The sequence below is a fragment of the Nymphaea colorata genome, chromosome 12 (genome assembly GCF_008831285.2).
Source record: "Nymphaea colorata isolate Beijing-Zhang1983 chromosome 12, ASM883128v2, whole genome shotgun sequence".
Classification (NCBI taxonomy): domain Eukaryota; kingdom Viridiplantae; phylum Streptophyta; class Magnoliopsida; order Nymphaeales; family Nymphaeaceae; genus Nymphaea; species Nymphaea colorata.
In genome coordinates this window covers 2,971,548-3,115,726 of record NC_045149.1, presented here as the reverse complement: position 1 = coordinate 3,115,726, position 144,179 = coordinate 2,971,548, and the positions used below count along the sequence as shown (strand labels likewise).

General features: G+C 40.1%; 2 protein-coding genes across 2 annotated transcripts; both read left to right on the top strand.

The window, feature by feature from the left end:
- The first annotated feature begins 28,584 nt into the window (after positions 1-28,584).
- Positions 28,585-106,925, top strand: LOC116265575 (NAD-dependent malic enzyme 59 kDa isoform, mitochondrial). The gene is made up of 19 exons (XM_031646273.2): positions 28,585-28,972; positions 29,674-29,770; positions 32,115-32,233; positions 32,349-32,516; positions 48,469-48,597; positions 48,899-48,959; positions 56,279-56,382; positions 56,459-56,542; positions 56,661-56,767; positions 56,905-57,016; positions 66,311-66,424; positions 66,619-66,684; positions 77,287-77,359; positions 77,444-77,530; positions 77,605-77,659; positions 77,746-77,817; positions 81,471-81,533; positions 105,210-105,324; positions 106,399-106,925. The coding sequence occupies exons 1-19, from the start codon at positions 28,844-28,846 to the stop codon at positions 106,468-106,470; spliced, it is 1,827 nt and encodes a 608-aa protein (XP_031502133.1). The 5' UTR covers positions 28,585-28,843; the 3' UTR covers positions 106,471-106,925.
- A 16,226-nt stretch (positions 106,926-123,151) lies between these two features.
- LOC116266236 (uncharacterized) lies at positions 123,152-126,454 on the top strand. Its single transcript, XM_050081014.1, has 5 exons — positions 123,152-123,761; positions 123,856-125,440; positions 125,561-125,821; positions 125,972-126,079; positions 126,157-126,454. Exons 2-5 carry the CDS (start codon positions 124,253-124,255, stop codon positions 126,205-126,207), a joined length of 1,608 nt encoding a protein of 535 aa, XP_049936971.1. The 5' UTR covers positions 123,152-123,761; positions 123,856-124,252; the 3' UTR covers positions 126,208-126,454.
- The last annotated feature ends 17,725 nt before the right edge of the window (positions 126,455-144,179 follow it).

The window sequence follows — 144,179 nt, the reverse complement described above, 5'->3', positions numbered from 1 at the left end:
GTCGCATAGAGGTTTGAGTTTTGAGAACAGAGTGCATTATGAAGTGCTCCTCACCCAAGCTACAAGCAAGGAGCCAGTCCTCACTAGAGTATGAAACGTGTTGCAATAGGTATACCTGAGCTTAGCCTTGTTGGGTGTCATGGTAAGGTTACCCCAAGTTTTACTTTTTCCCAATGACTCAATTGTTGTGTGTGATGACCATAAGCTGCACAACAATCTTGTTGAGCCTTACATTCCATTCAAAAGTTGTGTTGTCCTCAGTGTTCAGAGTTATACATTTGAATATGCACCCTATGTTATGCTGACTATTATTGCTTATATGGAATGCTTGGCGCATTAGAGTTACCTTTGACACTTATTGTTGTTTAGTTTTAGGTACTCACCCTGAGGAGGGTGGCACCTAGAGGTCGTGAAGTTGTAGGAGTAGAGGGTAATCATTGGGCAATATGATTCATTCTACCTATTTTGGTTGCGAGAATGCTTTGTGTACATATAGACTTGTAGGACGATGTCCTTTTGTATAGTTATTTTGCTAGGATTTATCTATATTTATCCTTTGGCTATAGACTATTACTACACATGTTGTGTGTGTTATGCACAATACACTCAATAAACTGTCACTCTGATAGAGGCGTATATCTGCCTAGGATACTGGTTTCTTTTATATTGTATCGGAAGACAAGTGCTATTCATCAATTACAAAGACAAATATGATATACTATGCATGCATTGCACATGTTCAACTATTTTTGTATGAAATGTATGGTTATGAGTAGTGTCGTTACATAAATTGGTACCATAGCACCCCTCTATCCTTGAGACAGACAAACAATCCAAAGTGCTGCCAGCCAAGTGAGATTATTGGTACTATTTTAATTTCAATATCTTTGTTATTACAATACCTTTGTTATTATTACTCTATGTTACTGGTTGTAATGTTATGATAGAGCTAATTCTTGTACCTTCATGATATTAGTTTCTTGATTTGTAAGTACTATCCACGATGTGACACTAAAACCAGTATTATGCAGAGTAGGAGGCTGCAAAGGCCTGTGCCACTTGAGAGGGAGACGAGCAGGTCGAGTATCAAGTCATAGATGATCAGCAGCCTAATGACAGGGCACTCATTCTTGAGACCCTACGTGCACTCAGGGGTCCACTCATGCCCTCGTGTAGGCTACTGTGCGATAGACTAAGGCTGCTATTGCACCAACCAACTGTGGCACCTGCTGTAGTTCCCATTCTTGCTACTCATCTAGTTTCTAGGGCCAAGGCCACTGCCATGCAAACAACAACAACATCTACACAGCCTATTGCAGTTTTTGTTCCCACTATGCAGCCAATTCTTGGGAAGTAGTATAAGCATTTTATGGATATGAAGCCACTGAAGTTCATAGGAAGGATGGTATAGAGGCAATTGAGGATTGGCTGAAAGCAATCGGAAAGACCTTTGTGATGTCTAAGATTTATAAGGAGTTGAACTCAAGTATTGTAGGTACATGCTCAGAGGAGATGCGGAGGGTTGGTGGGCTATGCAAGAAGAACTACGACTCAAAGATCAGAGTCCACTTGGGCAGTGTTTCGTGAATTATTTGTTAAGATGTACATTCCAGACCACGTGAGAGAGAGCTGGATGCAGAACTTCCTTATCCTGGCTAAACAAGGCATGAGTATAGCAGAATACACGACCCGTTTTAGACATTTGGAAAAGTATTGTCCACATGTGTACACAAGTAAAAAGGCACATACCAACAAATTCCTTAGTGGATTGAATGACAGACTACACAGCAGGGTCATGGGCATGAAACCCGCTATATTGAATGAGGCCATAGAGATGGCCATCAGATTTGAGGATAATTGGGCTCGAGTGCAAGGACAAGCCTGAATGAAGAGACTCACTATTATAGGTGAGGGTAGCCAAGGAAAGCCAAAGAGGCTTTTGCCACCCAGTTGAGGAGGACTCTTGCCTCCACAGCAGGGATGTAGAACACTGCCATCAAGACAATAGTATGTATTCATCATCACTTCCATCCTAGCCATCCATGCTTGAGATTGTTAGGTGCATGCTTGTTTTGTAGGAAAAAGGTCACTTTATTCGAGAAAGCCTAAAGCATCAAGAATAGCATCAGCTACAGTCCCAATAGCTATCACAACAATCGTGCCTACAGTCGTGCTGTGCTGCTCATCCAGTGGGTTATCTACCTCCATTAGTTAAATGAGGTCAAGTCTATTGGTAGGCAGTAGGGTGGCAAGGCATGTGTATTCTATGATTGTTAAGGACCTTCAGTTTCCCAACTGCGATCTGCTTGAAGGCAACCTTCTTGTGCAGTCTTGTACTACACATGCTTATTTGATTTTGGTGCTTTCCATTCCTTTATGTCCTATAGACTAGCCACTTTACTTGATATTTATATTGTAACTATACCTTATAAACTTCAGGTATTCTCTGTTATTGGGTTTCAATATTATTATACCTAGTACTTGCCTCATATAGTCATTTGGATCTCAGAAGTAGTATGTTCCGCTCAGTTGGTCATTCTGGTTCTAAAGGGTTTTGATGTAATCATGGTTACAGATTGGTTTTATGAGTATGATGCCTATATTTATTGCATGCCAATCATGTGGTTGTTTGTACTTTTTAGGAAGATTTTGTATAATTCCAGGCTCAAACATGCAGGGGATCATCTTAGTGACCAGCCCTTTACATTATGTGTGCAACAAAACATTCACTTGGAGGAGATTGCTTATATGATGAGCTTAGTGGGAGTGAAGGTGGAGCCCCAGCCTGAACTATCTTGTTTGCTCATGAGTTCCTAGATATATTCCCTAAGGATCTTCTAGGACTGCTACCACTGAGGGAGATTAAATTATTGATCGATTTGATGCTGGGCATAATGCTTTTCTCGAGGGCACTCTATAGGATGGGACTACAAAGTGGACGGAGTTGAAGAAGCAATTGCAAGAATTGATAGATAAAGACTTCATTCACCCTACCAAGCCTTCCTAGGTGCACCAATATTATTTGTGAGAAAGAAAGATGGCTCCCTTTGTCTTTGCATTGATTATCACATGTTGAATCAGGCAACAGATAAACATAAGTACACTTTACCTCACATTGAAGGATTCACTAGATCAGTAAAAAGATGCACAAATATTTTCTAAGATTGATTTGAAGTTAGGTTATCTTCAGCTACATACTAAGGAGGAAGATGTGTCTAAAACTGCATTCAGAACCTGGTATGGCCACTATGATCGTGTATTACCTTTTGGGTTGACTAATGCTCCCCCTATGTTTATGGACCTAATGAACAAAGTATTCAGGGACTATTTAGATCAGTTTGTGATTCTTTTCATTGATGATGTATTGATTTATTCTCCCCCAAAGGTGACACATGAGAAACATCTTCCTGTAGTACTAAGTACATTGAGATAGCATAGGTTATATGCCAAATTATCTAAGTGTGAGTTTTGGCTGGACGAAGTTGGATTTTTGGGCTATATTATTTTTGGTAGGGGAGTGGCAATGGATCTAGCTAAAGTAGAAGCAGTACAATAGTGGAAGACCCCTATGATTCCTACTGAGGTACGAGCTTTTCTCTGATTGGTAGGATACTACAAACAGTTTATTCAGGGATTCTCTTAGATGGATCTGTCTATGATTGTGTTACTCAAAAATGAGCAAAGTTTGTGTGGTCAGAGGCATGTGAGCAGAGCTTTTGAACATCAAAGTAGAGGTTGACAATGGCTCTTATATTGGTTTTACCATCAGGCACAGAGGGATTTGCAGTTTATATGAATGCTTCTAGCCTTGGGTATGGTGTGGTATTCATGCAACATGATTGTGTTATTGCCTACACTTCTAGATATTTAAGACCTCATGAGGAAGACTATCCTACACATGATTTGGAGTTGGCCGCTATCGTGCATGCTTTAAAGATGTGGTGATATTATCTTTATGGGGTAGAGTTTGAAGTATTCACAGATCATAAACCTCTAACTTATCACTTTTCATAAAAGGAGTTGAATCTTCGACAACATAGATGAATATGGTATTTGATGAATTATGATTCAAAGTTTCTTATCATCTTGGGAAAGCTAATGTAGTAGCAGATGAGTTGAGTTGCAAATCTAGGGCTGTGGTATGCAACCTAGTCCATCAAACATGAAAGATTATAGAAGATTTGACAATGGCATCCATTTACTAATAATTGAAGTATGGTCTTCCTCTATGCTTTAGTTCAGATTGATTTATTAGAAATGATTCTGTAGAGGCAAAAAGGGAGGGTCTAGAGCATGCACACATGAAGACTCAATGTGAGTTAGGAGACCGGGCTTTCTCTATGGACCCGAAGGGAGGGGTAAAATTTTGGGGTAGATTGTGGGTGCCAAATTATAGAGGAGACTTTTAGGTGAGCTACATTGCTTGCAATACACTATTCATCCTGGTAGCAAACCAATTGTATCAAGATGCTAAACACAGTTTTTGGTGGCCAGGTATGAAGTTAGACATTGCTAATTTCATGGCGAGATGGTTGATATGTCTGTAGGTTAGGCGGGTTATTACAACATCTTGACATCCACAATGGAAATGAGATGATATCACCTTGGATTTTATTATAGGACTATCAAAAACTAGAAGATAACATGATGCCATATTGATGATAGTCAATAGATTCACTAAGTCAGCTCATTTTGTGTTGATCCGTGAATCTCATTTTATGAGTTCAACATTCCATCCTCAAACCGATGGGCAAACATAGAGAATGATTTTGACTCCTAAAGATGTACTTTGGTATTGTTCTTTTGTATGGAAAGGAAACTGGGATCGACATGTTAAGCAAATAGAGTTTGATAGAGTTTGCACATGTTGACCCTGCACAATTTTGCAATCTTGCACATCATGACTGTTCATGTGGGATGAACAAAAAATAATCAAATATTTACTGGCCTTTGTATTCTCATTGCGGGAATCCACGAGAGATCGGAATTGACTCGTTAGTACAAGATCTGACTATTCCTACTGCCTTTAACATGGGTAATCTGATCAAGGACTAGATTAAGTATTTAAGGTCCCAAAATATGATCATCATCAAACCTAAATGTAAAATGAAGTCTTGAATTTGAAATGGGTAGTTTTTGAAAACTAAGCGGATCATCAGACATTGGAGAGCATGAAGTAGAAATCATTGAACTAGGTCTAACATGAATACATGAAACACTAGATTCATTACACAATGAGATCTGGTTTCTAATTTTGGGACATGAACCTAGGAATATCTTGATTCAAATTCAAATCCAAATATTGACTAACAATGATCCAAACATTCAGCATTTGATACAAATACAAGGTTTAAATTAAGGGTTACTTTAATAGAGTTTTAAGTTTAAAACCTAACTCAGAGTTGATCCAATTCAAAAATGGTTCTTTAATCCAAATTCATGTTCTGAATCTGAAATGAGGTTTCACGATCCAATTTCAAGGTTTATATTCTAAAGCCCAGAATAAGGGTTTCAAATCTTGATCGAAATTGTCATGAAATCCAAATCCAAAAGGTTGATATGGAATTCAATTCTTATAAGATGTGAGTTCAAAAATCGGATTCCTTTGATCCAAGTTGTATCCAAAGCCTATCTCATACTTGATCTCAAATTCAATATTTAAATCCAATTCATTGAGATTTGGATCCAATTCCTCCAAGATCCACACGTCTAAGCTTATTAGGGTTTGGGTTAAACTTAGGGTTTGATTCTAACCTGACTAAGGTTTGGCTTTAGCCTAACTAGAGTATAGATTCCTCCTGACTAAGGTTCCAACTTAGGTACATAATTGTGGACTCAATATCAAGTCTTGGTTAAGATATTGAGAGAAGACTATGGTTTTAGGTTGGTTTAATACTAAGGATTATATCTCAATTATGAATGAATCTAGGTTTTATGAAAACATGTTTGAAATAGGCTAGTTTGAAAATGTGCATTTGAAAAGTATGATTCTAAAATTTCTATTTTCATATAATCAACTTAAGTCAAGTATACATATGGGATATTGTTGCATATGTATAGTTGATGACCTTAACTTGATTAATATGAAAACTAAATCTATGTGTAGTTTTGAAATCAATGAATGCATTACGAAAGCAAGCTACAAGAATGCACATAATTAACCACATTACTAAAAATAATGATATGATATTTCGAACAATTGTGAAATTTAGATTGAAAATAAGGTTTTCACTTGATAATTCAAGCTTAATGTGAAGGGCATATTGCCGCAAGCTCATTCAAAACCCTAAATTGGTATACTGAAGTCCAAAAGCAAGACTTTTGAAATAATGCACATTTACCGATACATAAATAATACAATTAATCCAATAAACATATCTTAAAACCCTAGAATGATGATTCACATGATTAACCATGTCAATTTGGAATTTTACCAAAAAGACTTTTGAAATAATGCACATTTACCGATACATAAATAATACAATTAATCCAATAAACATATCTTAAAACCCTAGAATGATGATTCACATGATTAACCATGTATTCAAGCATGGTTGATATCTAATCTAGGACCAAACCCGATTTGAGTCTTCTAGGACCTAGCTCAGGCCTGTCCTAGAACCCACTACCACTTGACCTGATCCAGCCTAAAAGTTTTAAAAGTTTGACTCAGCTTAGTCATCCCTATTATATTCATTTAGTGTCTAAGCCTAGACTGGACGCTAAGCCTACTAATTGGACTTACCGCCAAAACCTTATTGAGATTGGTTCTACCTTGGTGCAGACTCATTTCTTAGTCAAGTTTATTCAACCCTAGTCGATCTTGGCCTCAAACTTATAACACAATCAAGATATCTCTGCTTTAAACTAAGCTCACCTTTTAGTCAAATAAGAATTTATTTTGACTAGACCCTGACTTAATTCTCTAAGTAAACCTTGCCCCATTTTGGCCGAGCTCTATCTAGGGTTACCCAAGCCACTAAGGCCTAGTCATGAGAATTCAAAATGGATCATGATCAATTAGATCAAATTCGTTTTGAAACAATTGAACTTAGAAGTTGATGTGGGATCTGCTCTAGATTGGGCATGAATGTGGGATCAAATCCAGAACTTCGGATCTTCAATGTAGAACTTGGATCATGGATCTAACAATTGGATCCAAAGAATCTTCCAAAACTGAAACATGTAGATTTCTATCAAATCAAGGTCAATTGGGTCACACCTCTATTATTGAACAAATGAACTCGAATCTTAGAACTCGATTTTGGATTTAATTTCAGATTGAATATAGATATTGGATCAAATCCTTAGACTTTCAATAAAACTTTGAACTTGGATTATGGATCCCACAATTGGATAAGAAAAACTTTGGAACTTAAACTTGGATCTCAAACCCTACCCGAATTTCAACTTAGACCTAGATCAAGCCAATCCAAATTTTGATTAAGAACCATTTAGAACTGTATCTTGATTTAATTGGATCTAGAACTAGTAAATTCCCATTTGGATTATGAATCATGATATTGAATCTTGATATTACACTTCAAATCTTGGATTTGGATGTTTCAAGTTATTAGATTTCAAATTTTAGACCTTTTAGGTCCATGTCCTAGCACCCTAGAATCAAGATCTTATCTATGCTTGAACTTAGTTTGGCATACATTACATTAGACTTAGGTTTCATTTGCATAGATTAATGATGATGAGGGACATGAACTAAGTCTCTTAATCATATTATTTGTACATGTAAATCCAAAGTCTAATGGTCTACATAAATTTGAAAAGCATAAGATTTTCTAAACCTAGGGCACATTTATTCTTGTTTCAATAGGTAAGGACGATAATCTGAACTCAGATTTATACCATAAACTTTGGTATGTTTGCCCCTAGTGAAGGCACCACGAACAGTCAGACCTCATACCGACAGGATGGTCTTATCTCTCATATTCCCAACCTCTCACATATTTAATATTATTTTAATAATAAAAGAAAAAATGCATTTATGTCACTATGCTTATTTGATTTTATTTGAAATTATATATATATATATATATAGACACACACACAGAGCAACAGGAAACATGGACATGAGTTTAAGTAATTGGAGAATAGGCATATTATTGGCCACAACGTATACCTAGCCAACAAGGGCGTGCCCAAAAACCTTTTAACAACTTCTATCACTAGCTGATAAATTTGTGCCCAAAAGTTTTATGGCAACGACTTCTATCTTAACCAATAATGTGAGTCGTGTCCATAAATTTTTTGGCAACGACTATTCCCTTGCCCAAATATTTTTGGGCACCCAAGGCCTATGGCAAGGGTGGCTCTTTGCAATCACTAAGGTGTGGGCCATTGGAAAAGATATTTTTGGCAACAACAACTCAGTTATTGGTCATAGCAACAGCCCTAGCCAATAATGTTATTTGTTGTAGTGCCTATTAGGTAAGTTTATCTAGGTTTGTCTTTCACAAAAAACCTGTCTGTCAAACTTCTAACCAAAATTTTGTGTGCTCGCGCACACGATATGATCTTTTCTTACTCTAGATTCTGCAAGTGTTGGGATTTGTCTAGAATTAGTTCTATCATATCTTGAAATTCCTTCAATCTCAACAACATGAATTCAGGAGAACCATACCCAGCTTCTTAGAAATGCACAGAAAGGAGTAGCGATACCTGAAGACCCTGCTCTCATAATATATGACCTTTCAGCGGATACTTTTTTTTTTCCTTTTCGGATTTTTATTTGATTTCCTTTTCATTGGAGCTGATGTTCACCCTCAGGGAGATGTACGTCACAACTCGGAATGTTACTATGAGGTCCATCACTTAGATGATTACGTGTAGTTTTGTCTAGTGTTTTATCCACTTTATCATGTAGGTCAAACAAATATTCATACATTGTTATCTTTATGGAAAAGAATATAAATTAGTTTTATGCCAATCTGGTACCCCTTATTATGAACCTAGAGTAATACACTTGCGGTGCACTCACTCTCCACTCATTTTACTTTTCTTCTCTTTTTTATTGTTCATTTCATTTTGTCTTTCATTTGAGCAAACCTTCACCTTCAAGGAAGATATCTCACCAACCGAAATTTGTAGTTACGTGTACCCTTGTCTGGTGTTCTATACACTTTACGTTGTAGGTTTCAACCAAACAAACATTTGTAGGTCATTATCTTCATGGAACTGAATGTAAATCAACTTTATGCCCATATGATACTCTGATTATGGACCTACAGGAATAACTACACTAGTCATGAGCTCAATCTCCACTCAGTTAGTCAGTTTCCTTTTTTCTCTCTCTTTCTCTCTCTCTCTCTCTTGCGCAATAACTGCCAAGGCTTCAATGAGGATGAAAGTTTTATTCAAAATATTTCCTATTAAACCTTTGCAAATACTTGATTGACTTAGTTAATAACATTTTCTGAATTTTGATTTCTCAACTTCCTTGAATTTTTCATTGAAGCTCATCTCAAGGATTTTTCAAGATTTTGTCATCTATTGATCGATAGCATCAATTCAGGATTTTTCATTTTGCTTAATCAAATACCTAGAGTGAGATAAATACATATTTTGAAGTGGGAAAATCCTTTTTTTGTGAAATTATGAGGCTAAAGTTTAAAATTTGAAATTACTTAACATTGGGCCTAAAAAATAAAAATGAAATTCCTCTTGAACGGCAGGCATAAAAGAGGCAAAATCCAGGCATAGCAGAAAGAAATGACATATTTTGAAAATCCATGCATGAAATAGAAGCAATGTATTTCGAAAAACGAGAAAGGTAAAACATTTTGAAAAGTCGGCATGAAAGAGAGCTAAGATATGTTGAAAATCAGGCATAAAAGAGAAGTGAGATGTTTCAAAACATCATGCATAAAAGAAAGGCAAGACATTTTTGAAAAAAAAAACAGGCATGAAAGAGAGATCGACATTTTTGAAAAGCAAGTGTAAAAAAGAAAAAGGTTATTCTCGTATCTTTAGTTAATTTTCATGGGTTTTCAAAATCCACCATCAAGTTGAAAAGAGCTCCATTCACTTGTTCAACCAATGGATAATTGTTTCCATGGTTTGGTAGTGATAAGCCAAATCCAATTTGGTGCTTTCATCATTGACTGATTGGAAATTTGTTACCTTTCCATTTTGCAGCTGGTTTCTTAGATCAAACATATCTTTTAGTAGGCTCGTGGCTCGTTTTTTGGAGTTGGTTGTATGTTTTTTCCCTATCAATTGCCCTCTTTTATGGTTGATTTTTCAAATATGTCTTGTTTATCTCTCATACATTTCAAAAGTGTGTTTTCCTCCTTTCATGCCTGATTTTTTCAAAAATGTCTTAATTCTCTCTCACGTCTGGTTTTCAAATGCTCTTATACCTCTTTCATGCTCAAATTTCTAAAAAAAAATATATTTTTTCTCTTTCATGCCTGCATTTCCAAAATTTTACGTTTTGGAGTGTTTGGATGACACCCTCTTAAAACTTGCTTTTGTGGAAACCAATTTTTATGAACTTTGTTAAAAAGCTAGTTTTGTAAACTTGGTTTGGACGTTTGGATGACAAGTGAAAAACTTGGTTTAGAAATAATCATTAGTTTTGCCTACAAATCATGAGAAAGGGTAGATTTTTCAGGCCCTTTATGAAGCCAGGTTTTGCCAAAATTGGGTTTTGAAAAAACCAAGTTTTAATGCATCCAAACATTCTTGAAATGGTGTTTTGGAGAAAAACCAAGTTTTGTCTCTCAAAACTTGAGGACAAAAATCAGTTTTGCTGCAAAACCTGAGGATGGGTAGGTTTTTCAGGCCCTTTATGAAACCAGGTTTTGACAAAACTGAGTTTTAATATTTTGGGGCAAAACCAGGTTTTGTCTCTCAAAACCTGATTTGAGGTCGTCATCACCCCCTTAAACCAGGTTATAGGGAAACGAGGTTTTCTGTAAACCTGGTTTTCTAAACTAGGTTTTAAAAGCTGGTTTGTCCAAATGGATGACAATAGAGAACCAAGTTTTACCTTTTAAAACTAGTTTTTGTTTTGGATGACAATTACCAGGTTTTTATGAAGCCTTTAGAAATCAAGTTCACTTAAATGACAAATGGACAAATACAATCATCCTTTATAAATAATACAATTACAACAAATCATAAAATTGCTTCAAAAAATATAAGTTGATTCTTCTTTCTTTATTTGGGCCAACCTATAAAAACAATCGTATCATATAATCATTGTCACACACATTTTCAAAGAGACTAGTTACGGCAGTTAGGGTGACTTACATACCAACTGTAAATGGGAAGAGAACTAGAAAGATGCTAATCAAACTATTCACTAAAATCAATGAGTGCATAATTAACCACAGAAACAATTAAAATGGCCTAGCATTTTTATTTGGTTGCATCCTTTCAACTTGGATAAGAGCACTCCCACAGATAACAAGCTTTGCATTAATGTTCTCCCCCTCTTCTTCTGCATCCATATCACCTCCATCAAACACGCGTTCACTGTGCACATCATCTGGTACACTTGCATAATTTTTACTGATAAGTCTTGTATGCGATCCTTGAGGAACTCAATAACATTACTTACTGCTTCTTTTATGATATTTGCGGTGTTTACCTTCTTCTCATCACTTTTTCAGCATAATGTTCATCTGTAATGTTATCTTCTTTGCGTACTTTTTGAGAATTGGATTCTGATGCATCATCACGTGGTTTTTGTATCATAACTGCAAAGCTGCCCATGTTTCCTTTACATGCTTGCTCCAAGATGTCCACCTACATGCGTATGGTTACAATCAAAACCTGGAACTCTAGGACTATGAAGGGCAAAAAAGAACACAAAAGATAAAAAGAAGGGGAAAGAAATGGTTGTAGCAGAATAAATATATGTACAATTGCTAATTGTATGTTGCCTTTCAGTTAATGATGAAGATTATCTGCTTGATGTATCTCTGCTCAGCAGGACAAATATTTCAAACAGCATGTGTGAGGAGATATCGACATTAATTGTCTGGCATAAATGAAAACCACCACTAAGAAACTTTGACTACCGATCTTCATTAGAACATCTGGATTTTAACATTACATTCGACTATAGTTCCTTGCCAAAAATCTCCATAGTGCAGGGGTTATTTACAACATTATACCAAATGGATCATCAGATTCCTTTGATAAACCAAACACCAACCTAACTATATAAAAAGGAAGCAGAAATTACATTTATAACTACTTTATCTATTATAAAATGCATAATGGTTTCATATATGCCACTAGTTCAAAATAATAGAATCCATGAATAGAGAACTTATAGTACATTTAGAATTGAGGAATATTTAAACATGATAACCAAAGATCTTAGATTTTTCTAAGCATAGACATTGTTTTCATCTTATAAAACTGTGCCAAAACATGCTATGTACCATAAGCATCCTGTCCAATCCAGCAGCTAAATACTACCAAAAACATGATGCTTTATTAGTAAAAAAAAATCATGCATTAGCACAAAGAAAAGAAACACCAGTTTTTATGTGAGTAAAGCAAATAACCAAGGTAGGGTCATTAACAGTTTAATACCCCAAATAATGGCTTGTATCCACCCTCCAGCACTCTGCCATATAAACGGGTGCAGGCTACAAACTACCGGCCATATAAAGGTTGCATCATCGTCACCACATTATTCAGAACCGATCAAAAACATCAATTAAAAGGGGCCAAAACAAACCAACCAAACAAATCAAGTGGATTTCTGGAACATCATCGCCAAATAATTTAGAACCAATCTAGAAAAACAATCAAGCAAATCAAAACAAAACAACCCAAAAACAGCAACAAAAAACATAAAGAGCATTGGATATGATCTTCGGCTACTAGGAACCGACTGGTTTTGATGGGCAGGAAAAAGGACATGTGAATATTTCTAAAAGAGGGAGGGAATATCACTGAGAGTAAATAACGAGAAGGGATAAGTAATTGTCTTTAAGAATGGATGGTGTAGATTCCTTCGGTTGCTGCAGATTTGCCCCTGAAAGTGAGAGGTTTCTAACATGTTTCAAAGATGCAAGATTCAACTGATGTAAACCTGCTCCCACCCCCAAAACTAAGTTTTGGGGTGAAAAATCCAGGGGGAGCAGATTTTTTAAAACCTGGTTGCAACCAGGTTTTGAGCAAACCTGGGTAGTTCCTTGTTATCGAAACACCCCAAAGACGGGGTTTGTGAGAACAAACGAGGTTTTGCCTCTCAAAAACCTGCTTTGGGGTGTCATACAAGGCCTTAAAATCAGTTCACATTTGATAATGCTAATGAAAGTATAATGAGAATATTAAAAGGTTTTGAAAACTTTTGTTTGAAAATCTTTTTTTGGAAAAAATTTTGAGTTTGCTCCTTATCCTAAATGGGAAAAAGAAAATTTTGAGATTGGGAAATTTGAAAGGATTTTTGAAACTTGATGGAGAATTTTTGAAACCTATTAATTTGAGTGAAATACTATAATAACTTGAAATTTGACTGACATTTTGAAAACGCTACTGAGATTTGAGTGAAAATATTAAAAGGTTTTGAAAATTTTTGTTTAAAAATCTCTTTGTAATGGAAATTCCCAGGTCTACCTCTTATCCTGGACTAGGAAAAAGGACATTTTGGAATTGACCTATATAGATGCTCCAAATACAAAAAAAAAATTGTAAAAAATGACCCATATGACAAGTCAATGAAGATGTTTGTATATATAGTCATCAATCATTAATCACTAGTGGAAGAGACAAGGAAGACAAGGGCATGATTGACAATATAATGATCTAACAATGATTAGAAGGGAATCAAAATGATGAACAAAGGTGAAAATTAAGAACTTTGCCAAAACTTGGGAAAGGGGATTAGTAAACATGGTGATGTAACTAGATGTTCAAAGATTGGATCCGATTGACAATGGATAGATATCGCATTACCAATTATGAGTTGACCACATAAATGACCAATGGTAGGTGCTTGTTACCTAGGCAAGGTCATAAACCAGAGATAGAGGGAAGATTAGATGAGATTGAGATTCATTGACAAAGGGTGACCACAGTATGATTTTGGAAGGCAAAGAAATGAGAGGATGAATAACTCTCGAATTTTAGAAGTAGATAGATAAGAGATGAAAGGATTCAAAATTTGACAAAATCATTGAGAAAATATGAGGCAGTTGTTTTTTAAAATCATTTAAATCATTTTAGATTAAAATCATAGAGTGCCAAAAAAACTATTCAAGTCATCAACTTTTGAAAAAATTGTTACTCATTGTTACCAACTGACTCTAAATTGTCAACACTTAAATAACGAGTTTATGTTACGAAGATTGTGTTTCATAAAAGCTCGGAGTATAACAGTTTGTGATATTCCAAAATTCTCAAATTAGAAAATCCAGTTCATAAAATGGATTGATTGGGCAACATCATATCATTACAACAACACAATAACCTCATCACTCTGTCTTCTATTCACGATCACCTATAAATGGAAATTGGGGTTGAGAACTTGGATAAGATCTTAGCATGATGTATACCTTTGGTTAATGCCAGAATATATATCAAACATTACAAACTCAAACTGACCTTATTCATGCAGAAAGTCAAGAGAATTGATCATGGACTCAAGCTAAATATGCACATGGATAAATGCATTCATTAATAACAAGTATTTACAACAACAGAGTCCTGAATCTCAGTATATTATGTATGCAATAGTTATTATCTGTTGATATGCTTGCAAACATAATTAAGTTTCCTTGTCAATTTACTGCAGGCAGTACACAGGAGGTCTCAGCCGGCACTGGTATTCTCACACAAAGTTTTTTATTATAATGGCCAACAAAACAACTAATAACAACCACAAGGTTTCAACCTCAACATGTTCTAGTACTAGACATACAGATTGGTCGTTGTCTTCCTCTATTAAAGTGGCCATTCAAAAAGACAAGATAAAAACTTGTTCCCTAAATCTCGTGACAGGCAGAAGAGGTCACCTCATAATGGGCATGACCAAAACACAAACATACTCAACTTTAAATAGTAAAATGACTTGGATGACATAGTGCACTAGCTCGCACAACCCCACCCATGTGGAAGGGCAAATCCCATACTCATTCTTCATGCTATGAGAGATTGTGCAACCCTGCTCCATGAGTAGTTCAGGCCGTGCATAGTCAGGCCAAAATAAAACACATGAGATTCATATATGTATCTATTGGTTTAATTCAAATGTTGTCTCATTTCCACAAAATTATCTTTTATTTTGAATTCAATAAAATGAAAGAAATTGAGTGTAAACTTTTGTATGTTTAGCTACTAAGTCAAGCTAACTTTGGATTCATATCTGAATCAAATCTAACTGTAATAACAACTATATCCAAAATATATGTATTCTTAAAATAAAGCAGACCTAGATCCAAGTATCTTTTAACAACAATAATGTACTTTGAAAACAATTTAGATCCATTCACAACAACCAAAATATTTATTTTAAAATAGGTTGGATCCAAGTCCGAATAGATTCACAACCACCAAAACATAAGAAATTTTTAAACAAATCAAATCCATTGGCAGAAATTAGAAATTAACTCTTGAAAACACTCTAATTTAAATGGAATAAGTCTTAGACCAAATCCATCTAGACTTCATGTACAAACAGGTTCACAAAAAACTACATTATATATTTCAAAATAAACTGGTCCCATATGTTTTCAGAACATGTGGAACTTCCGAAATGAATTTATTTATAGCAATCAAAGCATCTGTGTCCAATGAACCCAAATCTATTTAGATTTCAAATACATGCAGGTTCACAACAACTACATTATATATTTCAAAATAAACTGGTCTCGTATCCAAATTTATGTAAAATGACAAAATTTATGTTTTCAGTACATGTGGACTTATATCCAAAATGAATTTATTTAAAGCAATCAAAGCATCTATTTCCAATGATCTCCAAATCTATTTAGACTTCAAATACAAATAGCTTCACAACAACTACATTATATATTTCAAAATAAACCGGTCTCATATCCAAATTTATTTACAATGACAAAAATTATGTTTTGAACATACTGGTCTCATATCCAAATTTATTTAAAATGACAAAAATTTATGTTTTGAACATGTTGACTTATACCCAAAATGAATTTATTTAAAGCAATCAATGCATTTATTTCCAATGATTCTGATCTTGACACAAATTTTTATAATTCTAAATAAGATAGGTATGTTTCAAGTCCATTCGCAACAATTAATATCTACATTAAAATAAGATTGAACCATATTTAAAACCATTTATAAGACTCTGTATATATATATATTTCCAAAATAAGTCAAATCTAAATCAAAATCTATTTTCAATAACCAAAATGTATATCTCAAACAAGTTGGATCCATATCTAAATCTATTTCCAATAACAAAATTACATTTGTAAGATAAGTGGGCCCAAAACTAATTTGTGTTCATCAATAACAAACAAAGCATTCATTGTTAACACATAATTGATCACTTTACAAAAATAAGCATAAGTGAATGGTACTTGGTTGAACCAGCCAAAATAAATCTAAGTTTGAATTCAGTTCAAACTCAATAATAACAAACTTGGGCCTAAGATTATTCATTTACAATTAATAAAAATTGACTAGACATCAACATTAGTTTCTCAATACCCTAATTTAAGGTGTCTATCACAAGCCTTCTTGGTGAAATTTCAAAAATCATTAGGTAACACATGATGCAAATTTGGGTCCAGAAAACTTTGTTTGGAAACAAACATGACTTAAAAATCCAAACATTTCTAAAAGCCAATCCAAGCAGTTAGTTCTCTTTGATGACATCCTTGTGTATTCTCAGACATGGGATTATCATCTAAAGTATGCATGTGTCATGCTAGGTATATTTCATGAGCACCACTTATTTTCCAAGTGCACCTTCGTTCAGTAGGAGGTAGCCTACCTCAGCCACATTGCCAGTTCCCACTCAGCCACATTGTCAGTTCCCACTGGGTACAAGCCGGCCCTGAGAAGCTCCAGGCCATGAAGCATTGGCCAACACCCAAGGACCTCAAATCCTTGCATGGTTTCCTAGGTCTAACCAGATACTATCATCGAGTTATGCATCACTATGGCCACATTGCTTTTCGTCCCACCCAACTCTTGAAAGAGAATTCATTTGTATGGACTGAGAAGACCACTACAGCATTCCAAACCTTAAAGAAAGCTTTGTTAATTGTGTATGTTCTTGCTCTGCCCGATTTCTCAAATTTTGGTCGAGACAGATCTAGTGATGTTGGGATCTGGTGGCAACCTAGACCCGGCTAGCGATTTCTACGCCCGAGAATATATCCAAGTCCAGGATCAACTCGCGGGAGCCTAAAGTCTAAACTTAAGCAAATTATATTTACAAAATATATCCCTGCCGGACAGCAACCCTCGCTTAATAGTACCCTGGGTAAAAGATACAAGTGTGTTTTTCCAGACCCATGATTTAAATCCTACTATAACACTAAGGGGATCAAGGCTTGTACAAACATGAACGATACAAATTTAACTCTCACAACTCACTCAACGTTTATTCAAAAACCATTCATACAATCACTAGAAAGGCCAAACCATGCCCTTTTCCTTTGGTGGTCTAGCTACCCGCAGCCATGTCCTTGGCAAGGTGCCTTTGAGGGACTACCGACAGTAGCAATTGGCTAGAGCCTGGTTTAGAAAACAATTACACTCATAACCCCGTTCTATAAGATGTTGAGAAGTTACCTAGCCGATGAGAGATTGACTTAAACAACAATAGATCCAAGAGAAAACCAGTGGCAAAGCCACTCTCGGATATCTCAGCAAGGAGGTGGAATGAAGGCTAGGCTCACCTGGCCTAGGACGGCTTGTGGACTGGTGGAAGCTGGCAGAGAGAGACGGAGTGTCCGGGCAAGGGAAGGGGATGGCGCTGGGGCTGTCGGCTATGCCTGGAGGATGGAGTGTGGTTGCTGCAGGCCTCAGATGGCCAAGAGAGACCACAACGTGATGGAGGAGTGCCCGGATGGAGGCAGGGGCTTGGCCCGCCTGGCCGAGGTCGCCTTGGCGCCTGGGACAATGTTCGGGTGAAGGTTGCAGCAAGGGAGGCTGCAAGAAGATGTGATCTTTTGTAGTGGAGGTGCTGGACTGAACATGGACAATCCTTGGAGTTGGAACTTAACTAGTTAGACTCCAAGGGGTCAAGCCAAGCTCGGAGCAAGGAGGTGAGCTCGATGTAGGTTTCGGTAGGCTCGGTCTAGATGAGATGGGTTAGGTGAGCTCGGTCTAAGATGTGAGCTCGAGTGGACTCAGTCAAGGGGATTCGGTAAAGGATTAGGTTGGGTAAGCTGGGAGATGGAGGTTAATTGTTAAGGGTTGGTTATGGCTTAGAGATAGGTGAAGGGTTGTGCGAGAGAGAGTGGAATTAAGGCTAAGAGAGATGGCTTACTAATGGCAAGAAGTGGGTCCTAATGAGTGTGGTCGGTTATGAGGATGGGTTAAGCCAAGGGTCATGCGAGTGAAGGAGTTCACTAATGGCGTAGGGTAATAATCGAGGTGGAGTGATTAAGTGGGTTTAAAGCTAGAGTTAATGGACTAGGATCGATTATAAGAATTGGAAGGGGTTAGGGAGTGCAAAGGGCCTCTTAGCTACGAGAGTGTAACTTACCTCTTTGATCCTCAATGATGGCAAAGTGGAGTCCACAATGAAGTGAAGGAGGTGCTGGCTCGTGTGTTGGAGATGAAGGGGAGTTGGAGTGCAGGATGGACACCACGTGGATGAGGGAGGGCTGTGGTGAAGTGCGCCAAGGGAACTTGTAACTCCCTCTTTAAAGACGAGGAGCTCAATGGGAGCAGGGCGAGTGTATCGCCCGCCGCTCGCTTAGGAGGTGGAATGACAAAGGTGCCCTTGTCAATTTAATTCTATCTTAATGTCAAATAATTTTGACCATGGGCAAATTTGGAGAAGGCAGAATTTGTTGGGTTGCCATCGGTTTTCGCCAAAAAGAAGCAGTGAGCTGATTTCTGGTACCGTGGATAGGATTCCGTTCGAGCATTGGTTCTCCGTCGTGGATGGATGGAATCGCCTGAGAATTGGCTACTAGCTTGCTAAGATCTAGGTGATGCTAATGGAATCGACGAGAGAGTGAATTCGGGCCTGAGTTGCTTCAGATTTCACTCGTTTCTTCTGCCCAATTGCCGAAATTCTACTTCCCCACCGTGAACACGATTTTTGCTCGATTTTGGATTCGGCGATGGGAATTTTGATCTCCTCTTTCGACAGCAATAGCACAGTTTGATTTGAGTTGGATTGCCGTTGCCGTGGATGAGTTTCCAAGGAGATTAACCATAGGGGTGGGCATTGGGCTGGCCCGATCCAGCCCGTCGGGCCGCTCAGCCCGGCCCGGCCTCCCAACCCCCTTTCCCCCTCCTGACCCCCTTTCCACCACATGGGCCCGCAGGAGGAGGGGGAGGGAGACGGAGGAGGAGGGGAGCAGCGAGGGAGACAGAGGAGGAGGGAGAGGGGGAGTGGGAGCAGAGAGAGAGAGGGGGAGCTGGAGCAGAGAGGGAGAGGCGGAGCGGGAGCAGAGAGGAGGGAGAGGGAGAGGGGGAGCGGAGAGGGAGACAGAGGAGGAGGGGGAGCGGGAGGGTGAGCGGGGGAGCGGAGAGGGAGAGGGGGAGGGAGAGGGAGAGAGGGAGTGCAGAGGGAGACGGGAAGGGAGAGGGAGAGCAGGAGCAGAGAGGAGGGGGGAGAGGGAGGGGGGGAGCGGAGAGGGAGACGGAGGAGGAGGGGAAGCGGGGGACGGAGGGTAGGAGTCGGTCCGGCCCGGGCCTGCCTATCGAACCCGGGCCCGACCCGGGCCAAGTTTTTCCCGGCCCGACGCCCAGGCTTAATTAACCGGTCAATTTCACTGAAATCTTATTGGCCGTCTACCAATGGATTTCAACGAGTTCTCTCGGTTTCTCATCGTGAAAAATAGCCCTTTAAAGAGCTAGCGTCGATCCTCCCTTCTGGTGCTCTTTCTCTCTGTTTTCGGCATAGATCAAGTGGCCTACTTGGAATGATTTCAACCAGTTCTTTGCTCTGCTCGAGTAGGGAAGGAGCTGGGAGATTTAACAGCACCTACCTCTTCTCTTGCAGCCAGAATCTCACGCTTGGGTACTAGGCGACTAGAGCCACGAGTCGCTCTCCTCCAAGCCTTCCTGGTTTTCTTCTTCAGCCTCTAATCCCTTCCGTGAGTGAAGGAATTGCACCGATAGAAGAATTGCAATTCAGTCGGGGGATGTGGTGTGTAGGATGAAGTTGCTCCAAGAGGATTTTCGGTGGTCTCAAGGAATGTCTTCCAGCCTGTAGTTCTTCAACCAGAGCCACGGTTGAAGGTTGGAACTCCGATCACTGCCGGTCACTTGTGAGAGGAAGAGAGACGAGAGACAATTTCAGGCTTGAAACTAGATTCTTGATTGCATAATGAAAAAGACTTACAAAAGAGTTTAAGTACTTGAAATAAAACCAGTTCTAACACATGAACCCAGACACTTGCTGAAATGAAAATGACTCAACTTAAAGCAAATGCTTATAAGGAAATGAACTGAGACGAGACGTCTCGAAAGCTAGAACCCCTCGAACCTTGTGAGCCCAAGGAGGCGACTTGTCTGAGTGCCTCCCTGACTCGGTAAGTATCGAGTTAGCCTCACCCGTGAGGGCTTAGCCATATAATTTGTCTAAGTTAGGCCTTAGACTACCACGTTGGACCTGGTTGTAGGACTAGACTCTAGGTTTGAACTTGTTTTAGCCAGGTCTAGGTCTTGATCTGTCTTGAATTCTTCAGCCCACTGTCCACATTCTGTTGTTGATGCTCTGCCCATACTTGGTCACTTGGTGCTCCGTCCACTGCACCTACACCAAGTATTGTGTTAACCTCCCTAAGCTCTAATTCCTCTGCCGCTACAACCGGTCTCCTGAAGCCTCGGGAGATATTCTCTTTATGCTCCTGGCTGCTCACGCCTAACATCATCATCTTGGCGTGAGCTCTACCTGTCGACCCTTCTTAGCTGAGTATGCTTTGGCCTTGCCAACCAGGTCAGCGCTTCTCTTCTTCGGTTTATGCCCTTCATTGGCCATGCGTTGGCCCGTTGTATCCTTTGCCTTTAACCTCTCTTGCTTAGTAGTCAAGTTTTGCCCTGCCTCGCTGTGGCTTAGGCTCTTGTTACGAGATGTTGACCTGGCCTCGACCACTCCCTCGGCCATCGTCGGCTGGGATAAATTTAGGCTCGCATCAGGATCAAAGCAGCGCTCAGCTAGGATGGCCATCCAATATCCTATTTGAGTAAGGGTCTCACGTCCTAAGCCAAGCCCTTGTCTACTTATGACAATAAGATGCTAGCCATTGTGATGGCACTCGACGAGTGGAGACCCTACATTCTTGACCATCACTTCATTGACCATACTGACCACTGGAGTCTCAAGTTTTTGACCAGGCAATGCATCACCACCCACATGCAACAGAAATGCTTGCCAAGATCATGGCTTGTGACTTTGGGTTCCAATATAAAAAGGCCCAAGAGAATGGTGTAGCTGATGCTCTCTCAAGGGTAGAGTGTGACCGTACGAGGGATGGAGCAATTTTAAAACTATGCACTGTTTTTATCGACCTATGGCCTAAGATAGTGGAGAACCATAACTTAAATGAAGAGATATCCTTAGTAGGGTCCAATCTTGAATTAAACCCCTTAAAATGTCCTAGTCACACAGGAATTAGGTTGTACATTACAAGGGTAGAGTCTGGCTGCCTATGGAGTATGCATTGATCCTGCAACTGTTAGACCATTTCCATTGCACACCCCCTTAGCACGACATGAAGGCGTCCAAAAGACCTTAAAGCCCCACAAAGAGTCCTTTTGGAAGCACATGAAATCTAGGGTAAAGAAGTTTGTTAAGGACTGTGTACATTGCTAGCAACACAAGTATGAGAGCACCAAACCATCAAGCCATATGTCTCAATTACCCATACATGACAAAGCCTGGGTGGATGTTTCCATGAACTTTGTTGAAACCTTTCTACCTAATTGTTGTTTACCAGCTTATTAAATATGTTCATTTCATTTCAATGCCAAGAACCTCCTCCGCCTGTTCGGCAGCTGAAGTCTTTATGAGCTTGTGGGTAAGATGTATGGTAGCCCACAGACCATAGCCTTTGCAGGAACTCTCATTTTTTTAGTAGCTACTAGTGTGAGTACTTTAAACTTGTGGGAGCAAAGCGCCACTTTAGTTTTGCCTATCATCCACAAATTGATGGGCAGTCTTAAGTGGTTAACCGTATCTTGGAAACATTCCTCAATCATTTTTGCAGCCATTGTCCATAAAAAATGGATGAAATTCCTAGCATGGGGTGCATGGTCGTACAATACAATCTCTCAATGTATGTAGTTTCACTATGTATTAGCTGGTTCAAAAGGAATCGCTACCAATGTACACCAACATGTAGCCCCCAATAGTTCATATTTTGCCCATCCTATAGTTTTATTTGATAATGTTGACTATTTGAATCTTTTGAATATCTAACACTATTGATCTTTATATATGATGAATCAATTTGAATGTGTTGATTTTGCTACATTGATGTTCAATGTATTATCTTCAATTAACAAGATCTTGTTATTACATGTGTTAATTTTGATTTAACAGGCTTTTGCTATGAATCTTGCAATAGTACTGATATAACATGCCCTTGTTCTATTGAACATAGACAAGATGAATGATTTTTATGGCATGAGCTTTGCATGTATAGCTAAAAAGATGCATAGAACAAGCATAACTAACAAACAGAGTGTTTTGGTTATCAATGGACAAGACATACATAACAAATGGCATAGGACACAAACACTAGAGACATACAAAAGAGATTGAACACAAATCAAATGTTAGATAGGATAGACATGATGAATAGAACACACAACAAAGAAAATAAACATCGAATAGGAGGAACGTAGTGGTCTATTCTTACAACCATCAAATAATGGACAGGGAACACCACTGACAGGACAAACATGACAATGATGTGGCAGACAGGACGTCTTGTATGTTATGTCCAGTGGATAAGATCTCACGATGTTAAAATTGTTATGTTAAAGGAGCTACACTTCATCCACAAGGAGAATTTGATGATGGACAATATCAATTTTCTCTCAAACATATCATCATCTGCTGGTCATTCTCTTAAAGATGAAGACTTAATTCGGATGATGTAGGGCTTCCTATAGAGGACGTTTGAGACTGTTCTATTGAAAATTATATTAGTCGTGTAGGGGTCTCTTAGCAATGTTAAAAAGTTAGAATATTGTCTTGTCGAATTTATTATCTTGTAGGTCTTCTTTAGCCCTTTTATATTTCTTTGAGGATTGAATTGTAAAAGTTATTTTTTGCTGCCTAATCTCTTCTTAACGAGAGACTAGGGTTAATGAAGCTTTGATTTCTCTCTCTCCAAAACCAAAGCGGGCACATGGTATTAGAGCATGTACCCATGTGACCTAGTTTACTACGATACGGTAGTGAGATTCCAGTGAGAGTTCCACTGATGGTGATCATTTTCTGGTGGACATTGGTACCTTCTCTATCTTTCTATTGTCATCAGCTTTCAAGCCGACTAAAACTATTTTCCTCTTCCTACCATGCAATCTCCCTTCCACCAACAGTCTTCTTCCTAAGCCAGATCAAGATCTCATTTATAAATTTAGAACTAATTTTGATTTGATCTACTAAAGGAGACCTTGTTTGGTGGAGTCTAACCACATTGTTAGATGCAGACATTATTAGACTCCCCATGTGGAATTGTGGATGTGGATTTGGAGTAGATGTGGATATTCATGTGTAGTTGTAAATGTCTATGTTGGGTGATCAATTTTTCATGGATTAGGGGGCTGTAATTGTGAATGGTTGATGTGGATTTGGAATAGATGTTGGTATGGACATGTGGCTGTAAGCATATATATTTGCTGATCAGAGTTTATCTTATTGTTGCCAGCTTGAGTAGAGGTTACGAGTTTATCTTATTGTAGCTAGCCTGAGTAGAGTTTATACGGAAAACATTTTGCCGTAAAATTATTTTTGTGATATCTTATTGTGGTTGGATTCAAGCTCTAATACTTGTGTTGGTGGCAGGCACTAGATCCTAATAGTTGTGTTGGCTGATCAATTTTCATTGGTTGATAGCCTATCAAAGTTTCTATTGAAATCCGTTTGTGGTGATTTTTTCTTGTTGGATTTACGAGGTTCACCCCATAGATATGACTAAGAACAACAAGCCTCATGCTGGAAATGAGTGTAAAGTGATTGCAAATCCTTTCTCGTATCAGTCTATGGTCAAATTAGATGGACATAATACTGAAAACAGGTCTAGTTCATTTGTGACGTCTGCCACTAGACATCAAAAGAAGCATGTGCTTCAAGAAGACGAACCTACTACAAAAATTGGGAAGTATACTACATAGGAAGAGGACAACAACACGGTAATGTCCTGAATTATGAATAGTGTATAGCCCCAAATTGCCGCAACCATAGCATACTACATTACGACAAAGGAGATGTAGGAATTCTTGAGGTAGACCTACTCTTAGGACAAGAATGTCAGTAAGATTCTTCAAGTTGAAGGAGAGTTGTACAAGTTACAAAATGTAGATAGGATTTATCTCAATACTTTGCCTTTGTAATAGTAGCTTATGAAAGGTTGAAATTTTTGCATCCACCTTAAAAGACTTGTTACAAGTCACACTTTGTGCCTACTATGGTAGCTAAGTTTCTTGATGATTGGTCACATGAGTATGCAATAGCGACGGCTCAAATGCTGACTGGAAGTGAAATCCCCAACCTTTCTGAAGCCTATAGTCACTTAGACGACTGGCAGTTATGCTGTCCCAACCAAGTGATGCCCCTACTTTAGCCCTTGCAGTAGCTGGAGGACATGGATAGAGCAGCTCTTCCGGAGCAAGAGGAAAAGGTTATGCTCTTGGTTTATAGGACGTGTGAGGTTTCAGTGCACTTATTGTGGGAAAGTTGGGCACTTAGAGGACCCTTGTTGGGATAAGTATGGTTAACCTATTAGGATTGCTCAGGGCAAAGATGGGGAAGCTCTTGCCCTTTCTTCAAGGATAGATTAGGCTACAGTATCATATCTTGGGGAGAGTTCTACACCACCTCCAGTTGATCCATTTACTCTGAGCATGAGAGGGCAGAGTATGAGCATATCCTTGCCCAAAGACTGGCCACTAGTGCATGGCCTGCTTCCACCTCTACTGTGGTTAAGGATTTTGCCCCGACAGTTGGTACAGATTCTAGCAATCCAAGTATGGTGTGGTTGATAGATTTTAGTGCATCTAATCATTTGTAGTAGACCATGTTATTTTCGACTCTAACCAGGTTTGCCCAGCCACGATATGTGAGGCTAGTTGATGGTATAGATTGTCCCCTATCATTGGAAGTGGTGAGGTGAAACTATTGAATGACTATACCATTAAACATGTCTCGCATACTCTAGAGTTTCCTATTAATCTGCTATCTATTTAGCAATTAGCTAGTGATTTACTATGTAGTAATTTTTTTACCATGGGTCATGTTTTTTTTAGGACTTACAGATTGAGAAGACAATTAGTGGTGGCCATGAGAAAAGGGGAGTATACTTCTTGTCAGAACCTGTAGTAATGCAACATCATCTACTCTATTAAATCCCACTTCTTACCAATGGCTTCTCATGTTGGGACATCCCTTAGTCTCCAAGCTTTGTCGCATTCTTCCATATATTTCAATGTCATACTCCTAGTGCGAAGCTTACCAATTAGGCAAACACATTAGGAGTAGTTACCCAGTGAGTTTGACTCTTTCGAGTCTATGTCCTTTTGATCTTATTCATGTCGATGTGTAGGGACCTAATTGTATTTCTAGTAGGTGGTTATTTCAGTATTATGTTGTTTTAGTTATGATTTATCTAGATTTAGTAGTGTTTTTTGTTAAAAGAAAGAACTAAGCTAATATGTAGTCTCAAACAATTCATTATTGAAATAAAAACTCAGTTTAATTCCATTATTAAGTTTATTTCCACTGATAATGCATTTGAGTTTAAGTCATCAACGTTACTACAATATGACAATATTACTACAATATTACTATGAATATGAAATTTGACTTCAATTCACTTGCCCACATACCTCCCAACAAAATAGAGTTGCAGAAAAGAAGCATCAACAACTTTTAAATGTAGCATGAATCCTCATGTTGCAAACAAATGTGTTGGAATATTTTTAAGGTGATAGCTTCCTTACCACTTGCTATCTCACTAATAGACTGTCATCCTCAGCCATTGATGAAAAATACCTATCAATTAATCTATCCCAAAAGACCTTTGATTCAAATTCCTCTATAAGGCTTTGGCTACACCTGTTTTTTGCATATTCTTGGCCCTAAAAGAGATATACTTGCCAAACATGCTATTAAATGTGTGTTCAATGGATATCATATCAATCAAAGAGGTTACAAATGCTTTGATTCTACGTCCCGAAAAGAGTTTATCAGCGCATATGTGACCTTCTTCGAGCCTCAAATTTACTTTCAAAACATCTCTAAGTTTTATCCTGGGATGCCAAGATTTGTCCCCTTACCTATTCCTCCTATTTCCCTGGAGTACGTTCCTTCTTCCTCTCCATCATCCATATGTTGTTTTCGTGATCCTCCACTGGTGTACTCATGCTGACAGGACTGCTCTCTAGATTGACCATTAGTCTCTTCTCAAGAGGTAAGTAACCGTAACACATAGGACCATGGAGTAAATGATTCTTACATTAATGATGATCTTCTTATTGCACTTGGAAAGAAAAAAAAAGGTGTATTGTGCACCTCATATGTAACTTTATATCTAATGCAAATGTGAATAATAGTTTAATACTGCTTAATTAGGGTATGACAAGTCAAGTCATCCCCACTAGTTATCAACAAAAATTGTTGGATGTAAAATGAAACAACCTATGCAAAAAGAGATGGGTGTGTTGATATCACAAGCCACATTGGAGTTAGTGGAACCTCTAACTCAAGGTGATGTTGTTAGATCGAATTGAGTTTTCACCATAAAATATCATTCTGATAGATCTATTAAGAGCTATAAGGCATGCTTGGTTGCCAAATGTTATACACAAACTTATAAAGTAGATTTCTATCAGAGTTCTCTCCAATGGCGAGGTTGGGGGCCATTAGGCTTATTATTTATGTGGTTGTTCAGACAAATGGGCTTCTTTACCAACTCAATGTGAAGAATGTACGGTGACCTGTCATAAATTGTGTATATGCAACATCCCTATGGTTTGAGAGCCAGGGGAAGTGTCGTAAGGTGTGGCTCAAGAAGATCATATGTGGACTCAAAAACGTCCTTGTGCAAATAAACTGTCACCGGTAGTTTCTCAATGTGAATTTCCGAAATCTGCCCTATAGATCATTTCCTTTTCGAACGAAGGGGCACATTAAGTATGATGGTATTGGTCGTTTATGTTGATGACATTGTCTTGACATACGATAATGACAAAAAAATATTGAAAGCAAAGAAGTTTCATCAACAACACTTTGTTATGAAAATCTTGGCTTGTTGAGATACTTTTTTGATATTGAGGTAGCACGTAGTGGAAACGGTGTGGCACTGTCCCAACAAAAGTACGTACTTGACTTACTACAAGAGACATTGATGTTAGGAGTCAAGCCATCTACACTGCCTATGAAGTATGAACCCATTTTGATCTCAATGATAATCAATCAAAGACAATAGGCTCTTGGTCCTACAAATCTCTCATTGGTGAGCCCCTCTATGTGACTTCTACTCGCCCTTGTATTAGTTCTGCAATTAGATGCCTTAGCCAATTTATGGAGAAACTCAGGAAGCTACACTAGGAAGCTTCCATAATGGTAATTAGATTTCTAAAGTCCTCCTCGACAAGGGGTTGTGGTTTAAGAAAGGTGCACCTTTGGAGGTTGAAGGGTTTAGTGATGTTGATTATGCAAGGTCGGTAGAAGATCAAAAATCTATTAAAAGCTTTTCTATTTTTTTGGGACGCAATACCATATTATGGCGAAACAAGAAACAAAGTGTGGATGCTAGATCTAGTGCAAACTCAAAGTACAACACAATGACTCATAATGCAATTGCAATGACTTGGTTCTTCCCTTTCTAGACGTTATTCACTGATTTTGCTTATAACTTGTAAGCAAAATAACATGGTGATGGTTTATCGTATTCAAGTGCAAAGTTGTTGGCTTTCTCATCTTCAATGCTTCAACGATTTTCCTTGACCTTACTTTTTTGGCGACGAAGTTCGCTTTTTTTTTTTTCCAAAATTTCCATGTTTCGTAAGTAACAAACAGCTTACTCATAGGCTTAGTACCGCCCAATTTAAAGGGCATTTACGGAATGCCACTTCTATTTGCTGGCATCTCCTGGAAGAACTGTGTACGTACGATTGTGTACGTATGGATGTTAACATTTTTTATTTGAATGAGATTATCCCAATAAATCGTTCCGAAGGAATAGATACAGAAAAAAATTTAATATCTAATTGAAGAATCTGAGGGACGTTCGTCGTGAATTCCCAGCCCCTGGGACGTTCGTAATGAATTCCTTTTGTCCATCGATGGCTGTACGGAGTTGAGGGGGTCGCCTGGCCTGAATCCCCCTTTGCTTCGACAACCCGACGCACAGCAAACCCTGTTTTCCTAAGTAAGCTCCCGACACATCGCCGATCGGTTCCGACCGTTCACTTTTGCTGCTCTCTCTCTCTCTCTCTTTCTCTGGGAAAGATGTGGAGACTCGCTCGTAGACCCACATTGCAAGCGCGGTTCGGTCACTTCTTCTCGACGGCCGTCCCAGGCCCTTGTATCGTGCACAAGCGAGGGGCCGATATTCTTCATGACCCCTGGTTCAATAAGGTAAGGAATTAGTCCTTTCCTTTCTTCCTTCGGTCAGTTTCTCTCATGGATGTTTACCTGTGGTTGAAGAAGATACGAGCGGTACTGGACTGGAATGTCGGTTTTCGTTATTTTAGGAATCGGGTCTGTAGACTGTGCTAAAAGTGAGGCATTATGAAGCATTATTTCCAATTATTTAACAAATACTATTTTTCCTTCTAAGCCATAATTTGGAATCACCATTTCAATTATTGTCTCTCTTTCTTAAGGAAGTTTTGCTTTTCGCAAGCAAAATTTATGATGTTTCTTCTTCTCCTTTTGATCCTAAGAGGTTGACTTGAATGCTTTCTTTAGCACGAGTGCATGCTATTCTTTGAATTTATCATTCATATCGACTGAACCATTATTTGAAGGCATACAATTTTTTGTGTTTCCTAGTTCACTCCTCTTACTCAGGTTATTAGATTTCCAACGTGAAGAGTTCTACAGCATTTCCTTTTCCTTCCTTCTCGTTCGACATGAGTGCTATATCTTGCTTCACTGTCAGAATTCCGTGGCTCCTGTTGTTTATTCTTATTAGAAAGAGTAAAAAAGCAACAAGGTTTCATTTTCGTCTTCTTCATCATCATCTTCTTATTTGTCAAAAGAAAAAAAAGGAATATTGCAGCAACTTATAACCTTTCTCTTGACGCAATTTTTTTTTTTAAAATTTTTTTGATCAGGATACAGGGTTTCCTTCGACAGAGAGAGACCGACTTGGTCTCCGTGGGCTCCTGCCACCGCGTGTGATTTCATTTGAGCAACAATATGATCGCTTTAGTAAGTTGAAGCAGTTCCATTCTTTTGTCTTTACTTCATATTTTTCTTTACCCATTTATTCATAGTTGAATTTGTGAGTTTTGAGCCATCTCAGAAAATAAACAGCATAGCAAAATAAATCTACTGAAAAATAACAAATCCCTGATTCACAAGAACAAAGAAGACAAAACCACAAAACTACATGGGAAGAATTGAAGAAATGGTGCATTGAAACAAAAAGAAGGACAAAACGAATCAAAACCTTGAACTATATAGAAAATAACTCGTCAGAACCCTGCTTGGGGATGAAGAAAACAAATCAGGTATTGAAGCAAAAAAATATAATTATGGAAGAGGAATAGAAGAAACATGAATAAATAAACATTATGCTGCCATTAGATTTAGTTGCCAGTTGTTGCATGATTCATTTCAGAAAGTAAATGAGAAGGAAAAAGAGGGAAATAACAAGACTTTTATGCATTTAGGGTTTAGGAAGCTTTAAGGGCATGCTTGGGTGACACGGTAAAATCGATTTGTTGGTTTGTAACCTACATTATGGGCTCAAACTGGCTTCAGATGAGAAACCCAGTAACAAGTCCAGGAGAAGTAAAACTAGGTTTTGCTTCAAATCCTGAATTGGTTTTGAAAAAGCTGCCTCTCCTAGCTTTTTCAGTGCTAATAGTTGGGTGCCCCATGTCCTTTTCCCTTAGATACTCTTTTTTGCCAGAGGACTCATATGAGGTGAAAAGCGTGCTTCCTCCATCCAACAGAACGTATATTATTGGCCCTACTAGTCTCACATACTTGAACAAGAGAATATGCAAAAACACAAAATTCCAATCATTTAGATAATGACACTTCTGTTAAGGATTATCTATTCATTCTATTGCCTGGGTCTGCTTTCTAAAACTGCACATGGGATTTTCATCTCATATGACTCCTCCTAAGTCACATGCATATGGGTACGGGTGCGATAAGTTTTGAGTCCTTGTCATCTTAACAGACTCTAAATTATACTTTAAAAGGATGGGTTTGATCTGAACCTAACACAGACCCAGATCAAGACGGTTCATCATGCAGAATACCTGCAGTAGACCAGACTTGGTTTACTGAAACAGGTATTTGAAGAAAAATATTACGTACTCATGTAACTTAAGTTAGGATCACTGAAGGCATCCAAGGCAAGTTCAGGTATCCATAAAATGGGTACTAAAGCCAATATGATAAGTTAACAATCATACTTTGTGAATCTGATTCTAATTTCTAATATCGTCTATTTAAATCCCATATCCCTTTCAAGGTCCCTTTTGTTTCTCATTAAAGCACAATTTTATCTGAACCATCTGTAAAGAATAGAGCTACAACCAAGTCTATCATCAGGTTCTAAATATTTGCCTCCTACAAGCTTGAACAATGTCTTCTTTTTGACTTCATCCACCAGGTACCGGTATTGTGATTCTCAAACTTCTTTCAAACGTGCATCAGATTTTCAAGTCAACCATGTAAGACAGAACAATCTATGATGTAGCCAAATGGTTTACTAGGGCTAAGCCATAGTCACAAAGAACATTTTTTTTTTAAAAAAAAGTGCTAAAAATGGAGAAAATAAGTCAGCTGTTTCCTTTGTGAGAAAAACTCCAATAGGAAAAAATTGAGAAAGTGCACTTTTTCTGCTTTTTCCGCTTTTTGTTTTCATTTTAGGCTTTTTTCACGTTTTGTTAATGCCAACTGCTTCTTTCCATTTTCTTTTTATTTGTTCCTTATCTGCTTATTTTTTGATGTTGTCTTATTAATTTTTCATTTATTTTGTTTTTCCCTAATTTTTGAGATTTTTAAATTATTTTTAAAAATTTACCACATTTTTCCTGTTTTCTTCAAGCTTGCCATATTTATACCTGAGGAAAACCTCACAATTTAGAATGTAAAAATGATATTTGTGACTACGGGATAAACAATGCAATTTGTTTAGGCAAATGAATTTGACTGTTTTTTAAGAAGTAGCATTATAAACTTTGATGGGTTTAATAATGCCGTGAACACAAAGTCTCTGTTGTTAATGTCTGGTCTCCATGAAAATCCAAACCTTCTAAGAAACAAGTACAAGGATGATCCTAAGTAAAGTTTTGTTTGTTGATATTGGCAGTAGTATTATGGAAGAATTTCAGTTTGCTATTCTCTTATAGAGACATTTTTCCTTTCTTTTTTCAGTTTGCCAAAGCTCATTCATTTGGTTATTGGGGATTCATTTTTTGCATGGATAGCCTTCCTGAGCAATGTCCTCTAGCTGCTGTCTTATTAGTTTCATTTTTTAACCTTTTGTTCTTGGAAAGAAACTTCATATGTTTTAACATTTCTTTCTTTATAGTGCTCTCATTTCGATCATTGGAGCATAATACTCAGGGCGAACCTGCTGATGTGACTTCCTTAGCGAAATGGCGGATTTTGAACAGACTACATGATAGGAATGAGACACTTTATTATAGGGTATGCTTGATGTGAGATGCTCATGAAGCAATATCAATATCATTGACATTCATCAAATTAGCAGCCATTTCAAGCTTCCACTACATTCTTATAAAACAATTATATGTTTGTTTAGGTACTTATTGATAACATCCAAGACTTTGCCCCAATAATTTATACGCCAACAGTCGGACTAGTCTGTCAAAATTATGGAGGCTTGTTTAGGCGTCCACGTGGAATGTATTTCAGTGCAAAGGACAAGGGAGAAATGATGTCCATGATTTACAATTGGCCTTCAGAACAGGTACATGCTATGTGTATTTCTTCGCATGCTTTTATGTGTTCACAGATTGAGAACATTCTTAAGTAAAAAACATAGATTATCTGTTTCACAATCTTTTTTCTTTTGGACAAAACAATAATGAAGTTAAAAGTTGTTTCTGAATTTGAGATGCTTGATCTTGTTGGATTTTAAGGCAAGAGATATTTCAGGCCCTTGGTTTCTGGTGAGCCGCATGCTGCCCAGGCAGTGCGTACCTGGGGTGGTACCGATTGCATGCAGTCCAGTGTAGGCATCAATGGCGCCACAATTTTTGATAGGACATTTTGGGTGCTTTTCTAATCACCTTCTTGCCAATCCTGCGTGGATAAAGGGCAAGGGTGGTAAGTTGGTTTTCTGCCACCAGTTGTAGGTACCTTCATTTGCCTGCACTGTCTATGAGCATTAGGGAAAAAAAGATGGCCATTTGACTTGCCTTACCTTTGGCTAAAACCCTGGAAGAGGGTGTGATTAGACGGTGATGGCGGTCAGGTCATACCACTGAAGCAGAAAGGTGTCCATTAGGTTGCAAACACACTCAAAGGTATGTCCTTGCTTGTGGCTGCTTGCTATGGAGGCACCATAATTTTTGTTAGGACCTTTTGGGTGCCTTTCTAATCACCTTCTTGCCAATCTGTGTGGATAAAGGGCAAGGGTGGTAAGTTGGCTTCCTGCCACCAGTTGCACCGTCTATGAGCATTAGGGGAAAAAGGGTGGCTGTTTGAGTTGCCTTGCCTTTGGCTAAAACCCTGGAAGAGGGTGACATTAGACGGTGATGGCTGCAGGCCATACCACTGAAGCAGGCGGGTGTTCATTAGGTTGCAATAGACTCAAAGGTATGTTCTTGCTTGTGGCTGCTTGCTATTAAGCTTGGGCGTCGGGCCGGGCCGCTGCCGGGCCGGCCCGTATCCCGCCCTCCGTCTCCCTCACTCCCTCTCCGCTCCCCCTCTCCCTCTCCCTCCTCCTCTCTGCTCCCGCTCTCCCTCTTCCTCTCCGAGTCCGCTCCCCCTCTCCCTCTTCCTCTCCGCTTCCCCTATGCCTCTCTGCTCCCGCTCCCCCTCCGCTTCCCCTCTCCCTCTCCCTCTCTGCTCTCGCTCCCCCTCTCCCTCTCCCCCTCCCCCTCTCCCTCTCCCTCTCCCTCTCTGCTCCCGCTCCCCCTCTTTGCTCCCCCTCTCCCTCCGTCTCCCTCGCCGCTCCCCCTCCTCCTCCGTCTCCCTCGCCGCTCCCCCTCCTCCTCCGTTTCCCTCTCCCTCCTCCTCCGTCTCCCACGCCGCTCCCCCTCCTCCTCCGTCTCCCTCCCCCTCCTCCTCCATCGGAGGGCGGGGGGAAATGGGTGTTAAGTTTGTACATATGGATCGGGTGACCCAGACCCGACCCATTTGATCTACATGCCCAACACATCATGGACGGTGGCATACTTGTAAATCTTATTGTTATTTTGTGTATTTTATGATGTACCCTAAATCGTGATTAGTATATAATGATAACAAGAGGTAGACGTCATTTGTTGCTGCTCTCTTTCATCTCTCTCTTGCTTGGACGTGCAGCCCACTTCTCTCTTCCTCCTCTTGCATCTAAGTTCATTCGGTGGTTTGGTATTAGATATCAAAATCTTACATGGTATCAGAGCCAGGTTTTGCCACCGAGATTGTTCGGTAAGAACCTTTAATTTCTGCCCTAATCTTTGTTTCTTTTCTGCCATAATCTTCAAATCTCTATTTCTGCCCTAATCCCCAAATTTCTGCCCTAACCCTAATCCCCAAATTTTCTGCCCTAATCTTCCCTAATCCTATCGTCTACCCTAATCTGCCCTAATCCTACTGTCTGCCCTAATCTGCCCTAACCCTACCATCTGCCCTAATCTGCCCTACCGACAGCCACCTAACCCTAATCTCAAAATTTCTATTTTTCCTCTATTTTCTAATTATTGCATTTATGGATTCCCACCGCAATTCCAGCATCTTGTCGTCCAATTTCCTCTCCCAACTCATCTCACAAAAGCTAAATCATACCAATTATTTGACATAGAAACATCAAATAGTCCCATTCATCAAGAGTCACCGTCTCTATGGACATCTTAATGGCACCACACCTGCGCCACCAGAATGGATTATGCAAGAGGTGAAGAATGCTGTAGGGCAAGTTCAAGAGACTATTGCAGAAATCAATCCTGAATATGAGATGTGGATGGCTCATGATCAATCTCTCGTTGCTTATATCACCTCCACACTATTAGAGGAAGTTTTGGCGGGTGTTGATGATGATCTTTCAGCACTTGAGTTGTGGAATGTACTTGCTACCACATATTCTCAAATATCAGAAGCGAGATTTCTACAACTCAAGAGGCAATTTCAGGATATCAAGTGAGACACACGTTCAGTCTTGAAATATATACATGAGATAAAAAAATGTCAGCGATCAGCTTGCCATCATAGGGCATCCAGTCAGTGACAAGGACAAGGTACAACAGGCTTTGAGTGGATTGGAGCCAGAATTTGATGTTTTCTGCACTGCTTTAGAGGTATTGCCTGTTCTTCCCTCTTTTGAAGACTTGAAAGCAAAATTGATTCAGCATGAAGCAAGTCATGTACAACGACATGAATTAGTTCATTCTGGCGGTCACAATGTATTGGTCACTGGGACACATGCTTTACAAGGAAGTCGTCTAAGAGTTTGGAACTCACAGGCAGGGATGTGGAGAGGTATCCTTCCTACACCTAACACAAATTCACAGATAAATGTACCACGAAGGATACCTACTTGTTTTTATTCCAATAAGAGAGGTCATGTGAAGTCAGAATGATGGCATAACCCACAAAACAAGGGAAAATAGGTCAGGCGTGACAGTAAGGCAGCAGGGTCATCTGTTTTGAACATGACTGCGGCATCGAACATTTTCCCAGATGTGCAGCAGATTCTAATGACAGCGTTGTCTAAAATCAATCTCAAGCAAAATGAGGAAGGACAATGGTATGTGGATTCTGGTGCTGCAGCTCATGTGACTGGTGATGCAAGTAAGCTTTCTAGTGCTCTCCCTTATTTAGCTAAAGGCTCAGTTGTCACAGGAGATGGTTCCCATCACAAAATATCACATATTGGAAATGCACACTTATCCATTGCTCATTCCTCAATACCTTTAAAAAATGTTCTTGTTGTTCCAAATGTCAAGAAAAATATCATTTCTGTGTCAAAGCTTATTGATGATACTCATTCCTTTGTTGAGATGTTAAGGATGCTCGAACCAAGAAGACATTCGCTGAGGGTGTTCACAAAGGAGACATGTACGTCATTGAAGAAGCTCCAAAAGTGTCTAAGTCTTGTGTTTCAGATTCATCCTTTCCCAGTCATAGTGAAGTCAATATCACAGAGTATGATATGCCATCTCTTTGGCACGATCATTTAGCACATTGTGGTCGGTCTTTCATTCAAAGTCTTGTTGCAGACGGACTATTACAAAAGTTCAGTCTAAGTCCTGTCAGTGAGTCTAGCATGTGCTCAAGTTGTCATATTTGTAAGAGCCATGCTCTTCCTTTTCAATCAATAAATAAGCGAGCTTCGAAGTTATTTGACACCATTTATTCTGATGTTTGGGGCCCTGCTCCTATTTCTTCCTCTTCCGGGAGTAAATATTATGTTGTTTTCATCGATTCTTATTCTCGTTACACTTGGATCCACTTCATGAAAAGCAAATCAGAAGTTTTCCGCTTGTTCACCCAATTCCACGCCTTGGTCCAAAACAAATACTCTAGTAATATCGTGCATTTCCAATGTGATTGTGGTGGTGAGTTTATTTCAAATGAATTTACTGAGTACTTACTAAATCATGAGATCACTAGATAGATTTCCTGTCCTCACACACCACAATAGAATGGTATTGCTGAAAGAAAACATAGGCACATAGTTGAAAGTGCTCTCAGTATGATGCATAAAACTGATGTGCCCATGACTTTATGGACTGAAGCCTTCCATACTGCTGTTCATGTTATTAATCGACTTCCACTATCCATGCTTGAAGGAAAATCTCCGTTCTTTATTTTACATAAAAAACAATCAAATTATGATGAGCTACATGTTTTTGGATGCATCTGTTATGTTCATGTTGATGTTTCTTTGAGAAATAAGTTTCAAGATCGAGCTATCATGTGTAGATTTGTGGGTTATGCAAAAAATTATAAAGGCTATCGCTGTTACAATCCAAAAACTGGACGTGTGCATATTTCACGACATGTTGTTTTTGATGAGCTCAGGTTGAAGGATTTAAAGGAGCCACATGCAATACTTAAAGTTAGAAATGATTTATATGACTCATGGCTGAATGCTGAAATATTAGACCAAAGAGCTGATACACACCACGCACAAAGTGACATAACTATTGATGAGCCTGAGACAGCCACAAACACTCAGATGGACAACATACTTTCATCTACTCGGACCAACAACATGACCATGACTTCACCTAATCAGTTTTCAGGAATGGTGTATAATCGACGATCAGTTCCAGTTGATACAGAAACTGCCACTACTTGTCCACGTAGATCAGAACGTGTGTGACACCCTATTGATAGATGGGTAAGTTATGGTAATTTCTCTTTGGATTTTCAGCTCTTCATGACAGAATTGAACAAAAAGGTGGAGCCAAAATGCTATGAGCAAGCGTGCAAAAGCAAACATTGGATTGAGGCCATGAATGAAGAAATGACTGCCTTAAATGAATGTCAAACATGGGAGATTGTTCCTCGTCCAGATAGTAAGAATGTAGTGGGCTCAAAATGAGTTTACAAACTCAAGTATAAACCTGATGGAAGCATTGATAGATATAAGGCTCGACTCGTGGCTAGAGGCTTCACTCAGCAGTATGGAGAATATTATGATGAGACTTTCAGTCCAATCATCAAGATGAGAACGATTTGGGTTATCATCTCTCTTGTCGTCTCATATGGTTGGAATTTATATCAGTTGGATGTTAAAAATGCTTTTTTTCATGGCTTTTTAAAGGAAGAAGTTTATATGGAACAACCTCAAGGATATGTTTTCAATGATCCAACCAAATGGGTGTGAAAATTACAAAAATCACTGTATGGGCTTAAGCAAACATCTCGTTCATGGTTCGATAGATTTTCCCTCCAGATATAACAGGCTGGTTTTCTCAGAAGTTCACTTGATCATTCCTTATCCATCTATCATTCAGGTGAAGTTACCACTTGACTACTTATATATGTAGATGACATAGTTCTTACTGGAAACTCTTCATGTCATATATCCCATGTTAAGGAGGTATTGCAACAAGAATTCAAGATGAAAGATCTCGGCGAACTACGGTATTTCTTGGGTGTTGAGCTTGATAGAAAAGGTGGCACATTAACTCTTACACAGCATAAATACACTCTTGATATTTTGGATAGGGCAGGTATGACAAAGTTGCAAGTGCATAAATACACTTAGTGTTCTCAACACAAAATTAAATGCATCTGATGGGAGTGATGCATACCCAAGTCCTAGTTTCTATCAGAGTATAGTTGGCATGTTGCAATATCTCACTTTTACATGCCCAGACATAGTATATGTATGTCTGTGAATCAAGTCTCTCAGTGTATGCATGCACCCACAGAAGGTTATATGGATGCTACCAAACGTATTTTGCGTTATCTTAAGACTACTCTTGGGGATGGACTCATCTACACAAGACAGTCCACTGTTTTGCATGGCCACAACATTTCCACTTATACTGATGCAGATTGGGCAGGTGATCCAGACGATAGACGATCAGTTTTCGGTTATTGTCTCTTCCTTGATTCCAATCTTATTTGTTGGAGTAGCAAGAAACAGCGTGCAGTTGCCAGATCTAGCACTGAGGCAAAATATACGGCAATGGCTGCAGGCACCGCTGAAGCTTCATGGTTACGTCATCTGCTTGGGGAACTTTCTCTTCCCATTGCTCAGTCATCTCTATTTTGTGACAACCAAAGCGCGATCAAGATTGCCTTCAATCCTGTTCTATATAATCGCACTAAGCATATAGAGATTGATTAACACTTCATTCGTCAAAAGGTTGCGGAAGATGAGATTGTTCCCACTTATATATCCACATCTGAACAAGTGGCTGATCTTTTTACCAAGGGACTCACATGGCACCAATTATGGGAATTGAAGAACAAGTTGCGCATGATCAAACCCCATGCACAACTTGAGGGGGGCTGTTAAGTTTGTACATATGGATCGGGTCACCCAGACCCGACCCATTTGATCCACACGCCCAACACATCATGGGCGGTGGCATACTTGTAAATCTTATTGTTATTTTGTGTATTTTATGATGTACCCTAAATCGTGATTAGTATATAATGATAACAAGAGGAAGACGTCATTTGTTGCTGCTTTCTTTCATCTCTCTCTTGCTTGGATGTGCAGCCCACTTCTCTCTTCCTCCTCTTGCATCTAAGTTCATTCGGTGGTTTGGTATTAGATATCAAAATCTTACAAGGGGGTCGGGAGGGGGAAAGGGGGTCGGGAGGGCGGGGGAAAGGGGGTCGGGAGGGTGGGCCCTGCACCGTCTATGAACATTAGGGAAAAAAGGGTGGCTGTTTGAGTTGCCTTGCCTTTGGCTAAAACCCTGGAAGAGGGTGAGATTAGACGGTGATGGCTGTGAGTCCATACCACTGAAGCAGATGGGTGTTATTAGGTTGCAACGGACTCAAAAGGTATGTCCTTGCTTGTGGCTGCTTGCTATGGAGGTGCTTGGCTATGTCTTTGGCCCTAATATCAAGGACGACCAATGCCTTTTCATATCTTTCACTTAAAAGGAAATTCTTTCCATGCATACTTGACTGTTCCATGTGGGGACATTGAGCGCCTGCCATCGGTGGCAGAGTTTGCCAACTACGTATAGGTTTAGGTACTTCAAGTCTGTAACAACAACCTTCATCTCCTTGGTCATTCATTGCATCGCTTGCCTTGAGCAGTCTTGCTTCTCCTTGACGAAACACATAAAATGGGGACAAGGACTGGACATGTCACACCTCAACTTCTCATTCATTTTTTTCCTTAAAACACAAGACATTCAAAACAGAGCTACAACTTCAAAATAAGATGAGGCTGCTTTCATTTATGCACAAAAAAATTGTTCATACAAAAACAACTTTACATAATTATAAATGACCCTATAACAAAACAATGATGTTTCAAACAAAAAAAAGTCATCCATGGACCGTATAACAACAGCCTTCATCTCCTTGGTCATTCATTGCATGGCTTGCCTTGAGCAGTCTTGCTTCTCCTTGACCAAACACATAAAATGGGGACAAGGACTGGACATGTCACACCTCTACTTCTCACTCATTTTTTTCCTTAAAAACACAAGACATTCAAAACAGAGCTGCAATTTCAAAATAAGATGAGGCTGCTTTCATTTATGCACAAAAAAGTTGTTCATACAAAAACGACTTTACATAATTATAAATGACCCGATAACAAAACAATGATGTTTCAAACAAAAAAAAGTCATCCATGGACCGTAAAAGAAAAACTCGACATACATCATGTGGGTAAACAGCAATCACAAAGATTACACTTGACTACTTTATACAATTTACCTCATGTGGGCTTTCTACTGTTCTTTCTGAAACACTAGCACACACTTTGTTAATCAATGCACATTCATTCACATTTCCATTTCCACTTTATAGCTCATGTGGCTGCAAAACACATGCACTTGCACACCATGGGTGGCCTCAAGTCGGGAGATAATCCGCGTGGTGGCCTGAAGCACTACGGTTCTATACTCATTAAAGCGGTAGAGTAGTCCTCAAGGAAGAACTTGTTCCATGGGAAGTTGCTCAGCCTTTCCTAGAATACCTAGATTGGGAAGGTGAGAGCTCGACGCTCCAAGCACAACACACAAAGATATTCTGGGCCTTATCACCTGCCCTCTGACTGAGCAGACAGAACCGATGGTAAATGTGGTATGTATCTCAAACGTATTGTCTTGTCAAACTGACATCAACTCTACTTAACATTTCTTAAGAGTTAATGATGTGGAAAACATACGCATTATGCTCGCTAGAACACAAGGTCAGCTCAACCACTTCTAGCTCAAACAAACACCAAATTACATTCATTGGGAGGTCACACATTCTGTCATTGCACTTAGAGCTAGCTGAGCAACAGTCAAAGGGCAACACTCTAGCTTTCAACGTACTATTCAAGGTCTGCGTTAATCATGTATAATACAGAGTACATTTAAATGCTTGGAAAACTGTGCAATAAAGTGTAGGGTTCGCAATTTGATTCATTTGATACTCATCCTTTCACAATTGCAAAGAAAGAGGGGATTCCATCATATTCATTTTACATACAAAGCCTTAGCCGAATAATAGAGAGCAGTCTCAATCCATGGTTGACATGCAGTGGCAGGGGTTCGAGGCGGTTTCCTAAACAGTTATAATCCTAGCATGATTATGCCATCATGCATGAATTAACAACTAACAAATACATACAATCGATCATTTGTGAAAAAACACCAATCACACGTCACTCAAAACAAGATATGATGTTTTCATTGTCCAACAACTGTAGTAGCCCACACCTATGAGAGGTGGAATATAATCATATTTGGCAAGGAAGGGAATTGCCCTACTATGCTATCATACATGGTGCATGCCTCCACAAACAACCAAAAGCTCACTTGAGCTCTAAATCCTCATGCTTAGGGTCGGCTTGATGCTTCTGGTCCACTTGCAAAAACTCAGAACCATAAGTTCTCTATACACTTAATTCACCATTAATGTTCTTTAGGTAGAAAAAGGTATCGAGTCGGTGGTTTAGGTGTCTAGGAGATGCTGGGATTGGGGCGCTCTAGAATTACAAACTTCTTTTTTGGTCTGTCGTTGCATACCTCTTGATTCTCCTTCCTAGTTGAGACTTGAATTGAAGTTACAAATGCCTTTCTATCTTAACGAATCATAACATCTTATTGGTGGGTATGAGTTGCCATATGGTAATAGATATATACATATATTTTGTTTACTACATGAAGCCTCTTCACCCAAACTGCCACATGCCTATGCAAGGTCTATGCCCAAATTTAATTTAAGTATGATATGCTGCAATTCCATCGACTAGAAGTCGCACACTAAAATTACCAACCACAGTTCACTTTACTTCATTCGTACTTCCTAGCAGCTAAGAGACCGTTAAATTGCGGTCGTTAGGTATGAACTTGCTCAAATAGATTACTAAGCACCAAGTCAAATAACTAGAGACAAGTTTAGGATTCTAAAGGTTGATTAAGACATCACCATTGTAATTAAACCTTCCCATTCAACATTAGATGATAATGCAGCACCAAACTCACCAACTTTTACATATATTCAATCGAACAATCAAGAAAAGGCTACCTTTTTCATACATTTGAGTATGTCTGTACTAAAAATTTCTATTAACAGCCTTATTAAATCACAAGTTCCGTCATGTAACGACACCTTAAGTTTGACGTGCAAAACAACACACTCTTTCACCCATTTGCAACATAGTATTCATACAAAACATAACATGAATTGATTACCCACTAGATCAGTCCTAAACCTTTCATAATAAAACAAAATTTCTATCATGCACCCTAAACCAATTAAACCTTAAGTCCAGCATGATGAAATAATGGTTATCCACGTTCTTAAGGAAGACATTCTCAAATGAAATCAGATTACTAGCATGCATAAAAAATTTATAAATTCTCATGCTCCTCATGAAGGAACAACTACTATTTACATATTAGAGAAACATTGAGCAGAAGCATGCAAACAACCTTGCACCCAATCTTATGGAGCTCTAGCTGATGCTCTATATTCGTATATGTATAGAGCATATGTGATCATAGATTCATGTATCAATGTATGTATATATGTTTTAATATGTATATTTGTATATAGGATTTTTATGTAATTTTTCAGATTTTTATTTCTGTACTTTTTTGGTTTTATCTTTCTGTTCCAGCCTTGCTGGAAATATTTGTATATAGGATTTTTATGTAATTTTTCAGATTTTTATTTCTGTACTTTTTTGGTTTTATCTTTCTGTTCCAGCCTTGCTGGAACTAGCCATTGGCTAGCTCCAACCGCTTCTAAAGAAGCCGTTGGACTAGTCCAACAGCTAGCTCTGGTTAGCCTTCCTCTCTCTTTGTTTACTAAATTATTCTTTATGCATATATAGAATATAGACTACTATTCATTTTCTAATGCAAGCTGTTTTGAACAGCCTTTTTGGCAATTCAATAATACAATAATTTCTGCTTGTCTTCTACTGTTTTTAGGCCTTAGTGCCTATTGCTGTTCTTCTTCTGTGGAGTAACTATTGTGACTGTTATCAGTCACATTTTCAGGCTGGGGAGATTTTCTACACAAGGGTTAGTGTAATGGGAGGGAGATGCAGCACCAAAACCTACCTGGGAATACTCAGTCCAACTATGTTAACATTTTCTTGCTTGTACACCTTGAGGACGAGGTGTTTTTTGAGGGAGGGGTAGTTGGTAGCAACGGAGCTTAAAATGGACACTCGTATCAATTGTAAATAAGGAGACTAGGGTAACAAAAATCAATCGGGTTGGATCCAGTCCATATGTGAGTTTGGATTAATCCATGAACACTTGTAACCAATGTTGTCCGTATCGTACGATGTGCATGTGTATCGTACAATACGTACCATATAGGTTTACAAAACTTATATGATACACTTATGATGCATGATACATTCGTGTATTATAAGTGTATCGCTCATATCATACGATACGGGAACCATATAGTACGATACAGGTGATACACCCCTGTATCATACGATACGGGGTAAAATGCAAAAGGGGCTCCCAGGCCCCTTTTACGTCATGTTTTAACCATTCTTCCCTATCTCCCCTTCTTTCTAAACACTCTAAGAGATGTGGGGGGAGGCATTTTGCTCATTTTCACCAAAAAACACCAAGAACTCATCGATTTGGTGCATTTGGGGGGGCCTACTAGCTAGTGGAGAAGCTTACTTGCAGTGCGAGCGGTGTGAAGCTTGGAGAAAGAGGGCTTTTTGGTTTCTAACACCAATAACGTAAAAAGTTACTCATTTTTACTGTTGAATCACTGTTTCATCTTATTTTTTATAGTTAATCATAGGTTTTTACTTGTTTTGTGAAGATATAATGCCAGACCTTGCATAGCAGTGGTGTGCAAGGGTGGATCCCAAAGATAGGTTAAAAGTTAAGTGTAATTTTTTGTAAGCAAATCATATCAGGAGGGATTTCTTGCTTCAAACATCATATAGCTGGTACACACATTGATGTGGCCCAATGCACTGGTTCAAAAGGGAACCCATTGCCACCCTTTGTCAAGCATCAATATATGGAGCTTATTAATGCTGTGGAAGCAAAGAGGATTGAAAAAGAAATGCATGAGCCTGATGTAGGATATGGGGCACCATATGAAGAGGAAGGAACAAAGGTGAAGATGTTGAGCTGGAAGAAGACAATGCTGATGTCAGTTTGGGAATAGATAAAGGAAAAAGTATCATGCAAAGTGGTTCTTCAGCTTCAGCTAGAAAGAGGAGAGGTGCAGGTAGCCAGGTACAAGTACAACTTCATGGGGAGCTTCCACAGAGGATTGAAAAAGAAATGCATGAGCCTGATGTAGGATATGGGGAACCATATGAAGAGGAAGGAACGAAGGTGAAGATGTTGAGATGGAAGAAGACAATGTTGGTGTTAGTTTGGGAATAGATAAAGGAAAAAGTATCATGCAAGGTGGTTCTTCAGCTTCAGCTAGAAAGAGGAGAGGTGCAGGTAGCCAGGTACAGGTACAACTTCATGGGGAATGTGATAGGAGCATTGGTTGTACTATTGGAACTGGTGGTAGAGTACGTACTGGAAGGTCAAGTATCGGATCTGGCTCAATCAAGAATTTTTTTTCTTGCTTATACTGCTGCAGGTGCTCAGCCCGAGATTTGTACAACTATGTGTTCAAAGGACATTATTGACGTAGCAGACGATACCATAGAGAGGTGGTTCTATGATGCAGTTCCATTTAATGCAGCCAACTCTTATCATTTTCAGCCTATAGCATATGCGATCGCTTATGTAGGCCAAGGGTATAAAATGTCCTATCGTAAATTGCAAGGTAAAATTCTTAATAATGCATTTAGAGATGTTAAGGCATATTGTGACTGAAATTGAGTTGGAAAGACACATGATGCAGTGTAATGGCAGACAGGTGGACAAACATCAAGACAAGAACAGAACATTGGTAAACTTTCTTGTATGTTGTCCCTTAGGTACAATGCTCTTAAAATCTATTAATTTGTCTGATACTCCTAGGCCTACTCCTAGGCCTGCTGATGTTTTGTGTGAGATTTTTGATAAAGTTATACAAAAAGTTGGGCTGGAGAATGTCGTGCAATTTATTACAGATAATGTGGCACATTATAAAGCTAAAGTGAAATGTTAGCAGCACAATATTAAGACATTCTATTGGAGTCCATATGCTGTTCACTGTTTAAATATAATGCTTCAGGATCTTGGTGTTAAATATGATATGAAGTGGATAGCTCAAAGATGCCAAGAAATAACAAAGTTTATTTATAATCATGCTTATGTTTTGAACTTGATGAGAAAATTCACAAATGGCGCTGTAATGATTAGACCTGCACAAACACGGTTTGCCACAAATGTCTTGACTGTGCAAGGTATAGTCAAGCAGAGAAATCCTCTCAGACATGTTCTCAAATGATGATTGGGCTGCATATCCACATGCCTATAAAAGAAAGGCTACAACAATCATGGATACAATATTCAACACTGAATTTTGGGAATCATGTGTGAACGTATTCAAGATTTGCGTACCTCTAGTGAGAGTCCTCTAACTGGTTGATAGTGAAGACAAACCTTCTATTGGGTATTTATATGAGGTTATGGACAGAGCAAAAGAGGCTATTAGAGATAATCTGAAGGGAAAAAGGAAGTTGTACATGCCTATATGGAAGATTATAGATGAAAGGTGGTTTGGACAACTTCATTGTTTACTTCATGCAACAGCCTACTACCTAAATCCTGCTATTAGATTTCTTCCAACTTTTAAGAATGATAGAGAGGTCGAGTATGACATGTTGGACTGTATTGATGGATTGAAAATTGATTATACAGAACAAGATGTAGTCCACATGTCGATCAACATATATGGTACTTGTTATGGCAACATGGGGAGGGACACAACAATTCGATGCAGGACTCCTTTGCATCTAGGTATTAGAAAATTGGACTTTATCTTATCTACTTTTCGATTGTTATTTATTTGTTGTTTCTACTTGCTCATGTATTTACTACTATACACATAGCTATGGGTATGGGTGCCGGTACGACTACCAGTGTATGTAGGGGTATGAACCATTTAAAAAAACTTGGGTACGGGGTATGGCCGTATATATATATATATATATATATATATATATATATATATATATATATATATATATATATATATATATATATACATATATATATATATATATACACACACACACACGCACACACACGCATGCAACAAAAAAAACTTGGGAGGAAATAATAAACAAGTAAACAACATAGAAGATATATACCACAAGCTCTTGCGGCAGTGTGTTTAAGAAACCTATGAATTAAGCATATGGACAAAATACATGTTAATCTCAAAGTCATATGCTGCATATATTACAAAGTTGCAATGGAATGAGGAAAATCATCTATAAAAGAATTGAGCAGCCCCTTAGACAGTCAAATATGAACCACGGCTCAGCATTGTGGGACTGCAATCTAAGTGCTAAATGCTGAAATGGAATGCTTCAGTTACAGAAAATAACATAGGAGCATGCACAAACGCATGGTCATCTGAAAAAAATATATGGTTTCATATAAACGTAAAAGATAAAGGGCAGATAATATGATTTTCGAAGAAGAAAAAGAAAAATAGTTGATGCAGGTCATAGAAGAAGCGCAGACGATTCTAAACCTGCCACCCAAATGAAAGGATAAACTGCTGGACGACGTGAGACTGCCAGAGAAAAAAGAAGCTTAAATATGAAGCTTCAACAAAAAACGCCCAAATCAATCGAAGGGAAAGTCGGTGAACAACAACTGCATCTCCCTTCGCTGGAGACGTTGCCTCTCATCGAAAACTGCCCAAAACCAGTCAATGGAACAACCAACATCGCCGGAGAAGTTCACATGCGTTGCTGTTGTGGGTAATACACAGAGGCCTTGACAAAAGTTGAATGCTCTACGTTTTCTTTAAAAGTAAAAAAAAAAAAAGAAGAAAAATAAAGCCCTAATTTAAGACGGTTTTGTATTCGGTCAACTTTGACTGAGTCCAAAAAATACCAGTACCGCAGTACATACTCGGGTACGTTGACCGTACCCGACACGGTCAAACACATACCTGAACCGCACCCAGGTGCGTACCAGTACCTATAACGGTATCATACGGTATGGTACGAAGAGCAGTACCCGTGTGACAGATATTTACTATTTCGTGTTTACTTTTCATTTTTTGTTATTTAGATTTGTGATGGAGTAGATTTGGGCTTGATTGCCCACAATTAAAGAGGCTTGCAATTAGAATACTCAGCCAAACATGTAGTGCCACTGGATGTGAAAGAAAAGGAGTGTATTTCAGCACATACACAGTAAGAAAAGAAATAGGCTGGAACATAAAAGGTTGAACGACTTCGTCTTCGTTCAATATAATATGAAGTTTAGACAAAGGTAAAAATTGTAAATTATAATATATATTTTAAGTTTTAACCATTTGATAATTTTTTCTCTTGTTAACTTTAGGCAAATAGAAGCAACATCTGCAAGGCAGCATCACACTCAATTTGATCCCATTAGCTTTGACAATTTTGATGTATTAGATTCTTGGGTTGAAGAACAATCTGCGATCCTTGATGAGGCCGATCTTGATTTTTTGAACATTGATGGAGCAGTAGAACTTTTTGAAGAAGGAGAGGCTGGAGTTGTAGAGCAATAGAATGTTGGAGTCATTCCAATAGAAGGGATTGAAACAATTAATGCAGAAGATGAGAATGAAGATGAGGACGAAGATGATAATGCAAATGACGAGGACTAGGATTATTGTTGAATTATCAACCATGAAAGATGTTAGTTATATGTTTTGAACTTATGAATGTGATGTAATACTTTAATAATATTGTCATGAATTCTTATTATGCTTATTTTGAATCTCTGGTTTCTTATTTTTGAATGTGTTGTTGATATATTATGGCTTCTGAATGATGCATCATGAATATTTTTTTTACGTATGATGATTTGTTTAAGCATGAATACATTTGTCTTGATTTTTTTTGATTTTTTAAATAAAAAAAATTTCCCCATGCGCTATGCTATGTTTGCGATATGTAATGATATGGCGTATAGGTCGGCCCGACCGGTACGTGATACGATACACCTTTTACAACATTGCTTGTAACCACCATGTAAATATGGGTGGTGATCCCAAAAGTTTAGTGAGTAATGAAAGAAGTCTCTCTCTCTTTTCCCTTCTTAGAAGGAGATGTTACCCTAATTTGGAATCAGGGCAGTGATTTGGGTGCGTGAGTTTCTTCTATTACCTGTGCTTAGAGGAAGATAGCCAGCGGCTATCAAAAAGACTTATGGTTCTAGTGAAGATCAAGTGAAAAGCAAAACTTGAAAGCACGAGACTACCAAGGTCATCAACACACACACACTCTCTCTCTCACAGGCACATATACACAGACATATTTTACCGTCACAGTGCTGTGCATTTAGTTGGATTGCCTTGGACATGGTGGTTTATCTAAATTGGATGGTTCTTTTGTGGTGCACTCCAGGTGGATATGATAATCATCACAGAGTTCAGTTGTATGATTGGAGGATTTAGCATGTTTTTCTTGTGCAATGCAGGTGGACATGATAGTGATTACGGATGGCAGTCGTATTCTTGGCCTTGGGGATCTTGGCGTTCAGGGTATCGGTATACCTATTGGAAAGCTTGATATCTATGTCGCTGCTGCTGGGATCAACCCACAGAGAGTATGCAGTAGTCAATATTGGTGTCTGCATTTTCTGTAGATATTTATTTTCTTCACCTATCTGATCGAATAATACCATCACATATGCGTCTAGGTTTCATACCTGCGAATAAGGTTTGCAATAACTTCAGTATACATAGATATGTGTGAAAGAAATTCTTTATTGCTTGGACACTAGTAAGCTGCAGTAGCTTGTTTTAAAATATTGAATTTCTCTTAGAACGTTACCATTTTAATCTATATGCCTCATAAAACAATAATTTCCTTTCCCTAATTGGTAACAGAATTTCCCTTTTATTCAGATATTGCCTGTCATGCTTGATGTTGGTACCAACAATAAAAGGCTTCTAGAAGACAATCTATGTGAGCAACTTTCTTTAGTTCATTATATTTTACTTTGATTTTTTCTAAGTTAATTAGGTTGCTATAGGTGGCATTTTAGGTGATCTCTAGCTTATGTGCATACGTGGGTGACAGTGATGACATGTTTCGAGTCCTAAATCCCCTTTGTTGTTGTGGCTTTGCTATGATATTATGTCTTCCCTGGGGCTTATCTCCACTTTATGAATATTCCATGAATAAGGGGCTAGAGAGATTTTAAACAAGAAGCTATTGTGTACAAATGGGAAAGTAAGGAAAAAGGAAAAAGCAGAAAAAAATATGGTATTTTGAAAAACAAAATTACATTTTTGTCATGGATTTTTTTTTTAAGGAAAAGGTGTTTTTAAATCATGTTTCTAAATCCTTTGAGTTTTTTTAATTGAATTTCTGACAATGTTTCCGTACAAATTAGCAGAAATTCATATGTTTATAAATTTTCTATTATTTTTTATATATTATTTTAATTTCTGATTCCCAGTGCTTCCAAGAAAAGAAAATTTACTGATTGATACCAATGTCATATGAAAGACATTTTTTTTGAAAAACACAAAAAATGTTAGACACGTCACCTTGAAAAAAAAGGAAAAAACACATTTTTTGAAAAACATAACGAATCAAAAAAGGGAAAAATACATTTTTTTTGCTTTTTGTTTTTTTTCCTTTCTTGCATTTTTTTTTTGCATTTTTTACATTTTTGAGTTACCAGATTTTTATTTTCATATTTTTCACTTTTCAGTTTTAGTTTTTTAATATTTTTGAAATTTTCTGAATTTTTTCCCAAGAAAACAAATCTGCCTTATTATACTGAGAAAATCTTGCCGTTTTGTACTAGAAAATGATATTTGTGACAAGGATTAATGCTCAACAAAGAACTTTGGTCCCTGACGATCAGAACTCTATTATGATTTTTATGATTGCTTTTACCTTTTCAAGAATATCAATGTGATAGTGTTTCATAGGCTTTAAACTTACGTAGAAACGGTAAAAGCAAATAGAAAGATGAACACACAGATGTAAAGTGGAAAATTTTCTTAACTAGAGGAAAAAACCACGGGTGAGGACTGGTGCCCACTAGCCACTAGACACACTCTCTCTTGAATTATCATTCACACACTGAAAATTGGGACAGGTTAAGTAGGGTCATAACTACACACTAGATCGGGTCCAGATCCAGACCCAGATAAGAGACCCAAATACCATATATGTCAACACTCCCTTTCAAGTTGGGCATACATATTGAACATGCCCAACTTGGATACATTTCTCTCAAACAGAGTCACAGGTAAGGCTTTAGTCATAACATCAACAGTTTGGTTTTCAGACTTCATATATGGTAGAATCAACTCTCTGACATCAATTCTTTCTCGGATGAAGTGACGGTCAATCTCGACATGCTTTGTTCGGTCATGTAACATAGGGTTGTTGGCCAGATTGATTGCAGACTTGTTATCACAGTACATCTTCATAGGTCCTTCAGTCTTTATTCCAATATCAGCCAGCAATACTTTCAACCACAGTAATTCTGACACTCCAGTAGCAACAACCCTATATTCAGCCTCTACACTTGAGCGGGAACAAACATCTTACCTCTTGCTTCTCTAAACAACAAGATTGCCCCCCAAGTAGACGCAGTACCCTGAAGTAGATCTTCTAGTATCAACACAGCCTGCCCAGTCTGCATCTGAATACCCTTCGATCTCAGTAGGCCCTTGTTTCACATATAGAAGTCCCTTGTCAGGATTCTTTTTCAAGTAATACAAGATTCTGTCGACAGCCTTCAAGTGAGTATCTGTAGGCGTGTGTGCATGAACTAACTCATTACATTTACGGTAAAGGTGATATCAGGTCTAGTAAGAGTGAGGTAGATCAATCTTCCCACTAGACGTTGATATCTTCCCTTAGCTTCTTCACAAAGAGGTTCTCCATCCTTAATATTGAGTTTGTGTCCAACATCCAGAGGAGTAGAAGCCAGTCTACACCCTAGTTTTCTTGTCTCCTTCAGTAAATCCAGAGTATACTTTCTTTGATTTAGCACAAGGGTCGTACCTGTCTAGCGATTTCAATACCAAGAAAATATCTTAGTTTGCCAAGGTCCTTGAGATCAAATTCAACAGCTAGTAAACCATTTGATCTTGTTATCTCATCTTCATCATCACTTGTAACAATCATATCATCAACATAGACTAACAAAAGAGTAACCTTACTCTCCTTCCTGTTTACAAACAGAGTATGATCTCCGGTTCCTTGATTGTAGTCATGTTTTCTCATTACAAGTCTAAGACGTTCAAACCATGCTCGGGGAGACTGCTTGAGCCCACACAAAGTCTTCTTCAGTTTACAGCATTTTCTCAGTTTCTCGTATCCTGGGAGCATACACATATACACTTATTCTTCAAGATCTCCGTTGAGAAAAACTTTCTTAACGTCAAGTTGGCACATCTTCCACTCCTTTAACACTACTAGAGAAATAATAACTCTAACAGTCTTCATCTTCACAACAGGAGCAAACGTCTTCAAGTGGTCAATCCCATATTTTTGACTAAACCCATTGGCAACCAGGCGAGCTTTGTACCTCTTAACATTCCCATCTGGTTTGTACTTAATGGTGTAGACCCACTTGGATCCAAACAGATGAGCCGCTTCAGGGATCTCTACCACTTCCCATGTCCGGTTTTTGCTCAAGGCTTCTATCTCTTCTTACATAGCATGAGTCCACTTGGGATCACTCTGAGCCTCTGTAACAGTCCTGGGAATCACAACCAAAGAAAGAGATGATACAAAACATTTGTAATCTGTGCTTAGTCTAGAATATGACACAAAGTTACCAATAGGGTGTTGAGTACATGACCTGACACCCTTTCTAAGAGCAATAGGTAATTCTTCACTTTCAGCCTCTGCCTGAGTACCTTCAACTGACATCTCTTGAGCACGACTTGGGTCATCCAGGGAAGGAATAATGTTAGGATTGGGAATAGGATCTTTGTCACTAGAGGGCCTCACTTCGTCAGCTCCACCAGTGGGTCCTGCCGCGGGCAAGCTACGACAGAAGCTGGCGGCGCTCAAGCTACGACAGAAGCTGGCGGCGCTCAAGCTATGACAGAAGCTTGACGATGACTGAGGACACGCGGGCGATGGGCAATACAAGGCGGCAGCGGAGGAAGGGCAGCGGCGGTGGCGGAACAAGGGCAGCGGCGGGATCTGGTTGATGGTAAATGCTGGCGACGCTGGATATCGGAACAGCATCGGACGATGAAGGGCCAGCTTCAGATGATGAAGGGCGTCGAGCGATGGAAAGGTCAGGGCCGAAACTTCATGGTCGGCAAAAAATTTCACAAACTAGTCACGGGCTCTGATACCATGTTGAAACTGTAAAAGCAAATAGAAAGATGAACACACAGATGTAACGTGGAAAACCCCTCAACTAGAGGGAAAAAACCACGGGTGAGGAGGACTGGTGCCCACTAGCTGCCAGACACTCTCTCTCTTGAATTATCATTCACACTGAAAATTAGGGTTTACACAGGTTAAGTAGGGTCATAACCTGGTAGGACGCAAGCCGCAGGCACTGTAGCTGCCCAGAAAACGAAGACTGTGCTGCCGTCCTGACCTCCCAAGATCTCTTCTGGAATGCTTTCGGTGACGGAGATACCAAGATTACAATTCAATTTCTACCCCACTGGGGACAAACCCAGTGAATGCCCAGGGGTAAAGGTACAAGGAGGGCTTTTCCCGCCTATTCTAGGTCTGAACCTACTACACAGATGGGTTCAAGGCCTTACAACCGTTGCGTACAAGAATGCTCTCAGCCTCGCTCAAGCAAACCATTCATTCATGCCTAGGCGGACAAACCATTCCCCATCCCATAGGTAGGTCTACAGTTATGGCTGAAAGCGAGTAAACCCACCCCGTTCTATAGGGGGAATGTGAGGCAAACCTCGCTGGGGCTAGCCCAGCGGCACGACCAAGGGCAGAAGACCAAGGCCCTCGGTATCCCGCAACGGATGGAAAGTCAGGCGAGTACCAGCCTCTTCCACGCTCCTTATCGCGCCTTGGAAACACCCTCAATCACAAGCAACAGGGCAATTACCAAGAACGCAAATTACAGTGATAAAGGAGGTTAATGTAGAGGAGCTTCACCAGACAGCAATAGGAACCCCAGGAGCGAACGTAAGGGGTGAGACTGACACCGATTAACGCCGGTGCACGCGCGCTGCCAAGCAGCCTTTGCTCCTAGCTCCTCACGGCTGGTACCTAGCGGCTCATTGAGCAGCCCTCAAAACAGAAAACCATGCAGTCAATGCTTAATCAAACAAGCAAGAACAGTCCCAAGGAGTAGAGAAGCGTCACCGTGTGCGATTTTAAACCCCGGGAGCAAATGGCAGAGGGGTGAGGCAAGCGCCGTTCAACGCCGGCGCAGGCGCGCTGCAAAGCAACAAGTGCTCCAGCTTCCCACGGTCAAGACTGGCATGTGCAGGTTCACGGCCGTGGACAGGGATCTAGCCACTTCCGAAAATCACCAAAATTCATAGAAGTGTCCTTTTGAGCCGAATTTTGGACAGCAGCTGTGCCGGATAGTTATCCAAGGATGGGCCAACGTGGAGCTGGAAAGACCCCAGCGATCGAGTTCTAGCCCCTGGAGGAGCCCCCGGACTGTCACAGGCGACAGGCTTCAGATTAGCTTCAGGCGCAGGACAGGGGAGCTCGTTCTTGTAAAATTCACCAAAATTCGCTCGAAGCTCGGATTGAGCTGAAATTTGGTGTGCAGATGCCTGGGATAATTATCTAGGGACGCCCAAAAGATGGGGGGCAAAAGCCCACCCTAAGGTCCAGTTGTTGCTTCTGCAAGTTGCTGGACTGTCACCCGAAACAGAGGATAACAGGCAGAACAGGGCAGCGACCTTCAAAAATTCACAGAGGTTCACCCCGGTGGCGGATGAGGCTGAAACTTGGTAGGAAGGTGGCCAGGATAATTACGATGGGACGCCCAAAGTTTGGGGGGAAACTGCCCACCCTAAGGCCAGGTCGTTGAAGGGATTGAGCTCGGGACTGCTATAGGAAACAGAGCTCACGGCAGACACAGCCGAGGGTCTCTCTTCTCTCGGTTCATCCCAGCCACGATCACACACATTCTACAGGTAGAAATGAGATGCAATCAACCAAGGAAAAGGGGAGGGGTTGATCGTTCACCCGATTTGGGAGTTTTCCCCAAATTTCCGTCGGGGGAGGTGGATTCTGCCGCTGCTCAGGCGGGGATCACTGGAAACGCTGCCAGCGAGCTCAGGATTCCGGCAGGAGGTTTTTCAGTCGCTTTGAGCGGTCGGATCTTCTTCAGTGATGTCCCACGGCGTCGCCCAGAAGTGAAGAGTCCATCGGCGAGTTCCCTGGGTTAAGCTGGGATCGCTTCTGCAGGATGGTCGGGTGCAGGAGGCGCGGACAGGGGCGGACATCCGCCAGCGATCTAAGGATTCCGTCGGGTGGGTCCTCTGTAGCTGTGGATGGATGGATCTTCCTCAGGAATGATCCATGGCATCGCCCAGAGGTGCAGAAGCCAGCGACGATGTCCCTTGGCTCAGCTAGGAACGCTTCTGCAGGCTGGATGGGAGAAGATGATGCGGTATGGGCGGCGGTTGAAGCTTCAGGCGAAGCAGCAGAGCTCAGCTACGGTGGATGGCGATGGGGTTTGGTTGGACCTCACGGGGGAGTGCAGACGAGAGCGTCAGAGGTAAGGGACGCGCGGGGGAGACAGAAGAAGCAAGGGATTGAAGGTGAGGAAGCGTCAGGAGGCAGGGACGCGAGAGAGAGACGCGGGGGAGACAACCCTCGCCATGGCGAGAGTGAACCCTCGGGCGGGAGGAGAGAGAAAATCGCGAGAGAGGAGAGAGAAATCGGGTTCTTCGTATTCAACAGTATATCCATCTACAGTGAGGTTCAAGCGTTTTAAGCTTGAGTGAGCCGGTTTGCTCAGCCGAACCGGTTCTATCTGGCCGAACCGATTTGCAGTCCAATAGCTTACAATAATAAAAGGCTTAAGTATAAAATATGTACAAACATGAAAGGGGAACCGTTTCGCACGGTCACCCAAGTCCAGCAACGCCCGTTCCAAGGGCGGGGTCGGTCGAGACGCTCGTGCTGGGTGTGAACCCACTTCACCCTGACTCAAGAAGGGTGGTCTTCATCTCGAGCGTGGCCGAGTCCGGGCCGTCCTCCTTCAGCATCCGTCCATCGCTCCGCGTATCGGCTAGCTCCTTGGTCCCGCTAGGTCCGGGTGCGTCTTCGTCCCTGTCACACGAAGAGTTAGCCATATAAAATTCTAATCGCGGGTCGGTCATCGGCTCTTTCCCTGCTCGACGGGTGTGGACGGTGTCTGCCCTGGTCGTAGCCCCAACGACGCTAGCTGTCCCGCGCCTATCGGCGCTACCTTCGGCACTAGGTGGCCATCGTCGGTGGCCCTCGGCGCTGGTCTGGCCGGTCCTGGTCGGCACCCTGCTGCCACCTTCGCCCATGTCTGGCTCAACGGCAGGAGTAGTCTCCTGGACGACATCCTCGTCCGCTGTCCTGGCTCGCCTCTGAGGCGGCAGAAAACGGGCCTCTCCACTCCCACGAAGCTTGGCCGGGGTGGTCCTGCGTCTCACGGCATCGCCTGCGTCCTGTCTCGACGGGCTCCTAAACAGGCCCGTATCATAACCACACACTGGATCCGGTCCAGATCCAGACCCAGATAAGAGACCCAAATACAACATATGTCAACAACTTCCAAAGATGATATTTGTGTTCCTTTTTAAGGTTAAGAAATGTGAGGTAGATGAAACCTGTCTAGGTGTCATAGTGATAATTTCATGGTGGTGCTAAGTATATAATTGGAGGAAGAATGCTATCGTTGGTGGACCAATTACATGCCAAAGGAAAAAACAATCATTCTGCTTACCCAAGTGTGAGATTTTTGTTGGATACGTTGATGGATAAAAAAATAGAGCTTGTTCTCTTACGAGGAATGGTGGACCATAACTTTGATAGCTACTTCTTTCTCTCTCTCTCTCTCTATGTATCTATATTGTGTCATTGTCACAAATAGTGGCGATACTTTGAAAACATTGTACCAATAGTGTCACACTGTAGCAATGTTTTTGCCACAACAGAGTGGTAAGTTGAGGAACAAGCATCATGTCACAACATTATTTTGTCTTTTCCTTTCTTTAGAAAGATCCTTTTCTGTGTATTGTATGTGTATGTTTCCCATCTTTTGTTTCTTGTGTTTGAAATTCTATGCTTCTTATTGAAAAAAGAAATTCTTGGCCTCATAGATTTAGGAATAAGGCAGCCTAGGCTGGAGGGTGAAGAGTATTTATCAATTGTTGATGAATTCATGGAAGCAATGTCTGCTAGATGGCCAAAGGCTGTTGTTCAGGTCAGTTTTAATGTTTCATTTTCATCATCGGTTTCAAATGAGTGCTTAATAGTGCTAACTTTTGGCCACCTAGCAGTTTGAAGATTTTCAGATGAAGTGGGCATTTGAAACTCTGCAGCGTTACCGTAAGAGATTCTGCATGTTTAATGATGATATACAGGTTCTATTTTGTCCTTGCAATTTGGATAATCAAGTTTGTCTTTAACTCATGAGTGATCTTAACAAAGCAGGAAGTATCACTTGTTTTTCTGAAACTTCATTTATGTGGTTTCGAGCAGGGAACTGCTGGTGTTGCATTAGCTGGTTTATTAGGAGCTGTTAGAGCACAAGGCAGGCCACTGAGTGACTTTGTGAGACAAAAAATTGTCGTTGTGGGAGCTGGAAGGTGGTTTCTTGTTCCTTCCTGAGATTCAGTAATTATCTGCAAATCATGTTATGGATTGTTCTAATTATTCAGTGTCTTTGAACGGTCACTCACACAGCAGATCGTTATGCTTCTGAATGTTTTTAATTAACATACAGTGCAGGGATAGGAGTGCTTAATATGGCTAAGCAGGCCATTTCCAGGATGGTCAGAGATGGTGACAAAAATGAAGTTGGCAATCACAATCCATTCTGGCTGCTCGATAAGAACGTATGTCCAAATTTTGGCCTTTCCGTCTTGGCATAATCTATTGATATGCGGTTTTGAATGATGTCAGCAAAGGAACTAGCTTTCCTTTATTTTTGTATCTGATGGACTTTCATGGACAGGTTGCTTCAACTTATGTTTGGCCTCATTCCTTTGAAAAGTTAATTTTTGTAGGGATATGACAAATTTAGTTTTTCTCTTTCTGGCAGAAAACGGGAACAAAAAAGTCAATGTTGAACTTTATGTGGCTTCCAGCTGACTGGGGTCCATAGCCACAAATATCGTGATATTTTCGAAAGTATCGCGATATTAATGTGACCTCCTATATGCAATATGATACTTATTAGTTTTCCATTTCTTCTATTGTTACCTATCATTTTGATTTTTTATTTTTTTTAAAAACTCGTAGATTTAAAAAAAAAAAAAAGCTTTACCGAAAAATACCTAATAAAAATTCAAGAATGACATTAGTGGCTATCAGTACAACTGAGCAAAGCAATTGCAATTTTTAGTGAAGTCTCTTGATGGTTGTTCAAAAGTATGTCAATTGTTCAGCCATATATCATATCTTAGGAGCTTGCAAGTCTTTTGCAGGTGATCACATGGGTGCCGGTATTGGTTTGGGTAAGATGATGCAGATACCGGCACAACAATTTTAGAAAATGTGGGTTCGGGGGTATGGTAGAGTGTACGTATATAAAATGTTGTAAAAAGCGTAGTATAAGCCGTATCGGTTCAGCCAACAAATATATTGTTACACTGGTTGTGGGTATGAGGAGAGAGAAAGAGCGGGAAAAAATCGTAACATTAATCTGCCCTAATCTCTTATTAAAAGAGAAATAGGGTAAAACTGAACAATTACACAATAGGTCCAAAAACAAAACAAATATTAATAAAGAGATGCTCCCAACTATTTAATATTCCAAAGAACCACCTGACGTAAATACTATTCAACACTCCCCTCAAGCTAGAGCATAAATGTTAATCATGCTTAGCTTGTCACAACATTCAGAAAAGTCAGTAATAGGTAAAGCTTTAGTAAAATTATCAACTGTTTGCCCTTCTCAGGCTACATGTATTGTATGGTAGATACGGTTCTTCCTTGGACCATGTCTCTGATATAACGGCAATCTACTTCAATGTGCTTTGTTCTCTCATGAAATACATGGTTATTTGCGATGTAGGTGGTAGCCTATTATCGCAGAACATTTTCATAGGTATGGAAGTAGGAATACCAAGACTCTCAAGTAAGGATTTACACCATGGCATTTCTGCAGCAGTTTGAGCCATGCTCGATACTCTAACTCCGCACTAGACCTAGAAACAACATTTTGTTTCTTGCTTTTCCAAGATATGAGATTTATTCTCACAAACACACAAAGCCCTGTGGTAAACTTCCTATCATCAACAAAGCCTGCATAGTCTGCATCACTATAGGCTTCAACATCAAGAGACGTACCCTTTTTGAAAAAAAGACCTTTGCCAGGAGAGGACTTTAAATATTTGACAACCATCATTGCAACATCCTAATGCGTCTTTTTTTATCTTTTCATGAACTAGTTTAGTTTTCCCACAACAAAACTAATAACTGGCTGAGTTACAGTCACATGTAGAAGCTTACCAATCAATGATCTGTAGGATCGGGAACCTACCCCTCGGACTCATCATCGTAGATGCGTATCCGTGGGTTCATAGGAAGAGTTGCAGGTTTTGCTTTCAACATCCCTGTGTCCTGTCAAAGATCAAGTACACAGTTTTTCTACGATAAAACCACACTGTCATGACTACGAGCGACTACCTCAATGCCAAGAAAATACCATGGCCGGTCAAGATCCTTGATAACAAAATGTCTTTGAGTGAAACTCCTTCATTAGTGCTATCTCCTGCTCACATTCACCTGTCAAAAAAATATCGTCTACTTACACCACTAGCACAACTACACCTATAGGTCCTTTCTTGATGAACAATGAATGGTCCAACTAAGATCTCTCAAGACGACACTCTGACACGATTTCATAAAATTTGTGGAACCAAGTACGAGGACTTTGCTTCAGTCTATATATAGCCTTCTTCAACCTACACACCTTCCCACACTCCCACTGACTCTTAGAGTCAGGGGACTACTACATATATACAATCTTATTGAGGTCCCCATATAAAAAAGTATTTTTGACATCTAGTTGATATAAGGACCAATCATAATGCAAAGGCATATGGTCCCCAACCTGGCCATAGGAGAAAAAGTCTCAAAGAAGTTCACGCGATATGTTTGTGTATACTCGTTTGCTACTAGACGAGCTTTATAACTTTCCACTGAGTCATCAGCCAAGTCCCATGTCCCTCATTGGAGCAAAGCATCCATTTTATCTTGCATAGTCTGCCTCCATCTCGAGTTTAACACCTGCTGGTGACTAGAAGGAACAAAGTGCACAGACAATGCAGACACAAATTGCTGCAGGCTACCACCAAGAGTATCAGTAGAAACAAATTTAGAGATGTGATCAAGAAGTACACTGCCGTTTGCCTTTGCGCAAGGCAATAAGTAAATCTAAAGGTATCTCAGAAGCATCCTCAGTGACATCAGGTATACTTACATCCTAAGAAGAGACCGGTGGGCGGTCATGACGATACCATGTTATGCTGGTCGCAGGTATGAGGAGAGAGAAAGAGCAGGAAAAAATCATAACATTAATCTGCCCTAATCTCTTATTAAAAGAGAAATAGGGTAAAACTGTTCATTACACAATAAGTGTCACACCCCAACCTTTTTGACCCTCAAACACATTTTTTTTTTCTAACATAAAGCATTGAAGTGTGACGACAAAACAATTCAAAAGAGGGAGCTATGCCATTCAAAACAATGGGGCGAACTTTCATTCATATAACAATTTTGATTCATACAAAATCACATCTAAGTGTATGACAAAAATGCCCCAAAACATATAATTGATGTCTAACAAAAACAAGACATCAATACAATCAAAATAAGACGTGCCGGCGCTACAAAAGATCCAAAACCTCCCCAATAGGACGTGAGTAAAACCATCTCCTCAACCTGCTGCCCCTGGTCCACCAAAACCTAAAAAAAAAAAAGAAACAACAGAAGGCTTACCCTTCGCAGTATGGCAACAAGCCAGGAAAATTCCAAACCCTGTTAGGTAGGGCTCAAATCTGAGAACAATCATAAAAACAATCTTTCGTCATGTCGTGTCAGGGCATAGGCACATCATTTGCCAAGAAAACCCCTAACATAGACCACGACATGAAAAGGCCACTCAAGGGCCACAGTAACACAATCTCAATCACATGCAAGGCATGCTTAAACATTTCATTTCATTCACATGCCCATCAATCACATACATTCGTTCACACACATTTCATTCACATACTTTCATTTTCATTAGCTTTATTGAATTGACAGTTCTTGTCGGTGCAAACACAGGCACGTGCACACCATGGGCGGCCCATAGCCGAGAGACAACCCCCGTGGTGGCCCATAACGGTATGGATCCATTTATCTGCTGCAGCGATAGAGCACTCATCCATGGATGTGTGAATTCCAAGGAGAGATAATCAACCTTCCCTAGGACACACACCCAGGTTGGGAAGGCGGGAGCCCAACGCTCTAAGCACAACACACAACAGTACCCTGGGGCGTTGCACCACCTGCGCTCCGAACAGGCGAGACTAGTGGCAAAAGTGGGACGTCTCCCAAACACATGACCACATCCCACTGGCCTCTCATCTCTTATTCATTCTTAGTTAACATTATGGAAAGACAATCACAAAATGACCCGCTAGGTCATGAGGTTGGTTCACTCATCGAGTGCACCCATACCTCCAAATGTCTCCACACGAGGGCTACACATATAATTTACTTTCTTAGCTAGCCGTCATAGCAATACAGGTACAACTACCCTCCAATTCATTCATTTGCATCATTGCCCACGACAATGTGCATGCAACAAAGCACAACATTCACATTAATTATCACATCAATCACATCTTTGAAAATCTTAGCCAAACCACAGAGAGTAGTCTCGATCTGTGATTGGCTCGTAGCTGTCCTATGCAGTTATCATTCTACGATGCTTTCTAATGCACAATTGGGGTCGAGGAGACGCTCAACTCGATACCCCACCTCATCTGTCCTAAACAGTTATCAATTCTAGCATGCACATGCAAATGTGTCACATTTTCAAAAGAAACTACTAATAACCTTTCAAAACAATTCATATCATATATCAAATCATGTGCATGCATACATACATTCATTCACAAAACAATCGATCAATTCACATCACAATCCTAGGATCCCACGATCCTAGGAACACACATTCACACATTTGCCCCAGGCAGGGATTTTCCTAGAATGCCGCCATACCTGTGGCGCGCTCACAAAGCTCTTCAAAATGCCTCGAGCTTCGAATCTGGTAGCTCAAGGTCGACGGAACGTGCCCGGTGTACCTGCAGACATAAACAAAAAATAAGATTTCTACTAATTAGCTTATCGATCCAAACAAAAATAAAACAAAATCATTGAGACACATGTCATCGCCTCAAGAAGGTGTCGACGGGTAGTGTCGACCTATAAGCCTTCTAATAGACCACTTCCCAACTTCTTGCCGTTGCCACCAAACGTCAAAACCCAATGCTTCGATCAATCCATCCGTAACACATTCTTAAATGCTTTCTATAGTTAAAACATCTTCCCCACAAATACACCCAATTTACATGTTCTTCTCCAACTAACACCGCAATACGCCTGTTGACAAAAGCTTGTGCCACATGCTCATCAAAACGATTCTAAATCTTCTCACCCACATCCAATCTCTACCATGCTTCCCTATTGCTTTGAAAATCAACACCTCAAGCTTAAAATATCAATATATATATGAATCATCGCTCCTCCAACATAATCCTAAACTTTTCCCAAAAAGCCCAGTGGCTAACATGCCTCCCTAAACATCAAATTCTAACTTCTAGCATGCTCAAACAATAATTATACATGCTCTAACAGAAAATATTCGACAATTGAGGTTTCATTTAGCCTTGCTCACCCCAAATTTAGTGTCCAAACTGCCGCAATGTTCTTGGCAGCCGTCTCAAGCGTTCGATCAAGTGCCAATGCCCAAAATTGATCGCTGCCTCCACCACTAACACCTTCTAATCGCTGTTATGAGGAAAAGAACACGTCCCCCAAGCTGGAATCCTATCAAATAGTGATAAAATCAGTGAGGAAGATTGCTCGGTTGGGGAAAATGGGAAAGACAATCAGAAAACGGGGAGAGAGAGCTCAAGTAGGGAGCGTGTGGGCAGGGAGAGGCAGAGGGAGACAGACAGAGAGAGGGTTCAGACAGAAATGGGAAAACGGTAGAGGGGAGGGAAATCGAGCGGGGGCAAAAGGGAGAGATGGTGAAGAGGAGAGGGATGGGACGAGGAGGGAGCTCTAGCAGAGAGGGAGAGGGAGAAATCGTGCGGTAGAGGGTGCTGGCGAAGAAGGGAGAGGCTGCGTAGGAAGGAGGAGAAGAAGGGCGAGGAAGGAGGAAGAGGCAGAGAGAAATCAGACGCTTACCAGCGCCGCCGCCGCCGTCCTCGTCACTGCTTTGCACCACCTCCGTCTTCTTCTTCTTCTCTGCGCTGGTACGGGAGACCACCAGGAGAAAGACGAGGGAGAGCAGGGAAAGGCGAGGGAGAAAAGCCCTCGCGTCGGGCCTCTTCATGCCAAAGGGTTCGGGTTCGGGTCTGGACCCGCTCCAACCCGACCTGTAAAAAGCCAAGCGTTACATCCTACCCTCCTTAAATAAAATTTCGTCCTCCAAATTTAGATCATTCGCTGTTATGAGGAAAAGAACACGTCCCCCAAGCTGGAATTAGGGCTGCACACGAGCCGAGTCGAGTTCAGCTAGCTCGAGCTCGGCTCGACTTATATTTAACCAGCTCGAGCTCGACTCGAGCTCGATACGAGTTTCTTTACTTTAACTCGAGCTCGACTCGAGAAATTGTTTTGAAGCTCGAGCTTGACTCGAGCGGCTCGACTTTTTATTTCTCCTTCACGGTGTTCCTCCAACACCTGCCATAAATGCGGCTCGTTTTACAACACCCGATAATGGCATTGCATTAATGCTGCGGGAGAAGAGAGATCTGCAGAGAGAAATCGGCGTGGGGGAGAAAAGAGAAAAAGGGAGGCATTGACATTAAATGCCAGAAAAAGTGTGCGTGGGGGGAAGAGAAAAGGTGAGAAAAAAGAAAAAAGGGAGGAAAGAAAAATGAGAGAGAAAAAATGAGAGAGAAAAAGGTGTGCGTGGGGAGAAGAGAAAATGTAGAGAAAAAAGAAAAAAGGGAGGGAAGAAAAATGAGAGGGAAAGAAAACGAAATGGAAACAAAAAAGAAAAAAAGGAGGAAAGAAAAATGAGAGGGAAAAAAAACGAAATGAAAATAAAAACGAAAAAAACAAAAAAAAAAAAATAAAATCAAGTCGAGTCGAGTCGAGTTTAATCGAGTCGAGTTCTTTCAACTCAAACTCGACTCGTTTATTTACTCGAGCTTAACTTTCAGCTCGAACTCGACTCGTTTATAAACGAGTCGAGCTCGAGCCGAGCTTAGTCGAGCGAGTTCGAGTCGAGCCCGAGTTGGCTCGACTCGTTGTGCAGCCCTAGCTGGAATCCTATCAAACAGTGATAAAATCAGTGAGGAAGATTGCTCGGTTGGGGAAAATGGGAAAGACAATCAGAAAATGGGAAAGACAATTAGAATATGGGGAGAGAGAGCTCAAGTAGGGAGCGTGTGGGTAGGGAGAGGCGCTGACAGAGGGAGACAGACAGAGAGAGGGTTTGGACAGAAATGGGAAAACAGCAGAGGGGAGGGAAATCAAGCGGGGGTAAAAGGGAGAGATGGTGAAGAGGAGAGGGATGAGACGAGGAGGGAGCTCTAGCAGAGAGGGAGAGGGAGAAATCGTGCGGCAGAGGGTGTTGACGAAGAAGGGAGAGGCTGCGTAGGAAGGAGGAGGAGAAGAAGGACGAGGAAGGAGGAAGAGGCAAAGAGAAATCACAGGCTTACCAGTGCCGCGGCCGCTGTCCTCGTCGCTGCTTTGCCCCACCTCCGTCTTCTTCTTCTTCTCTGCGCTGGTATGGGAGACCACCAGGAGAAAGACGAGGGAGAGCAGGGAAAGGTGAGGGAGAAAAGCCCTCGCGTCGGGCTTCTTCACGCCAAAGGGTTCGGGTCCGGGTCTGGACCCGCTCCAACCCGACCTGCAAAAAGCCAAGCGTTACAATAAGTCCTAAAATAAAACAAATATTAATAAAGATCTGCTCCTAACTATTTAATATTCCAAAGGACCACGTAACGTAAATACTATTCAACATATACTATATCACAAAGTATCGTACCATATCGTATCCATATTGTAAATTTTTTGTTAATTCAAAAAGTTCCTAAAAATCAGAAAATAGAAAAATTTGAGAAAGATAATCATGAAAATCAAGTTTTTGTAAAAAATATGTTATACATAAGGGTAGACATATTATATATGAAGTTATTTCACGAACATTCATAAGTCATAATATCATATGATAACACAACATGATATAGGACATCAAGAAACATAATTTATAACATGATCTACATGATAACTCATTAGTCATAAGATACATATCAAATCAAAAAAATGTTTTAATTGTTCTACATTACATTGCAAGATAGAATTGTTCAATTTTAATGCAAATAATAAGTCAAAACGGTCTCATTCATAATCTTCATCACCTTCATCTTTTGTGGAAGAAATCGAAAAAACCTTTTTTTCAAATAAGAATCTGTCACCCACCTACAAATCTGCCCTGAAATTGATGATTCATAGTGAAATCGATGGTTCTCTTTCAAATTGCCACATTCAACACTTAGATATGTTTAGAAATGAAGAGAGAGACAAGTTTTAAAACTTATTTTGGAAAAGGGGGATTTATACTCCCTACTTTTTGAAATAGAACTGTATCGTACGATACGCGGGATATCATACAATATGTAATTTATGATATGTGCGATGCACATACAATAGAACACTTGTTTGTGATACAAGTGGTTTATCATATTGCAATTTTAAAAGGCAGGAGTGCAAATTTAAAAAGCTGCAATATGTAAAGAGAGAGAGAGAGGGAGAGGGAGGGAGAGGGAGAGAGAGAGAGAGGTGCAAGACCCGTAAGGGATCATCTTAGCCTTTGATCTTTCGAAGCTTGAAGAATGGGAGAAAATCAAGGCAAAAAATTTTTTAGTAGTATTGAATGACTAAAATATCCTATCCTTTTTTCTCTTTTATTTTCTTTCAGCCTTCTATCTTGGAAAGATAAGGGGCCAAGATGATTCCTACGGGTCTTGCACCTAAGTGTCATTTACCTGCCAATCTCTCTCTCTCTCTCTCTTGGGAAAATCTCGATGAGGTTTTTCTAGCGTATTTTTCGGCGAAGTTGTTCTTCGCAGGTAAATCATAGAAAATTCCCAACAGTTTTAAAAAATAAAAAAGTAAAAATATAAAAACATTTAAAAAATTCAAAAAAATAAAACTAAATTCTCAGGAAAAGATCACAATAAGTCTTGCTACAAATTTGCAAGATTTTCATTTTTGGCGAGATTTTCAAAATTTACCCATTTTGGCTTTGTGTTTCTTTGATCCAAGAAAGAACAGATGGAAAAGAAAAGGGATCCTAGAACAACAATAAAGAACCATAAAATATAACAAATGAGAGAAAAACAACCTTAGCTGGTTTTTTGTATTCTAGCGAAGGCAAAGGCAGCAAAGTAGGTCCCAACTCAAAACTCTGTTTATGACTTTGTATCACAAATTATGTCATTTCATAGTTCATATTCAGCTTAGGAATATAACAGTAGAGTAAAATTTTCTCAGAAAACTGAAAAGAAATTGGTAAAAAACAAAACATACTCAGAAGTTTTCCCCCATACATGTACCTGCAAATCTGTGTATGGGTACCGCCGGGTAGTCCAGGTTTCCAAAGTACCCATGAGGTTCATATTTGAGGAATATCATCAGATATTATTACTTATACATAGAGTTTTCGATTTCTTTTATAATGGAAAATTCACAGGCCGAATGTCGGGAATGTTACACACACACACACATACACACACACACTCTCTCTCTCTTTATTGTTTGCTTGCTGCAGCAACCATTATCAAGATTTCAGTTTAGAAATACAACTTTTGGTTCAGTTTTTGGATATATACTTTATATTTGTTTCCCTATTATGATGTATCTGAAGTTTAACATATTTATTTTGTCTCCACAAGGGTCTAATAACAAAAGCTAGACAGAACCTTGACCCTGCTGCTGCTCGTTTTGCAAGAGGTTCAGGTCCAGGGGAAATAGAAGGTTTGGGGGAAGGTTCTAGCCTTCTTGAAGTGGTAAGTTTCAATAATATTTCGTAAGATAGATCCTTCTCAAATTGAATAAAGTTGTGTATTTTCGAATTGGATTTGCATGTTTTTTCTTCTGTTTACTCCTTTTAATTATTCAATGATTCTAATCAAAATTTCCTTTCCGCTAAATGTCTTTTTTTAAAAATTTGTTTACTACTAATGGTTTTAAAATATGGTAGGTTAGAAAAGTGAAGCCCCACGTACTTTTGGGTTTATCTGGAGTTGGAGACATCTTCAATGAGCAGGTGAGAGCAAAAATGTCTCTGCAACCATTGTCTCAGACAAACATTTGCAGTTTGATTAAAAATATCCATTTTTTCTCTTCAAGTGCATACTTGATTATTTAAAAGAATATTTTATCATTTTTTGGTGGCCATATTTAAGTAATGCCCACATGAATGTTGTTGATAGTAAATTATCAAACTGGCAATGATAGATCATAACTAGGATGCTTATGTAAATTTCATGCAAAGAAAACTTGTTCCACTCTTTCACTACAGAACAAGTTGTAAGGTATTACTACTTGAGGAAAGGTGGATCAAAAAAGAAGCCAAGAAATTATACAACATTAGGTCCACAAGAACCTAGCATACACAAGAAAAGGCTCTAAAGAGCAGTAAATGTCTTAGAATAGTCTATTCCAAATTCTTGATGGTAGCCTTTTGCAACTAATCTTGCCTTGTATCGTTCAATTGATCCATCGACTTTGGTTTTGATCTTGAATACCCACTTACAACCCACTACATTCTTCGTTGGAGGAAGCTTCACCAAGTCCCATGCGTTTATCCTTTCCAAAGCGTTCAACTATTCTGTCGTAGCAAGTTGCCATTCCTCCTTTGGTACAACTTCTTCATAGGTCTTAGGGTCATCATATGAATGGATCAAATCAAGATAAGCACGATGCTTAGGAGAAAATGAATCATAAGACACAAAACGAGGAGGAATAGAGACTCTTAAACTACAACGTATCTGAGATGGCAAAGGAGTCAAAGAGGAGGACAAAGTAAGATTTTCTCTTTGGATTGGAGGCTCAGAACCAACAGAAGCAGTCAGATCAGAATTGGCCTCTTCGAGTTCTCTATTTAGTGGTTCAGACTGCTCAGAAATGGCACATGTGTAACTCCTTTATCCCTCTTTGATATACTTAACTATCACCTTTTTTTTTTTTCAACATTGCTATTATTATTTTCACATTGACTCTCCATTTGACTTTTTTTCTCTTCCACTATCCTTCCCACAAGGGTATACAATTAAGAATGATAGATCTTCATTGCCAACTTCTCCCTTCTCTCCTCCTTGCACAAAATATGGTTCTTGTTCATAAACACCACATGTCTTGAATCCCACATTCTTTTTCCATTTGAATCATAGCGTTTGTAGCCTTTCTTGCCATTAGATATACCTAAAAAAACAACATTTTACTGCCCTAGGTGACAGTTTGTCTCTCAACTGTTTGGGTATAAAAACAAAGCATGTATCCAAACACTTTCAACATATTATAATTTGGTTTCAGTCCATATAACTTCTCATGAGGAGATAATTCTGTTCAAAACTCTTGATGGCATTCTGTTCATCTGGTACACTGGCATGCACACTGCATCTGCCCAATACTCTTTTGCAGCATTAATATCAAGTAATAGAGATCTAGTGGTTTCAAGTAGATGCTTATTTTTCCTTTCAGCTACTTCATTTTGTTCAGGAGTGTAAGCACAAGATTTTTGATGCAGTATACTTTTTTGTTTCTATAAGTTGCTTGTAAGTTGCTTTCAAACAACTGACTAATATATTCCCCCCTAAATCCACAAAATTTTGATCTTAGTTGAAAACAGAGTTTCCATCATAACACTGAATCTCTTAAGTATGCCAAAAAGCTCATTTCTATTTCTCATAAAATATATCCATGTAAACCTAGTACAATCATCTATAAAGGTTACAAAATAAGACGATCCCCATTTTGACAAACAGGAGGAGCCCAAGCATCTGAATGAACCAAGTCAAATGGTTTCTCTGACTCAATCTCTCGATAACAAAATGGCGAAGCATGGATCTTTGCTAACCTACAACTTTCACTATTCTTTACTTCATATGATATTACAATTTTAGAGCTATCAAAAAGCTCAAAATGTCCTTCAATCTGGATGCTGAAACATGTCCTAGCCTTTGATGCCACAACTTTGATTCATCTTTCAAAGATGAATATGCCCCACTTTTCTAATTCTTTAAGAGGCTCATGTCTAAACAGTCTAGATAGTATAAGTCACCCTTCCTATGGCCAACTCCATTCTTCCTCCCTGACTGCTGATCCTGTACAACACAATCACCATGAGAAAATATGACAGTACAGTTATGTTTTGTAATCTGACCTACAGAAATTAGGTTCATAGCATGGGAAAGAACATGGTAGACATTATTAATATACAGTTTACTCCTAGAACAAGAATTGGGAGTAATCGAATCAGACTTGGTTATAGACATAGAAGAACCATTTGCAGTTCTAAAGAGACCATAACAAGAGTGTCAATCTGTAAGAATGTCCTCATTTGATGTCATATAACATGAGGCACCTGAATCAAAAAGCCAGTTAGAATTCATGTAAGACATACTTGCAAAAGCATCACCTGAAGGAGATATAGAGGGAGTGGAGGCAGCTAACCCACTATGAGTCAAGAGTTGTCGAATACTCTCAAGAATGTTGGCATGTGACAAATGGTTCTTATCCCCAGAAGAAGAGACTTCTTTTTGTTACAGCATTGTTATACCCTTCCCATCATTCTTCTTTTCCTCTCCAAATGAGCTAGGAACAAAAACTCCTCTTTTCTTCTTCAAAACTGTGCAATTGAACTTCACATGACCCAATTCTTTACAATAATTGCAACAACATTGCTCATATCTTTTCTTCTTTTGAAAGATTTCTCATTGTCTCCTTTTCCACCATAAGTTTTGGTTACGACGAGAACTGATTCTTGTGCACTCTTACCTCCTAAAGACTTATTCTTGGTCTTCTCAGCCATTAGCTCAAACACTTCTTGATCCAAAGAGGGCAAACTTTGACAATGTAGGATTCCACTTCTTATGCTTTCAAATTATGTCCTTAAAGCCATCAGAAAGTCTATAACATGTTGCTGGTCTCTCGCATGTCCTTCAAGTTTTCTACATTCTGAACACTCTTTACACTTTGCACACCTCACATTTGGCAAAGAAAGCTTGAATAGACTCATCCCCTTGCCGTAAACTTCTCAAATCTTGCTCCAACTGATATCTTCTTGCCCAGTTTGTTTTCACATACATCAACCAAAGATATTCCCAAATATCTGTAGCACACTCAAATTTTATTATACTTAAAGCAATATTAGGTGCCATTGCTCCAAGTAAGCATGACTTTCACTTCTATCCCATTCACCAAAAGTTGACTCAAAGTCATCATCATCATCTTCAGGCCTTCTTCTAGACCCATCAATATACTTCCAATAACCAAGCCCTTTCAAAACTGCCTTCATATATTCTGCCCAATAAGAATAGTTTGATCCATCAAACTTCACTGCTATTATTTGTAAAATATCCTTTTTATCCATACTTATATAGTTCAGCAATCAAAGCAGTCCCAACAATGATAGTTGTTGACTAAGTCGCACGGATGCTGCAAAGTGACTGCCGCACCCAAGTCGACACGACTCAGGTGTGGCTGACCACACCCGATCATTTTCATCCATTTTGGACATGCACCCGACTCGCGTTTGACTCGAGTTGGGTGCTGTCAAACTGCGTCAAGCCTATTGTCGTCCTTTTTTGATATTTTTTATTTAAAAATTTTAACGTTAAAAAGAGGGTTTAGGGCACGATCGTGTACCCTTTTCCTCTCCTCCTGTGCACTCTTCCCTTGCATGGGTTTTGTTGGTTCCATTGAAGCATCTAGCGGAATGGAAAGTCATTTCCAGCTACTGAGGGGGTTGAACGACGGTCGGCGGCAATGTGCGATGAGTCTTCTCTTCAAGTGGAACAGAAGACTTCTTTCCCCTATTTCAGTAGTATTGTCATCTACATTTTTCTCAACCCTATTTCCAACAAAACGACTGTTTTTCTATATGTTTTTAGCTTGATTATGCCATCTGCACTTCCTCATTGCACTCTTGAGTTTGTATTTCATTTTGTTGTGCAAGCGATTCTGTAACACCCCAGAAGTTTTGTCCCGTATCGAAGATTGTGAGGGATCTTCAAGGGCTTATAAAGGGAGGCCATTAATGAGATGATGTCCTGGTTCCTAGCCTTTTTAGGATTGGAACTGAAAATGCTAAGGGGTCGGTTGGGATCCGTCGAACTAGGTGCCCGAGCCCGGGAGTGGGTCGGGTTGTTATAGTGGTATTCAGAGCCGGTTTCAACACTCGGACCTGGGGTCCCACACGCGTGGACACGTGTGCCTTAAGGGAGGTGGATTGTAACACCCCAAAAGTTTAGTCCCGTATCGAAGATTGTGAGGGATCTTCATGAGCTTATAAAGGGAGGCCATTAATGAGATGATTGTCCTGGTTCCTAGCCTTTTTAGGATTGGAACCGAAACTGCTAGGGGGCGGGTTGGGATCCGTCGAACCAGGGGCCCGGGAGTGGGTCGGGTTGTTATAGATTCAACTAACGACTCATAGCACATTTGCTTCTATTTTCTTGTTTTATGCTTAAATCAGTAAATGTTCGTATTTGATTGTTAGTTTTTTCACTTCCTCAGTTTTGTGTGTTGCTGCAACGAATGCTATTTCTTGTTTAGCATTTTTTTTTCCATTTCTGTGTGCTATCCTGGTTTTATTGTTTTTTGTTTACTTGTTTAATGTTTGTACTTTGTAAGTATGTTAATGCTTTATATGTTACATTCATATGCTCAATACATTATAAGTATGTAATGTATAATGTTCATATATAATTTATCCAATAAGTGTGTAGTGTAGAGTGTATAGACTAGTGTATACTCTAAATTTCTTAATTCTTATATGTGTATATATATATATATGTATACATATTAGAATAATAAATTAATAATAACAAATAAATATTTTTGCCGCACCACGTGTCACACCCCAACTTTTTTGACCCTCAAACACATTTTTTTTTCTAATATAAAGCATTGAAGTGTGACGACACAACAATTCCAAAGAGGGAGTTATGCCATTCAAAACAATGGGGCGAACTTTCATTTGTATAACAATTTTGATTCATACAAAATCACATCTAAGTGTATGACAAAAATGCTCCAAAACATATAATTGATGTCTAACAAAAACAAGACATCAATACAATCAAAATAAGACGCGCCGGGGCTACAAAAGACCCAAAATCTTCCCAGTAGGACGTGAGTGAAGCCATCTGCTCAACCTATTGCGCCTGGTCCACCAAAACAGTAGAAGGCTTAGCCTTTGCAGTATGACAACAAGCCAGGAAAATTCCAAACCCTCTTAGGTAGGGCTCAAATCTGAGAACAATCATAAAAACAATCTATCATCATGTCGTGTCAGGGCATAGCCACATCATTTGCCAAGAAAACCCCTAACATAGACCACAACATGTAAAGCCACTCAAGGGCCACAGTAACACAATCTCAATCACATGCAAAGCATGCTTAAACATTTCATTTCATTCATATCATTCACATGCCCATCAATCACATACATTCGTTTACACACATTTCATTCACATACTTTCATTTTCATTAGCTTTAGTGAATTGACAGTTCCTGTGGGTGCAAACACAGACACATGCACACCATGGGCGGCCCATAGCCGAGAGACAACCCCCGTGGTGGCCCATAATGGTATGAATCCATTCATCCGCTGCAGCGGTAGAACACTCATCCATGGATGTGTGAATTCTATGGAGAGATACTCAGCCTTCCCTAGGACACCCAGGTTGGGAAGGCGGGAGCCCAACGCTCCAAGCACAACACACAACAGTACCCTGGGGCCTTGCACCGCCTGCGCTCCGAATAAGCGAGACCAGTGGCGAAAGCGGGACGTCTCCCAAACACGTTACCACAACCCACTGGCCTCTCATCTCTTATTCTTACATTATTATCATAACAAATGCACAATCACAAAATGACTCGCTAGCTCATGAGGTTGATTCACTTCACGACTGCACCCACACCTCCAATTGCCTCCACACGAGGTCTACATCTAACATTTAACAATCATAGCTAGTCGTCATACAATACAGGTACAATTACCCTCCAATTCATTCATTTGCATCATTGCCCGTGGCAATGTGTATACAACAAAACGCAACCTTCACATCAATTATCACAACAATCACCTCTTTGAAAAACTTAGCCAAGCCACAGAGAGTAGTCTCAATCTGTGATTGGCTCGTAGCTGTCCTATGCAGTTATCATTCTAGGATGCTTTCTAATGCACAATTGGGGTCGAAGAGACACTCGACTCGATACCCCACCTCATCTGTCCTAAACAGTTATCAATTCTAGCATGCACATGCAAATGCGTAACATTTTCAAAACATGCTTCTAATAGCCTTTCAAAACAAATCATATCATGTATAAAACCATTTCCATGCATACATACATTCATTCACAAAACAATTCATCAATCACATCAAAATCCTAGGATCCCACGATCTTAGGAACACACATTCACACATTTGCCTAGGCATGGATTTGCCTGGAATGCTGCCATACCTGTCATGCGCCTACAAAACTCTTCAAAATGCCTCGAGCTTTGAAACTGGTCGCTCAAGGTCTACGAGACGTGCCCGGTGTACCTGCAGACATAACCACAAGATAAGATTTCTATTAGTTACCTATACGATCCAAACAAACATAAAACAAAATCATTGAGGCACATGTCATCACCTCAAGAAGGTGTCGACGGGTAGTGTCGACCTACAAGCCCTCCAATAGGCCTCCTCCTAACCTCTTGACGTTGCCACCAAACGTCAAAATTCACTGTTTTGATCAATCCATTACGATCCAATTCTCATTTGTTTTCTTTAGTCGAGGCGTCAACCCTATAGCCATATCCAACTTACGTATGCTTTCCCATCGGACTCCAAAATACACCCGTTCACAAAAACATGTGTCACGTGCTCACTAAGACGGTTCTAAATCTTCCCCACAACATCACAATCTCTACCATGCTTCCCTATTGCTTCGAAAATCAACACCTCAAGCTTAAAAGATCAGTATATACATGAATCATCGCTTCTCCAACATAATCCTAAACTTTTCCCAAAAAGCAAAGTCGCTAACATGCATCCCTAAACATCAAATTCTAATTCTAGCATGCTCAAACAATAATTATACGCGCTCCAAAGGAAAATTTACAACAATCTAAGCTCGATTAGGCCTTTCTCACCCCAATCTTAGAATTCAAACTGTCGTAGTGCTCCCGGCAGCCACTTCAAGAGTTCGATTGAGCTCCAACATCAACGATTGATCACTGCCTCCACCACCAATGCTTTCACTTCACTGGTATGAGGGGAAAATGATGTGTTCCCCACTGAAATCCAAACTAACAGCCCCAAAACAGTCAAAACAGCAAGAAAATGGGCAGGGAAAAAGGGAGAGGGTGCAGCAGAGAGGAAGAGAGAGTGTGGGAGTGAGAGCTTGAGCAGAGGAGGAGAGGGAGAGAAACAACAAAAAAAAACAGAAGGGGAAAGGCTGTGCAAGAGGAGGCCGTGCGGCAGAGAGGGGAGACAGCAAAACAGTGAGAGAGGGAGGAGGAGAAGGAAGAAGGAAGAGTTAGGGAGAGGTTGAGGGCTTAGCCGAACGCCGCCGCTGCTGCCGTTCCTTTCTCCGCTGGCCCAAGCGTCGCCACTGCACCCTCATCCTCCTCCTGGTCTCACACGGTCGAAACAGAGGAAAGAAAAGCAACGAGGAAGAAGAGGGAGACGCGAAGGAGAAGGGCCCTCGCGTCGGGCTCCTCACGCACTTGGGTTCGGGTCCGGATCTGGACCCGACCAGGCCCGCCTGAAAGACATCGAGCGTTACACCACGACACCTAAATTTTTGGGGATGTGCTTCTTCGGCACCTGCACCCGCATCCGCACGCCGCACCTATGTGACATAGGTTGTTGACTGCTAACAGCAAAACAACGGACTGCTGTATGGAATAACTTAATAGCTTTCCAATGGCAATCAATAACAAATACAATGCATCTAGATTCTGTAGTAAAGTAGGCTGCAATCAGTCAATCTTCCAGCAGCAACATTCACAGCCAACACAGCAGCTTACAACAAATACTTTGTAATCAACAGCTTCCCAGCAACAAAACAACTCCCTCGCAAAGACTAGAATCACAACACCCAAGTAGTACTCAGCTCAAGCACAAAACCAAGTTGGCAGCAAGAAAGTACGGTCTTGAACAACTAAATACCTCACCCAAAATCAACCCAAAAACAAATCTTCTACCAAGAGCTAAATTGTAACACCTCAGAAGTTTAGTCACGTATCGAAGATTGTGAGGCATCTTCAAGAGCTTATAAAGGGAGGCTATTAACGAGATGATTGTCCTGGTTCCTAGCCTTTTTCGGATTAGACCAAAATTGCTTGGGGGGCGAGTTGGGATCTGTCGAACCAGGAGCCCGAGCCTATGAGTGGGTCGGGTTGTTATAGTGGTATCAGAGCAGTTTCAACACTTGGACCTGGGGTCCCACACGCGCGGACGTGTGTGCCTTAAGGGGGGTGGATTGTAACACCTCAGAAGTTTAGTCCCGTATCGAAGATTGTGAAGCATCTTCAAGGGCTTATAAAGGGAGGCTATTAACGAGATGATTGTCCTGGTTCCTAGCCTTTTTCGGGTTAAAAGCAAAATTGCTAGGGGGCAGGGTTGGGATCCGTCGAACCAGGAGCCCGAGCCCAGGAGTGGGTCGGGTTGTTATATAAATGCTTCCCAGTAGGCAGTTTCCGAAGGTGGAATGCGAACAGTCACCTTAGAAAAAGACACAGCAAATGACTCTTTCAAATACGTTTTTACTTACCAAGCTCTGATACCATGTTAGAACTTCAAACCCATGACAGAAATCCAGCTAAAATGCAAGTTCCCAAGGAAATATGCATTAGTTTCAGATCTGCTAGTATGGCAGCAGCAGCCACAATAAGTACAAAGCTTGACTCAAGAAAACAAGAGACTAAGACTAAAAGAAAAGAACTAACCCTAAGTAAAGTTATAGAAAATAAGTTAAAGTACGTAACTGCCCTCACTTATGAGGGTTAAAACAGTAAAACAAGTGATAACATATTACAATAAAAGAAAGGACAAAAACAGACTTTGACCAAAATAAGAAGATACAAGTATTTTAACAGGGCATTTGGAAGTCGAAGATGGAGGAAGGAGGTGCTCACTGCTCATGCGTGAGCCTTTTAAAACTTAAATCTTAAGTTAAAAAAGAGGACAGCATTGTCCTTGGCGCATGCTGACTGCACCGACTCGTCGTTGACATGAGTCGGGTGCATGTTGAAAAATGGACAAACTTAGACCCATGCGGCTGACTGCACTGAACTCACCTGGAGCTGCGTCGGTGCCACGTCCAAGGTGAATCCACATCCGCATTTGCACGTGCGTCACGTCGACGGGCGTGCGGGTGCCTAAGACACACACTCAGGTGACTTAGTAATTGGATAGTATTTTGGAGTTTGGGACTTGTTTTTATGCTCCAAACGCATTCGAGATCCGAAATCTGGTAAGCTCTAGGCAGATCTTGGTCTGGATCAATGTCACATGGGTGCGGGTACGATACGGGTTCTGGTATGGCAGTATGGGTTCGGACACAACAATTTTGAAAATTGGGGGTACGCGGGTACGGCAAATTTTATATTTTCAAAAATGATAAAATTAAAAAAAAGCATTAATAGTCTTATAATCTTACAAAAAATATCAAAATTGAAGAAAAATGGGGGGAAAATATAGAATCTTAGTGGAAGGGAAATATAAAAAGGGAAAAATAAAAAAATTAGAGGAAAAATTAAGTTTGAAAATATAATTTTAAATGTTTTAAAATGCGGCCGTACCCAGCCGTACCTTGTACCCGTGTCGCCGTACCCACGTACCGACACAGATATCTGGGCAAAACTGGCATACCTGTGTCACGTAGGTCTGGATCCTTGCGTGATTTTCTCCAAAACATGAAAAATGCCAACATTTCCCTGAATTTTAACTTCAAAGATCCTAAAATCTGAAGCTAAGCTCCTAGACACATTAAACATCATAATTATCAATTTTAAACAATAAAAATATAGTTGAATGCATGCTTTTAATGATATAAGTTTAGGGCATTTCTTGCATCATCAAGATGCAAAGTAGACAGAGAAAACATTTTTTTGCTCCTTTTAAGTTAAAGCAAGTCATTTTGCTTCATTTAAGTTAGAATTCATGGGTTCACACTTATCTCTAATGGCCATCGAGATCAAAATCTGCATACAACGTTTATGTGCGAACAGCAGGAGCAAAAGTTGTATCATTTTTCTATCTTATCTCCAACAATTAATTTGTGAAGTCTGATGCTTAATTTAGGCAAACTATAATGCTGATCCTTTTGTGCTAAAAATGAGGCTGTGATGTGATGGATATTATTAGATTTGTTTCCACCAGATAAAGCAGCACAGAGTTGGGCTACCTTCTATTTGCCTTTCCCCAAATTCTTACGATATTTTAGAGCCAATTGTAATTTCTTAGCTATGCATGACCTCCAAGGCTGACTTGTTCATTCGAATTTGGCACAAGAGGTTCGCCTTCAATTGGATACTGTATACCCATACCTTGACTAACCTGCCTCTACAGTTGCAAATTCTTGAACTGATTTTATGTGCACAACTGATCTTCTGATATAATGTTCTGATATACTGTTAGTCCTGCAGATTTTAAGGGCTATGAGGGACTCTGACTCACCGAGGCCTGCTATATTTGCTATGTCCAATCCTACAAAAAATGGTTCACTTCATACGTATTTTTTAATTTTATTAAGTGTTGCCTCTTGCCCTGAAATTAATTACCCTCCACCATTATGTTGAGCAGCTGAATGTACGGCAGCTGAGGCTTTCAAATATGCCGGAGAAAATATTGTTTTTGCTAGCGGGAGCCCTTTTGAAAATGTTGATCTTGGTACGTATCCAAATTCTTCCAATTGGCTTCAGCTTGTCCAGACCTGCTGTAACCATTGACCAATTTGTTTGTAGGCGATGGAAAAGTTGGGCATGTTAATCAAGCTAATAATATGTACCTGTTCCCTGGGTAAGTATGTGCTTATACAAATGACGAATTTTATATTCTTAAGTAAATCAAGTGCATTTGGACTTAGTAAGTTGTTTGTGGTATAGAATTGGCCTCGGCGCTCTTATATCGGGTGCTCGTTTAATTTCTGATGGGATGTTACAGGCTGCATCTGAACGGTATGAATATCTGTTTTTTTTTCTCTAGTGTTGCACTTTAGTTTTTAAAAGGCAAGTCTAATCTATACTAAACATCTCTAGTTGGTTAGAAGCATAGATATCTATTCAATACATTGTGTACTTTCACCCTTTAACAACAAGCATCAGTTGTTTGGTTTTGATTATACCTATCTTCTATTATTATTTACACTCTCCTATGAATTGTAAGTGCGAGAATGCCTGTTTCCTTGTACTGCTAAATTCTAGTCTGGAACAAATAGTCATAAATATTGATGGCACATATTAAACAGTAAGGTTTTTCTTGGATATTTTTTGCAAAGCTGAAAATCTTGGGAAAAATTCTACAATTATATGAGAAAAGAGAAAATCCTTAATTAGGGAAAAGTAAAATAAATGAAAACTAATGTTAGCCACCACTAACCTTGATGAGCCCTTACAAGAGGAAACCCCAAATTCCACGCGCACACTCAGTCCTAATCTCCAGATTAGTGGTTCTACTCCCAGAGGAACACCCAATAATATCTGTGATAAGCCCTATTCTGGTCTACCGACCCTATTTATGGAGGTTAATGGGTCAGTCCAATGGACCCGACCCAGAATCCCCTATCCGGTGTATACTCCCCCTTTCAAGAAAACACCTTATCCTCAAGGTGTGAGCCTGGAAGGTTTGGAAAATTGTTCTCAAGGTGTGAGCATCGAGGGTGTTTGCAGGCTGAGTCAAATCCTCTGCGAGTCTGTTGATGGTCTCTCTCTCCTAACTTCTATGCTGGCCTTGAATGGCTCATTCTTTCCACGTTTTATTGTAAGTGATTGATGAACTCATGAGGCCTGACATTTTTGTTCCCATCCCTGTCCCGCCTTGGTGTAAGTAAGCTAAAGGCCCTTTCTTGTTGTGGCCCCTTCAAGGGCACTCAAGTTGCTGCAAAAGTCAGATTTGGTAACTTAAGTATGAGCCTCACGACAAGGTCAGGGACAACCATTCAGTCGAGGGCATGTCCTGTATACTTCTCCATGTGATCTCGCAGAGGGGGACCGCTGGATAGAATGGATGATGAGATGTCCTTTTTGTCATTTGTGGACAGTCTGTAATTGGCCTGGCCCATGTGATGCTCCAAAATAAACTGGCTGATGTTAGAATTGCTATAGTTTCTTAGAATGGTACAGGTATGGACCATTTTCAAAAAACTTGGGTATGGGGATGTTGCTGAATATATTTGTAGCTAAGTCACCTGCATGCGTGAGTTAGGCACTCGACACACGTGCGGATTCGCCTCGGACGTGCCATCAATGCGGCACCAAGCGAGTTCCGTGTGGCTGACCGCACGGGTTAGATGAATTGTTTTTCTTCACTAACATGATTCCTATGAGCTAGTTAACTAATAAATTGATTAGTGTTTTACCATTAGTCTCTGTCCATCCATCTGACATTATAGAACAACCATATTTCTTCCAATGCTCTTTATATGTTTTGACAAAATGTTTTGTTCAAACAGCTTCTAATTCCAATAAAGGTCCTTTCATCTTGTGATATGAGGAACCCTTTATTCATGGGCCAAATTATCCCATAACTTTAATCATTGCTTGGAAAAGGTAAGTTGACAGTGGTGAACGCAATTTCTACTTGGCAAAACCATCTACCGATTGCTTCACAAACTATTTGTTTCTCTTCCTTCTTGAATGGGCTCTCTAGAGTTGTTTGTTTAGTTCTTGGAGGAATGCTGCCAAAACTGGTTATTTGTTGCAAATACAAGTCCAAAAGACCTTTATGACTAAGCTGTGCTAAGCAGTTATTCACTAGCATGCTTATGTCAATATAAATCAATTAAAAACAAATGAAAAGACATACATTAATAGACCTGTGGAAAACATTACCACTTGTGCATGTTACATTTCCCACAACACATACATTCATTATTCATTCTTAGCAAATGGACCCTTTTCATGGTCTATGAGCCCTAACATATAGGAGAAGTAGAACACTTGTTATAATTTGGCACCAAGGAAAGATTTGCCTGGAATGCCACATACCTACGCACATCACAAAAAAAAAAAATCACTCGAGCCATATTCATCCAAAATCAGCTCAAAGCTTTGGGTCCACCTACAAAACTCAAAACTATAAGTTCCTAATATTGTGTAGTTCGGCCCAATTCCTAACTGTGTAGCAAAACTATAAACAAGCAAAACCAGGTTAAACTTGTGTACTGCAATATATTATATTTTTTGTCCATTGTATTTTGTAGCGCTCAATGTATTATTATACCTTTTATCTCCTATATTTTGCCTCAAGGCACATTGCTAGTTTGAGATGTGATTAGCTTCAAGTTCCATTGCTTTTTTTATTCTTTGGGCTCTTTCTGTTTCCTTGCTATGAGGACTCTTACAAGAGCATGTGTGCTATACACTAGATCATGATCGACGGTACTAGCTAAAATGCGAAGTTTAATACTTTAGCAGTCAATCTACTTTGCGTATAAGTAGAGCGTCCTTACACTAGAAGAAAGAAATCACTCGGGGCTAAGGTCGTGTTTGATTTTCATTTAGTCTCATGGATTTTCCATTAAATTTATGGTTTCTAAAGTTATGTACTTTTCCTTCACACATTTTAAAATTTGTATAGTTGTGATACAAACTCATTTTATTATTATGTTATGGCAAACTACGATTGGGTGAAGAAATGGTCATCATGATTAACAGATCCTCTTCCAGCCTGACTCGTACAGATCCTCATCCAGCTTGACTGGACAAAATGCTATTGGCTAGTTGGTGATTGCAACTCCTCCATCTCCGCTAAAAGGATTAGCAATATGTTCGAGGAAAACAATTTTTGTCCCTTTTGAGCCTTTTCATGCCATGAGCTAGTTCATCTCAGGCAAGCTAAGTCACCAGGATACCGAAATAGGTGCGGGTATGGGTACAGGGGAGTGGGTACGCACAAGAATTTTAAAAGTTGTGGACACGTGAATATGAGAAGGTATATAATATATACCTATATATGTATATGTATATGTGTGCGTGTATATACCTGTAAAATTCCACAAACAAATATGGAAAATACCACAAAAAATATGCAAAATTTCAAAATTCCATTAACAATATGTAAAATTTCACAAAAAATCTGCAAAATTCCATAAAAAATATGAAACTGTGTCCAAATGTGTTGTCATATCTGTGTCGACGTGTATTTCACAAACAAATACAGAAAATACCACAAAAAATATGAAAAATTCCAAAAATTCCATAAGGAAGAAGCAAAATTTCACAAAAAATCTGAAAGTTCCACAAAAAATGCAAAAATCAAAACTTTCGTGTCGATTTATGTTGCCGTACCTGTATCGGCGTGTCAGTGCATGAACACAGATACAACAGCTATTTAGCCATATCCATGTGACTTAGCAGCCTAGTTACTTAGCATAAGCAACCTCTAACCTGGTTCTGTCATGACCTGGCCACTGGCAACTGATTTTTGCTTGGCTGAGGCAGTGGTGGCTTGCTTGTTGGAGGCTTTGTGTTCATGTCAAATTCTTGTAGAATGGCAATGTTTTGTTTGCAGTGCTAATTTGGACTTAAAAATTGTCTCTTATTTAATGGCTTTTATTTATATCATATTGAAAATCATACTGAAAATTCTGACATAGAGCTATTTGCTTCAGCCTAGCATCATATATTACCGATGAAGAGATCCAGAAAGGCATTATTTTTCCCTCAATCTCCAGGTACTTCTTCTGCTTGATCAAAACACTAAGCTCATCCCATAATATCATTGTCTTATGCCTATTATAATTCTGTTTTGCTATTTCATTCATGAATTATGCTCCATGATCAAGTCCATCGGCACCAACTTTTTTTTCATTTTGGTTTCTATCAGATGCTGTCAGTAATTATCCTTTTACAATTGACATAGTACATTGAATGCATAGAGTTGCCTGGGGTTATAGGATCTATTTGATTACAAACTCCAAACTATTAAAGCTATTATTGCCCTACAATGTCAATGCCATTCATGTCAAAATTGTTTATTTTATTTTATTTTTGGAGGTAGGGGATTGTGCTGTATGACCTCAATGTGGATTGCATGCTGTGAATTGTGTTACAACCGACGGTCTTAGAGAGAGAAAATCATCTTATAAATTAACCCTAATCTCAATAATAAATAGATTAGGGCAGGCTGGCAGCGATAGAGACTTACAAATAACATCAACTGAAAATAGAGAAATGTTTAAAGAGAACTCCTAACTATTAAATATTGCAAAGGACCACCTAGAAACTTAAGGCCTTCTAATATTGCATAGTTGATAGGCTTTACACTGGAATGACTCTGGTACTAATAGATGAGGAAGTAGGTGACGAAGCTTGGAGACAGATGTATGACCTATTCTGAGATGCTACTAGAAGGAGGAGGACAATGAAGAATTGAGGAGGCTGCAATACCCACAGAATCAGACAGGATGTAGATGCTCTCTTTCTCATAGCCTCCACCAATCGTCTTTCCAGTTTACAAGTCCTGAAATGAACATAAACCAGAGTCAAATGTAACACGACAATGTAAGTCATTAGTCAATTGTCTGACTGATAAAAGATTACTGAGAAACTTAGGAGCATATAACACATTAGGAATTGTCATAGACAGGGAAATCTTAACATCTCAATAACCGGTAACTTCTTGGCTCAATACCACATCTGGTCTTGGGGACAATTCCAAGTATCATCATAGTTGTCACACCGCGACCTTTTGACACTCAAACATTTTTTTTTCTAACATCCAACATCGAGGTGTGACTACACAACAGTTCAAAAAGGAATGAGCCAAGCAATTCAAAACAATGGGGCAAACTTTCCATTATATAGCATTCCAGTTCAACTGTACATTTGACAAAAATACACCAAAATCACAACATCGATGCCTAATAAAAAATAAGGCATCAGTAAAACCAAAATCAGACGCGTCGGCACTACAAAAACAAAACCCAAAACCTCCCCAGTAGGACGTGAGTGTAGCCATCTGCTCAGCCTGCTGCCCCGGGTCCGTCAAAACCTGAAAAAAAGAAACAACTGAAGGCTTAGCCTTTGCAGTATGGCAACAAGCCAGGAAAAGTCCAAACCCTCTTAGGTAGGGCTCAATTATACAAGCAAACATCAGAACAATCTATCATTATGTCGTGTCAGGACACGACATGCAGAGGCCACTCAATGGCTACAATAACATAATTTCAATCACATGCAAGGCATGCTCAAACATGTCACTTGCATTCATAAGCACAACAGTCACATGCACATCAATCCTGTACATTTCAATCACATACATTTCAGTTTTATTACTATCAGTGAATTTACAGTTCCTGTGTGTGCAAACACAGACACGTGCACACCGCGGGCGGCCTACAGCCGAGAGACAACCCCCGTGGTGGCCCAGAACAGTATGGATCCATCTATCCGCTGCAGCGGTAGAGCACTCATCCATGGATGTGTGAATTCCAAGGAGAGATACTCAGCCTTCCCTAGGACACCCAGGTTGGGAAGGCGGGAGCCTACGCTCCAAGCACATCACACAACAGTACCCTGGGGCCTTGCACCGCCTGCGCTCCGAACAGGCGAGACCAGTGGCGAAAACGGGACAACTCCCAAACACATAGCCACATCACACTGGTCTCTCATCTCTTATTCTTTCATTCTTATACTTGCACAAACACAATTAACTGGCTAGCTCATGAGGTTGGTTCACTTCACGAGTGAACCCACACCTCCAATTGCTTCCACACGAGGGTTACACATAACAACAACAGTTTTGGCTAGCCGTCATAACAATATGGGTACAACTACCCTCTGTTCAATCATTTGCATCATTGCCCGCGACAATGTGTATTCAATAAACACAACATTCACATTCATCATCATAACAATCACATCACATCTTTGAAAACTTAGCCAAACCATATAGAATAGTCTTGATCTGTGATGGGTTCGTAGCTGTCCTATGCAGTTATCATTCTAGGATGCTTTCTAATGCACAATTGGGGTCGAGGAGACACTCGACTCGACACCCCACCTCATCTGTCCTAAACAGTTATCAATTCTAGCATGCACATGCAAATGCGTGATATTTCAAAATAGACTTCTAATAGCTTTTCAAAACAATTCATATCATATGTTGATTCATGTACATGCATGCACACACTCATTCACAAAACAATCAGTCAATCAATTGCATCACAATCCTAGGATCCCACGTCCCTAGGAACACACATTCATACATTTACCCCAGGCAGGGATTTGCCTGGAATGCTGCCATACTTGTGGCGTGCTCACAAACTCTTCCAAAATGCCTCGAGCTTCGAATCTGGTAGCTCAAGGTCGACGGGACGTACCCGGTGTACCTGCAGACACAAACACAAGATAAGATTCCTACTACATACCTCAACAACTCAAACAAATACAAAACAAAATCATTGAGGCACGTGTCATCGCCTCAAGAGGGTAGTTGTGTTTATTGAATACTTGGCATATAACTTATGCTTGCGCAAAAGACCCAATACACTTCTCAAGTGATCGCTATGCTCTGTCACACTCTTTGAGTACCCCAAAATATCATCAACAAAAACAATAACAAATCGATCCAAGAACTCTTGGAAAACCCGATTCATGAGGTCCATGAACGCTGCGGGAGCATTGGTCAACCCAAAAGGCATGACCCTGAATTCATAGTGCCCATATGTTGTTCGAAAAGCAGTCTTAGCAACATCTTCCTCCCGTATCAAGAGTTGATGATAACCTGTCCTCAGATCGATCTTGGAGAAAACTTTTGTATCCTTAAGCTGATCAAACAAGTCTTCGATTCTTGGAAGCGGATACTTATTCTTAATGGTGACTTGATTCAACATGCGACAATCTATACACAAGCGCATTGCCCCCTCTTTCTTCTTAACAAACAACACTGGTGCTTCCCAAGGTGACACACTAGGTCGGATGAAGCCCTTGTCTAAGAGCTCCTGCAGTTGCTTCTTCAATTCTTCTAACTCTACTGATGCCATACGATAGGGTGCCTTAGAAATATGAACTGTCCCTGGTGACAACTCTATCTTGAACTCCACTTCTCGTGTTGGAGGCAAACTTGACAGTTCTTCAGGAAACACAACAGGGTACTCACTCACAACTGCCACATCCTGTAACCTCACCGGTTCCGTCTCATTGGTCAACACATTGACCAAGAAAGCAACACTTTCATTTTCTATCAACCGTTTAGCTTTCAATGCAGACACCATTATCTTGTCAGTTCGAGTAGCTTTGCGAGCATGGAATTCCACAGGTTGCATTTCATCAGTCAACAACTGTATCTGCTTCTTCCTGCAATCTATATTAGCATAATGCGCATATAACCAATCCATACCCAAAATCACATCAAACTCACTGAGACCTATGATCACCAACTGTGCAGGTAAGTGATGTTGATGGATCTCCACGTCCACATCAGATAGATACTCGCGACAAGACTGTTGAACATGCATAGGGCTAACGACTTTCAAAACATACAACATCTTTCTAGCAGACACTTCTAGTGAAGTAGTAAATCGACTAGATATAAATGAATGGGTCGCCCCAGCATCAAACAACACTCTAGCAATATGAGAACCAACAAGTAAAGTACCTTCAATATAGTCGTGTGCCTGAAGCTCCTCTACGGTAGTAGCATAGACACGTCCAGTCGTCTGTCGTGCGCTAGAAGGACCGGCCTCAGGCTTATTCAACTCTCTTTCCTTCTTTAAGGGACAATCCTTGATGAAGTGCCCCATCATTCCACAGTGTAAGCAAGCTCCGATCTCTCGATAGCACGGCTTCCCGAGGTGCACACTTGAACAAGTAGGGCACCTCTGAGAAGTCGGAGTGGCCACTGACCCCTGGGTGGCCTCACTACGGGTTGGCTGGTTCCGTCTGAAAGTTCGGTCATCCCGCCTCTCATAAGGCCTTGTCCTGCCCGCAAAGTGTTGGCGCTTCACCTGTGTTCGTCCACCTTGTGAATGCTGGCCTGCTTTCTTCTGGTGATCTTTCTGTGTCCTCGCCCAGTCTTCTTCTATACATCTTGCCATAGTGACCGCCTTGTCCAAGTCACGAGGTCTGCTCGTCAAAACTTTGTTTCGCAGTCCCTCCCGCAGACCGCGCACAAACTTGCCTGCTCTGGCTCCATCTGTAGTGTAGAAGTGTGGGCAATACGCCTCCAAGTGTCGATATCTTGTAATATATTCCTCCAAGCTCATTTGATTTTGCTGCAGATCAAGAAACTGTTGCATTTTCTTGTCTCTAGCATGCACTGGGCAGTAGGTGTTGAGGAAGGAATCTCTAAACTGCTTCCAAGATATTGACAGTTGGCCTGCATACCAGATCTCAAGAGTTGATTGCCACCAGTCCATGGCATTACCTTTCAGCAGGTAAGTGCCATAGTTCACTTTGTCTTCCTCAGGCATCTTCAGAAGCACAAAGATGCGTTCAACTTCCTCAATCCACTGCTTTGCCTTATCGTGACTGCACCCTCCTGAAAAGATAGGTGGCTGCATCGCCATGAACTGTTGAAGCGACACCGCTGATGCCTTCTCCTTAAGTGGCGCAGTGGTGTCTCCCGAAGGACATGCATTACTCCTCTAGTTACTGACCATGGACTATATAAGGGAGGTCAGTGTTTGCAACGTGGTCAGCAAAATAGTCTGCTGATCCACAGGTGGAGTCTGCCTCGGTGGGGTTTGAGCACCCCCACCCAGTTGGGCATACTAGTGCCCTGACGTACTGTCATCGCGTGGGGTATGCGCATCAGAATGGGCCGGACTAGGCTCTCTTTGTGCCTCTATGGACGGCCCAGCTCGCTTCTTACCCTTACGATGATATTCCATCTGCACAAACAAGAACCTTAATCTCAAATCCAGTCTATGACTAATCTCACAAATCAAATCACAACGTGCATTAGCGAAGTTCAAAACATAGATCACATTACGTATTTATACGTGAAAAATCATAACCACAATAACAACCTAATCAAATAAATACGTACTTGGGCAACACGGCTTTACAGATAGGCTTTAACTCACATCCATAGTGGGGTTTGCCATGGCTCTGATACCAAAACTGTCACACCCCGACCTTTTGACACTCAAATCATTTTTTTTTCTAACATCCAACATCGAGGTGTGACTACACAACAATTCAAAAAGGAATGAGCCAAGCAATTCAAAACAATGGGGCAAGCTTTCCATTATATAGCATTTCAGTTCAACTGTACATCTGACAAAAATGCCCCAAAATCACAACATCGATGCCTAATAAAAAACATGGCATCAGTAAAACCAAAATCAGACGCGCCAGCACTACAAAAACAAAACCCAAAACCTCCCCAGTAGGACGTGAGTGTGGCCATCTGCTCAACCTGCTGCCCCGGGTCCGCCAAAACCTGAAAAAAAAGAAACAACTGAAAGCTTTGCCTTCGCAGTATGGCAACAAGCTAGGAAAAATCCAAACCCTCTTAGGTAGGGCTCAATTATACAAGCAAACATCAGAACAATCTATCATTATGTCGTGTCAGGACACGACATGCAGAGGCCACTCAATGGCTACAATAACATAATTTCAATCACATGCAAGACATGCTCAAACATGTCACTTGCATTCATAAGCACAACAGTCACATGCACATCAATCTTGTACATTTCAATCACATACATTTCAGTTTCATTACTATCAGTGAATTTACAGTTCCTATGGGTGCAAACACAGGCACGTGCACACCGCGGGCGGCCTACAGCCGAGAGACAACCCCCGTGGTGGCCCAGAATAGTATGGATTCATCTATCCGCTGCAGCAGTAGAGCACTCATCCATGGATGTGTGAATTCCAAGGAGAGATACTCAGCCTTCCCTAGGACACCCAGGTTGGGAAGGCGGGAGCTTACGCTCCAAGCACATCACACAACAGTACCTTGGCGCCTTGCACCGCCTGCGCTCCGAACAGGCGAGACCAGTGGCGAAAACGGGACAACTCCCAAACACATAGCCACATCACACTGGCCTCTCATCTCTTATTCTTTCATTCTTATACTTGCACAAACACAATGAACTGGCTAGCTCATGAGGTTGGTTCACTTCACGAGTGAACCCACACCTCCAATTGCTTCCACACGAGGGTTACACATAACAACAACAGTTTTGGCTAGCCGTCATAACAATATGGGTACAACTACCCTCTGTTCAATCATTTGCATCATTGCCCGCGGCAATGTGTATTCAATAAACACAACATTCACATTCATCATCATAACAATCACATCACATCTTTGAAAACTTAGCCAAACCATATAGAATAGTCTTGATCTGTGATGGGTTCGTAGCTGTCTTATGCAGTTATCATTCTAGGATGCTTTCTAATGCACAATTGGGGTCGAGGAGACACTCGACTCGACACCCCACCTCATCTGTCCTAAACAGTTATCAATTCTAGCATGCACATGCAAATGCGTGATATTTCAAAATAGACTTCTAATAGCTTTTCAAAACAATTCATATCATATGTCGATTCATGTACATGCATGCACACACTCATTCACAAAACAATCAGTCAATCAATTGCATCACAATCCTAGGATCCCACGTCCCTAGGAACACACATTCATACTGTAGAAACACGAACCACGTAGAGGAAGAGGAAGAAGAACACACGATGTACGTGGAAAAACCTCGGACGAGGAAAAAACCACGGGAAGCTCTACCTAGGTGCACACCGCAACCCTAGGAGAGAGAAAAATTCTATTTCACTTAATTCAACATTTGTACATAAGTGACAATATAAAGAAGGGAGAGAGGAGAAGCCGCCTAGGGTACCGAGTCCGCCTCGGTACCCGCGCCCCATAGAACCGGGTCCAGATATGGACCCGGTTCCCACAACAACATATTCTAACACATACATTTACCCCAGGCAGGGATTTGCCTGGAATGCTGCCATACTTGTGGCGCGCTCACAAACTCTTCCAAAATGCCTCGAGCTTCGAATTTGGTAGCACAAGGTCGACGGGACGTACCCGGTGTACCTGCAAACACAAACACAAGATAAGATTCCTACTACATACCTCAACAACTCAAACAAATACAAAACAAAATCATTGAGGCACGTGTCATCGCCTCAAGAGGGTGTTGACGGGTAGTGTCGACCCACAAGTTCTCCAATAGGTCACTTTCCAACTTCTAGCCGTGCCAACAAATGTCAAAAGTCAAAGCCATCAATCCATTTATCACTAACGCCTTTCTCAAAACTTTCTTTTTCTTTAATCAAGGCGTCAACCCCAAAGGCACCTCCAACTTACGTACGCTTTCCCTATTTAACTCCAAGACGCATCCATTCACAAGAACATGTGCTACAAGCTCCCCAAAACCGTCATAAACCTTCCCCACAACATCACAAACTCTACCATGCTTCCCTATTGCTTCGGAAATTAGCCCATCATGCTAAAATGGTCATTAAATACATGAATTATCGCTTTTCCAACCTAATCCTAAACTTTCCCCAAAAACAAAATCTCTAACATGCATCCCAAATCATCAATTCTAAACTCTAGCATTCTCAAACAGTAATTATACATGCTCTAATCGATAATATTCAATAATTTGGGCTTGATTAGATCTCGCTCACCCCAAAACAAAAGTCCAAACTGCTGCAACTCTTCCAGCAGCCACTTCACGCGTCCGGTCAAGTGCCAATGCCCAAGATTGCTTGCTGCCGCCAACCATACGCCCTACTTGCTGGTAAGAGGGGAAAAATAGACTGCTGCAACTCTTCCAGCAGTCTCATTGTTTTCAATAGCTTTAAGCTCAAGATTCATGGCTTCAATCCAATTGGGATCTTCCTTAGCTTCAAGGTAAGAAGAAGGCTCATAAAAAGAATGATGTGCCATAAGACAGGATCGAAATTTTGGAGAAAAAGACTCATAAGAGATAGTTCTTTGAAGAGGCCTAATGTGCCTTTGGTATCTCCTAGGAAGAGATTGATTAGTTTCTTGATTTTGGAGATCTCCTCTCCTATAAACGAAAATATCTTTTGGAGGATTAATGTGAGTAGGATTATCATTGTTGACTTCTTCAAGTTGCACTTCTTCAACTTTATCGGATTCATCATCATCATCAATATCATTCGTCCAAAGAAAAACATAATCTTCTAGTTTCTTGGGTTCATTTTTAAAACCATCTTCATTTTCTAAAAAGATCACATTTCTAGAAACATACATTTTATCTCTTTCAATATCATAACATATATAACCCGTTTGAGTTTCAGAATACCCAATGAAAACATAACAAATAGATTTGGAAGAAAGCTTATCGTCTTTGTCACTTAACACAAAACATTTGCAACCAAAAACTTTAAGTCTATTGTAATTAGGTTTAACATGGTGAAGTTTTTCAAAAGGAGAAATATGTTTCAAAAGTTTGGTAGACATTGTATTAATTAAATAGGTTGAAGTCAAAACAGCCTCAGCCCAAAAGTTTTTGGGAACATTTTAAGATAAAAGAAGAGCTCTAGTTGTTTCAATAATGTGCCTATGTTTACGCTCGGCCACTCCGTTTTGTTGTGGAGTGTTAGGACAAGATCTGTGATGAACAATGCCTTTTTCTTTTAGAAATTGTTGAAATTCATTTGACATAAATTCTCCTCACGAATCACTTTTAAAGACTTTAATACTTGACCCAAATTGGGTACAGATCATGTTGTAAAAATCCTTAAAGTTTTTAAATACCTCCGATTTGTGTTTGAGAAAGTAAACCCAAGTATGCCTAGAATAATCATTAATAAAGATCACATAGTACAATAACCCTCCTTTTGACATAATAGGAGCGGGTCCGCACACATCCGAATGCACCAAATCAAAAGATTTTTGGACAATAAAATTTCTATTATCAAAAGGTAAGACTTTCATTTTTGCCTTAATACAATCATTACAATAAAAGTTCTTTTGACAAAATTTCTCCATGAAGGGAAGATCAGACATTTTTTCTAGATTGGAATGTCAAGTCTTTGATGTCAAGTTTGAATGTCACATTCTTTGAAGATATTGCAAGATGGTCTTGAAAGGTCCAAAAACTCTATGTAGTAGAGATCATTTGTTTTAAAACCTTCCCCAATCGTCTTCTTGGATAGACTGTCCTGTATCAAACATTTGTATTGTGAGAAGATTATATCAAAACCAAGGTCGGCTATTTGATAAACGAATAATAAATAATTTAGGAATGTATCTTACTTGAGGATTTTAAAAGTTTTGGATCCAAATGTTTGGTCAAGATTTCCAATAAAATCAATTTTAAGAGAAGTACCATCTGCCGTTTTCACAAAAAAATAAGAATCATTTTTTGTGCATTCGGTGAGAAGAGATCCACAAGGAGTCATATGAAAAGATGCACCCGAATCAATAATCCAAGAATACTTACTTGAAGAAGTAGATGTCACGGTAGCGCCCAGTGTTGAAGATGTGCCTCCTCCCTTTAGTAATTGAAGAACACTTATGAGTTGATCAAGTTGAAATGAGCTTGCTTCTTTCCTTTCTTCTTGAATTGGAGCCGCAACATTGCTTCTTTTGTCAAAAATTCTAAGTTTTGGACATCTAGGCTTGGTATGTCCTCTTGACAATGATTGAAGTGAGGTCTATAAGGTCTCAAATGGGCCCCCGGCCTACATGTGGCAAGAATATTGTTGACTTTTTCTCTATCAAGACAGTCGATTTTCTTCCATTTGAAGCTCCGCAATAACCTCATTCATAGATTGAGTTTTAGAACGATGGAGTAAAGCGGTTTTAACACCATCAAATTCGGGTCTAAGACCTATGATAAGCTTATAAAACTTGTCACGTTGTATTTGCTTTTCTCTAAGAACAAGATCTTGTGTCCAATGTGGTTCAAAGATACTTAATTCATCATACAAATTATCCATTTCAGCCACATAATCTTTAATGGATCTATCTCCTTGTTGGAGATTGTGAATTTTGAGTTGAATATTATGCATATAAGCAACATCTCTCATGGTATGAGTTTTCTTTAGATACTCCCAAGCTTCTAGGGCAGAATTTAATTTAGAAATTTGCTCATTAGTGGCATTGTCAACACAAGTCAAGATCCAAGTAATAATTTTGTAATGACCAACAATCTATTCTTCCCATTTCTTGTTGTATTCAGCCATTGCTTTCTCTTTTTCGGTTCTGTTCAATTCCATAGCCCTTCCGTCAACAACTTTAGTAAGGACTATTTGTGGTCAAGTTTTGTCTGATCAACTAGTCCCCAAAGGCTTTTACTACAAATAAAATGTTCCATAGTTCTAGCCCATTGTATATAATTTGTTGATGAGATTTTGGGAAATGAAAGAGAAGAGACTTTGTCATCCATGAGCACAATTAACAAGGTAGATCCACTTATAAGTTATGAAAAAGCTAGCTGCCACGTGAAAAGAAGTCCACGGCAAGGATAAAATCTCAGCAATAATAGAAACCAATCACCTTTCCAACAGCCACGAGTTCTCCACTAAGGGAGCTAAATTCCGTAAAAAAAAATCACCAAAAAGAGGCCAGCAAAAACACCCTTCTTCTTGCGTAAAACTGTAGCAAGCAATCTCTTGAACACTTAGAGTGCTTCACAGCTCCAACGAAAGAGTAAAAGTTGAACCTTCAATCTTGAATGACAGCAAGACAAAGAGCCAAAAACGAGGCTCTGATACCATGTAAATCAGGCCCAAGGAGACAAATACTTCAAGAGAACCATCCTTGAAGCTTCCACCAACAAGTCAAATTCATAAGACCTCAAACAAGAGGTGAAGAAGAACTTATATTAATCACAATAAGAGATACAAGAATAGGGTAAAAAGCCATGGCTAAACTATAGAGGAGCTGCCCTATTTATAGAAGAGAGGGCCAAAAGGAAGAAGGAGGAGGCAGTCCCAATGGCTAGAAATCTAGTCGTTGGGACTAGTCTCCCTCTAGGTAAAACAGAAAAAGGAGGGGGATAAAAGGGGAAAAACAGAAAATACAGTAAAACAAAAGATACACAAAGAAAGTAAAAATTACATAAGTGTCCTAAGTACCCAAAAAATATAAAATATATATATACATATAAAACATATATTAGATGACTAATATATGTAATATATATATAAATATATATATATGTATACATTTGGGATACCTACATTCTAACACAACATACCACAACATTCACATTCATCAAATACATAAATCACATCTTTCAAAACTTAGCCAAACCACAAAGAGTAGTCTTGATCCGTGATTGGCTTGTAGTTGTCTTATGCAGTTATCATTCTAGGATGCTTTCTAATGCACAATCGGAGTCGAGGAGATACTCGAGTCAATACCCCACCTCATCTGTCCTAAACAGTTATCAATTCTAGTATGCACATGCACGCACGTTGCCAAAATATCCAAAATGCCTCAAGCTTCAAATCTGGTCGTTCAAGGTCTACTTGACCGGGACGTGTCCGGTGTACCTGCAAACATAAGCAAATGATAAATTCTCTACTCGTTTTGCTTTACAATCTACAAATATAAAATACAATCATTGAGGCATAGGTCATCGCTTCAAGAGGGTGTCGACGTGTAGTGTCGACCCACAAAACCCTCAAATAGATCTTTTCCCAACTGTTTGAGGTTGTGACCAAACGTCTAAACTCAAAGTTTCGGTCAGTCTGTCACTAACACATTTCTCACTTGCTTTCCTTAGTTGAGGCATCTACCCCGCAATTAAGATTCTCAACATACAACGTTTATGCACATCAATAGAAGCATATTTCCCAAGTTCGCTAAAACGGTTCTAAACCTTCTCCACAACATCACAATCTCTACCATGCTTCCTAATCGCTTCGAAAATCAACCCATCATGCTAAAAAGATAGATATACACGTGGATTCTCGTCCTTCTCAAAATAATCCTAAACTTTTTCCAAAATAGCAACGTCACTAGCATGCATTCTAAATCATCAAATCTTAAGTCTAGCATGCTCAATTAATAATTATACATGCTCCAACAGCAAATATTTGACAATTTAGGCTCGATTAGGCCTTGCTCACCCCAAATTTAGAGTCTAAACTGTTGTAGTGCTCCCGGCAGCCACCTCAAATTCTCGATTGAGCACCAACGCCCATGATTGCTCGCTGCCTTCACCACCAACACGGCCTAATTGCTGGTAAGAGGGGGAAGACAGACTTCCCTAGCTGAAATGCAACCAAACGGCAATCAATATGATGAGAATGAACAAAAGAGAAATGAAAAAAAAAGAGGTCTGTCGTGAGAAGGAGGCAGTCGATTGTGAGATGGGTGGTGATTCGGTTGAGGGACGCATACTCACGACATAAAGACAGCAATGGGGAGACAATGAAAGCAAAGGGTGAGAGTTCAGGCAAGGGAAAAGGGACAGGCGAGAAGGAGAGTGCAGTGAGAGAGAGAGAGAGCTCGACCGAGGGAAAGGGGAAAAAGCAGTGCATGAGACTGACGGTGGAGAAGGGAAACAAATGGAGAAATGGGAGAGGGTTGCGCAGGAGGGAGAATGTGCAGAGGGAGAGGGAGAAGACTCGGGTCAAAGGGGAAAAGAACAGAAAATGGAGAAAGAGCTGCGAGTGAGGAGCACAGGAGAAAGAAGGGGATTCGACAGAGAAGAATCGGACCTGAGGGGGAAGCTTCAAAAGACAAAACAGTGAGAGAGAGAGGAGAAGAAGAAAGAAGAAGATACAGGGAGAGAGACTGACGGCTTACCTGTGCAACGCCGTCGCCACCGCCGTCGCCCTTCCTCTGTCGGCCCAATCGTCACCGCTGCCACACCTCCGCCTTCCTCTTCTCTGCATCGGGCGTTCGCTTGCAACAGGAGAGGCAACGAAGAGGGAGACCGAGAGGAAAGACGAGGGAGAAGAGGCGTCGGGCTCCTCTTCATGCATGGAACTCGGGTTCGGGTCTGGACCCACTCCACCAAACCCGCCGAGACATAAAGTGTTACATGTTGCCTCTGAAAAGCATTGAAATCTCTGGCAACTTGATGTGAAAAATGTCTTTCTAAATGGAGATCTAGAAGAAGTTTACAGGCAACTGTCACAAGGTGTTTCTAATATAGAAGGTAGGGTATGTAAATTAAAGAAATCCTATATGAGTTTAAAAAGTATGGTTTGAAAAGTTGTGCATAACTGCCAAAGAATCTGGATTTACTCAAAGCTTTCACAATCCATCTTTATTTGTATCCATTATACATAAAGAAAGGTGCTTGTTGCTTTTGTATGTTAATAATAAGATCATAACTAGGGATGATCTGAATATTGTTGAAGAAACAAAAAGAAAATTGACTCAAACATTTGAAATGAAGGTCCTGGGATACTTGAAGTATTTTTTTGGCCTAAAGGTAGCTTATTGGAAAAGAGGTCTGTTTCTTTCACAACACAATTATGAATTATGTAGTTGAACTTGTGGCTAGATTATGTAATGATAAGAAGAGGGTAGAGACTTCTATGGAAGCGAATATTAAATTGAGACATGATAATTATAAGATCCAATGGTTTACAGGCAACTTGTTGGGAGCTTGATTATCTCACCATCCCAAGACTAGGTCTAACTTGTGCAGTTCATGTGATAAGACAGTTTATGAATGCACTAAATCAACATATCTTGCTAACCATTATCAGGTACATAAGGGATACAATTGACTACGGGATGTTCTTTACTTTATTCAATTCTAAAGAATTTGTTGCCTATTGTGATGCTGACTTTGGAGGATCTACTTGAGATCAACTGGATTTTGTGTCTCTTGGTAAGTCTATGATTTTGTGGAAAAACAAGAAGCAACAAAATGTAGCATCATCTATAGTTGAAGTTGAATATAGACCCAGCTTAAGATACAAGTGAAATAACATGGATAAGATGGCTACAGAAAGAGGTTGGAATCCCAATACATAATAGAACAAGATTGATTTGTGATAACATGAATGCAATTCACATTGCTAAAAATCCAAAATTTCATGAAAGGATAAAACATATTGAGATTGATTGTCATTTCACAGTTAGAGCATATGAAGAAGCACTGATATCTTTCGAGCATGAAGGACTGAAGACCAAGTTGCTAAAATATTTACAAAAAGCTGATCACCTTCCAAATTCAGAATCCTTTATTGACAAGCTTGGAATGATCTCTCTTAATCATGCCAAGTTTGAGGGGGAGTGTTGAAATACTCTATACGGGTCTCTCAGTCTTTATAAGTTGGTCAAAGGCCTTACACATCAGATTTTCTTATTAAATGTTTTAAAGAACCTGTTGTTGTAACTCATATAAGCAAGGGGCAGCATGGTAATTTACTGTATGAAGGAAGCTTAAACAAGGGTTTCATCCCATTGTTCAATAGTTTTGGGGGTTATTTGAGGAGCAGCCGAAGTTTTCAGCTGCAACTACACAACCATGCTGAAGACAACGAAATCTGTGGCTCAGGTCAGCCAATTTTCTGTAGTTGATGCTTTGGGTTTGCTGTCTGGGTGCCATTTGAACATAAATCAGTTAGCATGGATTTACCCCACATTATATCGGTTGTAGTTTGGGCCAAATCCTTGTACTTAGATTCTAAACTAGACCTGGCAACAACTCCTCCAAGTGACCAAATTCCCCCCCTAAATCATGTAGTAGACTTTTTGTCTTCAATGGATCTTGCATAATCAGCTTCAAAATATGCTACTAGATCAAGACGTGTGAGAAGCTAAACATGTTTTCTGGCCAACATTCATTTTCTGCTGGTGCTAAAACTGCGTGCTACTGTTGGAGGTTCAGTGTTGAGCTCTCTTGATGGTGGTTTTTCTGGACGTTATTTTTGGAGCATTATATATGAGGTAAAAGTTGTCAGCAATTTGTTGATGGTTTTTTTGGATGATAATGAGAAAAATAAGGTGTTGATGGTTTTTTTGGATGATAATGAGAAAAATAAGGTTGATATGAAATATGCGAAAATGCAAGAGTTAAGAATTTCCAACCTAAGAAATAATAATACGAAAAAGTAATGATAAAAATGCCAAAAAAAAAAGTACAATTATCCGATACCTAATAAGTTCTACCTACCATAGATAGACATGGTACACAAAACCTATGTAACACAGGTATTGCTTTGAAGGAGCAGTAACTGCGGCGTAGTGGTATGATACCCGTACGGGTACGGGTACGGCCTTGGGTACGTCCCGGGTGTGCCATTGACTGTATCGAGTACGGTCAACGTACCCGATGACGAATCCGTTTTCTTTCAGCCTCTGTCAAAGTTGACCGAATCCAAAAGCGTCCATCGGGTCATCGAACGTTTTAAAAATCAATTTTTTTCCCCTCTGTCTTGCACGATACCTCGCCCTCTTGCCTCTCGCCCCTCACCCTTCACCCTCTGCCCTCTCGCCCCTCACCCTTCACCCTCCGCCCTCTCGCCCCTCACCCTATGCCTTCTCTCTTGTCCTCTCGCCCTGTGCCCTCTCTCTTGTCCTCTCGCACTGTGCCCTCTCTCTCGCCCCCTTGCCCTGTGCCCTCTCTCTCGCCTTGTGCACAGCAGAAGAAGACGCCTCGGGTACGTCCAGAAAACCAGGTCCATTTCATTCCCACCGTAAGTATTTTCCTTAGTCTTTCCCCTTCTTTCCATCGATTCCCGAGCTTGCAGATCGCTTTTGTAAACGAGTGGAGAGATCAGGCCTCTACTTTTTCATCGTGGGGCTGCGTTTCGTCTGAAAATTCAAACTTGTTATTCTATTTTTATTGTATATTAAGACTAGGAATATGAAGATGTATTTGAGGTATTCACAATGTTTGTAAAAGTTTTTGTTTCCAATAGGTTACTAAGTCTAGCTAGAAAAGCAGCATTGTTCTTTTATCTGAACATCCTTTCCTGATGTTTCACTTTTGCACTTTTATGAGTTTAAGTTATATGATGCTGGTGCCTTTTTTCTTGTCAGGTGAGGTATCTGATAAAACGTCTTTATGTAGGTTGATGCAGGCAGTGATCTAATTATATGTGTTTGTAAAAGTTTTTGTTTCCAATAGGTTACTAAGTCTAGCTAGAAAAGCAGCATTGTTCTTTTATCTGAACATCCTTTCCTGATGTTTCACTTTTGCACTTTTATGAGTTTAAGTTATATGATGCTGGTGCCTTTTTTCTTGTCAGGTGAGGTATCTGATAAAACGTCTTTATGTAGGTTGATGCAGGCAGTGATCTAATTATATGTGTGTGTGTGTGTGTGAAAGGCTGTACCCTTGCACCCAAGTGTTTTGAAAATAGTCCGTACCCGTAGCCACACTGGTACTCGTACCCGTACCTATGTGACATAGCACAAAGCATCTTTTAATGCGACGTGCAATACAAAAAAGTTGGAGTTGGGAGCAATTCATTGAACAATGTTGTGAAATGAAAAGAAAGGCTTGTTCTTGAAGCAATTTCGAAGCAAACAAGAGTAGAAAGGAAGGAAAAAATGTGAGATCAAAATCACTGGAAGGCAAGATAAACCAACAAGGTGCAAGTGTTACACTTTATTATATTACATAAATTATAATGTAATATCTCAAGTATGTGGAAGAACTTGAGTATAGCCTTATATTGAATAATTTGATAAATAACCAAGGGCTTATAGCCTTGTTAAATACGAAAAAAGCTAGTTATAGTCTGGGTTAACTTGCTGTAATGAATATATGGGTCATTTGTAGAATGGGTTGTTATAGTTGGTATCAAAGTGAAGATAAGGAATTGGACCTATGTCCAAAGATGCGAGCATGCATATTCCCTAAGGGGGGTGGATTAACCCTTCAAGTATGTAGAGGGACTTTTCAATAGTTCTACTTTGGAAATTTTGTGAAACTTTCATGGGGCTTATGTACCAGCACGCAATGCTACTATTGGTATTAGATTTTTGTCTTTAGGTGATGAATTGGGATCTACAATACTGGGCATTCAGGTCAGTTTTGGCTTGGGTCCTTGGACATGTAAAAACACGAACAAGGAGAGAAAGAAAACGACGATCACGATGTAACGTGGAAAAACCCTCAACAAGAGGGAAAAAAACCACGGATGAGGAGGAGCCGGTGCCCACTAGCCGCCAGACTCTCTCTCTCTTCAGATTTCATTAACTTCAAAAGATTAGGGTTACAAGATATTAAGTATGCCCTAATTAGGACATACTGGATCGGGTCCAGATCTGGACCCGTACACTAATAACCTTCAACACTCCCCCTCAAGTTGGGCATACATATCAAACATGCCCAACTTGAATACATTTCTTTCAAACGAAGTCGAGGATAGAGCCTTCGTCAGAACGTCAGCAGTTTGGTCTTCAGACTTCATGTAAGGTAGGATTAACTCTCTAGCACAATGTTGTAAAAAGCGTATCGTAAGGCGTATCGGTCGGGCTTTAAGATACGCCGTATTGTAACGTATCGTAACCGTATCGTAATTTTTAAAAAAATAATAATAATAAATCAGAAAAAAATTAAAAAAAAATCAAGAAATTCATAAAAAATCAGAAAAAATTAAAAATAATAAATTCTTCATAGAAAACATGGTTTAGTCTTTTAGATAATGATAGACTTATTATTTTGCTAAATGCTATAAACTTACACGTTCACGGTTCATCATTCATACTTCATAGACATCAAAATTCATAACAATATCATTCTTTTTCATCTTTATCTTCATGGTTTAAAAAAAACCATTTCCTCTCAATGGGAATCAGCCACCCATGCACAAATCCATGGTTTAATAGATGATTTCACGGTGACAATCGATGATTTCACAATGGAAATCGATGATTTCACAATGGAAATCAATGATTTCCCTCTAAAACGGTACAATCTATAGATTAGAAATGAGGAAGGGGTGGGTTTTTATAAAAAAAACTCGAAAAAATGGGGTTCAAGTCTCCTTTTTAGAAATCAGCCTGTATCGTACGATACGGGCCGTATCGTACGATACGGGGGCCCGTATCGCACGTATCGTACGATACAGGTACGATACACCCCCATTTGCGATACAGGGGGTGTATCGTATCGTATTTTGCAAACGATACGATACGTATCGTACGATACGGCCCCGTATCGTACGATACGTACAACACTGCTCTAGCATCAATCCTTTCACGAATAAAGTGACGATCAATTTCAACATGCTTTGTTCTGTCGTGAAGTACAGGGTTGTTGGCTAGATTGATTGCAGACTTGTTATCGCAGTACATCTTCATAGGTCCTTCAATCTCAACTCCAATATCAGTCAGCAATATTTTCAACCATAGTAACTCTGACACTCCCATAGCAATGGCTCTATATTCTGCCTCTACACTAGATCGAGAGCATACATCCTGTCTCTTGCTCCTCTATACTACAAAATTTCCTCCCAGGTAGACACAGTACCCTGTAGTAGACCGTCTGGTATCAGCACAACCTGCCCAGTCTGCATCGGAATACCCCTCGATCTCTACAGTCTTTTGTTTTACATACAAGAGCCCCTTGCCAGGATTTCTCTTCAAGTAACATAATACTTTGTCCACAGCCTTCTGATGTACATCAGTAGGTGCATGCATGAATTGACTCAATACATTCACCGCGAAAGTGATATCAGGTCTAGTGAGGGTAAGATAAATCAACTTCCCAACCAAACGTTGATATCTTCCCTTACCTTCTTCATAGAGCAGTTCTCCATCTCTCAGGCTCAACTTGTGCCCGGTGTCAAGTGGGGTAGAAGCAGGTCTACACCCCAACTTACCAGTCTCTTCCAACAGATCTAATGTGTATTTCCTTTGGTTCAACACCAGACTAGTACTCGATCTAGCAATCTCAATACCAAGAAAATACCTCAGCTTTCCAAGATCCTTCAGATCAAATTCCGTAGCCAATAACCCTTTTAGCTTGATGGTCTCCTCCTCATTGTTACCTGTGACAATCATGTCATCCACATAGACAAGTAAAAGAGTGACCCTGCCCTCCTTTTTCTTCGCAAATAGCGTGTGATCTCCATTCCCTTGTTTGTACTCATGATGTTGCATAACTCGTCTCAATCGTTCAAACCATGCTCTAGGCGACTGCTTGAGGCCATATAAGGCCTTTTTCAGCTTACAGCATTTCTCTGGTTCTTCATATCCTGGAGGCATATGCATATATACTTCTTCTTCGAGGTCACCATTGAGGAAGGCATTCTTAACATCTAGTTGGTACATCTTCCACTCCTTCATCACAGCTAGGGATATAACAACTCTAACTGTCTTCATTTTTGCAATAGGAGCAAAGGTCTCCAAGTAATCAATTCCATATTTCTGGCTAAACCCCTTGGCCACAAGACGAGCTTTATATCTTTCAACACTTCCATCTGGTTTGTACTTGATGGTATACACCCATTTGGATATAACTAAGTGAGCTGCCTCAGGAATCTTCACAACTTCCCATGTCATGTTTCTTCTCAAGGCTTCCATTTCTTCTCAAGGCTTCCATTTCTTCTTTCATAGCATCAGCCCACTTGGAATCACTTTGAGCTTTAGCAACGGTCCTGGGAATCACAGCCAAAGAAAGAGAAGAAACAAAACACTCGTAATCTTTTCCAAGTTTGGAATAAGATACAAAATTACCAATAGGGTGTTGAGTACATGACCTGACACCCTTTCTTAGGGCAATGGGGAGATCTTCATTTTTCTTTTCAACCTCATCTTGAGTCTTCAAGGTAGGACTTGGTTCATCCAGGGAAGGAGTGGCATTGGGATTGGAAGTAGATCTCGCACCGCAAGTCACCTCCTCTATCCGAGCACCTCGTCTAGAGTAGACCTGTCCAAACAAACGATGGCCTTCCTTCTCTATTCCAGTGTCGCACCCTTCCTCCTTCTCAAGCACATCAACAACAGTGAGAGATTCTGCTTTCCTGTAGTCCAAAAAATCTGTAAACTGAAGCTTCTGACTCTGAGAATACTCTTCCCTAACCACAGACTTCTCCCCCTGAAGAAGATTCTCACCAAAGTAAGAGGCATGTTCCAAGAAGGTAACATCCCTCGTAACATAAACTCGACCAGTGAGCGGATCAATACATTTGTATCCTTTCTGAGTAGGGGAATACCCAACAAACACACCTTTGATAGACCTGGGATCAAGTTTCTTAATATTGGGACTGTGATTATGTATAAAACACACACAGCCAAAAACACGAGGAGGGAGTTGAATGGTTGACGACTGCCAGGAAGTAACGAATGGGGAGTCCGACCATTAAGAACACGACTGGGCATGCGATTGATGAGGTACGCACTAGTAAGAACCGCATCACCCCAATAATGTTTGGGAAGATTTCTCTGAAACAAAAGGGTCTTAGTGACATTAAGAAACTGGCGATTTTTCCTTTCAGCCACCCCATTTTGTGGGGGGGTATAACTACAAGACGTCTCATGAACAATCCCCCTTTTTCGAAAAAAATCCTCAACAGACTGACACATATACTCATGGGCATTATCGGACCAGAAGGTTTTAATATTTCCACCATATTGAGTATGCACAAGAAGAATGAAAGTCTCTATGATATGAGGAACCTCACTGCGATCTTTTAACAAGTACACAAAGGTAGCCCGAGAGAAATCATCAATAAAAGTGATAAAATATTGAAAACCTTGACGGGTATGAATTCCCGAAGGCCCCCACACATCCGAGTGAACCAAGGAAAAAGCTTCATTAACACAACTAGTAGAAATAGGGTACGAAGCCCTCACATGTTTGGCAAACTGACAAACATCACAAGAAATCAAAGACAAGTTCAAAGAAGAACACAAGTCGGGAAACAACTGTTTCAAAATCCCAAAAGGTAAATGCCCAAAACGTTCATGCCATTACAAGAAGGACTGAAGACAATCTTCTCTTCGTTTTTCTGTCTTGTTGATCGCTGTCATAAGAGCTGTAGCTACATGTATGGGGAGACGATATAGGCCATCAGACGCCAAACCAATCCCAATCCTCTTCCCTGTCACCAAGTCCTGCAAAACACAACGGTTGGCAGAAAAAATGAGTTCACAGTTCAGCTCTTTAGTAAGTTTACTAACTGACATGGGGTTTAAGGAAAACTGGGGGACATGTAAAGCTCCCCGCACGAAATTTGTCCAACAAGGACAGAGGTCCTTCGCCTACCACAACAGTAGAGGAACCATCTGCGAGAGAAACACGTTTCCTTCCCGACAGGTGGTGAGTGGCACCACTATCCACAATCCATTCCCCCACAGAAGTGTTACCTGTATCGCCAATTACTGCAAGGGCATGATTAGCCTTTGTCTCATCAGGTGTCTCGGCCTGGTTGATATCGATCCGACCCAAGTAGGCCTTCAGTTCATGAATCTGGTCAGTAGAAATGGAGACTCTATCTCCACTGGATTTGTGCACCTCAGACATAGGCGTCTTCCCAATAGAAGATCTTCCTTTGTTTCCCTTCTTCTCTGGATGAAGATCCCAACAATAATCCACGGAATGACCAGTCTTCTTGCAGTGAGTGCATCTGCGAAGAGATCTAGTCGGGCCGCCAGGACCACGACTCACAAGAGCGGATCTCTCATGATAGGGCACGAGATCCCTCTTCCCCTCATTTGTAACCAGCCTTCTCTGTTCTTCCGCTTCAACACAGGAGTACACATCTTCAATACTGGACACCTCTCTTGAATTCAGAATCTGGCTTCTAACACCTTCAAACTCATCATTTAAACCAGCTAAAAAGAGGAACACCCTGTTTTCCCATTCCTGAGCGACATGAAGTGCCTGATCTTGGGGACAATGCCAAGGAATATCAGAATGATAGTCAAGTTCTTCCCACTTGGCTTTCAAAGCCCCATAGTAATCTGCAACAGAAGAGTTCCCTTGTCGAAGGCCATAGACAATCTTCATTATTTGGTAAGTACGAATAGCTGTTTTCTTTTGGCCATACATTTGCTCTAGGACCACCCACATGTCTCTTGCAGTCTTCTTCCGAAGGATAAGGGGCTGAATATCGGCGGAGACGGAGTTGACAATCCAAGTTTTCACTTGATTGTCCTCAAGAAACCAAGTATGTCACACACCACTTGTTCTTGCTGGTTCAGGGTTGCTCCCATCGATATAGGCCATCCGACTGCGGCCAGCAATCCCCATAGTCATAGTAGGCGACCACGAGAAATAGTTCTCATTTGTAAGACGAAGAGTAATAACCTGCATGGGAACATTCTCAGGTCTGACAGCCCTAATTTCAGTTTGATTTGTGTTAACGGTCGACGAGGAAGAGGCTGCCATAATCACAGACCGGCGCTACAGAGAGACAGGAAGCAGCAGCACAACACAACACAAAAAGTAGCAGGTAGGCAGGGAGCAGGCGACAGAAACCAAGGAGATGGATGCTGGAAAACCGAGGAGATGGACACCTGAAAAAGATCGCCGGAACCAGGCGGAGGCAGAGGCAGAGGCAGAGCGGCGCTGGGCGGGTTGTCAGAACCAGGCGAAGGCAGAGGTAGAGCGGCGCTGGGCGGGTCGTCGCTGAGCGGAGGCTCCGGGCGCGTGCGACGGGCACAGGCTTCGTGCGTCGGGCGCAGGCGTCAGGTGCGACGGGCGAGGCGTCGGGCGATGAACAGTGCTGGGCGATGAACAGTGCCGGGCGATGACTCCTCCAACACAAACAAAATCAAATAACCAACTAGAAATGCCGGAACTTCACGGCTCTGATACCATGTAGAAACACGAACAAGGAGAGAAAGAAAACGACGATCACGATGTAACGTGGAAAAACCGTCAACAAGAGGGAAAAAAACCACGGATGAGGAGGAGCCGGTGCCCACTAGCCGCCAGACTCTCTCTCTCTTCAGATTTCATTAACTTCAAAAGATTAGGGTTACAAGATATTAAGTATGACCTAATTAGGACATACTGGATCGGGTCCAGATCTGGACCCGTACACTAATAACCTTCAACAGGGCATAATAAAAAAACTGAAAAAAAAAGTGAAACATGGGAGGAGTTAGGAACAAAAATGTTTAGAAGCATGAGGAAAGCAAGTCAGGGAGCAGAAGGAATCAGTCATAAGACAAGAGAAGTGTACTTATGAAAGGCAAGCCTCCTAACCTCCTTATATTATTTTGGAGTTTTCTGCTTCCACACTTCTAGAAAAAAGATGATGTCCCTGCACTACATAAGAGTTTCTGATAACTAAAAATTTGAACTACTGTAAAAGAACTAAGTTCAGTAAGGGAGAAAATGGCCAACATTAAGTTGTTTTACTGCGCTGGTTACTTTACTAACTTTATCATGTTTTCTCATCTACTTCCTGTAACAAATGGTCATTTTTTCTTTTGATTTATGGTGCTTGTATATGTGATAAAGAAGATGCTTTTACAATAATGTGAAACTGTGTGCAATCTCTTGCAGGATACGTCATATTACTGCAGAAGTAGGAGCTGCTGTTGTACAAGCTGCTGTAGCAGAAGAATTGGCTCAAGGCTACAGAGACATGGATCCAAACGAGCTTAAGCAGATGACACGGGTATTATGAACTCAAGATATCAACTTGAACAAAGAAATACATTACCTTTTTTTTTCTTTTTTCTTTTAAATGAAAAACAATAACATCAAAAATTATTCTTTCTTACCCTGCGTTTATCTAAAGGTACTGAAAAAAATTCAAGAACTTTTCCTTAGGACTTGGACACTCACCAAAAGACAGTATAGGTGATGTCAAGATGAAGATAATAGACCTTCTTTTCCATTGGCATGTATGAGGTGTCAGTTCTGAAGGCAATAAGAACTAAACTAAATAACAAAATTATTAATTAACTAAACAAAAACTAAAAATTGATCATGCTATTAGTTGATTCTAAAAACTCCATCAATGCTCCATGAGAAAGCAACAAATTTTAACAAGCCATTCCAATAGAATAGGGTTTTAGATTTTTTATATGTATTTTTATCTTTGTTCTGTTTGTTCGTCCTTATTCCTGTATTGTATTTTTATTTTGAGACAGGTTTTTTGTCTCTTACTATCTCGCCTACTTTTCTCTCTCCCCCTTCTTTTTCGGTTTTCTTTTCCTGACCATCATGTCCTCCATAAGATTGGTGAATCCTAAAGAAGGAAAGGGCTTGAAAATCCAGTTGGGTATGGATTTACTCAAGCTTGATAGGCCATTGATGTATTCCCCTTAATGACTGGCCATTTTTTATATAGACCTCAAGATTGTAGGTGTACATCAAGGAGTTTCCTGAACCATTGAGCTTGAATCGAACAGAAGAAGTAGCTTCAAGTTCGTCTTCGTAGTGTTCTGGGTGATGCTATTCTTGCTGAGGTATTTCAATAAGTTCGTAATAACACTAAAGGAACACACTAGGTTATACAACAGCTGAATTGATAGTTTGATTTTGTTAATATGCAGACTTTTTTAATACCCCAATGGTAAAGAAAGTATCTTCATAGTGCATTTGGTGTATATGTAACTGTATGCATGTGCAAGCACATTTTCTTGCATACAGTATTTGTTCTTAGGTTGTTGTAGTTATTGATTTCTTTGTAAGTAGCAGTTTGTTTTCTACTTTTTATGGTTGCACCTGTTTATTTACTTTTCAGGAGGAGACAGAAAACTTTGTTGCCAGCAACATGTGGTATCCTGTCTACAATCCTTTAGTTCATGAGAAATGAACAGCTTTTTCTCTAGCAATCATATATTTATGCTTTATGTCTCTCTCGCACTGGTGACCCAGTACAGAAGATCAGCTAATGCTCTTCATTATTGATGATGATGCTGAGCGAAGAATGGGACGATCATTGGCATTTATAAGCTCAATATTTTGCCCCTCTCAGTTGGTCATCAGGTGTCTCAAATTAAATTGGCTCATTTTCGGACACTAAGTGCAGTAAATTGAACGAAATTGATATATCTATGAGTTGTTTCAAACTGCATTTGTTTTGCAAATTTGGATGGCTGCAAATTTGTGTTTTGCCTGTTTCACATGGTACAACTATTTCGTTTGATATTTTTGTCTTTAGCTAGAATGCATGTGTGCACATGTATATGTGTATTCCTGGATCTGGTTTGACTTCCGATTGAACAAGAACTGTTTAGTTTGCTTTCAGTTAAAGGGTTGTCTTCTTTATTTCCTGTGTTTCTAAACTTGTGCTTTCTCTGACCATATTAGGTCCACTAGCTTCTAATAAATTGGCATTGGTTATTGTTTTCAATGGCAGTTCTCTTGATTTCAGTATGAATCCAATTTCAGTCTAAAGAACTGTTGTTTGCAGCCATAAATCTGGATAACAATAAAAGTTTATGTAAAGGAAGCTACTGTTATCTTGCATCCTCATCTTCCGAAATGCTATGAAATGTGAATTGCTCGAAAATCTCTTAGATTCATCTGTGAGTTATAGGCAATTGCCATTCTGAAAGGTGAGGATGCAAGATAATAGTAGCTTCCTTTACATAAACTTTTGTTTCTGTCCAGATTTATGGATCCAAAAACAGCTTAGGTTGCATTAGGTTGAGACGGATCAGATTCATAATGGAGACAGACAGGAATAAAGCTAACCGCCATCCAAAACCAGTGCCACTTTATACATTAGAAACATAAGGGAAGTAAACAAGGCAACCCTTTAATCCATCCTTATCTGAAGTGATCCAAATCACTGTTCTTATAAAAACTGTTCTTTCAACAAATTGCACAAATACATTAGAAAATTTAAAAAATGTTAATTTGATGGTGTGGAAGTACTAAGGGCATCCCTGTGGTCAGTTGGTTACTATAGTCTCATTATAAACAGAAAATGTCAGGGGATAAACATCTCAACTGCCTATGAGGGATGAAATTAAAAAAAAAAAAGAAAATCAAGCTTAAATTATGTAATAGACCACGGGGGCTCGAGGATAGATGGTTGGGTTTGCGTAAGGGGTTTAACGTGCAGTGCTTTTTCCGTAATTGGATCCGTTGCCAGTTTACTCGGTGGACGAGTCCACTGTGCAGTGCTTTTTCCGTAATTGGATCCGTTGCCAGTCTACTCGCTGGACGAGTCCACTTGAGGGACGGAAACATAATAAAGTTCTAAATCCAAAGTGGTACCACTGGTGTTGCAGTATTCTGCGGGACCATAAAACATGTGATTGCATGTCCAAAAAGTTATATTCCCATATTGCCCAAGAAGAAAGGAATAGATCAAATCTAGATAACCGATTTTTTACTTGGATGCCCTACAACAAATTACAAGGTGTTTCTCATGTCTTCACCCAAATGCCTTGAACAAATGGAAACACATTTCTCACTCTTCCTAAGAGTCTAGTACCCATTATAAGATATTTATTCCATTTGTGGTGCAAATGATCGATTGTTTTACCTTAGTGGAGAAATTGATTGATAGCATTGAAGAGTCAACTTCCTTGGTGAAGAGTAAGATGTTAATTCAAGAACACACATTTCCCTCGTCATGGAGTGAATAACTAATATGTTACTCTTTGGTGGATAAATTAGTTGCCTTGGAGAGTCGACGTGCAATGGTGAAGAGGACGTGGAGTTTAAGAAGATAGACTTGTTCATCAAATCCGAAAACCGATGAAGTAGGAAAGCTAGTACCACGGGAAGTTACATGATGAAATAAACGAAAGCACGCAAGTGTCATTACCATGGTTAGTACCTGTCGTTTTCGCTGTGTTCGTTTAAAAGTTGTGAGCACCTTATAATGCCATATTGTCATGTTCTAGGTTGAAAAAATTACTTTTATCGTCGTGATTTGCTTTAACCAGTTCAGATCATTGTTCTTGTACAAATTTCGCTAGATTCATGTGGCCTTTCAGCCACCCAGATCAATGATGTTCTCACATGTTCATGTATGCATGTGAATATGAATTCTAATATGTGAAGGTTGGGTTCATTGTGAGGCGAGTTCCAGGGGGTGCATTGGAGACAGGTTCATGGCATCGGATTGCCAAGGGATCTTACAATGAGAGTTTTGACTAATGCAACACTAGTTCTGGGAGGTGCATCAAAGGTGCGAGTTTGGTGCAATCACATGTTCCTGCATGGACGTGAGTGCATCGTACAAGTTCCTACTTTTGTGTATTTCAAAGGTTGTTCAAAACAGATAGTGCGAGTTTGGTGTACTCACGTGTTCCTTTATACACATGACTATGAGTTCTATTGTGCTGAAGTACGAGTTCAAAGGGGCTATGTTCATGTCTTCCTATATGCATGTAAGCTCGAGTTTAATGTGTATCATGTGAGTTCTTTTCACAGGGGTGTTCCAAAGGATACACTAAAGCACGAGGTCTGTCCACCATGTGCGGGTGCTCAAGTGTTCATGTGCAATAGTGTGAGGTCCATGCATCGGGTCAAGTGTTCCTGTGTTTGTGTCCCAAATATTGAAGCCCACTGGATGTAGGTGTTCATTGAAGCCCATAAGCACAAGTTCTGCACTTTGTATACAGGTGTTCTGGTTTTTGTGCACCAAAGTGCTAAGCTCCTTGCACTAGGTCCGGTGTGCATGCATGAGAGTGCAAGGTCTACACATTGTGCAGGTGCCTATGTGTTTAATGTTTGTAGGCTTACGGTTTGGTGAAACATTGTTATCTAGAAAGCCCTAAGAATTTATTGTTATTAAGGCAAGAGTTTGAAAACCTTGAAAGATTTTAGTTTTTTTGAAAAGTGCTTTACTTCTGTATATTCTTTAAAGAATTTGCTTTTGAAATTCATGGCCTTTATTAGTGTTTGATTATCATGCTCAAGAAAAGAAAAAAAATAAAGATGCCCTAGCTTCAGGGTGACATCGGACATGTTGGTAACATGAGATCAAATATGCCCAATAGGCCCTTTTTTATTTATGTAGCTTGAAAGCAACCAACACACGTCTCAACAAACATGTACGCTGGCTTCTAGATATGTAGTGGTAATACCACATCTGTTCCATGCACTAACTCTGTAGGAATTTCATTGGTTGGTGTTGCAATGGTTGTTTTGTAAGCTTAAAGTGCATCATGGATCTTCTTATGCCAACCATGACCAGTCAAGACTGTTCTTTCCTAGATTTTTATTAGAATATTTTTCGTGAGTTCAGCTGGACTGTTTCCATGTAGATAGTATGGCGTAGACGAATTATGTTGGATCCGGAATTTAGCGAAAACGTTGGGCATCCTCTCATTCTTAAAATGAGTGTCATAATCTAATACAATGTCACATGGAACTATGAATCCACGTAAGACGTTCTTGTGGAGAAAGGATACCACATGTTTGCCCTCCATTATTCTAGAGTGACGGCCGCTACCCAATTCAGTGAAGTATTTTGTGGCTGCCAAGAAGTATTTATGTCCATTAGATGCAAAAAAGATTGATGGGCCACACCACATCAAATGCTGTTTACATGTAAAATTTTCATCTTACATGCAGACCGTTATAAGTTGGACTTGTTACTTGTACTCACTTTCGTTGTTCATGTGTGAGACTCTAGGCCACGGGACCTGACATATAGGCATAAGATTGACCATTCTCGGTGCCTTTACTGAAGATAATCAAACTAAGGACTAAACTAAAATGTTTCAATTCTTATGTTTAAATGTCATCTAGATCTTAAGAAGATAAACACGCCTTAATTTTTTGAAATAATGCAAGTTTTAAAATCCAAGTAGATATCAGAAATTGACTAATGAAAAAGAAGAAACTAATCTAATGTTTGCTTATGTTCGGGTCATCACAAAACAACCAATGTATTAAGTCTAGTACAATGCATGCAAAATTAGGTCGTATAGACTCAGAGTTCGGACAAGTCTAGGGACTTAGGTGCAGGACGTGGACCTATCAAGGGTAATTGGATATAAACCCAAGAATTTAGGGATCGAAAGACTTCATGTAATCTTGTTTTAAGCTTGCAATGAATGCTACCAAAGAAATCAAAATCCAAGCCCATAATCCATAATACAATGTCCCATATTCAAAATCCAAGCCCATAATCCATAATTTGATATCTGAGATCTAAAATCCAATGCTTGTGATCCAAAATCCAATGTTTGAGATCCAAAATTCAATTATTGATATCCAAATCCAATCTAGTTAGATTCAGATTCATTGTGACCATGCTACGTTTCATAATCGCAATCAGTTCAAGTCTGTTCCCTTTGGATCAACATCCGGTATTTAAATAACTAAGGCTAGGCTAGTCAAAGTAGACTAGGTCTGACGGTTGAAAGAACCAACTAAATAAAAACGTTGAATTAAAGGAAGAGAAAGAGACCACACTCATAGGGCGCACCCCTGACCCCAGCAGCCTACCCAAAAGACATAAATTTAAATCTATGCTAGGAAAATAAATAAATTAAACTACTTTATTACCAAAGCAAATAAAGAAAACCTAGTAGCTAAACAAGAAAAAAACTAAATTAAATATGCTAAAAGCAAAAAGGAAAACTAAAACATGTAGAAAGTAAGAGAAAAGTAGAAAAAGCACTAAATTGAGGACTACCCAAGTTTGCTCCAATTGGCCTTTGCATTAAACCTGGTTCGGTCTAGGTTGAGTGCTAATGTAGCTTGAACCAAGACTTATAAGACTTATGCCAAGACTATATAAAATGTTTAATTTCAAATGAGTCATGCCAATCCAAGTACTACTTTAGAATTTTCACCAAACTTTTGTACTTTATGGCAGCTCTTGAATTGGAGAGAGAGAGGGGGCATGAACCCCTTTCATAGTAGAGGGACGGTTTGATCCTCTTGGGAGGATCGATATGGGACTAAACCTTTGGCCCCTCCTCCCTTCTCAAAAGAACAAAACCATAGTTTAAAATGATGTTTTGGACTGAAAATTCACTCGCTGTGATCTCAAACTTAATCTGAATTCAATGTCTTGAAAAGCAATGCGTACATGGATGAATGCCGATCCGTTTAGGATAACAAATTTGGATTGACATTAAGCATAGAGAAGGAACGATGCATGAATAGAGAGTGGAGAAATTACACATTAAAAGCATAATTTAAAATAGATATTGAATAGAAAAAATATTCATTTCGACCACATACAGATACTGATTTTGATTTTGTCTCCACTAAAATGCCCAACAAAGAATTTCTTATGATTTATGTCCTTTCATAAGAATTAACATTAAGCACAGAGTGAGAATTGAAGATGCATTATTGAAATATAATATGCATTAAGATCACATGCGGATCCTAGATCTGGGTTTGATAAGACCTAGATCTAGGTCCAAAACTGAAGAATATTCTAGAAGATGGATCATAATCTGATACTAAAATGTAAAATTAAAAAAATGGATCTGAATCTATGAAAATATATTACAAATATGAAATTTAAATATGAGATACATATAGGAAAATGAGACTTGGATATGACACGTAGACCTAAACTTGATATCAGAAAATGGTGTGAACCTCAACATGGCTAGAAGTAGGATACAATATCCATAATAACAAGAACTTTCCATGAACTAACATGTTAAGTTAAGATTTACAAGACTAGACACCTTAGGTTTAGACTAGAGTTAGAACACATTACAAAACCTTTAAAACACAAGAGAATTCACAACTAGACACTGGAAATCATATATTAAGAACTGAAACATGAAAATTTGGCTAAGTTTGAAAAGTAGGCAAGAATGGGGTAAAAAGATATGATGTTGAAAACCTAGAGCAGAAACATGAATAACATAGAAAATAATAGAAATGGAATTGCTTTAATGACTCTCTAACTACATTTGAAACCACAAACAGGATACCAAATCAGCTCAGTTTATCTGAAAATTTGATCTACAGATTCTTTGCATAACAAGAATCAACAAGAGTTTGCAAAATCCAAAAGCATGTATGAGTCAAAAGATTATGATTTGATGAAGTAAAAGCAAACATCTCATATGTACATAAATTAAAGGAAAATGAGTCAAATGACTAACTTTACAACAAGGTTCGATTGGATTAGAAACATATTTTTGGGCTGAAAATTTGGGGACAAAATATTAGCATGATAGAAAATCAACAAGAGTTTAAACTTAAAAAAAAAAGTAAACAGAGCAAAAGAAATGACATCATGAAGTTGATGAAAAATACAATTCTGTTGAATTCTATAGAAAAGTTGTAGAAAAACAATATTAAGTAAATCATCTAATTAGCTGGTCAAATCAACTTAGAATTGGCTTAACTTTGGTGGGGAGTAACTAGACATATAGATATAGCGTGTGCCTTTTACATAATGCAAATTGGAGTTCCCAAAAAAATGTAATGAAGCTCACAAGTTAGACATATTTCACAAAGAAAATAGGTTTTGGGAAAATGACCAAAGTAGGACCAAACAGATGTAAAGTTTGATGAATTGAAAACCATGAACTAGACATGTAGGAAGAAAATATGGTTTTCATGGATCATTAATACGATCTCTGGTTAGAGAGATATAACTTTTTAAAGTCACGCAAAAATTCTGAATTTTGCATGAACTAAAAAAGTTATGTTTGTATGACTAGAAAACACATAAACATCCCAAATGTAATGACCTAAAATTTGAAAATCAATATTTAGCTGCACCTAAATCAAACATGAAGGAAAAATAAAGAAATCACACAAATACACACATTGAGAAAAAAATGAAAGAAATAAAAAACAACGACTCGCGAAACCTCTATAGAATGCTTCAATGCAATTCATACATGAATTAGAATTAAAAAAATGAAATCGTAAACTTAAAATAAAAGAAGCTATAGGACGAAAAAGAAATAGGGAAATAAGAAGATCAGAAGGCAGAGAAAAAAAAAGACAAGAGAGAGTCGATAAAATGGGAATATATAACAAAAGTTGGGGACAAGAAGTCCCCTAGATACAAAAACAAACCGCAAAAACAGAAGTAAAAGACGAAATATACAATACAAAGCATAGTGAAATAAGAAAGGTGTGAATAGAGAGGAAAGGCGGAGCGAAATAGTTACTCAGCCGCAGACGGACAACGGCGCCTCAACCGAATGGCAAACTGAACATCCCACTGCACAAGACGAGCCACCGAATCTGGCGAAGAGAAGATGTCCCTGAAAACCTTGTTGTTGCGCTTCTCCCAAATGCGCCACCAAGTTGAAATGAGCCACAACCTCCAAACATGACCCCAGGAAGCAGACATGTGAGGGGAATGACAAAACAGGAAAAAAAGACGAATGGATGGTGGGTCTGGAAGGCTACTAACAAGTGAAGGCCAAGTAGAAGCAAGAACAGTAGAAAAGAACGGGCAAGAAGTAAAAAGGTGGATCCGAGACTCAGCCGCGGCAAGACACAGGAGACACTGGTTAGCTAAACTGATTCCAAGGCACTGTAAGTGGTCAAAATTATTGATGTGGCCAGTAAGTAAGAAGCCAGGCAAAAGCAATGGCACGAGGAGATGGGTCATGGGACCAAAGGGAACGGGGTGGGAGCGACACAACAGAAGGACCAAAGGAGGCGAGGTAGTAAGAAGAAAAAGTGAACTCACGGGTAGGTGAAAGAGGCTAGGAAGGGGACGTGAACGAAGAAAGGTCAGTAAGGCGGAAGAAAAGAGGAAGGGCAGAAAGCATGTCACACCAAAAGTGAAAGGGGGAGGTGTGAGAGATAAAACTATTCCAAACACTAGGAGAAGGCAGGTCGAATTTAGAGCAGATGAATAAGGTGATGGGAGAATGCTCATTTGCCAGGCGCCACCACCAAGAACACAGAGAAGACTCACAAGCCCGACTAAGGTTGGTAATCCCAGCACCCCCAAGAGGACGCAAAAAGACAACCATATCCCAATGCGCAAGGCGATCCGAAGGTCGAGCACCATCCTAGATAAACTTACGAATAATCTTATCAAACCTACTCAGAACAGCCCCAGGAGGCCGAAAGACAGCCAGAGCATGGAGGAGAACAGACGCAAGACAGTGCTTAGCAAGAGTAATATGGCCAGGGAGAGAAAGCAGCTTTTCCTGCCAAAACTGAAGACGACTAACAAGCTTTTGCTCCATTCCACTCCAAAAGGAGGGTGTAAACGTAATCTGGTGTCCCAAGTAATCCATGGGCAGGCCAGCTGCCTTACACCCAAAGCATGCTTCAGTGAGAAGCACCGTAGCCGGATCCGCGTGAATGAGGTAAAAGTGACATTTAGTGGAATTTATAAAAAGACCTAAAATGAGCTCAAAAATCCGAAGGATGAGCCAAGTTCTCACAATCTGTTGGCGGAAAACATTGCCAAACAGGAGAAAGTCCTCAGCATACTGAAGGGTGAAGATGGTTTGAAGGTGAGAGAGTGAATGTGGTGTGAGGAAGCCAATGACCGTTGCGTGATGAAATAAAGCAGAAAAGCTCTCAGCAACCAAGTTGAAAAGCAAGAGCGATAATGGACAACCCTGTCGGAGGCCACGCCTGATACTGAAGAAATCGCCACACTTCATTGAAGGAGACCGCAAGCTGGGCCCCAGTGACCAACAGAAGGATCCACTGTCTAAACAACGAACCAAAAGCAAGATGGGTGAAGAGGTTAGAAAGGAACTCCCAACTAACCGAGTTAAAGGCCTTAGAGATGTCCTATTTAAGGATGAAGGAAGGAAGCCGCAGACTGTAGAGGGAGTGAACAACCTCATTGGCCAGGACAACAACGTCTTGCAAATGCCGACACTTGATGAAAGCAACCTGGAAGGGGTTAATAATAGAAGGCATGACTGGCGCAAGCTGCAAAGAGAGAAACTTAGCAATATCTTGTAAGGCGTGCCTAAAATGGAGATCGGACGAAAGTGGGTGACGTCCCTAGGGATAGGGCGCTTAAGCACTAAAACGCAGGTAGCTTGGATAAATTCCTTAAGGAATATGGAACTGGAGGCAACTCATCACAAAACACAAACACATCAGCGCTACAAGCCTCCCAAAAGGTACTAAAAAATTCGATAGGGAAACCATCAATGCCGGGCGCCTTACCAGAGCCAAGGGCCTAAACAGCCTTTTTGTTCTTTTTGGTGCAGGAAGGGCCGCTCAAGAGAGATCGCACACGAGACAGAGAGGGAGGAGAGGTGGAAATCCAGCAACGGGGCACGGAAGCAAAGAGGCTTAGAGTAGAAATCACTAAAATGAGTGGTCAAAGCTGGAAGAATGTCATCACCATGAAAAACCATGTGTCCGATAACCATGGACTGGAGCAACATCTGACGGCGCCTTTGAGAGGTGGCCAAGTGGAAGAATCTAGAATTCTGGTCTCCGTATGCAAGCCAATCCAGCCTAAAACGCTGCTGCTAGTGAATGAACTCTCTAATCCGCCACTCTTGGGCAAGACACTGGAGACGAGATGATTGGTTCGCAGAAATATAGTCAGAAGACTGAAGGAACAGGATCTCCTCATCCCAAATGGACACCTCGAAAATTTGCCGCTCCAGAAAATACGTTTTCAGGTGAAGACCGCCCTCCTGATGAAGTGCAACTTCCACGAGAGCCTGAAAGCAGCCCACCTACCATTGACGGTGCGAGCCCACCAATTAGGGACGACAGCCACAAATGATTCATCTCGGAGCCACCAAAGCTCAAAACGAAACCTCGTGTGCCCGGTACCAGCCGTACCCTGAAGAAGGGAAAGGAGCAGCGGAGCATGATCAGATAAGTGCCTTGGTCCAAGAACCAAGGAAGACGAAGGAAAAGCAGAGAACAATTTAGGCGAGAGAAAGATACGGTCCAACCTACAAATAATAGAAGGATTCATATTGTTGGACCAAGTAAACATACCATTATTCAGAGGCACGTCAAAAAGACCGAACTCATCAACAAACGAGCGAAAAGCAGACATAGACGGACCAGAAGTGATAGGAGAAGACGAGTCAGTAGGGCTAAACAAACAATTGAAGTCTTCTGCGAACAACCAAGGTGAAGCAACAAGCTGACAAACATGATGCAGTTCAGCCCACAGCTGGTCACACAAAGCCCCAACGCAAGGGCCATAGACCGCAGTAACTAAGACCAGGCTATTGGACCAGAGACCATTGAGAGTAGCTGAGATAGAGTATCTACCAGCATGCACAACAACCCCCATAAGAGGTGGAGACCAAGCCAGCAGGATGCCGCCAACGACGCCATTAGCTGGCAGGAACCCAAAGGACGGTTGACGCAACAAAGTATGAACACAAGCATGAGAGATGATGGACAACTTGGTCTCAACCACGATAAGCACTGAAGGTCCATGCTAACAGACCCAAGAAGAGAGATATCTACGCCGATAACAGGCTCTCAGGCCCCGCACATTCCAACACGCTACCCTCATGGGGAAACCACATGAAGCGACGTACACCTGGCCATCCTAGTAGTACCGGGAGGGAGGATAGAGGCTGCAGAATCCCCAATCCTACGCAATTCCCGCCGCAACCTAGCAAGGCTGGAGTGGGAGACCGGTGCGACAACAACAACAAAAGAAGAACGCAACAAATCAAGTTGCTCCTGCGGGAGAGAGACCTTAAGACTGGCAAGCGCATCCGGAAGGGAGATGCCAAGCTCAGCGTCCAACAAGGGGGCATCAGGTGGCAACCTATCGGGCAGGGAGGGACAAACAACCGGTCTAGTGGTGAGAGCAAGCAACTAAGCAGGAGAGAGAGGGGATGTCAGGGTGCAGTGGTGGATGCGGAATCAGACTGCAGGGTGGGGGAAAAAGTGTCAACAGAAGGGATGTGAGGGAGGGTAGGGCTAACAGGTGGGAGGGGCTGGAAGGTGGGGTTGCAAGGAGAACCGCGACTGAGCCGAGGGAGCAATATATGTAGAGAAGGCAAGTCGGTGATAAAGCTACTGTCCAAAGAAACAGAAGAAATACATTTCAAATATCCAAAGGAGGAGGTCCTGAGTGGTAGGGGGGCAGAGGGGGGCCAGTAACAAACGTAAAGAGCAAGAAACATACAACAGAGGGAGATGGGCTGACTTGGGGTGACGAAAAGCCGAAGGTCAAGACAGCGGAGGCCTCATTCGAAGAAGAACAAGCAACAACAGTGACCACAAGGGGGCGACCCCCTGCTGACGGGTGGGCAACCAACAGTGACAACGCAAAGGACCGAACGTCGCCAAGGTCTGGCTGAGCAGCAGACAACGCCGGGTTGGGGCATCCCGAGGTGGACGCGCATGAATCCCCAACTGGCAAAGCTGAAAAAGGAAGGGGCAAGCAAGGTACCTCAGGGGGCCGTGGCAGAGAGAGGCAGGACTCGATCGCGAAGGTGAAGCTGGCTTCCGCGGTGAGGGAAGCAAGGGCGAGAGCTGTGAAGGCAGGAGCTTGGCCATCGAAGAGCACTGGTGTGACTGACCACCTGGGCTGAAGATCCGCAGGACCTCTACTGAGAAATGCAGACCCTGTGTACCAAGACAAGCAGGCCCAGGCCAAGGAAGTCTGATAGAGCCAAAGAAAATAGCGCTGGCATCCGACGAAGGTGACCGAGGTACAACTGGCAGGGGAACCTGTACCCAGAAGGAAGAAGCAACCGCTGCAAAGCCATGCTGCCGGCCAAAAAGGCGACGATCATTCTGACAAGCAGGAAAACGACAGTGGGAACACGTGATGGCCTGACGGCCGTTCAAGGAAGCACACCTCTGACACCACCACTGGCTCCATCTGATGCGGATAGAAGCGACATACCGAAGAAGGTGACGAAGCCTGGAAGCACGCCGGAAAGAGGGGACACACCAAGGCAAGGGCCGGCCTACCAACGGAGACCACCTTGGGGAGCCTCGGTCGCAAGGAACAATCACCCATCTGCAAAAGGAGAAAGCAACAACGCGCAGGTGGGAGGAATGCCTGGAGGAGGTTGCGAGCGTCTTGCAGCTGAAGTGAGCCGACGAAAACACAACTGAAGATGGTAGACTGCCAACTGAAAGATGACACCCTAGCCTGACGAAGCCCCTCATGTGAGCAAAGAAAATTGATTGTTGCACGACAAAGCAAGTGAGTAAGGGGAAGGGGGTTACCCGGCCTCATACCACAAAGACTGGGACCCCCAACCCAAACCCCCGGTGGTGGTCACAAAGGCGGAGGAGGAGGAAGGGTTGCCATGACACCAACCCCGTGCAAGAGCAAAGTGACCGATCGAAAGCAACAAAGCCAATCTCACGTGTGTGCCCACCCACTCCAGGGGCAGCTGCATCTGGACCCGCTCAAAGCCTAAGCTGAGCACGGCCCCGCAGGCTGGTGAGACACAACTTAGCACAATGTGAGAGCAAGGCACCAATTGAGGACCAATAGCTAGCCAAATGTTGTGAAAGACAATACATCGAATAGTTGTCATGCAGCTCCAAGGAGGTGAGAAGATGGGAGGTGAGCAGAGCAGACGGGCAGGCGAACGAGATGGGCGGCAGGAGATGAGATGGGGGGAAAGGCGGCAGGAGGTGAGTAGACGATCAGGCAGGCAGTGAGGAGACGGGCGGGTCGGAGAGACGGGCGAGCTGGAAAGGAGACGAGCAGTTGGGAGCAATGGGCGAGTAGGCGGGTGGGAGAGCCGGTAGGTGAGAGAGACGGCCGGGCAGTCAGGCGGGCGAGACTGACGGCAGGTGAGGAGACAGGGATGGAGACGGGAGGTGAGCAGAGCAGACGGGCGTGCGAACGAGATGGGTGGCAGGTGAGGAGACGGGGGGAGAGCAGCGAGAGAGAGAGAGAGAGAGAGAGGTAGGCTCTGGCGATGATGGACGAAGAGGATGATGCCGATTTGCTTGCTCTGCTTCAGTCTCTGGTTGATCCTCCCAATTGCCCTCCCTTGTCTTCCGACCAAGCAGCAAGGCTGAGGTTACGGATGCAGAGGGAGCTCCAGATGCTCCATTCCGACCCTCCTCCAGCCTCCAGGCGTCTCCCTCCGCATTCCCGACCAGCCCAACGCACTCAACTCCCTTCTCTCCGTAATCGATGCCGGTAGTCGGGGACGGAGATGGGAGGTGAGCAGAGCCCGAGAGAGAGAGAGAGAGAGAGATCTTACCTGGCCTTCTTCTTCTTTAAGTTCTTCTTTTTCTTCTTCTCATTCTTCTTCTTCTTCCTTTACTAGTTTGGTCATGGGCAGCAATGGAGTCTTCTTCCAAGGTTGGGGCAAATTCCAAGGGAGTAGAGAGGGGGTCTCCAGATTGGTTGTAACTTCCTAGGGCCTCTCTACTTATAGTAGAATCCCATCTCCCTTGGTAGATTTATACCATGTGTCCTCTTGGGTGCTACAGTCTCCTTAACTCTCTCTTTAGTAAATATAGATTAACAAGTGTCCTCTAAGAAATCTAAAAGATAGAATTATGACATATGTTATTCATTTGAAAGGTTAGATGAGTGACATGTGTCATCCATCTAAAAAGTTAGATTACTTAGATTGCTGATGTGCGTCAGCACTAGATTAATTTGGACTTAAACTCCGGATTTAGATACATATTTGGATTATAATCTAGCTTCAGAAGAGACCAGGATTGAGATATGAAGAAGAATTTCAATCTAGGATTGGGATCAAAAGTGTAGATCGAGATCTGGAAATATGAAATTAAGATTTAGATCTAAACCAAAGCATATTATCCATCTCAGTTCTGATTGATTTGAATCAAGAATCTAATAGCTGAATGATCAAACTATGCTCTGTATGGGTCTTGTAAGCTAAGACTTAGTTCAGGAGGTAAACTTGGGTTTGCTCTAAGTCTAGACTCAGTTTAACACAAGTTTACGGCCCTACGTTTGAATTTTTTTTTTCCAAAAACAAGTTGAAAGTCCTATTGAAGAAGGGTAAAATGGTAATTTTGACACGTGAAAATTTGGTATCACGACACAAGCATAAAACAATTGTTGTTGTTATATGCATATATGATTGACATGTGGGCGACAACAAATTTTATGATACAATAAACTTGAAGAAGTCAAGTTATTTATTATCATACCAATAAAATCCTTTTAGCATGTTAGTCCTTTAACCAACTGTCAGTAAACATAACAACATCATGTGGTCCATCTTTTCATGCAGCAGGTCAATCTTGACATGCAGGTAATTATTCGGCCTAAACAAACTCATGACTTCCTCCCCCTACCCCTCCAGTTTTTTTTGTTGCGGCCTACAAGTTCATCAGTGAAGCATTCTTCGTCTATTGCGTGTATAATAAATTAACTAATAAAGTAATACAGTTTTATATTTTTTATTTCACAATTAACATCACAATGAGGACATCATTTTACCTGATTGTATTTGTGCCTCATGAGATCTGTGAGAAACTTGCCGATCCACTTGTACGCCTCCATGTAGCTTGGGACTGCCGATCCACTCCACCACTTTCTCAATCCTTAATATGTTTAACATGCCAACGACGTCAATTCAAGTCCTTGTTTGAGGTGTTAATCCTTAGTTGCCAATTTTTCCTGGTATTAGTTCACTAAGCCCTGATTATCTTAGCAACTAGTCCCCCATTCTATGATGTCACAATGTTCATGCATAACAGTAAGACATTTCTTTTCAAACAACTAATCACCTTCCCACCTAGTTTTGCGTCTTCCGCCCACAACCTTCCATAGGGTACCCAAACCACTTGCACTCAACAACTACAAGCAACAAATTTATGAAGAAAGAAACAAAACTGGAGATCATACCTCGTACGTTACCAATTGACAAAGAATCTGCCTCCTTTAGTCTTGAAGCATTTTCTCAATATTAATTCCCATCTGCAAGCCTTGGAACTTCTTGGATGATAGAAGGTCTCTCAATAAAAGCCAGGTCGACGATGTGTTCCCACATCCATATCTACACCACGTGTTCATTGACAAATTAACTAAGCTCTGAGAAATCAACATAACACCAATGATAGCTGAAGGAAATAAAATTGCTGAAAATGAAAATTTACCTATACAATTCACCAAAAACCACCTACACTATCATTTCTATGGCTCCCACATAACTGGTTGTATAAGTGGGTCAATGTAGTTGTGCCCCATGCATAGTCATCCGCCGCATTAAGGCCTTAATTAAATTGGATATATTTGGTGTGAACCCTCCCTTCAGATATGACAGCGAACGGATAGTGGCCAATGAAGGTCATGATAAATGCCCACAACTCTGTGTGCTGCTGGTTCCCTTGGGGTGGTGTAGTGAAGGGCTTCTTTTCAAAATACTTACTCGGCTTTCCAAGCTGCAGACTTCCATCTGCTTCACCCTTTAGAAGGGACTTTCACTTATTTGTTTTAAACCCCAAGCAGTTCGACCACATGACAGACATGCAATCATACTGCATGTGCCCAACCACTGGTTTTCTCATAGAACTTGAGACCTGTGATATGGTATACATCTTCAAAAGAAATTGTCATCTTAAATTCTTCAAACCTGAACGTGTTGATATCTAGGTTCCAATATTTGGACAATGGTACTCTAATAAGAATTCTGCCAAAATTCGTGGTCTTCGGGCAATCCTTTAAGAATTCATGTAGTTTGAGGTATCATTATAGAAGACACTCAGTTGACATGCAAAAAACTTTGCTCCTTTATATTAAATAAAGAGAACAACGGTTTGTTAAGGTCGCTCATAGGGGCCACAATTTGCTAAGGTTTTGGTATCGATAGCATAAACCGTCACCAGATCGTAGCCAATAGCACTCGAATCTGACACTAGAAAGACATATAAAGTTACTGTGCTATTATTATGAACAATTTCAAGAGTTATTGGTTTGTCATCATTAAGATAGCAGGCTGGTACCACTTCGAGAAAATGTGATATGGAAACACTTAAGCTAATGTAAGAAAAAAATTAACAAAACCTTCGAGCTACCGGAATTACCGATGTGTTACCATTAAAGATAGTGGTTTGATATCAGAAAAAACACCTATAGTTATTTTAAAGCTACTATAAACAGCATTTATAATTATCGGTACGTTGCAACAACAAAATATTTCAACAACGAAAGAATAATATACAGAAAACACGCACGCGGACCCTCTTCTTCCATTTTGAGCCCGTTTGACTCTGCCTTCCTCTTTCCCTTTACTATTATCATGTCCATCTTCTTTGGACGTCTCCTCAAGCGTCTTCCCTTGGAATGTCACCTCATGCTCAGACTATGTTTGCCTTTATTTCTCGTGATCTTAATCCGTACACCTCGTTTCGCCTTTGGATGGCGCCGGGAATGTCTTTGCTCCCTTCGTTGCTTCCTTCCCGCTATTGTAATAAATAATCAAATTGTTCGAATAAAAATAACAAACTTACGCTAGCAGCAGCACACGAAGAAACCGTGGGTAAAACACTGCTGCCTTGACAACTAAGGTTACTTCACCAAGCTCTCCTTCTCTCTTGACAAAGTAACTACTCTTCTATACTCTCTCCAAGTCCGGAGAAATAGCTTTGGACGACAACGCTCTCCTTCTAGTGCTTCGACCTTTTGCGCAACACCCATCTTCAGTAGGGGCAGAATTGTGTGACGAAATCGAGGTGTCCTAACACCGGGCTTTGAGTCTTTGACGCTGTCCAAGGAAAATTGGAATGAGGGGATCGGTTTCCGATTGAACCGACTCGGCCGCGACATGGGGATGGTCGATCACCGAACATTGAAATGTGGTGCAGGGGATCTTCCGCTTTTTATTCCTTTTATCTGGGTACCTTGAGAGGTAAGCTGGCCCAACTGGCGACTGTTAGCAGGTTTATCGCTTGTTCCATTTTCGCAAGCTCTCGCCGATGCATCCTTGAACTGCCTTGGCTCATCGGGTATCATCTTCCAGATCTCGCGCGCTGTGGAAGTGGAGTAGAAGAAGTTGAGATGGCGATGGGAGAAGACGGTTTGGGTGCTACCTCCCTCGTGGCGGGCGATGGAAACATCAAATTCTGCTTGTTCTTTCCGCCGAAGGCCATCATCTCCTCAAAACCTTGTATAAGAAGCATCAGCACCGTCGCCTTACCCAGCGTTCCCCGTCGCAGTTAGTGGTCCAAAAGCGGAAAGGAGGAGGGAAACTCCGCTTGCTTTTCTTTCTCTCCTTCGTGTCTGGCGACCCTCGTCTCTCTCTCTCACTTCTCGTCTTTCCTCAGGTTGGGTTTTTTTCGAGAAGGCATTATTGACTCCTAGGCTTTGCGAAGCGGTGACCTTCAACGGCTGTGTAAGTGTCGCGGTATATTTGTGCAGGGCAGGGTTCTCCAATTTAGGGTTGAACGGGGAAGCATGCTAGCGGAGTGGGATGGTTGTCTGATCCGAAACTGTTGTTTGGTCGGTTAATCGGCGAATTTTGATTTCCTTTTGTCATATTGTTGACGTTACGCTGCGAATTTTGCTCGAAATCATGGATTTCTGCCGCCAGTTTTTCTTATGAGCATGAGAAAGGCTGTGGAGGTTTGTATGAATCGGTCGACGTGGAGAATGCGGAGTCCAGCAACCTCTCGGGATTCAGACGGTTTTCTTGGTTGGGACGTGGTAGCAAATTGACTTGCCCTTTTTGGAGTTTGAGGGAGGAGGACCTCGTGAATTACCATTTTCTGATGTTCAAAAATTGTAGAGCAGGCGCTGTTAGCGATTGGAGACGGTCATGAGAGAAACTGCAGCAAAGGCCATACTTCGTGGAGTTCGGGCGCTGGGTCATCGTTCGGTGGAAATTAGGGAAGATGGTAAACAATTCATCTTCTTCTGCTCCGTCTGTCTTACACCTTGCTACAGCGACTCTGCATTGTTCGATCATCTGGGAGGAAGCCTTCACTCGAGAAGGTATGCTGCGGCAGAACTCACGCTTCTCGGTTCGAACCCTTGGCCTTTTAATGATGGCGTTTTTTTCTTCCATGACCTGGACGAAGAGAAACAACTTCATATTACGAATTATAGTGAACATAAATGTAACGCAAGTTCTGCACAGCTTCTTTTAACCAATCATAAACCTGATTCAAGTGCTGATCAAAATGCCTCGCAGCTTGTCCTTGGCAACAAGGGAGATAATTCGAGTGCTTATGGGAATGTAATCCCTGCGTCAGATTTACTTGAGCAGGTCTCCTGTGTAGGGGATGCAAGTCTCCAAATTGAGTCAAATGGTCATGATAAAAAACTTAAAATGTCAGAACGTCAGGAGGTAGGCAATCTGGTGATTTCACGAGTTTTGTACGGGGAAGAACTTTCCAGCCTATGGGTCAATTTTCTTGGCTGTGGTGGTATCAGCATTAGGGCCTCAAAGGGTGACGGGATAAGTAAGATATGGTGTGCTTGGTTAGGTCAGGACTATAAAAGTGATACTTATGGGGATGTTGCTACACCTGACTGTGATTTTGCTGTTGTTATTTTCCCATACTCAGATGACCTTGGTAGGGAAAGAATTGGAAGTGATCTAAATCCATTCTGTATTTTTGATGGAAGAACTAAGGATGCGGGCGAAAATGGAGTGAAGAGAAAAGGTTCATTTTGTGGGCAGTCTGACAGCCTCCCAGGTTCATCAGCTGGTTCTTCTGGTGACAGTCGTGCGGTTTTTGACAGTTCATCCAATGAAGCGACATGTTTACCAGGAAATAATTGCAGTCTCGTCTTAGCATCTGATGTATATGAAGAAAGGATACAGCAGGAAAGGGTATTCTCAAACAAATCTGTGAGAAAGGAACTAAGAAGAAGACAGCGATTGGCGTCCGAAAGATTATGTGGTATTTGCCAGCAAAGGATGCTCCGAGGTAAGGACGTTGCGACACTTTTGAATAAGAAGACTGGAAACCTTGCTTGCAGCAGCAGAAACACACATGGGGTAAATCCATCCTTAAACTCTTCACTATCATCCGTTGCATTTTTTTTTGTTGATCTTATTGTAATGGTAGCTTTTAGGTTGACTCACTTGGCTAATTAATATTTTTAAATCAATGTTCAGGCCTTCCATGTTTTTCACATATCATGTCTTATTCATTGGATTCTTTTCTGCGAATCAAAAGTATGGCATAGCTCAAAATCCATAAGTGGAAGAAGAAATGCAGTATCCAAGAAGCAACTTGCAGTTGAGTCTGGTGCACAACGAGCACCAAATGGGAACTCAACTTTCAGCACAATCTCTTCTGTTTTTTGTCCTGAGTGCCAGGGTTCTGGTCTCAAAGTTGAGGATGTGCTGGAGGTCCCAAAGATGCCACTTTCTGAGGTTTTCTCTCTATCTTATCTGTTAACATTCGTGCGCTTAGTCTTCTATCTATTCGTCAATGCTTCTACCCTTGGCAATTCTGTTTAAGCTGGAGTAGCAGTCATTTTAACTCTTATTTGTTGCACTTGCTGATATCTTTTTCATTTTCAGATGTTTGTCTGTGTAATAAATACAATCCAGTCCCAGAGGGCATGGATGGATCATCCAGAAGTTCTGGATAAATGCTCAACAGGCCTCTACTTTAAGGAGAACATTAAGGTCTCACCTTCAAGGTTTTTGAGTTGGCATTTGTTGAGAAACTAACTACTGATCCAAAAATATTTCTGTGCTTGCAGGGTACAACGTTGCTTCTGAAATTGCTTTACTTTTACCGGGCTGATAGCTAGTATTACATGATCCCTGTCTATATACAAGGTCCTACATTGACCGGTTTCTGTTTCCCGTAACAATCACAGTAGGTTTGCTAGATGTATCATTAAGTCCATGCTAATGCATGTAAGCATAGGTAGGATTCAGTCTTGTATCATCGTTGCACATTTTGCCCTTTGTAGGTGCATCCTTCGTCTATGGGCCAGTGTAATCACTGAACAGTTGTAAATAATTCGGTTTCTGTTAAATGAGGGTTTTATTTCATTCTTGATGTTCATTCACAAACATTTCAATCGGCCGCTAGGATTGCTGAACCTTTTTATTTTTATTTTTTTTCCATGGGTTAGCCACATTGCCTGGTATCATGATTTCTCATATTCCATATTTAAATCATTTCTTGGGCATGGATTCATATACGTGTTTCTTAGGAAAGATGAATAATCAGATAGATATCTCTGTTGACTCTTGCATATCAAAGTTACCAGATTTCTCCTGTTCCAGATTTAAGGTGTTAATTGGAGATGGATTCACATGTATATTCCCAAGGAAAGATGAATAAAAATATAGATATCCATCTTAACTTCGGCATATCAAACTTATCATTATTTCCTATTGATTGATCTAATTGCTTAAGCCCTCCCCACTGCCATCTATCTAATTAGCCGCACTTGTTTTAGATAGCTAGACACAGTGACATAAGGAGACATAAAATTTCAAGAGACTAAAAGATGCAATGATTTTGTATGTTCGAGCTTAAAATCATTAAAGAAGAGGAAAACCTTGTGTATGCTTAATTGAAGCTTCTGTTTTTGAGCCGATCTCTCTCTTTCTCTCTGCTTCTTATTTGGTGGTGCACAGGTGCAGAGAATAATAGTCTAATGAAAAAACAGGGATTGTGTAACTGGGACCTGGTTTGGTTTCCTTTAGGTTTGATTTCTTCCCATTGGCAAATTTAGCCAAATTTTAGTATGTCATGCAATACTCAATACTCAAGCACCATGCAAGTAGTCAGTTTATGGTAGTTACCTGCAGCCTCTTACTGCACACAATTTGTTTCATCGCCTGGATATAATGCAATGTGATCCATTGGAATGGCACCTAGATTTTAGGTTAAAGATAGGATGTGTAAATAGGATAAAAGAAGTAGTTGTGCCTACCCTCATGTTCCACTATGCTATATCCATGTGTGTCTTTGGTAGAACATGATCACTATCTTATTGTTTCAATGCAACCACCTTGTCTAGAAATAAGAACAATTGCAGTTAGGCCTTTCCAATCGTGTGAAGTTCATGACCTTGAAAACCTAGCACTTGAGGGTTGTGGACGCCTTGGTGAAAGAAACCCTAGAGTGGAGGAGGTTTGATCTCAGCCAAGGGAGTTGCCCACGGTCAAAAACTGGGCAGACCTTTGTGGACCTTTGTGGTTAAGAGTTGGAGAGTGACAAAGGAACTGTTCATTTGATACTAGTTCAATTTAGATATACTAGATCCATGTATTTGATTTATCTATGTGGTTTTTCATTTATTTTATGTATAAGATTGAGTTTAGACCTTGTTACTGTAGTTGTGGATACGAGGTTCAATTAATTAGGAAAGTTCTATTTGGAGGAGAAAGAGAGGAAACCGATAATAAAGGAAAATTAAGGTTTTGTTCATCATCAATTAACTCTAAACAAAAGAAAAAGAAGCTTTTTTAGAAGGCCTAAACCCTATATCCGAATTGAATCTCGAGTCTACTAAACAAAAAGTCCAAACTCAAAATAATATCAATGCCAAATGAAATTAAATCTGAAGCCTAATTAGAATCGAGTCTGGGATCTAACCTATCTTTAAACCTTACTGTGTCGATCTCCCCAGGTTGAAGACTTCGGCTCCTGACGAAGATATGTGCTCAGATCGGCAGAAGATGAATAGTGATGGGATGAGTCGCTGTGACCTTCCTTGAGTATGCATGCATAGTAAGCCTTTCCATGTCGAAACGAGCCTACAATAGAACCCTTGACCTCAATCGCCTGCTCTTCGTTGTGTTGGTTGTTGGCTTGATGTCCGTGAAGCAGCAGCCTGTATATTTGTAGCTTCTACTAGTTGCTCAGCTTCTGATAAGTTAATTGCATCACAGTGGGGATATAAATCCGTTACTTTAGAGATGAGTGAAACGTGCCAATCCTTGGGAAGCTCAAGAAGTTATGCATTACGCTCCAGGATCCGGTAAAAATCATACTTATGAGGGCTGAACTTATGAAAAATGCCAATAGAGAAATGCGCTGAACGTGAGTATACCCGGACAAGCTCCCTTGCATCAAAAGTAACCTCTCGCCTACCTGGTCAACTTATGCCTTATAGGACTCATAGCTCTCCTGCAGCTTTTGTTTGACTTGATAATATATATCATGCATGTACGCTATAGCATCTAAGGTTTAAGGGTTTACATCAACAGAAGGGGACACAAGAACCAATCAACCACATGAGCAGGTGAACGCACAATATGAAGGGAGACCAGTGGAGTGGTTTACAGAATTGTTATTGGCAAACTCGACTTGGGGCAATACTAAATCTCAAGTGATGTGATCACCAACTAGGCAACAGAGTAGGTTGCATAGGGTGCGGCTGACCACCTCCATCTGACCGTCAGTTTGAGGGTAATAGATAATACTAAACTGCAACTTGGGCTTGAGCAATGCCTGCAACGATTTCCAAAATTGACTCGTGAAGAGCGTATCACCGTCAAAGGTGATGCGACATGGTAGACCATGAAAAAGGACAACATTCTTTAAGTAGCATGATGCGACTAACGGAACATTAGTGGTACGCTTGTAGGGAGTGAAAACTACTATCTTAAAAATTCGGTTGATAACAACCATGATGGAATTTAAACCACACACATCCTTAGGAAGCCTTACAACTAAATCCATGGAAATTTGAGATAAGTAAAGATGTGTAAAAACCACTATTCTGATGTTGGCCCTTAGCCATCCAGTAAGCTCGACAATGGTTGACAAATTTAGCCACATTTTCTATATATTGGGCCAGTAATAATGCCTTTCAAGTAAAACATGGATCTTTTCATGACCAAAATGTCCCAACAACCTTTCCCAATGAAGTTTAGAAATTAACTGTAACCGAAGGGAGCCCATGAAGTTTAGAAATTAACTGCAACAAAAAGGAGGAGCTGTGGATATACAATTTATTTCCCCGAAAAAGAAAACTATTGTGAATGCAGAAAATTTGTTTGAAATATTAACTTTTGCAATGCACCTTTTCCGTGCTTTTGTAAAGTCGAGATTGACATCATATACCTCCTTACAACCCTCAAAGCCAATAGCATTGGCTGACATAGTGATAAAGAGACCATTTTTCTTATTAAGAACATCTGCAACCTTATTAAGAGTATCAAACTGATGTTTAATAAAAAAATATGTACTCTTGTAGGAAACTAACTCACTTTGCATGTGGGGTACTATGCTTTTGATTTTTCAAAAACTTTATTGCCTCATAATCTGTGTATAAAACATACTCCTTGGAATTCAAGTGGTTATGCTAATAGCGCAAGGCATGCACTGCAACGTAAAACTCTAAAACATATGTGGAATAATAACATTTGGTTTGAGTTAACTTTTCATTGTAAAATGCAATTGATTTTCGATTTTGGCTCAAGACAACACCAATACCCACATTAAAAGTGTCACACCCCAACACTTTTACCCCCAAATAATTTTTTTTTCTTTAAAAACATAAAAAGTCAAGGTGCAATGACACATCAATTAAAAAGGAACTATCACATCAAAATGATAATGGGGTAAACATTTCATTATGTAGTAAATTCAGTTCATATAAAATCACTTTATATTTCTCAATAACACACATGAGAAAAATGATTCAAAACCACAATATTGATTACTAACAAAAACAAGATGTCAATGATACTCCAAAACATGATCTGCCGACACGACAATAGGCATCTTCCGAGTAGAATGTGAGTAGAGCTATCTAATTAACCTACTGTTTTGGATCCACCAAACCTGAAAAAGGTAAACAAAAGAAGGCTTAGCCTTCACAGTATGATAACAAACCAGATAAATCTCTAACCCTATAAGGTAAGAGTTCAAATTTGGGATATAACTTTCACGAAAACATAAACATTATACTATCATGATAAGCACATGCATTCATATGCTTGATCATGGGAGACCCTCACATATTCCACAATATGTAGGGACTTCTCAATAGCCACAATCCACACATCATGTTCAATTTAAGCACATTCACTTCATTCACATTCATTTCACTTACATTCATTTCATTTACATTCAATTCAGGGAACTGACAGCTCTTGTGGGTAAAAACACAATCGCGCACACAGCACAGGTGACCTACAATCAGGAGACAACCCCCCGTGGTGGCCCAAAACAATACAGATCTATTCATGCTGCAATAGTAGAGTAATCATTTATAAATGTGTGAATTTCAAGGAAAGTTGCTCAGCCTTCCATAGGACACCCAGGTTGGAAAGGTAGAAACCCAACGCTCCAAGCACATCACACAACAATATCCTAGGGCCTTACACTGCCTGTGCTCCCAGCAGGAGATACCAGTGGCGAGGATGGAACATATCCCAAGCATATTGCCATAACCTACTACCCTTCCATCAATTATTCTTTATTAATTTATCATTATGAGAATACATTCACAGTAGGACTGGTAGCACATGAGGTTGGTTCACTTCATGAGTGCACTCATACCTCAAAGTGCCTCCATATGCCATCATATTTTATGAGTACTTTTACCTTTTAAATTCATTCAATTGCATCACTGCCCACGACAACACATATGAAAATCTTATAGCATTCACATTAATCAAACATAACAATCATATCATACAAAAACTTAGTAAAACCATAGATAATAGTCTTGATCTATGATTGGCTCGTAGTTGTCCTATGCAAATATCATGGTAAGATGCTCACTATTGCACAATCAAATTTGATGAGATACTCAACTCGATACACTACCTAATCTGTCCTAAACAGTTATAATTTCTATCATGCACACATCATCACATAATAATTTAAAAATGATCAATCAATCTCATAATCATTCAATCACATACATACATTCATGTGACAATAAACACATTATGTCACACATTAAACAAAAGATAATCATAGGATCCAATGATCATGAAAACCACATACTTTACATTTATCCCCAGACTATGATTTGCTTGGAATGCCGCCATACCTGACGCGTGTCACCACAAACACTCAAAATCTCCTCGAGCTTCTAATCATGTTGCTCAATGTCTACTCGACATGCCTGGTGCACCTACAAAAATTCAAAGCAATAAGTTTTTCATTCATTTCACTCTAAAATCTATACAAGTAAGAAATAAGATCATTGAGTCATAGATCGTCATCTCAAGAGGGTGCCGACAGATAGTATCGGCCTATACAGCCCTCCAATTGGTTTTTTTCGAAAATTAAGATGTCATTAGATGTGAACCTTCTCAAATGCATCCTTAGGCGCATCATCAATAAATTAGACACTTAATATGCACCTAAAACCCAATTGAGGCATCACCATTTATAATTTTACTTCCTCATTAGCAAACTGAAGATGATGTTATACTATTTCACTAGAAATAGCATATATTGAACAAATCACCTAGAAAAGGGTGTTTCCTTAGCACTCTTGCGTACAACTGGATCCTAATAACTTAAATGTGTTGCCTTTCCTCCAAACCATAATTTAACCTACAAAGGAACATCAGTGCACCCTCCCCACATGTCATAACATCCAAAAAAATACCCATAGATCCTTGCCCCTCCAAAACAGTCCTAGACCTTCTCCTGTGCAATAAAATTTATATCATGCACCCTAAAGAATTCCATCTTGAAAGCAAGCTCAAATAATAATTATTCATGCACTTAAAGGAAAACATTAGACAAACTAGGCTTTGATTAGGCCTCACTAACCCCCTCTTTTAAGGTCGTAGCTGTTGTAGTGTCCCTAGCCGCCACCACAAATGCTCGACCAATCCCCAAACGGCTAAGGTTATATGCTATCGTTGCCTGCAACACCTTTGTTCACACCCCTCCCCTTTCTTGAAGGGCGTCGAAATACAAATCAATAAAATTCTTTTAAAATTGAGGTTTTGAGGAAATTTTTAAGAGAAAGGGGTCTGCCCGGTTCAACTATTCCTGCTGCCTTTAACAGGGGTAATTGGACCACAGACTAAGGATCATTTGGATCATGCACGAATTATTGATCCAAATCCTATATGCTTATAAATTGAGGTTTTGGATTCAAGAACCAAAGTTTATTTTGAATAAGTGACTTGTTGGATCCAAGAACCAAAGTTTATTTTGATTCAGTGATTTGAACTTGTTTTGAAAATGAATTCTTTTGATTTGAAGATTGGAGGGTTTTCAAATTGATTTAAAAACCTTTATTTTGGTGCCATTTGATTCGAAATCTACAATTCTTGGGGATTTTAAAGATTTGGAATTGAGTTCTTTGTTACGAACTCAAGATGACTCATGAGTTGAAATTGTGACCATCTTATGATCAAAATTGATTTTGAATTTTTCTTTTGCCAAATCGTGTGATTTAGTCTAAGATATTTAGAAACTTGTGATTTGGTCTAAGATATTTAGAAACTTGTGATTTGGTTAGGTAGAGTTCATTCTTTTGATGGAACATAGGTTCCAAATGTTTAGAAAACGTGTTGTTTTCTAAACATATTTTGGCTAAAATTCCGAATGCATTGTTTATGTTTTTTTTGGAAGTTAAGTAAAGTTTACAAACTCTTGTTACAATATGCTTTGGTCACTTTTTGTAACTCAAATTTGAATCACTTAATTTTCTGAGCATGTGCATGTGATGCTATTGATTTTGGGTGAAAGTGAATGCATGAAATAAGAAGAGAAACTACATGAGACATTCATCCTTCTCTCTCTCATAATATCTCAAGATTTATTCATATGAAACATTCATTCTTCACACTCTCAAAATCCCTCAAAGTCCATTCATTGTAATTACATGTCATACAATCTATACATAAAGATTGATTTTAATTAAAATGTAGGACTTCCTCTAAATGTGCTCATCATATTATTAAACACATGAATTAGAGATGCAGTCCATAAGCTTGAGACTTAACAAAATGATGAAGAATGATGCCAAAATCATTTTTTAAAATAGATGGGAGACGTGGGTGACATCCACTTTTGTCCAACAATAAAAAAAATCAGATTTTTGTGCTGATTTAAATAGCTGAAAATTGTGGACATTGATTCCAAGAGAGAGAGCTTGTTTCTTGGATAAAAATGTCAAGTCTTCAAACCTATTCAGATTTCACACCAATGGAATCGTCCCTTTTTTTTGGATGATTTTAGAATAGTTGATCCATTTTTTAGGGAAGTAAAAAATGAAAATTTTCACCATTTTAGGAGAGGAATAATCCAATGCAAATCTGAAAATTTATGAATGAGATCAGCATCCCATAAAAAGTGTTTTAGAATGCCGATTGGATGGGTTTAGATATTTTTTTTCATTGTTCCTCAAAGCATAGCCATTTTGTGGCTGAAAATTTGTATTTCAAATGTATAAACTTTGACATTATTAAGCTAATTCCCATAAAGCATTGTCTGATTTCACAACTTGCATACACTCGACGTATGAGTTGCTGAAAATAATAGAAAATTTAAGATGAAATGAAATGATTTCATAGTTTTGTACTACAAAAATCAACAAAATGATCTCATTTTTTTGAAAAACCAGTTTGGAAACATGTTCCAACATATATATATATATATATATATATATATATATATATATATATATATACATGTATCCTATTCTTTAAAATGAAATTTAATCAAGGGACCACATAACTCATGAATCATGATGATTCATGGTTGGGTTCTTTTACTTAGGAAGATTGAAAACTTGTTTTTAATCTCTCCTACCACCATTGATCAATTGAAAAAACATGAAAAAAAAAGACTTTAAACAGAAAAAGAAGAACGAATGCTCAAGTTAGTCAGTCTTTAGTTTCGCCATGCAGAGGTGGATCACATTCATGAGAACACATCCGTCCTTAATAAGCTTTTTTGTCATATATATCGTAGCAAAATCACTCTCTTACCATGAGATTTTCTCATGGTAGGGAGCTCAAAATGGTTTTAAGCTTGTTGTTTTGAAAGGGACCTGGCCTTGGGGCCCTTTTCAAAATTTGATACATTGTGTTAACACCCCAAATTTTTCCACATCAAAATTGAAGCAATGTGAAAATTTCATAAAAGAATTGTGAAAATTTGCAATTTCAAAGCCAATTTCGAATCTAAAGAACAATTAGATTCAAATCGTGAATTTAACCCGATACACGAATCCCAATGCAGGATTACGAGTCCAAATTCAATTTCAAATGTCATTTGAAATCCAAATCCAATTGCAAGATGCAAATTTTGACTTAGATCCAAGAATTGGATCTAATTCAGTTTAAAATGCTACGTAGGACCCACGTGTGGGCCCCACCTAGCCCGTGTGGTCAAGAGCCCCCCCCAGGGGCCATGCCCCCTCCATGTCAAAAAAATAATAAATAAATATTTTCTCTCAAATTAATTGAAGAAAAGTCATTTTCAAGAAGAAATAAAGGAGAAACCTAAGAAAAGAGAAACATTTATGTCTCTCTCTCTTCTTTAACCAGGTCCTCCTTAAAGAAAAAAATCATTTTCAAGGAAGCAATTACTAGACTGGTCAAACTCACCTAACCTACTTAATCCAAGTAGGTTTGACCCGGGTGCACTCAAATGTGGTGCCAATTCCAGCTAGGTTCGGTCACCATGGGCTCAACACAGTCAAAACGTAAGTCTGTCTCATGATCCAATTAATGGACGAAAATAGACTTTGACCGAACCAAACCTACTTTGACTAAACTCAGTCAAAGTACAATTTAGCTCAATTAAGAGCTTTCTTGACCCAAATTTATCAAATTACCTCAAATAAAGTCAAACTACTTGCAAATGAGCTTTGACTTTGGTCAATTGGTCGAAATTGATCAATTTGGATAATTTTGCCCTTCTGCGGTCAACTTAAGATTAAAAAGCCTAAAATGGTTTATGAAAGGCAAATAAACATTTGAATTTGTCAAATGCGTGAATCAAATACCAAATTTAAATTGAATTTCTCAAGTGAAAGTTTGATTCAGTTGAAATCCATTTTCAATCAAGTTTTGGACGAAAATACCCTTTTCGAACCAAATTTGATAAAATTTTTAAATTTTATTAAAATTTAAATTTAATTATCATAATTCAATGGCATTTGGAGCTTAGTAACTAGGTTTTAACCTTATAAGCTCGATTTCAAACAAAAAATAAATAAATAGTACAAAATAAGGGCAGAACCCTGTGCAAGGGCATTTTCATCCAAAATTTTGGTCAAAATGGTCACCTAGGTCTGAACCCATGTTGACCAAACCTAGCCCAGCCCACCTAGCTCGTGGAAATGGGCTGAGAAATGGTCAATTAGAGCCTTTAAAGTCTATTTAACTCATTTTACAAGTCTCCAAAGTCTTAAGCAAGTTCCCAAGGTGAGTTAAGAAGGTGGTTGAACCCACCTCCTCCTCTATATAAACCTCCCCTTGGCCACCAAGGGGGAGGACGAAATTTTGGAGCATTCTATCAAATTGCTGCAGCCAAGGAGCTAGGAGGGAGAAGCCAAGGAAGAGAGAAGAGGTTCGTCCAAGCCCCCTTCCCCTTTTTCTCCCATTCTCTTCTTCACTTTCTTCTATTCTCCTCATTGATTTTGCTAAGTTAGGGTGCTTAAGTGAACCCTTACTTAGGATTTTCGTGGTGAGAAGCCCTCTTTACCACTCTAAATTCCAGCAAGCAAGCTATTTCTTATTCTAGCTTTGCTAAGCTTGAATCCACGGATGGATTCTTGCTTAGGATTGCTTGAGTTAGAAAACCAGTGAAGACGAAGGACAAACATCAAGACCGACCGCAAGGTAGGTGATCTTAACTCACTTCTCTTCTACTTTAGCTTATTGTTGATTTATTTTAATTCCAGCAATTCGTGGGAGGGTTTATTTTCATTTGCTTATGGCTGGGAATGATGTCCAGCTAAGGGAAACCTACGCTTCAATGTACATGTTAATGCATAATGCATGCATATGTCGGTTTTTCTTAAATATGAATCCAAGTATCAAATTTTGAAATGGGCCCCAAGGCCACGTCCCTTTCAAAGGAATCAACTTAATACCATTTTGAACTCCCTACTATGAGAGAATCCCACGGTGAGAGAGTGATTTTGCTACATCACGTATATGATGAAAATGCCTATAAGGGATGGATACGTTTTTATGAATGTGATCCACCATTGCATGGCGAAATGATGACGAATAAGCTTGAGTATTGTTTTATTTTCTTTCTTATTCACAGTCATTTTGATTCATGTCTTTCAATTTAATTAATCAAGGGTAGTAGGGAAGATTTGAAACAAGTTTTCAATCTTCCTACATAAAAGAACCCAGCCATGAATCATCATGATTCATGAGTCATGCGGTCCCTTGATAAAATTTCATTTTGAAAAGTAAGGTACGTATATGTATACATTGTTATATATGTACATATATGTATCCGATTTCTTGTCAAAAATTACATTCCTCCCTTAAAATCAGGTTGGAACATGTTTTCAAACCGGTTTTTAAGGAAATGGGCCATTTTTATTGATTTTCCTAGTGCAAGACTATGAATCATTTTCATTTCATTTTTACTTAATTTCAGCAAATCCATACGTAAGATGTATGTATGTTGTTGAAATCAGATCATGTTTCATAGAAATTGGTTTAAGAATGTCAAAGTTTACATATTTGAAATACCAACTATCCTATAATCATCCAAAAGAGTTGACGATTTCATTACTATCAAATCTGGAATTTGAATCTATTTGAAAGACTTGTCATTTCCATCTACGAAACAACATATTTATTGGAATCAATGTCGACAATTTTCAGCTATTTAAATCAACACAATGTCTGATTTTTAGCTATTTTGAGACAAAAGTGGATGTCCTCCACGTCTCTCATCCATTTCAAAGATTTAACTTGACATCATTTATATATTTTCACCATTTTGATAATTTTATGTCAAGCCTCAAGCTTATGGACTACATCTCTAATTCATGTGCTTAATCATATAATAAGAACATATAGAGAAAGTCCTACATTTTAATCAATCTTCATGCATAGATTATATGACGTGCAATACGGACTTTGAGAGATTATGAGGGAGTGAAGAATGTATGTTTCATATGAATGAATCTTGAGGGATTATGAGAGAGAGAAGAATGAATGTTCCATATAGTTTCCATTCTCATTTCATGCATTCACTTTCACTCAAAATCAATGGCACCACATGCACATTCTCAAGGAATTAAGTGATTCAAATTTAAGTTGCAAAAAGTGACCAAGTCATATTGCAATGAGAATTTGTAAACCTCACTTAACTTCAAAAGAAAACACAAGCAATGCATTCATAACCTTTTGGCCAAAGTGCATTTGAAAAACAACATGTTTTCTAATAATTTGGAACCTATGTTCTTTCAAAAGAATGAATTCTACAAATCACATGATTTGACAAAAGAAGAGTTCAAAATCAATTTTTATCATAAGATGATCATCATCATCTAGAGTTCACAACAAAGAACTCAATTCCAAATCTTCAAAAATCCTCAAGAATTATGTGTTTCAAATAACACCAAAACAAAGGTTTTTAAACCAACTTGAAAACCCCCAATATTCAAATTCATTTATTCAAAAAAATGAATTTCGGTTCTTGAATCCAAAACCTCAATGCATAAGCATATAGGACTTACATCAATAACTCGTATATGATCCAAATGATCCTTAGTCCTTGGTCTAATTACCCCTGTTAAAGGCGGCAGGAATGGTTGGACCTCGTACCGACGAGCGGATCCCTTTCTCTTGAAAATTTTCTCAAAACCCCAATTTTAAAAGAATTTTGCTGACTCGCATTTCGACCTCCTTGAAAAAAAGGAGTGGGGTGCGAACAGATGGCACGCCCGGTGGGACCCGTCATTGTTTGTCTAAAGACTTATTTGGATCATATATGAGTTATTTTCACCAATGTCGGACATCAATTGCACAAAAAAAAAAAATCGCAAAAATGCATACCGACATCATGTAGTGTACATTGAGGAGATTTCATGAACCTCATTCATTTCAATTTATCCTACCCCTCCTCAATTTAAGGATTGTATGCAGCCCATGTATGCTCTCAAAATTTCAAATCCATCTATTAGGAATGTATGCAATAGAGCCATCTATTTTGCATCTTCTCATGAATTTTGAAAAACAAATCCTTACCTATATCATATCCCGGTCATCATGTTGCCGGGCTATTTCTAGGACATTAGTCCAAGATATAGCCTTACAACTGGACCACCCAATTGGACTGAGAAGTCCCCCCATTAGTACCGAAACGGACAATAGTCCCGGTATATCGATGGGTGAACAAGGAGAAATGGAGTGCCCAAATCTAGAAAACCCTTGGAGGAGTCAATGCTAGTACCATAAATTTGGTATATAGGTATACCATAAATTTTGGATAAATAAAGAACCATTTACCCATTTATTTTCCATAGGTTCCAAGACCAATTTTCAAAATAATGCATATAGGCAAGAGTCCTAGGAATTGCATTATCAATTTTTCATTAACTGCTTGTTTGGACGCATTTGATGTTTTACTTTGCCCCTAAGTCTATGTCCAAACCCAATGTCAAAACTCTTCTCGAGTCTCTATTGGGTCAATTCATGTCAAAGTCTAATACCTTCTCTTGTCTAGATGGACTCAGAAAGTATCTTCCCATATGACCACATCCTATTCGGGTCATGTCAAGGCCGATCCGGACTTCGCATCATCCCAAGTGGAGTCTACCTACCTCAGTGGTATCTTTCATGGTACCCAACTTTTCGGTGTATGTTCCCGGATCACTTAGAGGATTGCGGTCTTGAAGAAGCAGTCAGTCTTGCCATACAACCTATCAATGGCAATCTAATCCATGCAATTGCTGAAAGATGGAACCCAAGGACCAACACATTCTGGTTTCCATGGGGTGAAATGACAATCACTCTTGATGAGTTCTCCAACATTATGGGTTTGCCAGAACCAAAAAGTGACCCAAGAGGTCCAATTGAAGACCAGTTCCTTGTAAACCAAGGTCAAGTCAAAACTCTAGAAGTGATTCGTAAACTCACAGGGAAAAGGAGTTGGCATTTTCTAGAGAAAGATGGACATCAATATCTTCAACTACAAGAGCTTGGTGAAACATACTCCCAATTTGTCAACTCTGCGTCACTATCTAGAAGTGTTGCAGACAAGTACAAAAACTCCATGGTGACTTGTACCGTGGGTCTTATCTTCTTCAATAATGAAGAACATATAATGGATTTCCGCATAGCTCGCCTCTTCAGAAAATGGGGGCATGTCAAAGTCCGTCACATTTCCATAGCAATGGCAGCCTTGGCATTCCTTTACAGAGGGTTGGCCAAATTTTCAATTGGAGATGCAGACTCGATAGAAGGATGTGTCTTTGCACTGCAAGCATGGTTCTACAAACATGTGGGGCCACAATCATGTCATTTTCAAAACACAGACGGTCAGTTATCCAGTATGGAGCACTACCGCAGAAAGATGGAGGAAGTTGATGACTCCACCATCATTTGGGACTTCTTTGATCGAGAGGTCATCAAGTCAAGATACACTTACAACCCAGTCAGAGGAAGTCTTCTATTGGGACCGTTTTTCATAATTGAATATCATCCAGAGCGTTGCCTCAGGCAATTCTCACTGCGTCAGAGGAAGGCATATCCAATTGAGTCGGAAGGAGCCATTGTGGAGTGTGAACTAGACACTAAAGAGTGGTCCGGGATATACACCTATGCCCAACGACGTTGGGAATCATTTGCTCACTTGTATCTTGTCTTTGGTCCAGGAATGGGTCCCGAATATGTAAAATGGTGGGATGAAGTCCGCCCATCTATCCTTCTGTCCTAGATTGTCATGTCTAGTTCACTGTCATTAAGCCAAAATTTGTCAAGTTTTGTCAAGTTATGTTAAACTTTGTCAAGTTTTGTCATTCTCATCTTTCTTTTAATATGTAATCAAAATTTGTCATCTCTCATCAATTCACATCCTAACATTTTCAATTTTTCTTCTTGCAAGGTGAACATCCGCTTTATGGTTGAAACCAGAAGCCAAAGCAGGAGAAGGAGTGAAATGGAGTTTGATCAACCCTTTATAGGAGACAGGGGAGAAGAATCCTCCTCAGAAACACCTCCCAAGCTGGAAATAAATGACCCGGAATTTGAGGAATACAGAAGATTCTGGAAATACATGATCATGTTCAATGAAGAACAAGCGCAGGCAGAAAAAGCCAAAAAGAAAGGGAAGAAAACAAGAAAGTACTCATCAAGCAGTTCAGACTCTTCTGAAGACGCTACAACAGAATCTAGTAGTGAGGAAGAACCGAAAACTCCCAAGAAAAAGAAGAAGGGAGAATCCTGGAAAACAAAAATCCAGGAAGTTGAAAAGAAGTTAAATGCAGTACAAATTAAAGGCAAGAACAAGAGGAATTTCACTTGCGAAGATTTCTACGAAAGCTTCGAAAATGACAAACACATAAAAAACTTGCCCAAGAAATTTATCAAATTTGATGGCCATGGAGACCCAAAGGCACATTTGGCCATGTTCTTTGCTGAATGCTACAAATTCCGCCACAATCATAGGGCCCTCTTTCGATGTTTCCCTAGAAGCCTAGAAGGAATTGCAGCACAATGGTATCGGGAACACATCAACCCAGTGGAATTGAAAAATTTTGACATGTTAATCAACCTTTTCATCGAAAGGTTCATTCAAAACGTTGAAACTGCACCAACGATCATCACATTATGCTATCTAAAACAGAGGCCAGGTGAAAAGGTGAGAGATTTTATTCAGAGGTGGAGGTCTTCTTGCAACAAGATGAGAGACCCAATCTCTCAATCCCATGCACTGGGATTGATCGTAAACAATTTGACACAACCATTAAGGAGCCTCATTTCTAATGCTCCAATCAAGTCTTTCATCGATCTCACTGAGAGGGCAGAATGCATTGAAGCAGGAATTGAGAATGGAGCTTTTGATGCTGTCATCCCGGTAAAAGTAAGGGAAGATACAAAGAAGAATAGCAGAAGTCAGAATGCTCCAGCCAACATTGTGGCCAACGCTGCAGCCTTCAAGAAAGAAAAGTCCGAATATCCCAAGAATAAAGGGGTAATGGACAGAGCTAGTGGCAGTAGTAGTGGCACAAAAAACAAACATCCTAGATGGGGGTACGATAGAAAATTCACCCCATTACAACAGAGTTATGAAGAGGTCATGCGTATGCTAATCGACAGAGGTACTCTGTTCCTCCCAAAAGTCTCCAACCCCCCACCAATGATGGGGAAAAACAAAGAGCAATTCTGCAAATTTCATCGCGCTCCAGGACATGATACAGAAGACTGCCTTGTACTTAAAAATATTGTGCAAGATGCAGTTGACAAAGAAATAATCAAAGAGGTCAGTGAACAACTGGACATTCTCAAGAATACTTTTCCTAAACATGGCAAAGGAATAATTTCGATGGTCAGATTTTCAACATGTCGTCAAATTATGGTGACAAACAAAAGGGATACAGCGTCCCTGGATTTCTTTGGATTGCTTTTCAAACATGATAAAGGATCCATCAATGCACAAACCGGACTGGTTAAACAAGACCATCTAACAGAGATTGATCAGAAGTCACAAGTGTGCGACCCTGAACCATTGGAATCCATTTTCAATGAATTGGACTCCTTACCTGAAGTCAAGAAGGGAGAGTTTAGCCTAACAGGGGGAATGAATGGGCTTTTGAACTATGTGAAAATAGTCCGATCATATTCTCTGATAAAGATCTACCAACTGGAGGTGCATCGCACAATGACGCCTTGCACATAGTGATAGAGACAAGGGGGACCAGAGTCTCCCACTTTAATTGATGGTGGAGCAAGCCTGAACATCTGTCCACAACAAACAGCTCGTGAGTTGGACATAAGACAGGCCGACTATACTCCATCCACAATTTTCATCCATGGATATGACGGGACAGGACAACCATGCCTAGGATGCATATGTCTGGATTTGAATATTTCTGAGACGTATCATCGGGTTTTATTTCATGTGGTGGATATAGAACCCTCCTTCAACTTGTTGCTTGGCAGGCCATGGATCCATGCTACCAATGCAGTTCCCTCCACTCTACATCAGTGTGTCAAATGGACTCACAACGGGAATTCTATAACCATCTATGCAGAGGATAGGGAAAGTCGGCTTGTACACCCAATGATTCCGGTACCAACATATACAATTGAGGTACCCAGTATTCGAGTCTGCAAAGAGGAAGAAATATCTCAAAGTCTTAGCAGATTGGCCATTCAGAAACCAAAGAAACAGGTATGGGTGAAAAAGGGTACCAAACTTGAAACAAGTTACAAAAGTCATCCGTTGTTCAAGAAATTCTGCCAGAATGAGAAAGGATTGGATTTACTCATACGCCATGGCTACCAGCCATTTACTGGCCTTGGCAAACATGAAAATGGAATCTTGGAACCAGTTACCTTGACAGGACAACAAGGCACCCAAGCCTTGGGGTGCCAAAGCTATGAAAAAGTGGATGTTGAGGAAGAATTCAAGCCAGTACCTTTCATCAAGAGCAATACCATAGGCGGATGTTCACCATCAATTTGAATCAACAAATCCGCCATCATTTTGTCATTTTGTCGTCATTGTACTCAAATAGACCAAGTGTCTTCATTTTGTAATACCTTCAAAAATACAATGACAAATGCAAATTACTTCCATATACAATGTCTCAAATATCATCTAACTTCTTTGCAATCTTTAGGATGGCATTTGAGGATCAAACATCAAAAGCTTTTAAGGAGATAAATCAAGAACTCACTGAGGCCGAATGTCCAGAGTTCATCCAAATGAGAAAGCAAGATCAACCGTTACCTCTGATTAATGATCCGATTGAGGAAATTAACATTGGCACGGAAGAGAGTCCAAAGATTTTGCAAATTGGAACAAGTCTCTCAGCAGAAGAAAGAAAAGAGTTGATAGACTTCCTCAAAAAGCATCAAGAAGCCTTTGCGTGGACTTATGAGGACATGCCAGGACTTGATACAAAATTAGTCGAGCATCGACTACCATTGAAACTAGAATGCAAGCCAATCAAACAAAAGTTGAGGAAACTAGACCCTCGTCTTGATGGGCAAGTTAAGGAAGGCCTGGAAGACCTACTAAAGGCAAGGTTCATCCGAACAATCGACTATCCTGAATGGTTAGCAAACATTGTGGTAGTCCCAAAGAAAAATGGCAAAATTCGGCTCTGCATCGATTTCAGAGATTTGAATAAGGCTACACCAAAGGATGACTACCCACTTCCAAACATTGACTTGTTGGTAGACAGTACCGCAGGTCACGCTATGTTCTCCTTTATGGATGGATATTCTGGTTATAACCAAATTAAGTTGGCAGCTCAAGATCAAGCTAAAACATCATTTACAACTCCATGGGGTACCTTCTGCTATACAGTAATGCCATTTGGTTTGAAGAACGCTGGGGCAACATATCAAAGGGCTATGGCAGCTATTTTTCATGACCAAATGCATCAAATCATGGATGCATATGTAGATGATCTACTAATTAAGTCAAAAACAAGGGAGAATCACATCAACATTCTCTCTCAAGTTTTTGATAGACTCTTACAATACAAACTTAGATTAAATCCGCAAAAATGTGTATTTGGTGTGGAATCCGGTAAGCTTTTGGGATTTATGGTCAGCGAAAAGGGAATCGAGATGGATCCTTCTAAAGCAAAGGCGATTATCGAAATGTCACCCCCAACAA

What these genes read in the sequence shown, in the direction of transcription:
- LOC116265575 (XM_031646273.2), top strand. Translation starts at nt 28,844, where the DNA reads ATGTGGAGACTCGCTCGTAGACCCACATTGCAAGCGCGGTTCGGTCAC. An exon ending in CTGGGATCAACCCACAGAGA is followed by an intron (nt 48,598 to 48,898) that starts GTATGCAGTAGT and finishes CCTTTTATTCAG; the next exon opens with ATATTGCCTGTCATGCTTGA. An exon ending in TCTGGCTGCTCGATAAGAAC is followed by an intron (nt 57,017 to 66,310) that starts GTATGTCCAAAT and finishes TGTCTCCACAAG; the next exon opens with GGTCTAATAACAAAAGCTAG.
- LOC116266236 (XM_050081014.1), top strand. Translation starts at nt 124,253, where the DNA reads ATGAGAGAAACTGCAGCAAAGGCCATACTTCGTGGAGTTCGGGCGCTG. An exon ending in GCAGCAGAAACACACATGGG is followed by an intron (nt 125,441 to 125,560) that starts GTAAATCCATCC and finishes ATCAATGTTCAG; the next exon opens with GCCTTCCATGTTTTTCACAT. An exon ending in CAAAGATGCCACTTTCTGAG is followed by an intron (nt 125,822 to 125,971) that starts GTTTTCTCTCTA and finishes TTTCATTTTCAG; the next exon opens with ATGTTTGTCTGTGTAATAAA.